The sequence below is a fragment of the Schistocerca gregaria genome, unplaced genomic scaffold, assembly GCF_023897955.1.
Source record: "Schistocerca gregaria isolate iqSchGreg1 unplaced genomic scaffold, iqSchGreg1.2 ptg000378l, whole genome shotgun sequence".
Lineage (NCBI taxonomy): Eukaryota > Metazoa > Arthropoda > Insecta > Orthoptera > Acrididae > Schistocerca > Schistocerca gregaria.
Genome location: NW_026061824.1, coordinates 14,041,014 through 14,185,192, shown reverse-complemented (window position 1 = coordinate 14,185,192; position 144,179 = coordinate 14,041,014).

The window sequence follows — 144,179 nt, the reverse complement described above, 5'->3', positions numbered from 1 at the left end:
GCTGCGGTATGTGGAGACACTAAAAGCACCATAGTAGAACACAGATGAAGCTTCTAAGTTGACGTAATAGCTAGTAAGAGGTAGTACAATTCAAGTTTTAAGTATCGATTATTGACTTTTTACCTGGCTTTGGTGCCTTGGACATGAGCTAGGACCTTAAGATTCTGCATGAAAGGAGGACTAGCAGCCGAGTTGCACGGGAGAATGTGAAAAGTTTTCATATGTAGAAAAAACCTGAGAAATCGGTCCATTTTCGTCATTTGTTATCGAATCGACTTAAAACCGGATCGTGACATTGGCCGCTCTTCTCTCTGCAACGGTTGTACTTATCGTCTGCAAAGCTATGTCGCGTGCTGCGGTATGCGGAGACACTAAAAGCACCATAGTAGAACACAGATGAAGCTTCTAAGTTGATGTAATAGCTAGTAAGAAGTAGTACAATTGGAATTTTAGATATCGATTATTGACTTTTTAGCTGGCTTTGGTGCCTTGGACATGAGTTAGGACCATAAGATTCAGCATGAAAGGAGGACTAGCAGCCGAATTGCACGCGAGATTGTGAAAAGTGTTCATATGTAGTAAAAACCTGAGAAATCCGTCCGTATTCGTAATTTGTTATGGAATCTACTTAAAGCCAGATCGTCACATTGGCCGCTCTTCCCTCTGAAACGGTTGTACTTATCGTCTGAAAGCTATGTCGCGTGCTGCGGTATGTGGAGACACTAAAAGCACCATTGGAGAACACAGATGAAGCTTCTAAGATGATGTAATAGCCAGTAAGAATTAGTACAACTCAAGTTTAAGGTATCGATTATTGACTTTTTAGCTGGCTTTGGTGCCTTGGACATGAGCTAGGACCTTACGAATCTGCATGAGAGGAGGACTAGCAGAAAAGTTGCACGGGAGAATGTGAAATGTGTTAATATGTAGTTTTAACCTGAGAAATCCGTCCGTTTTCGTCTTTTGTTATCGAATCGACTTAAAGCCAGATCGTCACATTGTCCGCCCTTCTCTCTGAAACGGTTGTACTTATCGTCTGCAAAGCTATGTCGTGTGCTGCGGTATGCGGAGACACTAAAAATACCATAGTAAAACACGGATGAAGCTTCTAAGTTGATGTAATAGCCAGTAATAAGTAGTACAATTCAAGTTTTACTTTTCGATTATTGACTTTCAGCTGGCTTTGGTGCCTTGGACATGAGCTAGGACCTTAAGATTCTGCATGAAAGGAGGACTAGCAGCCGAGTTGCACGGGAGATTGTGAAAAGTGTTCATATGTAGTAAAAACCTGAGAGATCCGTTCGCCATCGTCATTTGTTAACGAATCGACTTAAAGCCGGATCGTCACATTGGCCGCTCTCCTCTCTGAAACGGTTGTACTTATCGTCTGCAAAGCTATGTCGCGTGCTGCGGTATGCAGGGACACTAAATGCACCATAGTAGTACACAGATGAAGCTTCTAAGTTGATGTAATAGCCAGTAAGAAGTAGTACAATTCAAGTTTTAGGTATCGATTATTGACTTTGTAGCTGGCTTTGGTGCCTTGGACATGAGCTAGGACCTTAAGATTCTGCATTAAAGAAGGACTAGCAGCCGAGTTTTAAGGGAGAATGTGAAAAGTGTTCATATGTAGTAAAAACCTGAGAAATCCATACGTTTTCGTCATTGGTTATCGATTCGTCTTAAAGCCAGATCGTCACATTGGCTGCTCTTCTCGCTGAAACGGTTGTACTTATCGTCTGCAAAGCTATGTCGCGTGCTGCGGTATGTGGAGACACTAAAAGCACCATAGTAGAACACAGATGAAGCTTCTAAGTTGATGTAATAGCTAGTAAGAGGTAGTACAATTCAAGTTTTAGGTATCGATTATTGACTTTATAGCTGGCTTTGGTGCCTTGGACATGAGCTAGGACCTTAAGATTTTGCATGAAAGGAGGACTAGCAGCCGAGTTGCACGGGAGGATGTGAAAAGTTTTCATATGTAGTAAAAACCTGAGAAATCCGTCCATTTTCGTAATATGTAATCGAATCGACTTAAAACCGGATCGTGACATTGGCCGCTCTTCTCTCTGAAACGGTTGTACTTATCGTCTGCAAAGCTATGTCGCGTGCTGCGGTATGCGGAGACACTAAAAGCAATATAGTAGAACACAGTTGAAGCTTCTAAGTTGATGTAATAGCTAGTAAGAAGTAGTACAATTGGAATTTTAGATATCGTTTATTGACTTTTTAGCTGGCTTTGGTGCCTTGGACATGAGCTAGGACCTCAAGATTCTGCATGAAAGGAGGACTAGCAGCCGAGTTGCACGGGAGAATGTGAAAAGTGTTCATATGTAGTAAAAACCTGAGATGTCCGTCCGTTTTGTCATTTGTTATCGAATCGACTTAAAGCCACATCGTCACATTGGCTGCTCTTCTCTCCGAAACGGTTGTACTTATCGTCCGAAAGCTATGTCGCGTGCTGCGGTATGCGGAGAAACTAAAAGCACCATAGTAGAACACAGATGAAGCTTCTAAGTTGATGTAATAGCCAGTAAGAGGTAGTACAATTCAAGTTTTAGGTATCGATTATTGACGTTTTAGCTGGCTTTCGTGACTTGGACATGAGCTAGGACCTTAAGATTCTGCATGAAAGGAGGACTAGCAGCTGACTTGCCTGGGAGAATATGAAAAGTGTTCATATGTAGTAAAAACCTGAGAAATCCGTCCGTTTTCGTTATTTGTTATGGAATCGACTTAAAGCCAGATCGTCACATTGGCCACTCTACCCTCTGACGCTGTTGTACTTATCGTCTGAAAGCTATGTCGCGTGCTGCGGTATGCGGAGACACTAAAAGCACCATAGTAGAACACAGATGAAGCTTCTAAGATGATGTAATAGCCAGTAAGAATTAGTAGAATACCAGTTTTAGGTATCGATTATTGACTTTTAGCTGGCTTTGGTGCGTTGGACATGAGCTAGGACCTTAAGATTCTGCATGAAAGGAGGACTAGCAGCCGAGTTGCACGGAAGAATGTGAAAAGTTTTCATATGTAGTAAAAACCTGAGAAATCGGTCCATTTTCGTCATTTGTTATCGAATCGACTTAAAACCGGAAAGTGACTTTGGCCGCTCTTCTCTCTGAAACGGTTGTACTTATCGTCTGCAAAGCTATGTCGCGTGCTGCGGTATGCGGAGACACTAAAAGCACCATAGTAGAACACAGATGAAGCTTCTAAGTTGATGTAATAGCTAGTAAGAAGTAGTACAATTGGAATTTTAGATATCGATTATTGACTTTTTAGCTGGCTTTGGTGCCTTGGACATGAGCTAGGACCTTAAGATTCTGCATGAAAGGAGGACTAGCAGCCGAGTTGCACGGGAGAATGTGAAAAGTGTTCATATGTAGTAAAAACCTGAGAAGTCCGTCCGGTTTGTCATTTCTTATCGAATCGACTTAAAGCCAGATCGTCACATTGGCCGCCATTCTCTCCGAAACGGTTGTACTTATCGTCTGAAAGCTATGTCGCGTGCTGCGGTATGTGGAGACACTAAAAGCACCATAGTAGAACACAGATGAAGCTTCTAAGATGATGTAATAGCCAGTAAGAATTAGTACAATACCAGATTTAGGTATCGATTATTGAATTTTGCTGGCTTTGGTGCCTTGCACATGAGCTAGGACCTTAATGATTCTGCATGAAAGGAGGGTTAGCAGCTGAGTTGCACGGGAGAATGTGAAAAGTGTTCATATGTAGTAAAAACCTGAGAAATCCGTCCGTTTTCGTCATTTGTTATCGAATCGACTTAAAGCCAGATCGTCACATTGGCCGCTCTTCCCTCTGACGCTGTTGTAATTATCGTCTGCAATGCTATGTCGCGTGCTGCGGTATGCGGAGACACTTAAGGCACCATAGTAGAACACAGATGAAGCTTCTACGTTGATGTAATAGCCAGTAAGAGGTAGTACAATTCATGTTTTAGGTATCGATTATTGACTTTTTAGCTGGCTTTGGTGCCTTGGACATGAGCTAGGACCATAAGATTCAGCATGAAAGGAGGACTAGCATCCGAATTGCACGCGAGATTGTGAAAAGTGTTCATATGTAGTAAAAACCTGAGAAATCCGTCCGTATTCGTCATTTGTAATGGAATTTACTTAAAGCCAGATCGTCACATTGGCCGCTCTTCTCTCTGAAACGGTTGTACTTATCGTCTGAAAGCTATGTCGCGTGCTGCGGTATGTGGAGACACTAAAAGCACCATTGGAGAACACTGATGAAGCTTCTAAGATGATGTAATACCCAGTAAGAATTAGTACAACTCAAGTTTTAGGTATTGATTATTGACTTTTTTGCTGGCCTTGGTGCCTTGGACATGAGCTAGGACCTTAAGTTTCTGCATGAAAGGAGGACTAGCAGCCGAATTGCACGGGAGAATGTGAAAAGTGTTCATATGTAGTAAAAACCTGAGAAATCCGTCCGTTTTCGTCATTTGTTATCGAATCGACTTAAAGCCACATCGTCACATTGGCCGCTCTTCTCTCTGAAACGGTTGTACTTATCGTCTGAAAGCTATGTCGCGTGCTGCGGTTTGCGGAGACACTAAAAGCACCATAGTAGAACACAGATGAAGCTTCTAATATGATGTAATAGAGAGTAAGAAGTAGTACAATTCAAGTTTTAGGTATCGATTATTGACTTTTTAGCTGGCTTTGGTGCCTTGGACATGAGCTATGACCTTACGAATCTGCATGAGAGGAGGACTAGCAGAAAAGTTGCACGGGAGAATGTGAAATGTGTTAATATGTAGTTTTAACCTGAGAAATCCGTCCGTTTTCGTCTTTTGTTATCGAATCGACTTAAAGCCAGATCGTCACATTGTCCGCCCTTCTCTCTGAAACGGTTGTACTTATCGTCTGCAAAGCTATGTCGCGTGCTACGGTATGCGGAGACACTAAAAATACCATAGTAAAACACGGATGAAGCTTCTAAGTTGATGAAATAGCCAGTAAGAAGTAGTACAATTCAAGTTTTACTTATCGATTATTGACTTTCAGCTGGTTTTGGTGCCTTGGACATGAGCTAGGACCTTAAGATTCTGCATGAAAGGAGGACTAGCAGCCGAGTTGCACGGGAGAATGTGAAAAGTTTTCATATGTAGTAAAAACCTGAGAAATCGGTCCATTTTCGTCATTTGTTATCGAATCGACTTAAAACCGGATCGTGACTTTGGCCGCTCTTCTCTCTGAAACGGTTGTACTTATCGTCTGCAAAGCTATGTCGCGTGCTGCGGTATGCGGAGACACTAAAAGCACCATAGTAGAACACAGATGAAGCTTCTAAGTTGATGTAATAGCTAGTAAGAAGTAGTACAATTGGAATTTTAGATATCGATTATTGACTTTTTAGCTGGCTTTGGTGCCTTGGACATGAGCTAGGACCTTAAGATTCTGCATGAAAGGAGGACTAGCAGCCGAGTTGCACGGGAGAATGTGAAAAGTGTTCATATGTAGTAAAAACCTGAGAAATCCGTCCGTTTTCGTCATTTGTTATGGAATCGACTTAAAGCCAGATCGTCACATTGGCCGCTCTTCCCTCTGACGCTGTTGTAATTATCGTCTGCAATGCTATGTCGCGTTCTGCGGTATGCGGAGACACTTAAGGCACCATAGTAGAACACAGATGAAGCTTCTACGTTGATGTAATAGCCAGTAGGAGGTAGTACAATTCAAGTTTTAGGTATCGATTATTGACTTTTTAGCTGGCTTTGGTGCCTTGGACATGAGCTAGGACCATAAGATTCAGCATGAAAGGAGGACTAGCATCCGAATTGCACGCGAGATTGTGAAAAGTGTTCATATGTAGTAAAAACCTGAGAAATCCGTCCGTATTCGTCATTTGTAATGGAATCTACTTAAAGCCAGATCGTCACATTGGCCGCTCTTCTCTCTGAAACGGTTGTACTTATCGTCTGAAAGCTATGTCGCGTGCTGCGGTATGTGGAGACACTAAAAGCACCATTGGAGAACACAGATGAAGCTTCTAATATGATGTAATAGCCAGTAAGAATTAGTACAACTCAAGTTTTAGGTACTGATTATTGACTTTTTTTGCTGGCCTTGGTGCCTTGGACATAAGCTAGGACCTTAAGATTCTGCATGAAAGGATGGTTAGCAGCCGAGTTGCACGGGAGAATGTGAAAAGTGTTCATATGTAGTAAAAACCTGAGAAATCCGTTCGCCATCGTCATTCGTTAACGAATCGACTCAAAGCCAGATCGTCACATTGGCCGCTCTCCTTTCTGAAACGGTTTTACTTATCGTCTCCAAAGCTATGTCGCGTGCTGCGGTATGTGGAGACACTAAAAGCACCATAGTAGAACACAGATGAAGATTCTAAGTTGATGTAATAGCCAGTAAGAAGTAGTACAAGTCAAGTTTTAGGTATCGATTATAGACTTTTTAGCTGGCTTTGGTGCCTTGGACATGAGCTAGGACCTTAAGATTCTGCATGAAAGGAGGACTAACAGCCGCCTGGCACGTGAGAATGTGAAAAGTGTTCATATGTAGTAAAAACCTGTGAAATCCGACCGTTTTCGTCATTTGTTATTGAATCGACTTAAAGCCAGATCGTCACATTGGACGCTCTTCTCTCTGAAACGGTTGTACTTATCGTCTGCAAAGCTATGACGAGTGCTGCGGTATGTGGAGACACTAAAAGCACCATAGTAGAACACAGATGAAGCTTATAAGTTGATGTAATAGCCAGTAAGAGGTAGTACAATTCAAGTTTAAGGTATCGATTATTAAATTTTTAGCTGGGTTTGGTGCCTTTGGACATGAGCTAGGACCTTAAGATTCTGCATGAAAGGAGGACTAGCAGCCGAGATGCATGGGAGAATGTGTAAAGTGTTCATATGTAGTAAAAACATGAGAAATCCGTTCGTTATCGCCATATATTACCGAATCGACTTAAAGCCGGATCGTCACATTGGCCGCTCTTCTCTCTGAAACGGTTGTACTTATCGTCTGCAAAGCTATGTCGCGTGCTGCGGTATGTGGAGACACTAAAATCACCTTAGTCTGACACAGATGAAGCTTCTAAGTTGATGTAATAGCCAGTAAGAAGTAGTACAATTCAAGTTTTAGGTATCGATTATTGACTTTTTAGCTGGCTTTGGTGCCTTGGACATGAGCTAGGACCCTAAGAATCTGCATGAGAGGGAGACTGGCAGAAAAGTTGCACGGGAGAATGTGAAATGTGCTCATATGTAGTATTAACCTGAGAAATCCGTCCGTTTTCGTCTTTTGTTATCGAGTCGACTAAAGGCCAGATCGTAACATTGTCCGCCCTTCTCTCTGAAACGGCTGTACTTATCGTCTGAAAGCTATGTCGCGTGCTGCGGTATGTGGAGACACTAAAAGCACCATAGTAGAACACAGATGAAGCTTCTAAGTTGATGTAATAGCCAGTAAGAAGTAGTACAATTCAAGTTTTAAGTATCGATTATTGACTTTCTAGCTTGCTTTGGTGTCTTGGACATGAGCTAGGACCTTAAGATTCTGCATGAAAGCAGGACTAGCAACCCAGTAGCACGGGAGAATGTGAAAAGTGTTCATATGTAGTAAAAACCTGAGAAATCCGTCCGTTTTCGTCGTTTGTTATCGAATCGACTTAAAGCCTGATCGTCACATTGGGCGCTCTTCTCTCTGAAACGGTTGCACTTATCGTCTGCAAAGCTATGTCGCGTGCTGCAGTATGCGGAGACACTAAAAGCAGCATAGTAGAACACAGATGAAGCTTTTAAGTTGATGTAATAGCTAGGAAGAAGTAGTACAATTGAAATTTTAGATATCGATTATTGACTTTTTAGCTGGCTTTGGTGCCTTGGACATGAGCTATGACCTTACGAATCTGCATGAGAGGAGGACTAGCAGAAAAGTTGCACGGGAGAATGTGAAATGTGTTAATATGTAGTTTTAACCTGAGAAATCCGTCCGTTTTCGTCTTTTGTTATCGAATCGACTTAAAGCCAGATCGTCACATTGTCCGCCCTTCTCTCTGAAACGGTTGTACTTACCGTCTGCAAAGCTATGTCGTGTGCTACGGTATGCGGAGACACTAAAAATACCATAGTAAAACACGGATGAAGCTTCTAAGTTGATGAAATAGCCAGTAAGAAGTAGTACAATTCAAGTTTTACTTATAGATTATTGACTTTCAGCTGGTTTTGGTGCCTTGGACATGAGCTAGGACCTTAAGATTCTGCATGAAAGGAGGACTAGCAGCCGAGTTGCACGGGAGATTGTGAAAAGTGTTCATATGTAGTAAAAACCTGAGAGATCCGTTCGCCATCGTCATTTGTTAACGAATCGACTTAAAGCCGGATCGTCACATTGGCCGCTATCCTCTCTGAAACGGTTGTACTTATCGTCTGCAAAGCTATGACGAGTGCTGCGGTATGTGGAGACACTAAAAGCACCATAGTAGAACACAGATGAAGCTTCTAAGTTGATGTAATAGCTAGTAAGAAGTAGTACAATTGGAATTTTAGATATCGATTATTGACTTTTTAGCTGGCTTTGGTGCCTTGGACATGAGATAGGACCTTAAGATTCTGCATGAAAGGAGGACTAGCAGCCGAGTTGCACGGGAGAATGTGAAAAGTGTTCATATGTAGTAAAAACCTGAGAGATCCGTTCGCCATCGTCATTCGTTAACGAATCGACTTAAAGCCAGATCGTCACATTGGCCGCTCTCCTCTCTGAAACGGTTTTACTTATCGTCTCCAAAGCTATGTCGCGTGCTGCGGTATGTGGAGACACTAAAAGCACCATAGTAGAACACAGATGAAGATTCTAAGTTGATGTAATAGCCAGTAAGAGGTAGTACAAGTCAAGTTTTAGGTATCGATTATAGACTTTTTAGCTGGCTTTGGTGCCTTGGACATGAGCTAGGACCTTAAGATTCTGCATGAAAGGAGGACTAACAGCCGCCTGGCACGTGAGAATGTGAAAAGTGTTCATATGTAGTAAAAACCTGTGAAATCCGACCGTTTTCGTCATTTGTTATCGAATCGACTTAAAGCCAGATCGTCACATTGGACGCTCTTCTCTCTGAAACGGTTGTACTTATCGTCTGCAAAGCTATGACGAGTGCTGCGGTATGTGGAGACACTAAAAGCACCATAGTAGAACACAGATGAAGCTTCTAAGTTGATGTCATAGCCAGTAAGAGGTGGTACAATTCAAGTTTAAGGTATCGATTATTAAATTTTTAGCTGGCTTTGGTGCCTTGGACATGAGCTAGGACCCTAAGAATCTGCATGAGAGGGAGACTGGCAGAAAAGTTGCACGGGAAAATGTGAAATGTGCTCATATGTAGTATTAACCTGAGAAATCCGTCCGTTTTCGTCTTTTGTTATCGAGTCGACTAAAGGCCAGATCGTAACATTGTCCGCCCTTCTCTCTGAAACGGCTGTACTTATCGTCTGAAAGCTATATCGCGTGCTGCGGTATGTGGAGACACTAAAAGCACCATAGTAGAACACAGATGAAGCTTCTAAGTTGATGTAATAGCCAGTAAGAAGTAGTACAATTCAAGTTTTAAGTATCGATTATTGACTTTTTAGCTGGCTTTGGTGTCTTGGACATGAGCTAGGACCTTAAGATTCTGCATGAAAGCAGGACTAGCAGCCGAGTTGCAGGGGAGAATGTGAAAAGTGTTCATATGTAGTAAAAACCTGAGAAATCCGTCCGTTTTCGTCGTTTGTTATCGAATCGACTTAAAGCCTGATCGTCACATTGGGCGCTCTTCTCTCTGAAACGGTTGCACTTATCGTCTGCAAAGCTATGTCGCGTGCTGCAGTATGCGGAGACACTAAAAGCAGCATAGTAGAACACAGATGAAGCTTTTAAGTTGATGTAATAGCTAGTAAGAAGTAGTACAATTGAAATTTTAGATATCGATTATTGACTTTTTAGCTGGCTTTGGTGCCTTGGACATGAGCTATGACCTTACGAATCTGCATGAGAGGAGGACTAGCAGAAAAGTTGCACGTGAGAATGTGAAATGTGTTAATATGTAGTTTTAACCTGAGAAATCCGTCCGTTTTCGTCTTTTGTTATCGAATCGACTTAAAGCCAGATCGTCACATTGTCCGCCCTTCTCTCTGAAACGGTTGTACTTATCGTCTGCAAAGCTATGTCGCGTGCTACGGTATGCGGAGACACTAAAAATACCATAGTAAAACACGGATGAAGCTTCTAAGTTGATGAAATAGCCAGTAAGAAGTAGTACAATTCAAGTTTTACTTATCGATTATTGACTTTCAGCTGGTTTTGGTGCCTTGGACATGAGCTAGGACCTTAAGATTCTGCATGAAAGGAGGACTAGCAGCCGAGTTGCACGGGAGATTGTGAAAAGTGTTCATATGTAGTAAAAACCTGAGAGATCCGTTCGCCATCGTCATTTGTTAACGAATCGACTTAAAGCCGGATCGTCACATTGGCCGCTATCCTCTCTGAAACGGTTGTACTTATCGTCTGCAAAGCTATGACGAGTGCTGCGGTATGTGGAGACACTAAAAGCACCATAGTAGAACACAGATGAAGCTTCTAAGTTGATGTAATAGCTAGTAAGAAGTAGTACAATTGGAATTTTAGATATCGATTATTGACTTTTTAACTTGCTTTGGTGCCTTGGACATGAGATAGGACCTTAAGATTCTGCATGAAAGGAGGACTAGCAGCCGAGTTGCACGGGAGAATGTGAAAAGTGTTCATATGTAGTAAAAACCTGAGATGTCCGTCCGTTTTGTCATTTGTTATCGAATCGACTTAAAGCCAGATCGTCACATTGGCCGCTCTTCTCTCCGAAACGTTTGTACTTATCGTCTGAAAGCTATGTCGCGTGCTGCGGTATGCGGAGACACTAAAAGCACCATAGTAGAACACAGATGAAGCTTCTAAGATGATGTAATAGCCAGTAAGAATTAGTACAATACCAGTTTTCGGTATCGATTATTGACTTTTAGCTGGCTTTGGTGACTTGGACATGAGCTAGGACCTTAAGATTCTGCATGAAAGGATGGTTAGCAGCCGAGTTGCACGGGAGAATGTGAAAAGTGTTCATATGTAGTAAAAACCTGAGAAATCCGTCCGTTTTCGTCATTTGTTATGGAATCGACTTAAAGCCAGATCGTCACATTGGCCACTCTTCCCTCTGACGCTGTTGTACTTATCGTCTGCAATGCTATGTCGCGTGCTGCAGTATGCGCAGACACTTAAAGCACCATAGTAGAACACAGATGAAGCTTCTAAGTTGATGTAATAGCCAGTAAGAAGTAGTACAAGTCAAGTTTTAGGTATCGATTATAGACTTTTTAGCTGGCTTTGGTGCCTTGGACATGAGCTAGGACCTTAAGATTCTGCATGAAAGGAGGACTAACAGCCGCCTGGCACGTGAGAATGTGAAAAGTGTTCATATGTAGTAAAAACCTGTGAAATCCGACCGTTTTCGTCTTTTGTTATCGAGTCGACTAAAGGCCAGATCGTAACATTGTCCGCCCTTCTCTCTGAAACGGCTGTACTTATCGTCTGAAAGCTATGTCGCGTGCTGCGGTATGTGGAGACACTAAAAGCACCATAGTAGAACACAGATGAAGCTTCTAAGTTGATGTAATAGCCAGTAAGAGGTGGTACAATTCAAGTTTAAGGTATCGATTATTAAATTTTTAGCTGGCTTTGGTGCCTTGGACATGAGCTAGGACCCTAAGAATCTGCATGAGAGGGAGACTGGCAGAAAAGTTGCACGGGAGGATGTGAAATGTGCTCATATGTAGTATTAACCTGAGAAATCCGTCCGTTTTCGTCTTTTGTTATGGAGTCGACTAAAGGCCAGATCGTAACATTGTCCGCCCTTCTCTCTGAAACGGCTGTACTTATCGTCTGAAAGCTATGTCGCGTGCTGCGGTATGTGGAGACACTAAAAGCACCATAGTAGAACACAGATGAAGCTTCTAAGTTGATGTAATAGCCAGTAAGAAGTAGTACAATTCAAGTTTTAAGTATCGATTATTGACTTTTTAGCTGGCTTTGGTGTCTTGGACATGAGCTAGGACCTTAAGATTCTGCATGAAAGCAGGACTAGCAGCCGAGTTGCACGGGAGAATGTGAAAAGTGTTCATATGTAGTAAAAACCTGAGATGTCCGTCCGTTTTGTCATTTGTTACCGAATCGACTTAAAGCCAGATCGTCACATTGGCCGCTCTTCTCTCCGAAACGGTTGTACTTATCGTCTGAAAGCTATGTCGCGTGCTGCGGTATGCGGAGACACTAAAAGCACCATAGTAGAACACAGATGAAGCTTCTAAGATGATGTAATAGCCAGTAAGAATTAGTACAATACCAGTTTTCGGTATCGATTATTGACTTTTAGCTGGCTTTGGTGACTTGGACATGAGCTAGGACCTTAAGATTCTGCATGAAAGGATGGTTAGCAGCCGAACTGCACGGGAGAATGTGAAAAGTGTTCATATGTAGTAAAAACCTGAGAAATCCGTCCGTTTTCGTCATTTGTTATGGAATCGACTTAAAGCCAGATCGTCACATTGGCCACTCTTCCCTCTGACGCTGTTGTACTTATCGTCTGCAATGCTATGTCGCGTGCTGCAGTATGCGCAGACACTTAAAGCACCATAGTAGAACACAGATGAAGCTTCTAAGTTGATGTAATAGCCAGTAAGAAGTAGTACAATTCTAGTTTTAGGTATCGATTATTGACTTTGTAGCTGGCTTTGGTGCCTTGGACATGAGCTAGGACCTTAAGATTCTGCATGAAAGGAGGACTAGCAGCCGAGTTGCACGGGAGAATGTGAAAAGTGTTCATATGTAGTAAAAACCTGAGAGATCCGTTCGCCATCGTCATTCGTTAACGAATCGACTTAAAGCCAGATCGTCACATTGGCCGCTCTCCTCTCTGAAACGGTTTTACTTATCGTCTCCAAAGCTATGTCGCGTGCTGCGGTATGTGGAGACACTAAAAGCACCATAGTAGAACACAGATGAAGATTCTAAGTTGATGTAATAGCCAGTAAGAAGTAGTACAAGTCAAGTTTTAGGTATCGATTATAGACTTTTTAGCTGGCTTTGGTGCCTTGGACATGAGCTAGGAGCTTAGGATTCTGCATGAAAGGAGGACTAACAGCCGCCTGGCACGTGAGAATGTGAAAAGTGTTCATATGTAGTAAAAACCTGTGAAATCCGACCGTTTTCGTCATTTGTTATCGAATCGACTTAAAGCCAGATCGTCACATTGGACGCTCTTCTCTCTGAAACGGTTGTACTTATCGTCTGCAAAGCTATGACGAGTGCTGCGGTATGTGGAGACACTAAAAGCACCATAGTAGAACACAGATGAAGCTTCTAAGTTGATGTAATAGCCAGTAAGAGGTAGTACAATTCAAGTTTAAGGTATCGATTATTAAATTTTTAGCTGGCTTTGGTGCCTTGGACATGAGCTAGGACCCTAAGAATCTGCATGAGAGGGAGACTGGCAGAAAAGTTGCACGGGAGAATGTGAAATGTGCTCATATGTAGTATTAACCTGAGAAATCCGTCCGTTTTCGTCTTTTGTTATCGAGTCGACTAAAGGCCAGATCGTAACATTGTCCGCCCTTCTCTCTGAAACGGCTGTACTTATCGTCTGAAAGCTATGTCGCGTGCTGCGGTATGTGGAGACACAAAAAGCACCATAGTAGAACACAGATGAAGCTTCTAAGTTGATGTAATAGCCAGTAAGAAGTAGTACAATTTAAGTTTTAGGTATCGATTATTGACTTTTTAGCTGGCTTTGGTGCCTTGGACATGAGCTAGAACCTTAAGATTCTGCATGAAAGAAGGACTAGCAGCCGAGTTGTACGGGAGAATGTGAAAAGTGTTCATATGTAGTAAAAACCTGAGAAATCGATACGTTTTCGTCATTGGTTATCGATTCGTCTTAAAGAAAGATCGTCACATTGGCTGCTCTTCTCTCTGAAACGGTTGTACTTATCGTCTGGAAAGCTATGTCGCGTGCTGCGGCATGTGGAGACACTAAAAGCACCATAGTAGAACACAGATGAAGCTTCTAAGTTGATGTAATAGCTAGTAAGAAGTAGTACAATTGGAATTTTAGATATCGATTATTGACTTTTTAGCTGGCTTTGGTGCCTTGGACATGAGGTAGGACCTTAAGATTCTGCATGAAAGGAGGACTAGCAGCCGAGTTGCACGGGAGAATGTGAAAAGTCTTCATATGTAGTAAAAACCTGAGAAATCCGTCCGTTTTCGTCATTTGTTATGGAATCGACTTAAAGCCAGATCGTCACATTGGCCGCTCTTCCCTCTGAAACGGTTGTACTTATCGTGTGCAAAGCTATGTCGCGTGCTGCGGTATGTGGAGACGCTAAAATCACCTTAGTAGGACACAGATGAAGCTTCTAAGTTGATGTAATAGCCAGTAAGAGGTAGTACAATTCAAGTTTAAGGTATCGATTATTAAATTTTTAGCTGGCTTTGGTGCCTTGGACATGAGCTAGGACCTTAAGATTCTGCATGAAAGGAGGACTAGCAGCCGAGATGCATGGGAGAATGTGAAAAGTGTTCATATGTAGTAAAAACCTGAGAAATCCGTTCGTTATCGTCATATATTACCGAATCGACTTGAAGCCGGATCGTCACATTGGCCGCTCTTCTCTCTGAAACGGTTGTACTTATCGTGTGCAAAGCTATGTCGAGTGCTGCGGTATGTGGAGACACTGAAATCACCATAGTAGAACACAGATGAAGCTTCTAAGTTGATGTAATAGCCAGTAAGAAGTAGTACAATTCAAGTTTTACTTATCGATTATTGACTTTCAGCTGGCTTTGGTGCCTTGGACATGAGCTAGGACCTTAAGATTCTGCATGAAATGAGGACTAGCAGCCGAGTTGCACGGGAGATTGTGAAAAGTGTTCATATGTAGTAAAAACCTGAGAGATCCGTTCGCCATCGTCATTTGTTAACGAATCGACTTAAAGCCAGATCGTCACATTGGCCGCTCTCCTCTCTGAAACGGTTGTACTTATCGTCTGCAAAGCGATGTCGCGTGCTGCGGTATGTAGAGACACTAAATGCACCATAGTAGAACACAGATGAAGCTTCTAAGTTGATGTAATAGCCAGTAAGAAGTAGTACAATTCAAGTTTTAGGTATCGATTATTGACTTTGTAGCTGGCTTTGGTGCCTTTGACATGAGCTAGGACCTTAAGATTCTGCATGAAAGAAGGACTAGCAGCCGAGTTGTACGGGAGAATGTGTAAAGTGTTCATATGTAGTAAAAACCTGAGAAATCCATACGTTTTCGTCATTGGTTATCGATTCGTCTTAAAGCCTGATCGTCACATTGGCTGCTCTTCTCTCTGAAACGGTTGTACTTTTCGTCTGCAAAGCTATGTCGCGTGCTGCGGCATGTGGAGACACTAAAAGCACCATAGTAGAACACAGATGAAGCTTCTAAGTTGATGTAATAGCTAGTAAGAGGTAGTACAATTCAAGTTTTAGGAATCGATTATTGACTTTTTAGCTGGCTTTGGTGCCTTGGACATGAGCTAGGACCTTAAGATTCTGCATGAAAGGAGGACTAGCAGCCGAGTTGCACGGGAGGATATGAAAAGTTTTCATATGTAGTAAAAACCTGAGAAATCCGTCCATTTTCGTAATATGTAATCGAATCGACTTAAAACCGGATCGTGACATTGGCCGCTCTTCTCTCCGAAACGGTTGTACTTATCGTCTGAAAGCTATGTCGCGTGCTGCGGTATGCGGAGACACTAAAAGCACCATAGTAGAACACAGATGAAGCTTCTAAGATGATGTAATAGCCAGTAAGAATTAGTACAATACCAGTTTTCGGTATCGATTATTGACTTTTAGCTGGCTTTGGTGACTTGGACATGAGCTAGGACCTTAAGATTCTGCATGAAAGGATGGTTAGCAGCCGAGTTGCACGGGAGAATGTGAAAAGTGTTCATATGTAGTAAAAACCTGAGAAATCCGTCCGTTTTCGTCATGTGTTATTCAATCGACTTAAAGCCAGATCCTCACATTGGCCACTCATCCCTCTGACGCTGTTGTACTTATCGTCTGCAATGCTATGTCGCGTGCTGCGGTATGCGCAGACACTTAAAGCACCATAGTAGATTACAGATGAAGCTTCTAAGTTGATGTAATAGCCAGTAAGAAGTAGTACAATTCAAGTTTTAGGTATCGATTATTGACTTTGTAGCGGGCTTTGGTGCCTTGGACATGAGCTAGGACCTTAAGATTCTGCATGAAAGGAGGACTAGCAGCCGAGTTGTACGGGAGAATGTGAAAAGTGTTCATATGTAGTAAAAACCTGAGAGATCCGTTCGCCATCGTCATTTGTTAACGAATCGACTTAAAGCCACATCGTCTCATTGGCCGCTCTCCTCTCTGAAACGGTTTTACATATCGTCTGAAAAGCTATGTCGCGTGCTGCGGTATGTGGAGACACTAAAAGCACCATAGTAGAACACAGATGAAGATTCTAAGTTGATGTAATAGCCAGTAAGAAGTAGTACAAGTCAAGTTTTAGGTATCGATTATAGACTTTTTAGCTGGCTTTGGTGCCTTGGACATGAGCTAGGACCTTAAGATTCTGCATGAAAGGAGGACTAACAGCCGCCTTGCACGTGAGAATGTGAAAAGTGTTCATATGTAGTAAAAACCTGTGAAATCCGGCCGTTTTCGTCATTTGTTATCGAATCGACTTAAAGCCAGATCGTCACATTGGACGCTCTTCTCTCTGAAACGGTTGTACTTATCGTCTGCAAAGCTATGTCGAGTGCTGCGGTATGTGGAGACACTAAAAGCACCATAGTAGAACACAGATGAAGCTTATAAGTTGATGTAATAGCCAGTAAGAGGTAGTACAATTCAAGTTTAAGGTATCGATTATTGACTTTTTAGCTGGCTTTGGTGCCTTGGACATGAGCTAGGACCCTAAGAATCTGCATGACAGGGAGACTAGCAGAAAAGTTGCACGGGAGAATGTGAAATGTGCTCATATGTAGTATTAACCTGAGAAATCCGTCCGTTTTGGTCTTTTGTTATCGAGTCGACTAAAGGCCAGATCGTAACATTGTCCGCCCTTCTCTCTGAAACGGCTGTACTTATCGTCTGAAAGCTATGTCGCGTGCTGCGGTATGCGGAGACACTAAAAGCACCATAGTAGAACACAGATGAAGCTTCTAAGTTGATGTAATAGCCAGTAAGAAGTAGTACAATTCAAGTTTTAAGTATCGATTATTGACTTTTTAGCTGGCTTTGGTGCCTTGGACATGAGCTAGGACCTTAAGATTCTGCATGAAAGCAGGACTAGCAGCCGAGTTGCACGGGAGAATGTGAAAAGTGTTCATATGTAGTAAAAACCTGAGAAATTCGTCCGTTTTCGTCGTTTGTTATCGAATCGACTTAAAGCCTGATCGTCACATTGGGCGCTTTTCTCTCTGAAACGGTTGCACTTATCGTCTGCAAAGCTATGTCGCGTGCTGCAGTATGCGGAGACACTAAAAATACCATAGTAAAACACGGATGAAGCTTCTAAGTTAATGTAATAGCCAGTAAGAAGTAGTACAATTCAAGTTTTACTTATCGATTATTGACTTTCAGCTGGCTTTGGTGCCTTGGACATGAGCTAGGACCTTAAGATTCTGCATGAAAGGAGGACTAGCAGCCGAGTTGCACGGGAGATTGTGAAAAGTGTTCATATGTAGTAAAAACCTGAGAGATCCGTTCGCCATCGTCATTTGTTAACGAATCGACTTAAAGCCAGATCGTCACATTGGCTGCTCTTCTCTCTGAAACGGTTGTACTTATCGTCTGCAAAGCTATGTCGCGTGCTGCGGGATGTGTAGACACTAAAAGCACCATAGCAGAACACAGATGAAGCTTCTAAGTTGATGTAATAGCTAGTAAGAGGTAGTACAATTCAAGTTTTAGGTATCGATTATTGACTTTTTAGCTGGCTTTGGTGCCTTGGACATGAGCTAGGACCTTAAGATTCTGCATGAAGGGAGGACTAGCAGCCGAGTTGCACGGGAGGATGTGAAAAGTTTTCATATGTAGTAAAAACCTGAGAAATCCGTCCATTTTCGTAATATGTAATCGAATCGACTTAAAACCAGATCGTGACATTGGCAGCTCTTCTCTCTGAAACGGTTGTACTTATCGTCTGCAAAGCTATGTCGCGTGCTGCGGTATGCGGAGACACTAAAATCACCATAGTAGAACACAGATGAAGCATCTAAGTTGATGTAATAGCTAGTAAGAAGTAGTACAATTGGAATTTTAGATATCGATTATTGACTTTTTAGCTGGCTTTGGTGCCTTAGACATGAGCTAGGACCTTAAGATTCTGCATGAAAGGAGGACTAGCAGCCGAGTTGCACGGGAGAATGTGAAAAGTGTTCATATGTAGTAAAAACCTGAGAAGTCCGTCCGTTTTGTCATTTGTTATCGAATCGACTTAAAGCCAGATCGTCACATTGGCCGCTCTTCTCTCCGAAACGGTTGTACTTATCGTCTGAAAGCTATGTCGCGTGCTGCGGTATGCGGAGACACTAAAGGCACCATTGTAGAACACAGATGAAGCTTCTAAGATGATGTAATAGCCAGTAAGAAAAAGTACAATACCAGTTTTGGGTATCGATTATTTACTTTTAGCTGGCTTTGGTGACTTGGACATGAGCTAGGACCTTAAGATTCTGCATGAAAGGAGGACTAGCAGCCGAGTTGCACGGGAGAATGTGAAAAGTGTTCATATGTAGTAAAAACCTGAGAAATCCGTCCGTTTTCGTTATTTGTTATGGAATCGACTTAAAGCCAGATCGTCACATTGACCACTCTTCCCTCTGACGCTGTTGTACTTATCGTCTGCAATGCTATGTCGCGTGCTGCGGTATGCGCAGACACTTAAAGCACCATAGTAGAACACAGATGAAGCTTCTAAGTTGATGTAATAGCCAGTAAGAAGTAGTACAATTCAAGTTTTAGGTATCGATTATTGACTTTGTAGCTGGCTTTGGTGCCTTGGATATGAGCTAGGACCTTAAGATTCTGCATGAAAGGAGGACTAGCAGCCGAGTTGCACGGGAGAATGTGAAATGTGTTCATATGTAGTAATAACCTGAGAGATCCGTTCGCCATCGTCATTTGTTAACGAATCGACTTAAAGCCAGATCGTCACATTGGCCGCTCTCCTCTCTGAAACGGTTTTACTTATCGTCTGCAAAGCTATGTCGCGTGCTGCGGTATGCAGAGACACTAAATGCGCCATAGTAGAACACAGATGAAGCTTCTAAGTTGATGTAATAGCCAGTAAGATGTAGCACAATTCAAGTTTTAGGTATCGATTATTGACATTGTAGCTGGCTTTGGTGCCTTGGACATGAGCTAGGACCTTAAGATTCTGCATTAAAGGAGGACTAGCAGCCGAGTTGCACGGGAGAATGTGAAAAGTTTTCATATGTTGTAAAAACCTGAGAAATCGGTCCATTTTCGTCATTTGTTATCGAATCGACTTAAAACCGGATCGTGACATTGGCCGCTCTTCTCTCTGAAACGGTTGTACTTATCGTCTGCAAAACTATGTCGCGTGCTGCGGTATGCGGAGACACTAAAAGCACCATAGTAGAACACAGATGAAGCTTCTATGTTGATGTAATAGCTAGTAAGAAGTAGTACAATTGGAATTTTAGATATCGATTATTGACTTTTTAGCTGGCTTTGGTGCCTTGGACATGAGCTAGGACCATAAGATTCAGCATGAAAGGAGGACTAGCATCCGAATTGCACGCGAGATTGTGAAAAGTGTTCATATGTAGTAAAAACCTGAGAAATCCGTCCGTATTCGTCATTTGTAATGGAATCTACTTAAAGCCAGATCGTCACATTGGCCGCTCTTCTCTCTGAAACGGTTGTACTTATCGTCTTAAAGCTATGTCGCGTGCTGCGGTATGTGGAGACACTAAAAGCACCATTGGAGAACACAGATGAAGCTTCTAAGATGATGTAATAGCCAGTAAGAAGTAGTACAATTCAAGTTTTACTTATCGATTATTGACTTTCAGCTGGCTTTGGTGCCTTGGACATGAGCTAGGACCTTAAGATTCTGCATGAAATGAGGACTAGCAGCCGAGTTGCACGGGAGATTGTGAAAAGTGTTCATATGTAGTAAAAACCTGAGAGATCCGTTCGCCATCGTCATTTGTTAACGAATCGACTTAAAGCCAGATCGTCACATTGGCCGCTCTCCTCTCTGAAACGGTTGTACTTATCGTCTGCAAAGCGATGTCGCGTGCTGCGGTATGTAGAGACACTAAATGCACCATAGTAGAACACAGATGAAGCTTCTAAGTTGATGTAATAGCCAGTAAGAAGTAGTACAATTCAAGTTTTAGGTATCGATTATTGACTTTGTAGCTGGCTTTGGTGCCTTTGACATGAGCTAGGACCTTAAGATTCTGCATGAAAGAAGGACTAGCAGCCGAGTTGTACGGGAGAATGTGTAAAGTGTTCATATGTAGTAAAAACCTGAGAAATCCATACGTTTTCGTCATTGGTTATCGATTCGTCTTAAAGCCTGATCGTCACATTGGCTGCTCTTCTCTCTGAAACGGTTGTACTTATCGTCTGCAAAGCTATGTCGCGTGCTGCGGCATGTGGAGACACTAAAAGCACCATAGTAGAACACAGATGAAGCTTCTAAGTTGATGTAATAGCTAGTAAGAGGTAGTACAATTCAAGTTTTAGGAATCGATTATTGACTTTTTAGCTGGCTTTGGTGCCTTGGACATGAGCTAGGACCTTAAGATTCTGCATGAAAGGAGGACTAGCAGCCGAGTTGCACGGGAGGATATGAAAAGTTTTCATATGTAGTAAAAACCTGAGAAATCCGTCCATTTTAGTAATATGTAATCGAATCGACTTAAAACCGGATCGTGACATTGGCCGCTCTTCTCTCCGAAACGGTTGTACTTATCGTCTGAAAGCTATGTCGCGTGCTGCGGTATGCGGAGACACTAAAAGCACCATAGTAGAACACAGATGAAGCTTCTAAGATGATGTAATAGCCAGTAAGAATTAGTACAATACCAGTTTTCGGTATCGATTATTGACTTTTAGCTGGCTTTGGTGACTTGGACATGAGCTAGGACCTTAAGATTCTGCATGAAAGGATGGTTAGCAGCCGAGTTGCACGGGAGAATGTGAAAAGTGTTCATATGTAGTAAAAACCTGAGAAATCCGTCCGTTTTCGTCATGTGTTATTGAATCGACTTAAAGCCAGATCCTCACATTGGCCACTCATCCCTCTGACGCTGTTGTGCTTATCGTCTGCAATGCTATGTCGCGTGCTGCGGTATGCGCAGACACTTAAAGCACCATAGTAGATTACAGATGAAGCTTCTAAGTTGATGTAATAGCCAGTAAGAAGTAGTACAATTCAAGTTTTAGGTATCGATTATTGACTTTGTAGCTGGCTTTGGTGCCTTGGACATGAGCTAGGACCTTATGATTCTGCATGAAAGGAGGACTAGCAGCCGAGTTGTACGGGAGAATGTGAAAAGTGTTCATATGTAGTAAAAACCTGAGAGATCCGTTCGCCATCGTCATTTGTTAACGAATCGACTTAAAGCCACATCGTCTCATTGGCCGCTCTCCTCTCTGAAACGGTTTTACATATCGTCTGAAAAGCTATGTCGCGTGCTGCGGTATGTGGAGACACTAAAAGCACCATAGTAGAACACAGATGAAGATTCTAAGTTGATGTAATAGCCAGTAAGGGGTAGTACAAGTCAAGTTTTAGGTATCGATTATAGACTTTTTAGCTGGCTTTGGTGCCTTGGACATGAGCTAGGACCTTAAGATTCTGCATGAAAGGAGGACTAACAGCCGCCTTGCACGTGAGAATGTGAAAAGTGTTCATATGTAGTAAAAACCTGTGAAATCCGGCCGTTTTCGTCATTTGTTATCGAATCGACTTAAAGCCAGATCGTCACATTGGACGCTCTTCTCTCTGAAACGGTTGTACTTATCGTCTGCAAAGCTATGTCGAGTGCTGCGGTATGTGGAGACACTAAAAGCACCATAGTAGAACACAGATGAAGCTTATAAGTTGATGTAATAGCCAGTAAGAGGTAGTACAATTCAAGTTTAAGGTATCGATTATTAAATTTTTAGCTGGCTTTGGTGCCTTGGACATGAGCTAGGACCTTAAGATTCTGCATGAAAGGAGGACTAGCAGCCGAGATGCATGGGAGAATGTGAAAAGTGTTCATATGTAGTAAAAACCTGAGAAATCCGTTCGTTATCGCCATATATTACCGAATCGACTTAAAGCCGGATCGTCACATTGGCCGCTCTTCTCTCTGAAACGGTTGTACTTATCGTCTGCAAAGCTATGTCGCGTGCTGCGGTATGTGGAGACACTAAAATCACCTTAGTAGGACACAGATGAAGCTTCTAAGTTGATGTAATAGCTAGTAAGAAGTAGTACAATTGAAATTCGATTATTGACTTTTTAGCTGGCTTTGTGCCTTGGACATGAGCTAGGACCTTAAGATACTGCATGAAAGGAGGACTAGCAGCCGAGCTGCACGTTAGGATGTGAAAAGTTTTCATATGTAGTAAAAACCTGAGAAATCCGTCCATTTTCGTCATTTGTTATCGAATCGACTTAAAGCCAGATCGTCACATTGTCTGCCCATCTCTCTGAAACGGTTGTACTTATCGTCTGCAAAGCTATGTCGTGTGCTACGGTATGCGGAGACACTAAAAATACCATAGTAAAACACGGATGAAGCTTCTAAGTTAATGTAATAGCCAGTAAGAAGTAGTACAATTCAAGTTTTACTTATCGATTATTGACTTTCAGCTGGCTTTGGTGCCTTGGACATGAGCTAGGACCTTAAGATTCTGCATGAAAGGAGGACTAGCAGCCGAGTTGCACGGGAGATTGTGAAAAGTGTTCATATGTAGTAAAAACCTGAGAGATCCGTTCGCCATCGTCATTTGTTAACGAATCGACTTAAAGCCAGATCGTCACATTGGCTGCTCTTCTCTCTGAAACGGTTGTACTTATCGTCTGCAAAGCTATGTCGCGTGCTGCGGGATGTGTAGACACTAAAAGCACCATAGCAGAACACAGATGAAGCTTCTAAGTTGATGTAATAGCTAGTAAGAGGTAGTACAATTCAAGTTTTAGGTATCGATTATTGACTTTTTAGCTGGCTTTGGTGCCTTGGACATGAGCTAGGACCTTAAGATTCTGCATGAAGGGAGGACTAGCAGCCGAGTTGCACGGGAGGATGTGAAAAGTTTTCATATGTAGTAAAAACCTGAGAAATCCGTCCATTTTCGTAATATGTAATCGAATCGACTTAAAACCAGATCGTGACATTGGCCGCTCTTCTCTCTGAAACGGTTGTACTTATCGTCTGCAAAGCTATGTCGCGTGCTGCGGTATGCGGAGACACTAAAATCACCATAGTAGAACACAGATGAAGCATCTAAGTTGATGTAATAGCTAGTAAGAAGTAGTACAATTGGAATTTTAGATATCGATTATTGACTTTTTAGCTGGCTTTGGTGCCTTAGACATGAGCTAGGACCTTAAGATTCTGCATGAAAGGAGGACTAGCAGCCGAGTTGCACGGGAGAATGTGAAAAGTGTTCATATGTAGTAAAAACCTGAGAAGTCCGTCCGTTTTGTCATTTGTTATCGAATCGACTTAAAGCCAGATCGTCACATTGGCCGCTCTTCTCTCCGAAACGGTTGTACTTATCGTCTGAAAGCTATGTCGCGTGCTGCGGTATGCGGAGACACTAAAGGCACCATTGTAGAACACAGATGAAGCTTCTAAGATGATGTAATAGCCAGTAAGAAAAAGTACAATACCAGTTTTGGGTATCGATTATTTACTTTTAGCTGGCTTTGGTGACTTGGACATGAGCTAGGACCTTAAGATTCTGCATGAAAGGAGGACTAGCAGCCGAGTTGCACGGGAGAATGTGAAAAGTGTTCATATGTAGTAAAAACCTGAGAAATCCGTCCGTTTTCGTTATTTGTTATGGAATCGACTTAAAGCCAGATCGTCACATCGGCCACTCTTCCCTCTGACGCTGTTGTACTTATCGTCTGCAATGCTATGTCGCGTGCTGCGGTATGCGCAGACACTTAAAGCACCATAGTAGAACACAGATGAAGCTTCTAAGTTGATGTAATAGCCAGTAAGAAGTAATACAATTCAAGTTTTAGGTATCGATTATTGACTTTGTAGCTGGCTTTGGTGCCTTGGATATGAGCTAGGACCTTAAGATTCTGCATGAAAGGAGGACTAGCAGCCGAGTTGCACGGGAGAATGTGAAATGTGTTCATATGTAGTAAAAACCTGAGAGATCCGTTCGCCATCGTCATTTGTTAACGAATCGACTTAAAGCCAGATCGTCACATTGGCCGCTCTCCTCTCTGAAACGGTTTTACTTATCGTCTGCAAAGCTATGTCGCGTGCTGCGGTATGCAGAGACACTAAATGCACCATAGTAGAACACAGATGAAGCTTCTAAGTTGATGTAATAGCCAGTAAGATGTAGCACAATTCAAGTTTTAGGTATCGATTATTGACTTTGTAGCTGGCTTTGGTGCCTTGGACATGAGCTAGGACCTTAAGATTCTGCATGAAAGGAGGACTAGCAGCCGAGTTGCACGGGAGAATGTGAAAAGTTTTCATATGTTGTAAAAACCTGAGAAATCGGTCCATTTTCGTCATTTGTTATCGAATCGACTTAAAACCGGATCGTGACATTGGCCGCTCTTCTCTCTGAAACGGTTGTACTTATCGTCTGCAAAACTATGTCGCGTGCTGCGGTATGCGGAGACACTAAAAGCACCATAGTAGAACACAGATGAAGCTTCTAAGTTGATGTAATAGCTAGTAAGAAGTAGTACAATTGGAATTTTAGATATCGATTATTGACTTTTTAGCTGGCTTTGGTGCCTTGGACATGAGCTAGGACCATAAGATTCAGCATGAAAGGAGGACTAGCATCCGAATTGCACGCGAGATTGTGAAAAGTGTTCATATGTAGTAAAAACCTGAGAAATCCGTCCGTATTCGTCATTTGTAATGGAATCTACTTAAAGCCAGATCGTCACATTGGCCGCTCTTCTCTCTGAAACGGTTGTACTTATCGTCTTAAAGCTATGTCGCGTGCTGCGGTATGTGGAGACACTAAAAGCACCATTGGAGAACACAGATGAAGCTTCTAAGACGATGTAATAGCCAGTAAGAATTAGTACAACTCAAGTTTTAGGTATTGATTATTGACTTTTTTGCTGGCCTTGGTGCCTTGGACATGAGCTAGGACCTTAAGATTCTGCATGAAAGGAGGACTAGCAGCCGAATTGCACGGGAGAATGTGAAAAGTGTTCATATGTAGTAAAAACCTGAGAAATCCGTCCGTTTTCGTCATTTGTTATCGAATCGACTTAATGCCAGATCGTCACATTGGCCGCTCTTCTCTCTGAAACGGTTGTACTTATCGTCTGCAAAGCTATGTCGCGTGCTGCGGTATGCGGAGACACTAAAAGCACCATAGTAGAACACAGATGAAGCTTCTAAGATGATGTAATAGCCAGTAAGAAGTAGTACAATTCAAGTTTTAGGTATCGATTATTGACTTTTTAGCTGGCTTTGGTGCATTGGACGTGAGCTAGGACCTTAAGATTCTGCATGAAAGGAGGACTAGCAGCCGAGTTGCACGGGAGAATGTCAAAAGTGTTCATATGTAGTAAAAACCTGAGAAATCCGTCCGTTTTCGTCATTTGTTATCGAATCGACTTAAAGCCACATTGTCACATTGGCCGCTCTTCTCTCTGAAACGGTTGTACTTATCGTCTGAAAGCTATGTCGCGTGCTGCGGTTTGCGGAGACACTAAAAGCACCATAGTAGAACACAGATGAAGCTTCTAATATGATGTAATAGAGAGTAAGAAGTAGTACAATTCAAGTTTTAGGTATCGATTATTGACTTTTTAGCTGGCTTTGGTGCATTGGACGTGAGCTAGGACCTTAAGATTCTGCATGAAAGGAGGACTAGCAGCCGAGTTGCACGGGAGAATATGAAAACTTTTCATATGTAGTAAAAACCTGAGAAATCGGTCCATTTTCGTCATTTGTTATCGAATCGACTTAAAACCGGATCGTGACTTTGGCCGCTCTTCTCTCTGAAACGGTTGTACTTATCGTCTGCAAAGCTATGTCGCGTGCTGCGGTATGCGGAGACACTAAAAGCACCAAAGTAGAACACAGATGAAGCTTCTAAGTTGATGTAATAGCTAGTAAGAAGTAGTACAATTGGAATTTTAGATATCGATTATTGACTTTTTAGCTGGCTTTGGTGCCTTGGACATGAGCTAGGACCTTAAGATTCTGCATGAAAGGAGGACTAGCAGCCGAGTTGCACGGGATAATGTGAAAAGTGTTCATATGTAGTAAAAACCTGAGAAGTCCGTCCGTTTTGTCATTTGTTATCGAATCGACTTAAAGCCAGATCGTCACATTGGCCGCCATTCTCTCCGAAACGGTTGTACTTATCGTCTGAAAGCTATGTCGCGTTCTGCGGTATGCGGAGACACTAAAAGCACCATAGTAGAACACAGATGAAGCTTCTAAGATGATGTAATAGCCAGTAAGAAGTAGAAGAATTCAAGTTTTAAGTATCGATTATTGACTTTTTAGCTGGCTTTGGTGACTTGGACATGGGCTAGGACCTTAAGATTCAGCATGAAAGGAGGACTAGCATCCGAATTGCACGCGAGATTGTGAAAAGTGTTCATATGTAGTAAAAACCTGAGAAATCCGTCCGTATTCGTCATTTGTAATGGAATCTACTTAAAGCCAGATCGTCACATTGGCCGCTCTTCTCTCTGAAACGGTTGTACTTATGGTCTGAAAGCTATGTCGCGTGCTGCGGTATGTGGAGACTTTAAAAGCACCATAGTAGAACACAGATGAAGCTTCTAAGATGATGTAATAGCCAGTAAGAAGTAGTACAATTCAAGTTTTAGGTATCGATTATTGACTTTTTAGCTGGCTTTGGTGCATTGGACGTGAGCTAGGACCCTAAGATTCTGCATGAAAGGAGGACTAGCAGCCGAGTTGCACGGGAGAATACCAAAAGTGTTCATATGTAGTAAAAACCTGAGAAATCCGTCCGTTTTCGTCATTTGTTATCGAATCGACTTAAAGCCACATCGTCACATTGGCCGCTCTTCTCTCTGAAACGGTTGTACTTATCGTCTGAAAGCTATGTCGCGTGCTGCGGTTTGCGGAGACACTAAAAGCACCATAGTAGAACACAGATGAAGCTTCTAATATGATGTAATAGAGAGTAAGAAGTAGTACAATTCAAGTTTTAGGTATCGATTATTGACTTTTTAGCTGGCTTTGGTGCCTTGGACATGAGCTATGACCTTACGAATCTGCATGAGAGGAGGACTAGCAGAAAAGTTGCACGGGAGAATGTGAAATGTGTTAATATGTAGTTTTAACCTGAGAAATCCGTCCGTTTTCGTCATTTGTTATCGAATCGACTTAAAACCGGATCGTGACATTGGCCGCTCTTCTCTCTGAAACGGTTGTACTTATCGTCTGCAAAACTATGTCGCGTGCTGCGGTATGCGGAGACACTAAAAGCACCATAGTAGAACACAGATGAAGCTTCTAAGTTGATGTAATAGCTAGTAAGAAGTAGTACAATTGGAATTTTAGATATCGATTATTGACTTTTTAGCTGGCTTTGGTGCCTTGGACATGAGCTAGGACCATAAGATTCAGCATGAAAGGATGACTAGCATCCGAATTGCACGCGAGATTGTGAAAAGTGTTCATATGTAGTAATAACCTGAGAAATCCGTCCGTATTCGTCATTTGTAATGGAATCTACTTAAAGCCAGATCGTCACATTGGCCGCTCTTCTCTCTGAAACGGTTGTACTTATCGTCTGAAAGCTATGTCGCGTGCTGCGGTATGTGGAGACACTAAAAGCACCATTGGAGAACACAGATGAAGCTTCTAAGATGATGTAATAGCCAGTAAGAATTAGTACAACTCAAGTTTTAGGTATTGATTATTGACTTTTTTGCTGGCCTTGGTGCCTTGGACATGAGCTAGGACCTTAAGATTCTGCATGAAAGGAGGACTAGCAGCCGAATTGCACGGGAGAATGTGAAAAGTGTTCATATGTAGTAAAAACCTGAGAAATCCGTCCGTTTTCGTCATTTGTTATCGAATCGACTTAATGCCAGATCGTCACATTGGCCGCTCTTCTCTCTGAAACGGTTGTACTTATCGTCTGCAAAGCTATGTCGCGTGCTGCGGTATGCGGAGACACTAAAAGCACCATAGTAGAACACAGATGAAGCTTCTAAGATGATGTAATAGCCAGTAAGAAGTAGTACAATTCAAGTTTTAGGTATCGATTATTGACTTTTTAGCTGGCTTTGGTGCATTGGACGTGAGCTAGGACCTTAAGATTCTGCATGAAAGGAGGACTAGCAGCAGAGTTGCACGGGAGAATGTCAAAAGTGTTCATATGTAGTAAAAACCTGAGAAATCCGTCCGTTTTCGTCATTTGTTATCGAATCGACTTAAAGCCACATCGTCACATTGGCCGCTCTTCTCTCTGAAACGGTTGTACTTATCGTCTGAAAGCTATGTCGCGTGCTGCGGTTTGCGGAGACACTAAAAGCACCATAGTAGAACACAGATGAAGCTTCTAATATGATGTAATAGAGAGTAAGAAGTAGTACAATTCAAGTTTTAGGTATCGATTATTGACTTTTTAGCTGGCTTTGGTGCCTTGGACATGAGCTATGACCTTACGAATCTGCATGAGAGGAGGACTAGCAGAAAAATTGCACGGGAGAATGTGAAATGTGTTAATATGTAGTTTTAACCTGAGAAATCCGTCCGTTTTCGTCTTTTGTTATCGAATCGACTTAAAGCCAGATCGTCACATTGTCCGCCCTTCTCTCTGAAACGGTTGTACTTATCGTCTGCAAAGCTATGTCGCGTGCTACGGTATGCGGAGACACTAAAAATACCATAGTAAAACACGGATGAAGCTTCTAAGTTGATGAAATAGCCAGTAAGAAGTAGTACAATTCAAGTTTTACTTATCGATTATTGACTTTCAGCTGGTTTTGGTGCCTTGGACATGAGCTAGGACCTTAAGATTCTGCATGAAAGGAGGACTAGCAGCCGAGTTGCACGGGAGAATGTGAAAAGTTTTCATATGTAGTAAAAACCTGAGAAATCGGTCCATTTTCGTCATTTGTTATCGAATCGACTTAAAACCGGATCGTGACTTTGGCCGCTCTTCTCTCTGAAACGGTTGTACTTATCGTCTGCAAAGCTATGTCGCGTGCTGCGGTATGCGGAGACACTAAAAGCACCAAAGTAGAACACAGATGAAGCTTCTAAGTTGATGTAATAGCTAGTAAGAAGTAGTACAATTGGAATTTTAGATATCGATTATTGACTTTTTAGCTGGCTTTGGTGCCTTGGACATGAGCTAGGACCTTAAGATTCTGCATGAAAGGAGGACTAGCAGCCGAGTTGCACGGGAGAATGTGAAAAGTGTTCATATGTAGTAAAAACCTGAGAAGTCCGTCCGGTTTGTCATTTGTTATCGAATCAACTTAAAGACAGATCGTCACATTGGCCGCCATTCTCTCCGAAACGGTTGTACTTATCGTCTGAAAGCTATGTCGCGTTCTGCGGTATGCGGAGACACTAAAAGCACCATAGTAGAACACAGATGAAGCTTCTAAGATGATGTAATAGCCAGTAAGAATTAGTACAATACCAGTTTTAGGTATCGATTATTGAATTTTAGCTGGCTTTAGTGCCTTGCACATGAGTTAGGACCTTAATGATTCAGCATGAAAGGAGGGTTAGCAGCTGAGTTGCACGGGAGAATGTGGAAAGTGTTCATATGTAGTAAAAACCTGAGAAATCCGTCCGTTTTCGTCATTTGTTATCGAATCGACTTAAAGCCAGATCGTCACATTGGCCGCTCTTCCCTCTGACGCTGTTGTAATTATCGTCTGCAATGCTATGTCGCGTGCTGCGGTATGCGGAGACACTTAAGGCACCATAGTAGAACACAGATGAAGCTTCTACGTTGATGTAATAGCCAGTAAGAGGTAGTACAATTCAAGTTTTAGGTATCGATTATTGACTTTTTAGCTGGCTTTGGTGCCTTGGACATGAGCTAGGGCCCTAAGAATCTGCATGACAGGGAGACTAGCAGAAAAGTTGCACGTCAGAATGTGAAATGTGCTCATATGTAGTATTAACCTGAGAAATCCGTCCGTTTTGGTCTTTTGTTATCGAGTCGACTAAAGGCCAGATCGTAACATTTTCCGCCCTTCTCTCTGAAACGGCTGTACTTATCGTCTGAAAGCTATGTCGCGTGCTGCGGTATGCGGAGACACTAAAAGCACCATAGTAGAACACAGATGAAGCTTCTAAGTTGATGTAATAGCCAGTAAGAAGTAGTACAATTCAAGTTTTAAGTATCGATTATTGACTGTTTAGCTGGCTTTGGTGCCTTGGACATGAGCTAGGACCTTAAGATTCTGCATGAAAGCAGGACTAGCAGCCGAGTTGCACGGGAGAATGTGAAAAGTGTTCATATGTAGTAAAAACCTGAGAAATTCGTCCGTTTTCGTCGTTTGTTATCGAATCGACTTAAAGCCTGATCGTCACATTGGGCGCTCTTCTCTCTGAAACGGTTGCACTTATCGTCTGCAAAGCTATGTCGCGTGCTGCAGTATGCGGAGACACTAAAAGCAGCATAGTAGAACACAGATGAAGCTTCTAAGTTGATGTAATAGCTAGTAAGAAGTAGTACAATTGAAATTCGATTATTGACTTTTTAGCTGGCTTTGTGCCTTGGACATGAGCTAGGACCTTAAGATACTGCATGAAAGGAGGACTAGCAGCCGAGCTGCACGTTAGGATGTGAAAAGTTTTCATATGTAGTAAAAACCTGAGAAATCCGTCCATTTTCGTCATTTGTTATCGAATCGACTTAAAGCCAGATCGTCACATTGGCCGCTCTTCTCTCTGAAACGGTTGTACTTATCGTCTGCAAAGCTATGTCGCGTGCTGCGGTATGCGGAGACACTAAAAGCACCATAGTAGAACACAGATGAAGCTTCTAATATGATGTAATAGAGAGTAAGAAGTAGTACAATTCAAGTTTTAGGTATCGATTATTGACTTTTTAGCTGGCTTTGGTGCCTTGGACATGAGCTAGGACCTTACGAATCTGCATGAGAGGAGGACTAGCAGAAAAGTTGCACGGGAGAATGTGAAATGTGTTAACATGTAGTTTTAACCTGAGAAATCCGTCCGTTTTCGTCTTTTGTTATCGAATCGACTTAAAGCCAGATCGTCACATTGTCTGCCCATCTCTCTGAAACGGTTGTACTTATCGTCTGCAAAGCTATGTCGTGTGCTACGGTATGCGGAGACACTAAAAATACCATAGTAAAACACGGATGAAGCTTCTAAGTTAATGTAATAGCCAGTAAGAAGTAGTACAATTCAAGTTTTACTTATCGATTATTGACTTTCAGCTGGCTTTGGTGCCTTGGACATGAGCTAGGACCTTAAGATTCTGCATGAAAGGAGGACTAGCAGCCGAGTTGCACGGGAGATTGTGAAAAGTGTTCATATGTAGTAAAAACCTGAGAGATCCGTTCGCCATCGTCATTTGTTAACGAATCGACTTAAAGCCAGATCGTCACATTGGCTGCTCTTCTCTCTGAAACGGTTGTACTTATCGTCTGCAAAGCTATGTCGCGTGCTGCGGGATGTGTAGACACTAAAAGCACCATAGCAGAACACAGATGAAGCTTCTAAGTTGATGTAATAGCTAGTAAGAGGTAGTACAATTCAAGTTTTAGGTATCGATTATTGACTTTTTAGCTGGCTTTGGTGCCTTGGACATGAGCTAGGACCTTAAGATTCTGCATGAAGGGAGGACTAGCAGCCGAGTTGCACGGGAGGATGTGAAAAGTTTTCATATGTAGTAAAAACCTGAGAAATCCGTCCATTTTCGTAATATGTAATCGAATCGACTTAAAACCAGATCGTGACATTGGCCGCTCTTCTCTCTGAAACGGTTGTACTTATCGTCTGCAAAGCTATGTCGCGTGCTGCGGTATGCGGAGACACTAAAATCACCATAGTAGAACACAGATGAAGCATCTAAGTTGATGTAATAGCTAGTAAGAAGTAGTACAATTGGAATTTTAGATATCGATTATTGACTTTTTAGCTGGCTTTGGTGCCTTAGACATGAGCTAGGACCTTAAGATTCTGCATGAAAGGAGGACTAGCAGCCGAGTTGCACGGGAGAATGTGAAAAGTGTTCATATGTAGTAAAAACCTGAGAAGTCCGTCCGTTTTGTCATTTGTTATCGAATCGACTTAAAGCCAGATCGTCACATTGGCCGCTCTTCTCTCCGAAACGGTTGTACTTATCGTCTGAAAGCTATGTCGCGTGCTGCGGTATGCGGAGACACTAAAGGCACCATTGTAGAACACAGATGAAGCTTCTAAGATGATGTAATAGCCAGTAAGAAAAAGTACAATACCAGCTTTGGGTATCGATTATTTACTTTTAGCTGGCTTTGGTGACTTGGACATGAGCTAGGACCTTAAGATTCTGCATGAAAGGAGGACTAGCAGCCGAGTTGCACGGGAGAATGTGAAAAGTGTTCATATGTAGTAAAAACCTGAGAAATCCGTCCGTTTTCGTTATTTGTTATGGAATCGACTTAAAGCCAGATCGTCACATTGGCCACTCTTCCCTCTGACGCTGTTGTACTTATCGTCTGCAATGCTATGTCGCGTGCTGCGGTATGCGCAGACACTTAAAGCACCATAGTAGAACACAGATGAAGCTTCTAAGTTGATGTAATAGCCAGTAAGAAGTAGTACAATTCAAGTTTTAGGTATCGATTATTGACTTTGTAGCTGGCTTTGGTGCCTTGGATATGAGCTAGGACCTTAAGATTCTGCATGAAAGGAGGACTAGCAGCCGAGTTGCACGGGAGAATGTGAAATGTGTTCATATGTAGTAAAAACCTGAGAGATCCGTTCGCCATCGTCATTTGTTAACGAATCGACTTAAAGCCAGATCGTCACATTGGCCGCTCTCCTCTCTGAAACGGTTTTACTTATCGTCTGCAAAGCTATGTCGCGTGCTGCGGTATGCAGAGACACTAAATGCACCATAGTAGAACACAGATGAAGCTTCTAAGTTGATGTAATAGCCAGTAAGATGTAGCACAATTCAAGTTTTAGGTATCGATTATTGACTTTGTAGCTGGCTTTGGTGCCTTGGACATGAGCTAGGACCTTAAGATTCTGCATGAAAGGAGGACTAGCAGCCGAGTTGCACGGGAGAATGTGAAAAGTTTTCATATGTTGTAAAAACCTGAGAAATCGGTCCATTTTCGTCATTTGTTATCGAATCGACTTAAAACCGGATCGTGACATTGGCCGCTCTTCTCTCTGAAACGGTTGTACTTATCGTCTGCAAAACTATGTCGCGTGCTGCGGTATGCGGAGACACTAAAAGCACCATAGTATAACACAGATGAAGCTTCTAAGTTGATGTAATAGCTAGTAAGAAGTAGTACAATTGGAATTTTAGATATCGATTATTGACTTTTTAGCTGGCTTTGGTGCCTTGGACATGAGCTAGGACCATAAGATTCAGCATGAAAGGAGGACTAGCATCCGAATTGCACGCGGGATTGTGAAAAGTGTTCATATGTAGTAAAAACCTGAGAAATCCGTCCGTATTCGTCATTTGTAATGGAATCTACTTAAAGCCAGATCGTCACATTGGCCGCTCTTCTCTCTGAAACGGTTGTACTTATCGTCTTAAAGCTATGTCGCGTGCTGCGGTATGTGGAGACACTAAAAGCACCATTGGAGAACACAGATGAAGCTTCTAAGATGATGTAATAGCCAGTAAGAATTAGTACAACTCAAGTTTTAGGTATTGATTATTGACTTTTTTGCTGGCCTTGGTGCCTTGGACATGAGCTAGGACCTTAAGATTCTGCATGAAAGGAGGACTAGCAGCCGAATTGCACGGGAGAATGTGAAAAGTGTTCATATGTAGTAAAAACCTGAGAAATCCGTCCGTTTTCGTCATTTGTTATCGAATCGACTTAATGCCAGATCGTCACATTGGCCGCTCTTCTCTCTGAAACGGTTGTACTTATCGTCTGCAAAGCTATGTCGCGTGCTGCGGTATGCGGAGACACTAAAAGCACCATAGTAGAACACAGATGAAGCTTCTAAGATGATGTAATAGCCAGTAAGAAGTAGTACAATTCAAGTTTTAGGTATCGATTATTGACTTTTTAGCTGGCTTTGGTGCATTGGACGTGAGCTAGGACCTTAAGATTCTGCATGAAAGGAGGACTAGTAGCCGAGTTGCACGGGAGAATGTCAAAAGTGTTCATATGTAGTAAAAACCTGAGAAATCCGTCCGTTTTCGTCATTTGTTATCGAATCGACTTAAAGCCACATTGTCACATTGGCCGCTCTTCTCTCTGAAACGGTTGTACTTATCGTCTGAAAGCTATGTCGCGTGCTGCGGTTTGCGGAGACACTAAAAGCACCATAGTAGAACACAGATGAAGCTTCTAATATGATGTAATAGAGAGTAAGAAGTAGTACAATTCAAGTTTTAGGTATCGATTATTGACTTTTTAGCTGGCTTTGGTGCATTGGACGTGAGCTAGGACCTTAAGATTCTGCATGAAAGGAGGACTAGCAGCCGAGTTGCACGGGAGAATGTGAAAAGTTTTCATATGTAGTAAAAACCTGAGAAATCGGTCCATTTTCGTCATTTGTTATCGAATCGACTTAAAACCGGATCGTGACTTTGGCCGCTCTTCTCTCTGAAACGGTTGTACTTATCGTCTGCAAAGCTATGTCGCGTGCTGCGGTATGCGGAGACACTAAAAGCACCAAAGTAGAACACAGATGAAGCTTCTAAGTTGATGTAATAGCTAGTAAGAAGTAGTACAATTGGAATTTTAGATATCGATTATTGACTTTTTAGCTGGCTTTGGTGCCTTGGACATGAGCTAGGACCTTAAGATTCTGCATGAAAGGAGGACTAGCAGCCGAGTTGCACGGGATAATGTGAAAAGTGTTCATATGTAGTAAAAACCTGAGAAGTCCGTCCGTTTTGTCATTTGTTATCGAATCGACTTAAAGCCAGATCGTCACATTGGCCGCCATTCTCTCCGAAACGGTTGTACTTATCGTCTGAAAGCTATGTCGCGTTCTGCGGTATGCGGAGACACTAAAAGCACCATAGTAGAACACAGATGAAGCTTCTAAGATGATGTAATAGCCAGTAAGAAGTAGAAGAATTCAAGTTTTAAGTATCGATTATTGACTTTTTAGCTGGCTTTGGTGACTTGGACATGGGCTAGGACCTTAAGATTCAGCATGAAAGGAGGACTAGCATCCGAATTGCACGCGAGATTGTGAAAAGTGTTCATATGTAGTAAAAACCTGAGAAATCCGTCCGTATTCGTCATTTGTAATGGAATCTACTTAAAGCCAGATCGTCACATTGGCCGCTCTTCTCTCTGAAACGGTTGTACTTATGGTCTGAAAGCTATGTCGCGTGCTGCGGTATGTGGAGACACTAAAAGCACCATAGTAGAACACAGATGAAGCTTCTAAGATGATGTAATAGCCAGTAAGAAGTAGTACAATTCAAGTTTTAGGTATCGATTATTGACTTTTTAGCTGGCTTTGGTGCATTGGACGTGAGCTAGGACCCTAAGATTCTGCATGAAAGGAGGACTAGCAGCCGAGTTGCACGGGAGAATACCAAAAGTGTTCATATGTAGTAAAAACCTGAGAAATCCGCCAGTTTTCGTCATTTGTTATCGAATCGACTTAAAGCCACATCGTCACATTGGCCGCTCTTCTCTCTGAAACGGTTGTACTTATCGTCTGAAAGCTATGTCGCGTGCTGCGGTTTGCGGAGACACTAAAAGCACCATAGTAGAACACAGATGAAGCTTCTAATATGATGTAATAGAGAGTAAGAAGTAGTACAATTCAAGTTTTAGGTATCGATTATTGACTTTTTAGCTGGCTTTGGTGCCTTGGACATGAGCTATGACCTTACGAATCTGCATGAGAGGAGGACTAGCAGAAAAGTTGCACGGGAGAATGTGAAATGTGTTAATATGTAGTTTTAACCTGAGAAATCCGTCCGTTTTCGTCATTTGTTATCGAATCGACTTAAAGCCAGATCGTCACATTGTCCGCCCTTCTCTCTGAAACGGTTGTACTTATCGTCTGCAAAGCTATGTCGCGTGCTACGGTATGCGGAGACTCTAAAAATACCATAGTAAAACACGGATGAAGCTTATAAGTTGATGAAATAGCCAGTAAGATGTAGTACAATTCAAGTTTTAGGTATCGATTATTGACTTTGTAGCTGGCTTTGGTGCCTTGGACATGAGCTAGGACCTTAAGATTCTGCATGAAAGGAGGACTAGCAGCCGAGTTGCACGGGAGAATGTGAAAAGTTTTCATATGTTGTAAAAACCTGAGAAATCGGTCCATTTTCGTCATTTGTTATCGAATCGACTTAAAACCGGATCGTGACATTGGCCGCTCTTCTCTCTGAAACGGTTGTACTTATCGTCTGCAAAACTATGTCGCGTGCTGCGGTATGCGGAGACACTAAAAGCACCATAGTAGAACACAGATGAAGCTTCTAAGTTGATGTAATAGCTAGTAAGAAGTAGTACAATTGGAATTTTAGATATCGATTATTGACTTTTTAGCTGGCTTTGGTGCCTTGGACATGAGCTAGGACCATAAGATTCTGCATGAAAGGATGACTAGCATCCGAATTGCACGCGAGATTGTGAAAAGTGTTCATATGTAGTAAAAACCTGAGAAATCCGTCCGTATTCGTCATTTGTAATGGAATCTACTTAAAGCCAGATCGTCACATTGGCCGCTCTTCTCTCTGAAACGGTTGTACTTATCGTCTGAAAGCTATGTCGCGTGCTGCGGTATGTGGAGACACTAAAAGCACCATTGGAGAACACAGATGAAGCTTCTAAGATGATGTAATAGCCAGTAAGAATTAGTACAACTCAAGTTTTAGGTATTGATTATTGACTTTTTTGCTGGCCTTGGTGCCTTGGACATGAGCTAGGACCTTAAGATTCTGCATGAAAGGAGGACTAGCAGCCGAATTGCACGGGAGAATGTGAAAAGTGTTCATATGTAGTAAAAACCTGAGAAATCCGTCCGTTTTCGTCATTTGTTATCGAATCGACTTAATGCCAGATCGTCACATTGGCCGCTCTTCTCTCTGAAACGGTTGTACTTATCGTCTGCAAAGCTATGTCGCGTGCTGCGGTATGCGGAGACACTAAAAGCACCATAGTAGAACACAGATGAAGCTTCTAAGATGATGTAATAGCCAGTAAGAAGTAGTACAATTCAAGTTTTAGGTATTGATTATTGACTTTTTTGCTGGCCTTGGTGCCTTGGACATGAGCTAGGACCTTAAGATTCTGCATGAAAGGAGGACTAGCAGCCGAATTGCACGGGAGAATGTGAAAAGTGTTCATATGTAGTAAAAACCTGAGAAATCCGTCCGTTTTCGTCATTTGTTATCGAATCGACTTAAAGCCACATCGTCACATTGGCCGCTCTTCTCTCTGAAACGGTTGTACTTATCGTCTGAAAGCTATGTCGCGTGCTGCGGTTTGCGGAGACACTAAAAGCACCATAGTAGAACACAGATGAAGCTTCTAATATGATGTAATAGAGAGTAAGAAGTAGTACAATTCAAGTTTTAGGTATCGATTATTGACTTTTTAGCTGGCTTTGGTGCCTTGGACATGAGCTATGACCTTACGAATCTGCATGAGAGGAGGACTAGCAGAAAAATTGCACGGGAGAATGTGAAATGTGTTAATATGTAGTTTTAACCTGAGAAATCCGTCCGTTTTCGTCTTTTGTTATCGAATCGACTTAAAGCCAGATCGTCACATTGTCCGCCCTTCTCTCTGAAACGGTTGTACTTATCGTCTGCAAAGCTATGTCGCGTGCTACGGTATGCGGAGACACTAAAAATACCATAGTAAAACACGGATGAAGCTTCTAAGTTGATGAAATAGCCAGTAAGAAGTAGTACAATTCAAGTTTTACTTATCGATTATTGACTTTCAGCTGGTTTTGGTGCCTTGGACATGAGCTAGGACCTTAAGATTCTGCATGAAAGGAGGACTAGCAGCCGAGTTGCACGGGAGAATGTGAAAAGTTTTCATATGTAGTAAAAACCTGAGAAATCGGTCCATTTTCGTCATTTGTTATCGAATCGACTTAAAACCGGATCGTGACTTTGGCCGCTCTTCTCTCTGAAACGGTTGTACTTATCGTCTGCAAAGCTATGTCGCGTGCTGCGGTATGCGGAGACACTAAAAGCACCAAAGTAGAACACAGATGAAGCTTCTAAGTTGATGTAATAGCTAGTAAGAAGTAGTACAATTGGAATTTTAGATATCGATTATTGACTTTTTAGCTGGCTTTGGTGCCTTGGACATGAGCTAGGACCTTAAGATTCTGCATGAAAGGAGGACTAGCAGCCGAGTTGCACGGGAGAATGTGAAAAGTGTTCATATGTAGTAAAAAACTGAGAAGTCCGTCCGGTTTGTCATTTGTTATCGAATCAACTTAAAGTCAGATCGTCACATTGGCCGCCAATCTCTCCGAAACGGTTGTACTTATCGTCTGAAAGCTATGTCGCGTTCTGCGGTATGCGGAGACACTAAAAGCACCATAGTAGAACACAGATGAAGCTTCTAAGATGATGTAATAGCCAGTAAGAATTAGTACAATACCAGTTTTAGGTATCGATTATTGAATTTTAGCTGGCTTTGGTGCCTTGCACATGAGTTAGGACCTTAATGATTCTGCATGAAAGGAGGGTTAGCAGCTGAGTTGCACGGGAGAATGTGGAAAGTGTTCATATGTAGTAAAAACCTGAGAAATCCGTCCGTTTTCGTCATTTGTTATCGAATCGACTTAAAGCCAGATCGTCACATTGGCCGCTCTTCCCTCTGACGCTGTTGTAATTATCGTCTGCAATGCTATGTCGCGTGCTGCGGTATGCGGAGACACTTAAGGCACCATAGTAGAACACAGATGAAGCTTCTACGTTGATGTAATAGCCAGTAAGAGGTAGTACAATTCAAGTTTTAGGTATCGATTATTGACTTTTTAGCTGGCTTTGGTGCCTTGGACATGAGCTAGGACCATAAGATTCAGCATGAAAGGAGGACTAGCATCCGAATTGCACGCGAGATTGTGAAACGTGTTCATATGTAGTAAAAACCTGAGAAATCCGTCCGTATTCGTCATTTGTAATGGAATCTACTTAAAGCCAGATCGTCACATTGGCCGCTCTTCTCTCTGAAACGGTTGTACTTATGGTCTGAAAGCTATGTCGCGTGCTGCGGTATGTGGAGACACTAAAAGCACCATAGTAGAACACAGATGAAGCTTCTAAGATGATGTAATAGCCAGTAAGAAGTAGTACAATTCAAGTTTTAGGTATCGATTATTGACTTTTTAGCTGGCTTTGGTGCATTGGACGTGAGCTAGGACCCTAAGATTCTGCATGAAAGGAGGACTAGCAGCCGAGTTGCACGGGAGATTGTGAAAAGTGTTCATATGTAGTAAAAACCTGAGAGATCCGTTCGCCATCGTCATTTGTTAACGAATCGACTTAAAGCCGGATCGTCACATTGGCCGCTATCCTCTCTGAAACGGTTGTACTTATCGTCTGCAAAGCTATGACGAGTGCTGCGGTATGTGGAAACACTAAAAGCACCATAGTAGAACACAGATGAAGCTTCTAAGTTGATGTAATAGCTAGTAAGACGTAGTACAATTGGAATTTTAGAAATCGATTATTGACTTTTTAGCTGGCTTTGGTGCCTTGGACATGAGATAGGACCTTAAGATTCTGCATGAAAGGAGGACTAGCAGCCGAGTTGCACGGGAGAATGTGAAAAGTGTTCATATGTAGTAAAAACCTGAGATGTCCGTCCGTTTTGTCATTTGTTATCGAATCGACTTAAAGCCAGATCGTCACATTGGCCGCTCTTCTCTCCGAAACGGTTGTACTTATCGTCTGAAAGCTATGTCGCGTGCTGCGGTATGCGGAGACACTAAAAGCACCATAGTAGAACACAGATGAAGCTTCTAAGATGATGTAATAGCCAGTAAGAATTAGTACAATACCAGTTTTCGGTATCGATTATTGACTTTTAGCTGGCTTTGGTGTCTTGGACATGAGCTAGGACCTTAAGATTCTGCATGAAAGGATGGTTAGCAGCCGAGTTGCACGGGAGAATGTGAAAAGTGTTCATATGTAGTAAAAACCTGAGAAATCCGTCCGTTTTCGTCATTTGTTATCGAATCGACTTAAAGCCAGATCGTCCCATTGGACGCTCTTCTCTCTGAAACGGTTGTACTTATCGTCTGCAAAGCTATGACGAGTGCTGCGGTATGTGGAGACACTAAAAGCACCATAGTAGAACACAGATGAAGCTTCTAAGTTGATGTAATAGCCAGTAAGAAGTAGTACAATTCTAGTTTTAGGTATCGATTATTGACTTTGTAGCTGGCTTTGGTGCCTTGGACATGAGCTAGGACCTTAAGATTCTGCATGAAAGGAGGACTAGCAGCCGAGTTGCACGGGAGAATGTGAAAAGTGTTCATATGTAGTAAAAACCTGAGAGATCCGTTCGCCATCGTCATTCGTTAACGAATCGACTTAAAGCCAGATCGTCACATTGGCCGCTCTCCTCTCTGAAAAGGTTTTACTTATCGTCTCCAAAGCTATGTCGCGTGCTGCGGTATGTGGAGACACTAAAAGCACCATAGTAGAACACAGATGAAGATTCTAAGTTGATGTAATAGCCAGTAAGAAGTAGTACAAGTCAAGTTTTAGGTATCGATTATAGACTTTTTAGCTGGCTTTGGTGCCTTGGACATGAGCTAGGACCTTAAGATTCTGCATGAAAGGAGGACTAACAGCCGCCTGGCACGTGAGAATGTGAAAAGTGTTCATATGTAGTAAAAACTTGTGAAATCCGACCGTTTTCGTCATTTGTTATCGAATCGACTTAAAGCCAGATCGTCACATTGGACGCTCTTCTCTCTGAAACGGTTGTACTTATCGTCTGCAAAGCTATGACGAGTGCTGCGGTATGTGGAGACACTAAAAGCACCATAGTAGAACACAGATGAAGCTTATAAGTTGATGTAATAGCCAGTAAGAGGTAGTACAATTCAAGTTTAAGGTATCGATTATTAAATTTTTAGCTGGCTTTGGTGCCTTGGACATGAGCTAGGACCTTAAGATTCTGCATGAAAGGAGGACTAGCAGCCGAGATGCATGGGAGAATGTGAAAAGTGTTCATATGTAGTAAAAACATGAGAAATCCGTTCGTTATCGCCATATATTACCGAATCGACTTAAAGCCGGATCGTCACATTGGCCGCTCTTCTCTCTGAAACGGTTGTACTTATCGTCTGCAAAGCTATGTCGCGTGCTGCGGTATGTGGAGACACTAAAATCACCTTAGTCTGACACAGATGAAGCTTCTAAGTTGATGTAATAGACAGTAAGAAGTAGTACAATTCAAGTTTTAGGTATCGATTATTGACTTTTTAGCTGGCTTTGGTGCCTTGGACATGAGCTAGGAGCCTAAGAATCTGCATGAGAGGGAGACTGGCAGAAAAGTTGCACGGGAGAATGTGAAATGTGCTCATATGTAGTATTAACCTGAGAAATCCGTCCGTTTTCGTCTTTTGTTATCGAGTCGACTAAAGGCCAGATCGTAACATTGTCCGCCCTTCTCTCTGAAACGGCTGTACTTATCGTCTGAAAGCTATGTCGCGTGCTGCGGTATGTGGAGACACTAAAAGCACCTTAGTAGAACACAGATGAAGCTTCTAAGTTGATGTAATAGCCAGTAAGAAGTAGTACAATTCAAGTTTTAAGTATCGATTATTGACTTTTTAGCTGGCTTTGGTGTCTTGGACATGAGCTAGGACCTTAAGATTCTGCATGAAAGCAGGACTAGCAGCCGAGTTGCACGGGAGAATGTGAAAAGTGTTCATATGTAGTAAAAACCTGAGAAATCCGTCCGTTTTCGTCGTTTGTTATCGAATCGACTTAAAGCCTGATCGTCACATTGGGCGCTCTTCTCTCTGAAACGGTTGCACTTATCGTCTGCAAAGCTATGTCGCGTGCTGCAGTATGCGGAGACACTAAAAGCAGCATAGTAGAACACAGATGAAGCTTTTAAGTTGATGTAATAGCTAGTAAGAAGTAGTACAATTGAAATTTTAGATATCGATTATTGACTTTTTAGCTGGCTTTGGTGCCTTGGACATGAGCTATGACCTTACGAATCTGCATGAGAGGAGGACTAGCAGAAAAGTTGCACGGGAGAATGTGAAATGTGTTAATATGTAGTATTAACCTGAGAAATCCGTCCGTTTTCGTCTTTTGTTATCGAATCGACTTAAAGCCAGATCGTCACATTGTCCGCCCTTCTCTCTGAAACGGTTGTACTTATCGTATGCAAAGCTATGTCGTGTGCTACGGTATGCGGAGACACTAAAAATACCATAGTAAAACACGGATGAAGCTTCTAAGTTGATGTAATAGCCAGTAAGAAGTAGTACAATTCAAGTTTTACTTATCGATTATTGACTTTCAGCTGGCTTTGGTGCCTTGGACATGAGCTAGGACCTTAAGATTCTGCATGAAAGGAGGACTAGCAGCCGAGTTGCACGGGAGATTGTGAAAAGTGTTCATATGTAGTAAAAACCTGAGAGATCCGTTCGCCATCGTCATTTGTTAACGAATCGACTTAAAGCCAGATCGTCACATTGGCCGCTCTCCTCTCTGAAACGGTTGTACTTATCGTCTGCAAAGCTATGTCGCGTGCTGCGGTATGTAGAGACACTAAATGCACCATAGTAGAACACAGATGAAGCTTCTAAGTTGATGTAATAGCCAGTAAGAAGTAGTACAATTCAAGTTTTAGGTATCGATTATTGACTTTTTAGCTGGCTTTGGTGCCTTGGACATGAGCTAGAACCTTAAGATTCTGCATGAAAGAAGGACTAGCAGCCGAGTTGTACGGGAGAATGTGAAAAGTGTTCATATGTAGTAAAAACCTGAGAAATCCATACGTTTTCGTCATTGGTTATCAATTCGTCTTAAAGAAAGATCGTCACATTGGCTGCTCTTCTCTCTGAAACGGTTGTACTTATCGTCTGCAAAGCTATGTCGCGTGCTGCGGCATGTGGAGACACTAAAAGCACCATAGTAGAACACAGATGAAGCTTCTAAGTTGATGTAATAGCTAGTAAGAGGTAGTACAATTCAAGTTTTAGGTATCGATTATTGAGTTTTTAGCTGGCTTTGGTGCCTTGGACATGAGCTAGGACCTTAAGATTCTGCATGAAAGGAGGACTAGCAGCCGAGTTGCACGGGAGGATGTGAAAAGTTTTCATATGTAGTAAAAACCTGAGAAATCCGTCCATTTTCGTAATATGTAATCGAATCGACTTAAAACCGGATCGTGACATTGGCCGCTCTTCTCTCTGAAACGGTTGTACTTATCGTCTGCATAGCTATGTCGCGTGCTGCGGTATGCGGAGACACTAAAATCACCATAGTAGAACACAGATGAAGCTTCTAAGTTGATGTAATAGCTAGTAAGAAGTAGTGCAATTGGAATTTTAGATATCGATTATTGACTTTTTAGCTGGCTTTGGTGCCTTGGACATGAGCTAGGACCTTAATATTCTGCATGAAAGGAGGACTAGCAGCCGAGTTGCACGGGAGAATGTGAAAAGTCTTCATATGTAGTAAAAAAATGAGAAATCCGTCCGTTTTCGTCATTTGTTATGGAATCGACTTAAAGCCAGATCGTCACATTGGCTGCTCTTCCCTCTGACGCTGTTGTACTTATCGTCTGCAATGCTATGTCGCGTGCTGCGGTATGCGCAGACACTTAAAGCACCATAGTAGAACACAGATGAAGCTTCTAAGTTGATGTAATAGCCAGTAAGAAGTAGTACAATTCAAGTTTTAGGTATCGATTATTGACTTTGTAGCTGGCTTTGGTGCCTTGGACGTGAGCTAGGACCTTAAGATTCTGCATGAAAGGAGGACTAGCAGCCGTTTTGCACGGGAGATTGTGAAAAGTGTTAATATGTAGTAAAAACCTGAGAGATCCGTTCGCCATCGTCATTTGTTAACGAATCGACTTAAAGCCAGATCGTCACATTGGCCGTTTTCCTCTCTGAAACGGTTGTACTTATCGTCTGCAAAGCTATGTCGAGTGCTGCGGTATGTGGAGACACTAAAAGCACCATAGTAGAACACAGATGAAGCTTATAAGTTGACGTAATAGCCAGTAAGAGGTAGTACAATTCAAGTTTAAGGTATCGATTATTAAATTTTTAGCTGGCTTTGGTGCCTTGGACATGAGCTAGGACCTTAAGATTCTGCATGAAAGGAGGACTGGCAGCCGAGATGCATGGGAGAATGTGAAAAGTGTTCATATGTAGTAAAAACCTGAGAAATCCGTTCGTTATCGTCATATATTACCGAATCGACTTGAAGCCGGATCGTCACATTGGCCGCTCTTCTCTCTGAAACGTTTGTACTTATCGTCTGCAAAGCTATGTCGCGTGCTGCGGTATGTGGAGACGCTAAAATCACCTTAGTAGGACACAGATGAAGCTTCTAAGTTGATGTAATAGCCAGTAAGAAGTAGTACAATTCAAGTTTTAGGTATCGATTATTGACTTTTTAGCTGGCTTTGGTGCCTTGGACATGAGCTAGGACCCTAAGAATCTGCATGAGAGGGAGACTAGCAGAAAAGTTGCACGGGAGAATGTGAAATGTGCTCATATGTAGTATTAACCTGAGAAATCCGTCCGTTTTCGTCTTTTGTTATCGAGTCGACTAAAGGCCAGATCGTAACATTGTCCGCCCTTCTCTCTGAAACGGCTGTACTTATCGTCTGAAAGCTATGTCGCGTGCTGCGGTATGCGCAGACACTTAAAGCACCATAGTAGAACACAGATGAAGCTTCTAAGTTGATGTAATAGCCAGTAAGAAGTAGTATAATTCAAGTTTTAGGTATCGATTATTGACTTTTTAGCTGGCTTTGGTGCCTTGGACATGAGCTAGGACCTTAAGATTCTGCATGAAAGGAGGACTAGGAGCCGAGTTGCACGGGAGAAAGTGAAAAGTGTTCATATGTAGTAAAAACCCGAGAAATCCGTACGTTTTCGTCATTGGTTATCGAATCGTCTTAAAGCCAGATCGTCACATTGGCCGCTCTTCTCTCTGAAACGGTTGTACTTATCGTCTGCAAAGCTATGTCGAGTGCTGCGGTATGTGGAGACACTAAAATCACCATAGTAGAACACAGATGAAGCTTCTAAGTTGATGTAATAGCCAGTAAGAAGTAGTACAATTCAAGTTTTAGGTATCGATTATTGACTTTTTAGCTGGCTTTGGTGCCTTGGACATGAGCTAGAACCTTAAGTTTCTGCATGAAAGAAGGACTAGCAGCCGAGTTGTACGGGAGAATGTGAAAAGTGTTCATATGTAGTAAAAACCTGAGAAATACATACGTTTTCGTCATTGGTTATCAATTCGTCTTAAAGAAAGATCGTCACATTGGCTGATCTTCTCTCTGAAACGGTTGTACTTATCGTCTGCAAAGCTATGTCGCGTGCTGCGGCATGTGGAGACACTAAAAGCACCATAGTAGAACACAGATGAAGCTTCTAAGTTGATGTAATAGCTAGTAAGAGGTAGTACAATTCAAGTTTTAGGTATCGATTATTGAGTTTTTAGCTGGCTTTGGTGCCTTGGACATGAGCTAGGACCTTAAGATTCTGCATGAAAGGAGAACTAGCAGCCGAGTTGCACGGGAGGATGTGAAAAGTTTTCATATGTAGTAAAAACCTGAGAAATCCGTCCATTTTCGTAATATGTAATCGAATCGACTTAAAACCGGATCGTGACATTGGCCGCTCTTCTCTCTGAAACGGTTGTACTTATCGTCTGCATAGCTATGTCGCGTGCTGCGGTATGCGGAGACACTAAAATCACCATAGTAGAACACAGATGAAGCTTCTAAGTTGATGTAATAGCTAGTAAGAAGTAGTGCAATTGGAATTTTAGATATCGATTATTGACTTTTTAGCTGGCTTTGGTGCCTTGGACATGAGCTAGGACCTTAAGATTCTGCATGAAAGGAGGACTAGCAGCCGAGTTGCACGGGAGAATGTGAAAAGTCTTCATATGTAGTAAAAAAATGAGAAATCCGTCCGTTTTCGTCATTTGTTATGGAATCGACTTAAAGCCAGATCGTCACATTGGCTGCTCTTCCCTCTGACGCTGTTGTACTTATCGTCTGCAATGCTATGTCGCGTGCTGCGGTATGCGCAGACACTTAAAGCACCATAGTAGAACACAGATGAAGCTTCTAAGTTGATGTAATAGCCAGTAAGAAGTAGTACAATTCAAGTTTTAGGTATCGATTATTGACTTTGTAGCTGGCTTTGGTGCCTTGGACATGAGCTAGGACCTTAAGATTCTGCATGAAAGGAGGACTAGCAGCCGTTTTGCACGGGAGATTGTGAAAAGTGTTCATATGTAGTAAAAACCTGAGAGATCCGTTCGCCATCGACATTTGTTAACGAATCGACTTAAAGCCAGATCGTCACATTGGCCGTTTTCCTCTCTGAAACGGTTGTACTTATCGTCTGCAAAGCTATGTCGAGTGCTGCGGTATGTGGAGACACTAAAAGCACCATAGTAGAACACAGATGAAGCTTATAAGTTGACGTAATAGCCAGTAAGAGGTAGTACAATTCAAGTTTAAGGTATCGATTATTAAATTTTTAGCTGGCTTTGGTGCCTTGGACATGAGCTAGGACCTTAAGATTCTGCATGAAAGGAGGACTGGCAGCCGAGATGCATGGGAGAATGTGAAAAGTGTTCATATGTAGTAAAAACCTGAGAAATCCGTTCGTTATCGTCATATATTACCGAATCGACTTGAAGCCGGATCGTCACATTGGCCGCTCTTCTCTCTGAAACGGTTGTACTTATCGTCTGCAAAGCTATGTCGCGTGCTGCGGTATGTGGAGACGCTAAAATCACCTTAGTAGGACACAGATGAAGCTTCTAAGTTGATGTAATAGCCAGTAAGAAGTAGTACAATTCAAGTTTTAGGTATCGATTATTGACTTTTTAGCTGGCTTTGGTGCCTTGGACATGAGCTAGGACCCTAAGAATCTGCATGAGAGGGAGACTAGCAGAAAAGTTGCACGGGAGAATGTGAAATGTGCTCATATGTAGTATTAACCTGAGAAATCCGTCCGTTTTCGTCTTTTGTTATCGAGTCGACTAAAGGCCAGATCGTAACATTGTCCGCCCTTCTCTCTGAAACGGCTGTACTTATCGTCTGAAAGCTATGTCGCGTGCTGCGGTATGCGCAGACACTTAAAGCACCATAGTAGAACACAGATGAAGCTTCTAAGTTGATGTAATAGCCAGTAAGAAGTAGTATAATTCAAGTTTTAGGTATCGATTATTGACTTTTTAGCTGGCTTTGGTGCCTTGGACATGAGCTAGGACCTTAAGATTCTGCATGAAAGGAGGACTAGGAGCCGAGTTGCACGGGAGAAAGTGAAAAGTGTTCATATGTAGTAAAAACCCGAGAAATCCGTACGTTTTCGTCATTGGTTATCGAATCGTCTTAAAGCCAGATCGTCACATTGGCCGCTCTTCTCTCTGAAACGGTTGTACTTATCGTCTGCAAAGCTATGTCGAGTGCTGCGGTATGTGGAGACACTAAAATCACCATAGTAGAACACAGATGAAGCTTCTAAGTTGATGTAATAGCCAGTAAGAAGTAGTACAATTCAAGTTTTAGGTATCGATTATTGACTTTTTAGCTGGCTTTGGTGCCTTGGACATGAGCTAGAACCTTAAGATTCTGCATGAAAGAAGGACTAGCAGCCGAGTTGTACGGGAGAATGTGAAAAGTGTTCATATGTAGTAAAAACCTGAGAAATCCATACGTTTTCGTCATTGGTTATCAATTCGTCTTAAAGAAAGATCGTCACATTGGCTGCTCTTCTCTCTGAAACGGTTGTACTTATCGTCTGCAAAGCTATGTCGCGTGCTGCGGCATGTGGAGACACTAAAAGCACCATAGTAGAACACAGATGAAGCTTCTAAGATGATGTAATAGCTAGTAAGAGGTAGTACAATTCAAGTTTTAGGTATCGATTATTGAGTTTTTAGCTGGCTTTGGTGCCTTGGACATGAGCTAGGACCTTAAGATTCTGCATGAAAGGAGGACTAGCAGCCGAGTTGCACGGGAGGATGTGAAAAGTTTTCATATGTAGTAAAAACCTGAGAAATCCGTCCATTTTCGTAATATGTAATCGAATCGACTTAAAACCGGATCGTGACATTGGCCGCTCTTCTCTCTGAAACGGTTGTACTTATCGTCTGCATAGCTATGTCGCGTGCTGCGGTATGCGGAGACACTAAAATCACCATAGTAGACAACAGATGAAGCTTCTAAGTTGATGTAATAGCTAGTAAGAAGTAGTGCAATTGGAATTTTAGATATCGATTATTGACTTTTTAGCTGGCTTTGGTGCCTTGGACATGAGCTAGGACCTTAAGATTCTGCATGAAAGGAGGACTAGCAGCCGAGTTGAACGGGAGAATGTGAAAAGTCTTCATATGTAGTAAAAAAATGAGAAATCCGTCCGTTTTCGTCATTTGTTATGGAATCGACTTAAAGCCAGATCGTCACATTGGCTGCTCTTCCCTCTGACGCTGTTGTACTTATCGTCTGCAATGCTATGTCGCGTGCTGCGGTATGCGCAGACACTTAAAGCACCATAGTAGAACACAGATGAAGCTTCTAAGTTGATGTAATAGCCAGTAAGAAGTAGTACAATTCAAGTTTTAGGTATCGATTATTGACTTTGTAGCTGGCTTTGGTGCCTTGGACATGAGCTAGGACCTTAAGATTCTGCATGAAAGGAGGACTAGCAGCCGTTTTGCACGGGAGATTGTGAAAAGTGTTCATATGTAGTAAAAACCTGAGAGATCCGTTCGCCATCGTCATTTGTTAACGAATCGACTTAAAGCCAGATCGTCACATTGGCCGTTTTCCTCTCTGAAACGGTTGTACTTATCGTCTGCAAAGCTATGTCGAGTGCTGCGGTATGTGGAGACACTAAAAGCACCATAGTAGAACACAGATGAAGCTTATAAGTTGACGTAATAGCCAGTAAGAGGTAGTACAATTCAAGTTTAAGGTATCGATTATTAAATTTTTAGCTGGCTTTGGTGCCTTGGACATGAGCTAGGACCTTAAGATTCTGCATGAAAGGAGGACTGGCAGCCGAGATGCATGGGAGAATGTGAAAAGTGTTCATATGTAGTAAAAACCTGAGAAATCCGTTCGTTATCGTCATATATTACCGAATCGACTTGAAGCCGGATCGTCACATTGGCCGCTCTTCTCTCTGAAACGGTTGTACTTATCGTCTGCAAAGCTATGTCGCGTGCTGCGGTATGTGGAGACGCTAAAATCACCTTAGTAGGACACAGATGAAGCTTCTAAGTTGATGTAATAGCCAGTAAGAAGTAGTACAATTCAAGTTTTAGGTATCGATTATTGACTTTTTAGCTGGCTTTGGTGCCTTGGACATGAGCTAGGACCCTAAGAATCTGCATGAGAGGGAGACTAGCAGAAAAGTTGCACGGGAGAATGTGAAATGTGCTCATATGTAGTATTAACCTGAGAAATCCGTCCGTTTTCGTCTTTTGTTATCGAGTCGACTAAAGGCCAGATCGTAACATTGTCCGCCCTTCTCTCTGAAACGGCTGTACTTATCGTCTGAAAGCTATGTCGCGTGCTGCGGTATGCGCAGACACTTAAAGCACCATAGTAGAACACAGATGAAGCTTCTAAGTTGATGTAATAGCCAGTAAGAAGTAGTATAATTCAAGTTTTAGGTATCGATTATTGACTTTTTAGCTGGCTTTGGTGCCTTGGACATGAGCTAGGACCTTAAGATTCTGCATGAAAGGAGGACTAGGAGCCGAGTTGCACGGGAGAAAGTGAAAAGTGTTCATATGTAGTAAAAACCCGAGAAATCCGTACGTTTTCGTCATTGGTTATCGAATCGTCTTAAAGCCAGATCGTCACATTGGCCGCTCTTCTCTCTGAAACGGTTGTACTTATCGTCTGCAAAGCTATGTCGAGTGCTGCGGTATGTGGAGACACTAAAATCACCATAGTAGAACACAGATGAAGCTTCTAAGTTGATGTAATAGCCAGTAAGAAGTAGTACAATTCAAGTTTTAGGTATCGATTATTGACTTTGTAGCTGACTTTGGTGCCTTGGAGATGAGCTAGGACCTTAAGATTCTGCATGAAAGAAGGACTAGCAGCCGAGTTGTACGGGAGAATGTGTAAAGTGTTCATATGTAGTAAAAACCTGAGAAATCCATACGTTTTCGTCATTGGTTATCGATTCGTCTTAAAGCCAGATCGTCACATTGGCTGCTCTTCTCTCTGAAACGGTTGTACATATCGTCTGCAAAGCTATGTCGCGTGCTGCGGCATGTGGAGACACTAAAAGCACCATAGTAGAACACAGATGAAGCTTCTAAGTTGATGTAATAGCTAGTAAGAGGTAGTACAATTCAAGTTTTAGGAATCGATTATTGACTTTTTAGCTGGCTTTGGGGCCTTGGACATGAGCTAGGACCTTAAGATTCTGCATGAAAGGAGGACTAGCAGCCGAGTTGCACGGGAGGATGTGAAAAGTTTTCATATGTAGTAAAAACCTGAGAAATCCGTCCATTTTCGTAATATGTAATCGAATCGACTTAAAACCGGATCGTGACATTGGCCGCTCTTCTCTCTGAAACGGTTGTACTTATCGTCTGCAAAGCTATGTCGCGTGCTGCGGTATGCGGAGACACTAAAAGCACCATAGTAGAACACAGATGAAGCTTCTAAGTTGATGTAATAGCTAGTAAGAAGTAGTACAACTGGAATTTTAGATATCGATTATTTGCTTTTTAGATGGCTTTGGTGCCTTGGACATGAGCTAGGACCTTAAGATTCAGCATGAAAGGAGGACTAGCAGCCGAGTTGCACGGGAGAATGTGAAAAGTGTTCATATGTAGTAAAAACCTGAGAGATCCGTTCGCCATCGTCATTTGTTAAGGAATCGACTTAAAGCCACATCGTCTCATTGGCCGCTCTCCTCTCTGAAACGGTTTTACATATCGTCTGAAAAGCTATGTCGCGTGCTGCGGTATGTGGAGACACTAAAAGCACCATAGTAGAACACAGATGAAGATTCTAAGTTGATGTAATAGCCAGTAAGAAGTAGTACAAGTCAAGTTTTAGGTATCGATTATAGACTTTTTAGCTGGCTTTGGTGCCTTGGACATGAGCTAGGACCTTAAGATTCTGCATGAAAGGAGGACTAACAGCCGCCTTGCACGTGAGAATGTGAAAAGTGTTCATATGTAGTAAAAACCTGTGAAATCCGACCGTTTTCGTCATTTGTTATCGAATCGACTTAAAGCCAGATCGTCACATTGGACGCTCTTCTCTCTGAAACGGTTGTACTTATCGTCTGCAAAGCTATGTCGAGTGCTGCGGTATGTGGAGACACTAAAAGCACCATAGTAGAACACAGATGAAGCTTATAAGTTGATGTAATAGCCAGTAAGAGGTAGTACAATTCAAGTTTAAGGTATCGATTATTAAATTTTTAACTGGCTTTGGTGCCTTGGACATGAGCTAGGACCTTAAGATTCTGCATGAAAGGAGGACTAGCAGCCGAGATGCATGGGAGAATGTGAAAAGTTTTCATATGTAGTAAAAACCTGAGAAATCCGTTCGTTATCGCCATATATTACCGAATCGACTTAAAGCCGGATCGTCACATTGGCCGCTCTTCTCTCTGAAACGGTTGTACTTATCGTCTGCAAAGCTATGTCGCGTGCTGCGGTATGCGGAGACTCTAAAAGCACCATAGTAGAACACAGATGAAGCTTCTAAGTTGATGTAATAGCCAGCAAGAAGTAGTACAATTCAAGTTTTAAGTATCGACTATTGACTTTTTAGCTGGCTTTGGTGCCTTGGACATGAGCTAGGACCTTAAGATTCTGCATGAAAGCAGGACTAGCAGCCGAGTTGCACGGGAGAATGTGAAAAGTGTTCATATGTAGTAAAAACCTGAGAAATCCGTCCCTTTTCGTCGTTTGTTATCGAATCGACTTAAAGCCTGATCGTCACATTGGGCGCTCATCTCTCTGAAACGGTTGCACTTATCGTCTGCAAAGCTATGTCGCGTGCTGCAGTATGCGGAGACACTAAAAGCAGCATAGTAGAACACAGATGAAGCTTCTAATATGATGTAATAGAGAGTAAGAAGTAGTACAATTCAAGTTTTAGGTATCGATTATTGACTTTTTAGCTGGCTTTGGTGCCTTGGACATGAGCTATGACCTTACGAATCTGCATGAGAGGAGGACTAGCAGAAAAGTTGCACGGGAGAATGTGAAATGTGTTAACATGTAGTTTTAACCTGAGAAATCCGTCCGTTTTCGTCTTTTGTTATCGAATCGACTTAAAGCCAGATCGTCACATTGTCTGCCCTTCTCTCTGAAACGGTTGTACTTATCGTCTGCAAAGCTATGTCGTGTGCTACGGTATGCGGAGACACTAAAAATACCATAGTAAAACACGGATGAAGCTTCTAAGTTAATGTAATAGCCAGTAAGAAGTAGTACAATTCAAGTTTTACTTATCGATTATTGACTTTCAGCTGGCTTTGGTGCCTTGGACATGAGCTAGGACCTTAAGATTCTGCATGAAGGAGGACTAGCAGCCGAGTTGCACGGGAGATTGTGAAAAGTGTTCATATGTAGCAAAAACCTGAGAGATCCGTTCGCCATCGTCATTTGTTGACGAATCGACTTAAAGCCAGATCGTCACATTGGCCGCTCTCCTCGCGTGCTGCGGTATGCGGAGACACTAAGATCACCATAGTAGAACACAGATGAAGCTTCTAAGTTGATGTAATAGCTAGTAAGAAGTAGTACAATTGGAATTTTAGATATCGATTATTGACTTTTTAGCTGGCTTTGGTGCCTTGGACATGAGCTAGGATCTTAAGATTCTGCATGAAAGAAGGACTAGCAGCCGAGTTGTACGGGAGAATGTGAAAAGTGTTCATATGTAGTAAAAACCTGAGAAATCCATACGTTTTCGTCATTGGTTATCGATTCGTCTTAAAGCCAGATCGTCACATTGGCTGCTCTTCTCTCTGAAACGGTTGTACTTATCGTCTGCAAAGCTATGTCGCGTGCTGCGGCATGTGGAGACACTAAAAGCACCATAGTAGAACACAGATGAAGCTTCTAAGATGATGTAATAGCCAGTAAGAATTAGTACAATACCAGTTTTGGGTATCGATTATTGACTTTTAGCTGGCTTTGGTAACTTGGACATGAGCTAGGACCTTAAGATTCTGCATGAATGGAGGGTTAGCAGCCGAGTTGCACGGGAGAATGTGAAAAGTGTTCATATGTAGTAAAAACCTGAGAAATCCGTCCGTTTTCGTCATTTGTTATGGAATCGACTTAAAGCCAGATCGTCACATTGGCCGCTCTTCCCTCTGACGCTGTTGTACTTATCGTCTGCAATGCTATGTCGCGTGCTGCGGTATGCGCAGACACTTAAAGCACCATAGTAGAACACAGATGAAGCTTCTAAGTTGATGTAATAGCCAGTAAGAAGTAGTACAATTCAAGTTTTAGGTATCGATTATTGACTTTGTAGCTGGCTTTGGTGCCTTGGACATGAGCTAGGACCTTCAGATTCTGCATGAAAGGAGGACTAGCAGCCGAGTTGCACGGGAGATTGTGAAAAGTGTTCATATGTAGTAAAAACCTGAGAGATCCGTTCGCCATCGTCATTTGTTAACGAATCGACTTAAAGCCAGATCGTCACATTGGCCGCTCTCCTCTCTGAAACGGTTGTACTTAACGTCTGCAAAGCTATGTCGCGTGCTGCGGTATGTGGAGACACTAAAAGCACCATAGTAGAACACAGATGAAGATTCTAAGTTGATGTAATAGCCAGTAAGAAGTAGTACAAGTCAAGTTTTAGGTATCGATTATAGACTTTTTAGCTGGCTTTGGTGCCTTGGACATGAGCTAGGACCATAAGATTCTGCAAGAAAGGAGGACTAACAGCCGCCTTGCACGTGAGAATGTGAAAAGTGTTCATATGTAGTAAAAACCTGAGAAATCCGACCGTTTTCGTCATTTGTTATCGAATCGACTTAAAGCCAGATCGTCACATTGGACGCTCTTCTCTCTGAAACGGTTGTACTTAGCGTCTGCAAAGCTATGTCGAGTGCTGCGGTATGTGGAGACACTAAAAGCACCATAGTAGAACACAGATGAAGCTTATAAGTTGATGTAATAGTCAGTAAGAGGTAGTACAATTCAAGTTTAAGGTATCGATTATTAAATTTTTAGCTGGCTTTGGTGCCTTGGACATGAGCTAGGACCTTAAGATTCTGCATGAAAGGAGGACTAGCAGCCGAGATGCATGGGAGAATGTGAAAAGTGTTCATATGTAGTAAAAACCTGAGAAATCCGTTCGTTATCGTCATATATTACCGAATCGACTTAAAGCCGGATCGTCACATTGGCCGCTCTTCTCTCTGAAACGGTTGTTCTTATCGTCTGCCAAGCTATGTCGCGTGCTGCGGTATGTGGAGACACTAAAATCACCTTAGTAGGACACAGATGAAGATTCTAAGTTGATGTAATAGCCAGTAAGAAGTAGTACAAGTCAAGTTTTAGGTATCGATTATTGACTTTTTAGCTGGCTTTGGTGCCTTGGACATGAGCTATTACCCTAAGAATCTGCATGTGAGGGAGACTAGCAGAAAAGTTGCACGGGAGAATGTGAAATGTGCTCATATGTAGTATTAACCTGAGAAATCCGTCCGTTTTCGTCTTTTGTTATCGAGTCGACTAAAGGCCAGATCGTAACATTGTCCGCCCTTCTCTCTGAAACGGCTGTACTTATCGTCTGAAAGCTATGTCGCGTGCTGCGGTATGCGGAGACACTAAAAGCACCATAGTAGAACACAGATGATGCTTCTAAGTTGATGTAATAGCCAGTAAGAAGTAGTACAATTCCAGTTTTAGGTATCGATTATTGACTTTTTAGCTGGCTTTGGTGCCTTGGACATGAGCTAGGACCTTAAGATTCTGCATGAAAGCAGGACTAGCAGCCGACGTGCACTGGAGAATGTGAAAAGTGTTCACATGTAGTAAAAACCTGAGAAATCCGTCCGTTTTCGTCGTTTTTTATCGAATCGACTTAAAGCCTGATCGTCACATTGGGCGCTCTTCTTTCTGAAACGGTTGCACTTATCGTCTGCAAAGCTATGTCGCGTGCTGCGGTATGCGGAGACACTAAAAGCAGCATAGTAGAACACAGATGAAGCTTCTAAGTTGATGTAATAGCTAGTAAGAAGTAGTACAATTGAAATTTTAGATATCGATTATTGACTTATTAGCTGGCTTTGGTGCCTTGGACATGAGCTAGGACCTTAAGATTCTGCATGAAAGTAGGACTAGCAGCCGAGTTGCACGGGAGAAAGTGAAAAGTGTTCATATGTAGTAAAAACCCGAGAATTCCGTACGTTATCGTCATTGGTTATCGAATCGTCTTAAAGCCAGATCGTCACATTGGCCGCTCTTCTCTCTGAAACGGTTGTACTTATCGTATGCAAAGCTATGTCGAGTGCTGCGGTATGTGGAGACACTAAAATCACCATAGTAGAACACAGATGAAGCTTCTAAGTTGATGTAATAGCCAGTAAGAGGTAGTACAATTCAAGTTTTAGGTATCGATTATTGACGTTTTAGCTGGCTTTTGTGACTTGGACATGAGCTAATACCTTAAGATTCTGACATGAAAGGAGGACTAGCAGCTGACTTGCCTGGGAGAATATGAAAAGTGTTCATATGTAGTAAAAACTTGAGAAATCCTTCCGTTTTCGTCATTTGTTATCGAATCGACCTAAAGCCAGATCGTGACATTGGCCGCCCTTCTCTCTGAAACGGTTGCACTTATCGTCTGCAAAGCTATGTCGCGTGCTGCAGTATGCGGAGACACTAAAAGCAGCATAGTAGAACACAGATGAAGCTTCTAAGTTGATGTAATAGCTAGTAAGAAGTAGTACAATTGAAATTTTAGATATCGATTATTGACTTTTTAGCTGGCTTTGGTGCTTTGGACATGAGCTTGGAGCTTAAGATTCTGCATGAAAGGAGGACTAACAGCCGTCTTGCACGTGAGAATGTGAAAAGTGTTCATATGTAGTAAAAACCTGAGAAATCCGACCGTTTTCGTCATTTGTTATCGAATCGACTTAAAGCCAGATCGACACATTGGACGCTCTTCTCTCTGAAACGTTTGTACTTATCGTCTGCAAAGCTATGTCGAGTGCTGCGGTATGTGGAGACACTGAAAGCACCATAGTAGAACACAGATGAAGCTTATAAGTTGATGTAATAGCCAGTAAGAGGTAGTACAATTCAAGTTTTAGGTATCGATTATTGACGTTTTAGCTGGCTTTCGTGACTTGGACATGAGCTAGGACCTTAAGATTCTGCATGAAAGGAGGACTAGCAGCTGACTTGCCTGGGAGAATATGAAAAGTGTTTATATGTAGTAAAAACATGAGAAATCCTTCCGTTTTCGTCATTTGTTATCGAATCGACTTAAAGCCAGATCGTCACATTGGCCGCCCTTCTCTCTGAAACGGTTGCACTTATCGTCTGCAAAGCTATGTCACGTGCTGCAGTATGCGAAGACACTAAAAGCAGCATAGTAGAACACAGATGAAGCTTCTAAGTTGATGTAATAGCTAGTAAGAAGTAGTACAATTGAAATTTTAGATATCGATTATTGACTTTTTATCTGGCTTTGGTTCTTGGACGTGAGCTAGGACCTTAAGATTCTGCATGAAAGGAGGACTAGCAGCCGAGCTGCACGTTAGGATGTGAAAAGTTTTCATATGTAGTAAAAACCTGAGAAATCCGTCCATTTTCGTCATTTGTTATCGAATCGACTTAAAGCCAGATCGTCACATTGGCCACTCTACTCTCTGAAACGGTTGTACTTATCGTCTGCAAAGCTATGTCGCGTGCTGCGGTATGCGGAGACACCAAAATAACCATAGTAGAACACAGATGAAGCTTCTAAGTTGATGTAATAGCCAGTAAGAAGTAGTACAATTCAAGATTTGGGCATCGATTATTGACTTTTTAGCTGGCTTTGGTGCCTTGGACATGAGCTAGGACCTTAAGATTCGGCATGAAAGGAGGACTAGCAGCCGAGTTGCACGGGAGAATGTGAAAAGTGTTCATATGTAGTAAAAACCTGAGAAATCCGTCCGTTTTCGTCATTAGTTATCGAATCGACTTAAAGCCAGATCGTCACATTGGCCGCTCTTCCCTCTGACGCTGTTGTACTTATCGTCTGCAATGCTATGTCGCGTGCTGCGGTATGCGCAGACACTTAAAGCACCATAGTAGAACACAGATGAAGCTTCTAAGTTGATGTAATAGCTAGTAAGAAGTAGTACAATTGGAATTTTAGATATCGATTATTGACTTTTTAGCTGGCTTTGGTGCCTTGGACATGAGCTAGGATCTTAAGATTCTGCATGAAAGAAGGACTAGCAGCCGAGTTGTACGGGAGAATGTGAAAAGTGTTCATATGTAGTAAAAACCTGAGAAATCCATACGTTTTCGTCATTGGTTATCGATTCGTCTTAAAGCCAGATCGTCACATTGGCTGCTCTTCTCTCTGAAACGGTTGTACTTATCGTCTGCAAAGCTATGTCGCGTGCTGCGGCATGTGGAGACACTAAAAGCACCATAGTAGAACACAGATGAAGCTTCTAAGATGATGTAATAGCCAGTAAGAATTAGTACAATACCAGTTTTGGGTATCGATTATTGACTTTTAGCTGGCTTTGGTGACTTGGACATGAGCTAGGACCTTAAGATTCTGCATGAATGGAGGGTTAGCAGCCGAGTTGCAGGGGAGAATGTGAAAAGTGTTCATGTGTAGTAAAAACCTGAGAAATCCGTCCGTTTTCGTCATTTGTTATGGAATCGACTTAAAGCCAGATCGTCACATTGGCCGCTCTTCCCTCTGACGCTGTTGTACTTATCGTCTGCAATGCTATGCCGCGTGCTGCGGTATGCGCAGACACTTAAAGCACCATAGTAGAACACAGATGAAGCTTCTAAGTTGATGTAATAGCCAGTAAGAAGTAGTACAATTCAAGTTTTAGGTATCGATTATTGACTTTGTAGCTGGCTTTGGTGCCTTGGACATGAGCTAGGACCTTAAGATTCTGCATGAAAGGAGGACTAGCAGCCGAGTTGCACGGGAGATTGTGAAAAGTGTTCATATGTAGTAAAAACCTGAGAGATCCGTTCGCCATCGTCATTTGTTAACGAATCGACTTAAAGCCAGATCGTCACATTGGCCGCTCTCCTCTCTGAAACGGTTGTACTTATCGTCTGCAAAGCTATGTCGCGTGCTGCGGTATGTGGAGACACTAAAAGCACCATAGTAGAACACAGATGAAGATTCTAAGTTGATGTAATAGCCAGTAAGAAGTAGTACAAGTCAAGTTTTAGGTATCGATTATAGACTTTTTAGCTGGCTTTGGTGCCTTGGACATGAGCTAGGACCATAAGAATCTGCATGAAAGGAGGACTAACAGCCGCCTTGCACGTGAGAATGTGAAAAGTGTTCATATGTAGTAAAAACCTGAGAAATCCGACCGTTTTCGTCTTTTGTTATCGAGTCGACTAAAGGCCAGATCGTAACATTGTCCGCCCTTCTCTCTGAAACGGCTGTACTTATCGTCTGAAAGCTATGTCGCGTGCTGCGGTATGCGGAGACACTAAAAGCACCATAGTAGAACACAGATGAAGCTTCTAAGTTGATGTAACAGCTAGTACGAAGTAGTACAATTGAAATTTTAGATATCGATTATTGACTTTTTAGCTGGCTTTGGTGTCTTGGACATGAGCTAGGACCTTAAGATTCTGCATGAAAGGAGGACTAGCAGCCGAGTTGCACGGGAGAAAGTGAAAAGTGTTCATATGTAGTAAAAACCCGAGAAATCCGTACGTTTTCGTCATTGGTTATCGAATCGTCTTAAAGCCAGATCGTCACATTGGCCGCTCTTCTCTCTGAAACGGTTGTACTTATCGTCTGCAAAGCTATGTCGAGTGCTGCGGTATGTGGAGACACTAAAATCACCATAGTAGAACACAGATGAAGCTTCTAAGTTGATGTAATAGCCAGTAAGAGGTAGTACAATTCAAGTTTTAGGTATCGATTATTGACGTTTTAGCTGGCTTTCGTGACTTGGACATGAGCTAGGACCTTAAGATTCTGCATGAAAGGAAGACTAGAAGCTGACTTGCCTGGGAGAATATGAAAAGTGTTCATATGTAGTAAAAACTTGAGAAATCCTTCCGTTTTCGTCATTTGTTATCGAATCGACCTAAAGCCAGATCGTGACATTGGCCGCCCTTCTCTCTGAAACGGTTGCACTTATCGTCTGCAAAGCTATGTCGCGTGCTGCAGTATGCGGAGACACTAAAAGCAGCATAGTAGAACACAGATAAAGCTTCTAAGTTGATGTAATAGCTTGTAAGAAGTAGTACAATTGAAATTTTAGATATCGATTATTGACTTTTTAGCTGGCTTTGGTTCTTGGACGTGAGCTAGGACCTTAAGATTCCGCATGAAAGGAGGACTAGCAGCCGAGCTGCACGTTAGGATGTGAAAAGTTTTCATATGTAGTAAAAACCTGAGAAATCCGTCCATTTTCGTCATTTGTTATCGAATCGACTTAAAGCCAGATCGTCACATTGGCCACTCTTCTCTCTGAAACGGTTGTACTTATCATCTGCAAAGCTATGTCGCGTGCTGCGGTATGCGGAGACACCAAAATAACCATAGTAGAACACAGATGAAGCTTCTAAGTTGATGTAATAGCCAGTAAGAAGTAGTACAATTCAAGATTTGGGCATCGATTATTGACTTTTTAGCTGGCTTTGGTGCCTTGGACATGGGCTAGGACCTTAAGATTCGGCATGAAAGGAGGACTAGCAGCCGAGTTGCACGGGAGAATGTGAAAAGTGTTCATATGTAGTAAAAACCTGAGAAATCCGTCCGTTTTCGTCATTAGTTATCGAATCGACTTAAAGCCAGATCGTCACATTGGCCGCTCTTCTCTCTGAAACGGTTGTAGTTATGGTCTGCAAAGCTATGTCGCGTGCTGCGGTATGTGGAGACACTAAAAGCACCATAGTAGAACACAGATGAAGCTTCTAAGTTGATGTAATAGCTAGTAAGAAGTAGTACAATTCAAGTTTTATGTATCGATTATTGACTTTTTAGCTGACTTTGGTGCCTTGGACATGAGCTAGGACCCTAAGAATCTGCATGAGAGGGAGACTAGCAGAAAAGTTGCACGGGAGATTGTGAAATGTGCTCATATGTAGTATTAACCTGAGAAATCCGTCCGTTTTCGTCTTTTGTTATCGAGTCGACTAAAGGCCAGATCGTAACATTGTCCGCCCTTCTCTCTGAAACGGCTGTACTTATCGTCTGAAAGCTATGTCGCGTGCTGCGGTATGCGGAGACACTAAAAGCACCATAGTAGAACACAGATGAAGCTTCTAAGTTGATGTAATAGCCAGTAAGAGGTAGTACAATTCAAGTTTTAGGTATCGATTATTGACGATTTAGCTGGCTTTCGTGACTTGGACATGAGCTAGGACCTTAAGATTCTGCATGAAAGGAGGACTAGCAGCTGACTTGCCTGGGAGAATATGAAAAGTGTTTATATGTAGTAAAAACATGAGAAATCCTTCCGTTTTCGTCATTTGTTATCGAATCGACTTAAAGCCAGATCGTCACATTGGCCGCCCTTCTCTCTGAAACGGTTGCACTTATCGTCTGCAAAGCTATGTCACGTGCTGCAGTATGCGGAGACACTAAAAGCAGCATAGTAGAACACAGATGAAGCTTCTAAGTTGATGTAATAGCTAGTAAGAAGTAGTACAATTGAAATTTTAGATATCGATTATTGACTTTTTAGCTGGCTTTGGTTGTTGGACGTGAGCTAGGACCTTAAGATTCTGCATGAAAGGAGGACTAGCAGCCGAGCTGCACGTTAGGATGTGAAAAGTTTTCATATGTAGTAAAAACCTGAGAAATCCGTCCATTTTCGTCATTTGTTATCGAATCGACTTAAAGCCAGATCGTCACATTGGCCACTCTTCTCTCTGAAACGGTTGTACTTATCATCTGCAAAGCTATGTCGCGTGCTGCGGTATGCGGAGACACCAAAATAACCATAGTAGAACACAGATGAAGCTTCTAAGTTGATGTAATAGCCAGTAAGAAGTAGTACAATTCATGATTTGGGCATCGATTATTGACTTTTTAGCTGGCTTTGGTGCCTTGGACATGGGCTAGGACCTTAAGATTCGGCATGAAAGGAGGACTAGCAGCCGAGTTGCACGGGAGAATGTGAAAAGTGTTCATATGTAGTAAAAACCTGAGAAATCCGTCCGTTTTCGTCATTAGTTATCGAATCGACTTAAAGCCAGATCGTCACATTGGCCGCTCTTCTCTCTGAAACGGTTGTACTTATGGTCTGCAAAGTTATGTCTCGTGCTGCGGTATGTGGAGACACTAAAAGCACCATAGTAGAACACAGATGAAGCTTCTATGTTGATGTCATAGCTAGTAAGAAGTAGTACAATTAAAATTTTAGATATCGATTATTGACTTTTTAGCTGGCTTTGGTGCCTTGTACATGAGCTAGGACCTTAAGATTCTGCATGAAAGGAGGACTAGCAGCCGAGTTGCACGGGAGAATGTGAAAAGTGTTCATATGTAGTAAAAACCTGTGAAATCCGTCCGTTTTCGTCATTTGTTATCGAATCGACTTAAAGCCAGATCGTCACATTGGCCGCTCTTCTCTCTGAAACGGTTGTACTTATCGTCTTCAAAGCTATGTCGCAGTGCTGCGGTATGTGGAGACTCTAAAAGCACCATAGCAGAACACAGATGAAGCTTATAAGTTGATGTAATAGCCAGTAAGAAGTAGTACAACTCAAGTTTTAGGTATCGATTATTGACTTTTTAGCTGGCTTTGGTGCCATGGACATGAGCTAGGACCATAAGATTCGGCATGAAAGGAGGACTGGCAGCCGAGTTGCACGGGAGAATGTGGAAAGTGTTCATATGTAGTAAAAACCTGAGAAATCCGTCCGTTTTCGTCATTTGTTATCGAATTGACTTAAAGCCAGATCGTCACATTGGCCGCTCTTCTCTCTGAAACGGTTGTACTTATCGTCTGGAAAGCTATGTCGCGTGCTGCGGTATGCGGAGACACTAAAAGCACCATAGCAGAACACAGATGAAGCTTCTAGGTTGATGTAATAGCCAGTAAGAAGTAGTACAATTCAAGTTTTAGGTATCGATTATTGACTTTTTAGCTGGCTTTGGTGCCTTGGACATGAGCTATGACCTTACGAATCTGCATGAGAGGAGGACTAGCAGAAAAGTTGCACGGGAGAATGTGAAATGTGTGAATATGTAGTTTTAACCTGAGAAATCCGTCCATTTTCGTCTTTTGTTATCGAATCGACTATAAGCCAGATCGTCACATTGTCCGCTCTTCTCTCTGAAACGGTTGTACTTATCGTCTGCAAAGCTATGTCGTGTGCTGCGGTATGCGGAGACACTAAAAATACCATAGTAAAACACGGATGAAGCTTCTAAGTTGATGTAATAGCCAGTAATAAGTAGTACAATTCAAGTTTTACTTATCGATTATTGACTTTCAGCTGGCTTTGGTGCCTTGGACATGAGCTAGGACCTTAAGATTCTGCATGAAAGGAGGACTAGCAGCCGAGTTGCACGGGAGAATGTGAAAAGTGTTCATATGTAGTAAAAACCTAAAAAATCCATACGTTTTCGTCATTGGTTATCGATTCGTCTTAAAGCCAGATCGTCACATTGGCTGCTCTTCTCTCTGAAACGGTAGTACTTATAGTCTGCAAAGCTATGTCGCGTGCTGCGGCATGTGGAGACACTAAAAGCACCATAGTAGAACACAGATGAAGGTTCTAAGTTGATGTAATAGCTAGTAAGAGGTAGTACAATTCAAGTTTTAGGTATCGATTATTGACTTGTTAGCTGGCTTTGGTGCCTTGGACATGAGCTAGGACCTTAAGAATCTGCATGAAAGGAGGACTAGCAGCCGAGTTGCACGGAAGGATGTGAAAAGTTTTCATATGTAGTAAAAACCTGAGAAATCCGTCCATTTTCGTAATATGCAATCGAATCGACTTAAAACCGGATCGTGACATTGGCCGCATTTCTCTCTGAAGCGGTTGTACTTATCGTCTGCAAAGCTATGTGGCGTGCTGCGGTATGCGGAGACACTAAAATCACCATAGTAGAACACAGATGAAGCTTCTAAGTTGATGTAATAGCTAGTAAGAAGTAGTACAATTGGAATTTTAGATATCGATTATTGACTTTTTAGCTGGCTTTGGTGCCTTGGACATGAGCTAGGACCTTAAGATTCTGCATGAAAGGAGGACTAGCAGCCGAGTTGCACGGGAGAATGTGAAAAGTGTTCATATGTAGTAAAAACCTAAAAAATCCATACGTTTTCGTCATTGGTTATCGATTCGTCTTAAAGCCAGATCGTCACATTGGCCGCTCTCCTTTCTGAAACGGTTGTACTTATCGTCTGCAAAGCTATGTCGCGTGCTGCGGTATTTGGAGACACTAAAAGCAACATAGTAGATCACAGATGAAGATTCTAAGTTGATGTAATAGCCAGTAAGGGGTAGTACAATTCAAGTTTAAGGTATCGATTATTAAATTTTTAGCTGGCTTTGGTGCCTTGGACATGAGCTAGGACCTTAAGATTCTGCATGAAAGGAGGACTAGCAGCCGAGATGCATATGAGAATGTGAAAAGTGTTCATATGTAGTAAAAACCTGAGAAATCCGTTCGTTATCGTCATATATTACCGAATCGACTTAAAGCCGGATCGTCACATTGGCCGCTCTTCTCTCTAAAACGGTTGTACTTATCGTCTGCAAAGCTATGTGGCGTGCTGCGGTATGTGGAGACACTAAAATCACCTTAGTAGGACACAGATGAAGCTTCTAAGTTGACGTAATAGCCAGTAAGAAGTAGTACAAGTCTAGTTTTAGGTTTCTATTATTGACTTTTTAGCTGGCTTTGGTGCCTTGGACATGAGCTAGGACCCTAAGAATCTGCATGAGAGGGAGACTAGCAGAAAAGTTGCACGGGAGAATGTGAAATGTGCTCATATGTAGTATTAACCTGAGAAATCCGTCCGTTTTCGTCTTTTGTAATCGAGTCGACTAAAGGCCAGATCGTAACATTGTCCGCCCTTCTCTCTGAAACGGCTGTACTTATCGTCTGAAAGCTATGTCGCGTGCTGCGGTATGTGGAGACACTAAAAGCACCATAGTAGAACACAGATGAAGCTTCTAAGTTGATGTAATAGCTAGTAAGAAGTAGTACAATTGAAATTTTAGATATCGATTATTGACTTTTTAGCTGGCTTTGGTGCCTTGGACATGAGCTAGGACCTTAAGATTCTGCATGAAAGGAGGACTAGCAGACGATTTGCACGGGAGAAAGTGAAAAGTGTTCATATGTAGTAAAAACCCGAGAAATCCGTACGTTTTCGTCATTGGTTATCGAATCGTCTTAAAGCCAGATCGTCACATTGGCCGCTCTTCTCTCTGAAACGGTTGTACTTATCGTCTGCAAAGCTATGTCGAGTGCTGCGGTAAGTGGAGACACTAAAATCACCATACTAGAACACAGATGAAGCTTCTAAGTTGATGTAATAGCCAGTAAGAGGTAGTACAATTCAAGTTTTAGGTATCGATTATTGACGTTTTAGCTGGCTTTCGTGACTTGGACATGAGCTAGGACCTTAAGATTCTGCATGAAAGGAGGACTAGCAGCTGACTTGCCTGGGAGAATATGAAAAGTGTTCATATGTAGTAAAAACCTGAGAAATCCTTCCGTTTTCGTCATTTGTTATCGAATCGACTTAAAGCCAGATCGTCACATTGGCCGCTCTTCTTTCTGAAACGGTTGTACTTATCGTCTGAAAGCTATGTCGCGTGCTGCGGTATGTGGAGACACTAAAAGCACCATAGTAGAACACAGAGAAGATTCTAAGTTGATGTAATAGCCAGTGAGAAGTAGTACAAATCAAGTTTTAGGTATCGATTATAGACTTTTTAGCTGGCTTTGGTGCCTTGGACATGAGCTAGGACCTTAAGATTCTGCATGAGAGTAGGACTAACAGCCGCGTTGCACGTGAGAATGTGAAAAGTGTTCATATGTAGTAAAAACCCGAGGAATCCGTCCGTTTTCGTCATTTGTTATCGAATCGACTTAAAGCCAGATCGTCACATTGGCCGCTCTACTCTCTGAAACGGTTGTACTTATCGTCTGCAAAGCTATGTCACGTGCAGCGGTATGCGGAGACACAAAAAGCACCATAGTAGAACACAGATCAAGCTTCTAATTTGATGTAATAGCCAGTAAGAAGTAGTACAATTCAAGTTTTACTTATCGATTATTGACTTTTTAGCTGGCTTTGGTGCCATGGACATGAGCTAGGACCATAAGATTCGGCATGAAAGGAGGACTGGCAGCCGAGTTGCACGGGAGAATGTGGAAAGTGTTCATATGTAGTAAAAACCTGAGAAATCCGTCCGTTTTCGTCATTTGTTATCGAATCGACTTAAAGCCAGATCGTCACATTGGCCGCTCTTCTCTCTGAAACGGTTGTACTTATCGTCTGGAAAGCTATGTCGCGTGCTGCGGTATGCGGAGACACTAAAAGCACCATAGCAGAACACAGATGAAGCTTCTAGGTTGATGTAATAGCCAGTAAGAAGTAGTACAATTCAAGTTTTAGGTATCGATTATTGACTTTTTAGCTGGCTTTGGTGCCTTGGACATGAGCTATGACCTTACGAATCTGCATGAGAGGAGGACTAGCAGAAAAGTTGCACGGGAGAATGTGAAATGTGTGAATATGTAGTTTTAACCTGAGAAATCTGTCCATTTTCGTCTTTTGTTATCGAATCGACTATAAGCCAGATCGTCACATTGTCCGCCCTTCTCTCTGAAACGGTTGTACTTATCGTCTGCAAAGCTATGTCGTGTGCTGCGGTATGCGGAGACACTAAAAATACCATAGTAAAACACGGATGAAGCTTCTAAGTTGATGTAATAGCCAGTAATAAGTAGTACAATTCAAGTTTTACTTATCGATTATTGACTTTCAGCTGGCTTTGGTGCCTTGGACATGAGCTAGGACCTTAAGATTCTGCATGAAAGGAGGACTAGCCGCCGAGTTGCACGGGAGATTGTGAAATGTGTTCATATGTAGTAAAAACCTGAGAGATCCGTTCGCCATCGTCATTTGTTAACGAATCGACTTAAAGCCAGATCGTCACATTGGCCGCTCTCCTCTCTGAAACGGTTGTACTTATCGTCTGCAAAGCTATGTCGCGTGCTGCGGTATGTAGAGACACTAAATGCACCATAGTAGAACACAGATGAAGCTTCTAAGTTGATGTAATAGCCAGTAAGATGTAGTACAATTCAAGTTTAAGGTATCGATTATTGACTTTGTAGCTGGTTTTGGTGCCTTGGACATGAGCTATTACCTTAAGATTCTGCATGAAAGAAGGACTAGCAGCCGAGTTGTACGGGAGAATGTGAAAAGTGTTCATATGTAGTAAAAACCTGAGAAGTCCGTCCGTTTTGTCATTTGTTATCGAATCGACTTAAAGCCAGATCGTCACATTGGCCGCCCTTCTCTCCGAAACGGTTGTACTTATCGTCTGAAAGCTATGTCGCGTGCTGTGGTAGGCGGAGACACTAAAAGCACCATAGTAGAACACAGATGAAGCTTCTAAGATGATGTAATAGCCAGTAAGAATTAGTACAATACCAGTTTTGGGTATCGATTATTGATTTCTAGCTGGCTTTGGTGACTTGGACATGAGCTAGGACCTTAAGATTCTGCATGAAAGGAGGACTAGCAGCCGAGTTGCACGGGAGATTGTGAAAAGTGTTCATATGTAGTAAAAACCTGAGAGATCCGTTCGCCATCGTCATTTGTTAACGAATCGACTTAAAGCCAGATCGTCACATTGGCCGCTCTCCTTTCTGAAACGGTTGTACTTATCGTCTGCAAAGCTATGTCGCGTGCTGCGGTATTTGGGGACACTAAAAGCACCATAGTAGATCACAGATGAAGATTCTAAGTTGATGTAATAGCCAGTAAGGGGTAGTACAATTCAAGTTTAAGGTATCGATTATTAAATTTTTAGCTGGGTTTGGTGCCTTGGACATGAGCTAGGACCTTAAGATTCTGCATGAAAGGAGGACTAGCAGCCGAGATGCATATGAGAATGTGAAAAGTGTTCATATGTAGTAAAAACCTGAGAAATCCGTTCGTTATCGTCATATATTACCGAATCGACTTAAAGCCGGATCGTCACATTGGCCGCTCTTCTCTCTAAAACGGTTGTACTTATCGTCTGCAAAGCTATATCGCGTGCTGCGGTATGTGGAGACACAAAAATCACCTTAGTAGGACACAGATGAAGCTTCTAAGTTGACGTAATAGCCAGTAAGAAGTAGTACAAGTCTAGTTTTAGGTTTCTATTATTGACTTTTTAGCTGGCTTTGGTGCATTGGACATGAGCTAGGACCCTAAGAATCTGCATGAGAGGGAGACTAGCAGAAAAGTTGCACGGGAGAATGTGAAATGTGCTCATATGTAGTATTAACCTGAGAAATCCGTCCGTTTTCGTCTTTTGTAATCGAGTCGACTAAAGGCCAGATCGTAACATTGTCCGCCCTTCTCTCTGAAACGGCTGTACTTATCGTCTGAAAGCTATGTCGCGTGCTGCGGTATGTGGAGACACTAAAAGCACCATAGTAGAACACAGATGAAGCTTCTAAGTTGATGTAATAGCCAGTAAGAAGTAGTACAATTCCAGTTTTAGGTATCGATTATTGACTTTTTAGCTGACTTTGGTGCCTTGGACATGAGCTAGGACCTTAAGATTCTGCATGAAAGCAGGACTTGCAGCCGAGTTGCACTGGAGAATGTGAAAAGTGTTCATATGTAGTAAAAACCTGAGAAATCCGTCCGTTTTCGTCGTTTGTTATCGAATCGACTTAAAGCCTGATCGTCACATTGGGCGCTCTTCTCTCTGAAACGGTTGTACTTATCGTCTGCAAAGCTATGTCGAGTGCTGCGGTAAGTGGAGACACTAAAATCACCATAGTAGAACACAGATGAAGCTTCTAAGTTGATGTAATAGCCAGTAAGAGGTAGTACAATTCAAGTTTTAGGTATCGATTATTGACGTTTTAGCTGGCTTTCGTGACTTGGACATGAGCTAGGACCTTAAGATTCTGCATGAAAGGAGGACTAGCAGCTGACTTGCCTGGGAGAATATGAAAAGTGTTCATATGTAGTAAAAACCTGAGAAATCCGTCCGTTTTCGTCATTTGTTATCGAATCGACTTAAAGCCAGATCGTCACATTGGCCGCTCTTCTCTCTGAAACGGTTGTACTTATCGTCTGAAAGCTATGTCGCGTGCTGCGGTATGTGGAGACACTAAAAGCACCATAGTAGAACACAGAGAAGATTCTAAGTTGATGTAATAGCCAGTGAGAAGTAGTACAAATCAAGTTTTAGGTATCGATTATAGACTTTTTAGCTGGCTTTGGTGCCTTGGACATGAGCTAGGACCTTAAGATTCTGCATGAGAGGAGGACTAACAGCCGCGTTGCACGTGAGAATGTGAAAAGTGTTCATATGTAGTAAAAACCCGAGAAATCCGTCCGTTTTCGTCATTTGTTATCGAATCGACTCAAAGCCAGATCGTCACATTGGCCGCTCTACTCTCTGAAACGGTTGTACTTATCGTCTGCAAAGCTATGTCACGTGCAGCGGTATGCGGAGACACAAAAAGCACCATAGTAGAACACAGATCAAGCTTCTAATTTGATGTAATAGCCAGTAAGAAGTAGTACAATTCAAGTTTTACTTAACGATTATTGACTTTTTAGCTGTCTGTGTTGCCTTGGCCATGAGCTAGGACCTTAAGATTCTGCATGAAAGGAGGACTAGCAGCCGAGTTGCACGGGAGGATGTGAAGAGTTTTCATATGTAGTAAAAACCTGAGAAATCCGTCCAATGTCGTCATTTGTTATCGAATCGACTTAAAACCGGATCGTGACATTGGCCGCTCTTCTCTCTGAAACGGTTGTACTTATCGTCTGCAAAGCTATGTCGCGTGCTGCGGTATGTGGAGACACTAAAATCACCATAGTAGGACACAGATGAAGCTTCTAAGTTGATGTAATAGCCAGTAAGAAGTAGTACAATTCAAGTTTTAGGTATCGATTATTGACTTTTTAGCTGGCTTTGGTGCCTTGGACATGAGCTAGGACCCTAAGAATCTGCATGAAAGGGAGACTAGCAGAAAAGTTGCACGGGAGAATGTGAAATGTGCTCATATGTAGTATTAACCTGAGAAATCCGTCCGTTTTCGTCTTTTGTTATCGAGTCGACTAAAGGCCAGATAGTAACATTGTCCGCCCTTCCCTCTGAAACTGCTGTACTTATCGTCTGAAAGCTATGTCGCGTGTTGCGGTATGCGGAGACATTAAAATCACCATAGTAGAACACATATGAAGATTCTAAGTTGACGTAATAGCCACTAAGAAGTAGTACAATTCAAGTTTTAGGTATCGATTATTGACTTTTTAGCTGACTTTGGTGCCTTGGACATGAGTTAGGACCTTAAGAATCTGCATGAAAGGAGGACTAGCAGCCGAGTTGCACGGGAGAATGTGAAAAGTGTTCATATGTAGTAAGAACCTGAGAAATCCGACCGTTATCCTCATTTGTTATCGAATCGACTTAAAGCCAGATCGTCACATTGGCCGCTCTTCTCTCTGAAACGGTTGTACTTATCGTCTGCAAAGCTATGTCGAGTGCTGCGGTATGTGGAGACACTTAAAGCACCATAGTAGAACACAGATGAAGCTTCTAAGTTGATGTAATAGCCAGTAAGAGGTAGTACAATTCAAGTTTTAGGTATCGATTATTGATTTTTAAATGGCTTTGGTGCCTTGGACATGAGCTAGGACCTTAAGATTCTGCATGAAAGGAGGACTAGCAGCCGAGATGCACGGGAGAATGTGAAAAGTGTTCATATGTAGTAAAAACCTGAGAAATCCGTCCCCTTTCGTCATTTCTTATGGAATCGACTTAAAGCTAGATCGTCACATTGGCCGCTCTTCCCTCTGACGATGTTGTACTTATCGTCTGCAATGCTATGTCGCGTGCTGTGGTATGCGGAGACACTTAAAGCACCATAGTAGAACACAGATGAAGCTTCTAAGTTGATGTAATAGCCAGTGAGAAGTAGTACAATTCAAGTTTTAGGTATCGATTATTGACTTTGTAGCTGACTTTGGTGCCTTGGACATGAGCTAGGACCCTAAGAATCTGCATGAAAGGGAGACTAGCAGAAAAGTTGCACGGGAGAATGTGAAATGTGCTCATATGTAGTATTAACCTGAGAAATCCGTCCGTTTTCGTCTTTTGTTATCGAGTCGACTAAAGGCCAGATCGTAACATTGTCCGCCCTTCTCTCTGAAACTGCTGTACTTATCGTCTGAAAGCTATGTCGCGTGTTGCGGTATGCGGAGACATTAAAATCACCATAGTAGAACACAGATGAAGATTCTAAGTTGACGTAATAGCCACTAGGAAGTAGTACAATTCAAGTTTTAGGTATCGATTATTGACTTTTTTGCTGACTTTGGTGCCTTGGACATGAGCTAGGACCTTAAGATTCATCATGAAAGGCGGACTTGCAGCCGAGTTGCACGGAAGAATGTGAAAAGTGTTCATATGTAGTAAAAACCTGAGAAATCGGTTCGTTATCGTCATTTGTTATCGAATCGACTTATAGCCAGATCGTCACATTGGCCGCTGTTCTCTCTGAAACGGTTGTACTTATCGTCTGCAAAGCTATGTCGCGTGCTGCGGTATGTGGAGACACTAAAAGCAAAATAGTAGAACACAGATGAAGCTTCTAAGTTGATGTAATAGCCAGTAAGAAGTAGTACAATTCAATTTTTAGTTATCGATTATTGACTTTTAAGCTGGCTTTGGTGCCTTGGACATGAGCTAGGACCTTAAGATTCTGCATGAAAGGAGGACTAGCAGCCGAGTTGTACGGGAGAATGTGAAAAGTGTTCATATGTAGTAAAAACCTGAGAAATCCGTCCGTTTTCGTCATTTTTTATCGAATCGACTTAAAGCCAGATCGTCACATTGGCCGCTCTTATCTCCGAAACGGTTGTACTTATCGTCTGCAAAGCTATCTCGCGTGCTGCGGTATGCGGAGACGCTAAAAGCACCATAGTAAACCACAGATGAAGCTTCTAAGATGATGTAATAGCCAGTAAGAATTAGTACAATACCAGTTTTAGGTATCGATTATTGACTTTTTAGCTGGCTTTGGTGCCTTGGACATGAGCTAGGACCTTAAGATTCTGCATGAAAGCAGGACTAGCAACCGAGTTGCATGGGAGAATGTGAAAAGTGTTCATATGTAGTAAAAACCCGAGAAATCCGTCCGTTTTCGTCATTTGTTATCGAATCGACTTAAAGCCAGATCGTCACTTTGGCCGCTCTTCTCTCTGAAACGGTTGTACTTATCGTCTGCAAAGCTACGTCGCGTGCTGTGGTATGCGGTGACACTAAAATCACCATAGTAGGACACAGATGAAGCTTCTAAGATGATGTAATAGCCAGTAAGAAGTAGTACAACACAAGTTTTAGGTGTCGATTATTGAATTTTTAGCTGGCTTTGGTGCCTTGGACATGAGCTAGGACCTTAAGATTCAGCATGAAAGGCGGACTTGCAGCCGAGTTGCACGGGAGAATGTGAAAAGTGTTCATATGTAGTAAAAACCTGAGAAATCCGTTCGTTATCGTCATTTGTTATGGAATTGACTTAAAGCCAGATTGTCACATTGGCCGCTCTTCTCTCTGAATCGGTTGTACTTATCGTCTGCAAAGCTATGTCGCGTGCTGCGGTATGCGGAGACACTAAAAATACCATTGTAGAACACGGATGAAGCTTCTAAGTTGATGTAATAGACAGTAAGAAGTAGTACAATTCAAGTTTTAGGCATCGATCATTGACTTATAGTTGGCTTTGGTGCCTTGGACATGAGCTGTGACCTTAAGATTCTGCATGAAAGGAGGACTAGCAGCCGAGTTGCACGGGAGAATGTGAAAAGTGTTCATATGTAGTAAAAACCTGAGAAATCCGTCCGTTTTCGTCATTTGTTATCGAATCGACTTAAAGCCAGATCGTCACATTGGCCGCTCTTCTCTCCGAAACGGTTGTACTTATCGTCTGAAAGCTATGTCGCGTGCTGCGGTATGCGGAGACGCTAAAAGCACCATAGTAGAACACAGATGAAGCTTCTAAGATGATTTAATAGCCAGTAAGAATTAGTACAATACCAATTTTAGGTATCGATTATTGACTTTTTAGCCGGCTTTGGTGCCTTGGACATGAGCTAGGACCTTAAGATTCTGCATGAAAGCAGGACTAGCAGCCGAGTTGCACGGGAGTATGTGAAAAGTGTTCATATGTAGTAAAAACCTGAGAAATCCGTCCGTTTTCGTCATTTGTTATGGAATTGACTTAAAGCCAGATTGTCACATTGGCCGCTCTTCTCTCTGAAACGGTTGTACTTATCGTCTGCAAATCTATGTCACGTGCTGCGGTATGTGGAGACACTGAAAGCACCATAGTAGAACACAGATGAAGCTTCTAAGATGTTGTAATAGCCAGTAAGAAGTAGTACAATTCCAATTTTAGGTATCAATTATTGAATTTTAGCTGGCTTTGGTGACTTGGACATGAGCTAGGACCTTAAGATTCTGCATGAAAGCAGGACTAGCAGCCGAGTTGCACGGGAGAATGTGAAAAGTGTTCATTTGTAGTAAAAACCCGAGAAATGCGTCCGTTTTCGTCATTTGTTATCGAATCGACTTAAAGCCAGATCGTCAAATTGTCCGCCGTTCTCTCTGAAACGGTTGTACTTATCTTCTGCAAAGCTATGTCACGTGCTGCGGTATGCGGAGAAACTAGAAATACCATAACAGAACACGGATGAAGCTTCTAAGTTGATGTAATAGCCAGTAAAATGTAGTACAATTCAAGTTGTAATCATCGATTATTGACTTTTAGCTGGCTTTGGTGCCTTGGACATGAGCTAGGACCTTAAGATTCTGCATGAAAGGAGGACTAGCAGCCGAGTTGCACGGGAGAATGTGAAAAGTGTTCATATGTAGTAAAAACTTGAGAAATCCGTCCGTTTTCGTCATTTGTTATCGAATCGACTTAAAGCCAGATCGTCACATTGGCCGCTCTTCTCTCCGAAACGGTTGTACTTATCGTCTGAAAGCTATGTCGCGTGCTGCGGTATGCGTAGACGCTAAAAGGACCATAGTAGAACACAGATGAAGCTTCTAAGATGATGTAATAGCCAGTAAGTATTAGTACAATACCAGTTTTAGGTATCGATTATTGACTTTTTAGCTGGTTTTGGTGCCTTGGACATGATCTAGGACCTTAAGATTCTGCATGAAAGCAGGACTAGCAGCTGAGTTGCACGGGAGTATGTGAAAAGTGTTCATATGTAGTTAAAACCTGAGAAATCCGTCCGTTTTCGTCATTTGTTATGGAATTGACTTAAAGCCAGATTGTCACATTGGCCGCTCTTCTCTCTGAATCGGTTGTACTTATCGCCTGCAAAGCTATGTCGCGTGCTGCGGTATTCGGAGACACTAAAAGCACCATAGTAGAACACAGATGAAGCTTCTAAGATGACGTAATAGCCAGTAAGAAGTAGTACAATTCAAGTTTTAGGTATCGATTATTGACTTTTTAGCTGGGTTTGGTGCCTTGGACATGAGCTAGGACCTTAAGATTCTGCATGAATGGAGGACTAGCAGCCGAGTTGAACGGGAGAATGTGAAAAGTGTTCATATGTAGTAAAAACCTGAGAAACCCGTCCGTTTTCGTCATTTGTTATCGAATCGACTTCAAGCCAGATCGTCACTTTGGCCGCTCTTCTCTCTGAAACGGTTGTACTTATCGTCTGCAAAGCTACGTCGCGTGCTGTGGTATGCGGTGACACTAAAATCACCATAGTAGGACACAGATGAAGCTTCTAAGATGATGTAATAGCCAGTAAGAAGTAGTACAATTCAAGTTTTAATCATCGATTATTGACTTTACCTGGCTTTGGTGCCTTGGACATGAGCTAGGACCTTAAGATTCTGAATGAAAGGAGGACTAGCAGCCGAGTTGCACGGGAGAATGTGTAAAGTGTTCATATGCAGTAAAAACCTGAGAAATCCGTCAGTTTTTGTCATTTGTTATTGAATCGACTTAAAGCCAGATCGTCACATTGGCCGCTCTTCTCTCTGAAACGGTTGTACTTATCGTCTGCAAAGGTATGTCACGTGCTGCGGTATGTGGAGACACTGAAAGCACAATAGTAGAACACAGATAAAGCTTCTAAGTTGATGTAATAGCCAGTAAGAAGTAGTACAACTCAAGTTTTAGGTATCGATTATTGACTTTTTAGCTGGCTTTCGTGCCTTGGACATGAGCTAGGACCATAAGATTCCGCATGAAAGGAGGACTAGCAGCCGAGTTGCACGGGAGAATGCGAAAAGTGTTCATATGTAGTAAAAACCTCTAAAATCAGTCCGTTTTCGTCATTTGTTATCGAATCGACTTAAAGCCAGATCGTCACATTGGCCGCCCTTCTCTATGAAACGGTTGTACTTATCGTCTGCAAAGCTATGTCGCGTGCTGCGGTAAGCGGAGACACTAGAAATAACATAGTAGAACACGGATGAAGCTTCTACGTTGATGTAATAGCCAGTAAAAAGTAGTACAATTCAAGTTTTAATCATCGATTATTGACTTTTAGCTGGCTTTGGTGCCTTGGACATGAGCTGGGACCTTAAGATTCTGCATGAAAGGAGGGCTAGCAGCCGAGTTGCACGGGAGAATGTGAAAAGTGTTCATATGTAGTAAAAACCCGAAAAATCCGTCCGTTTTCGTCATTTGTTATCGAATCGACATAGAGCCAGATCGTCACATTGGCCGCTCTTCTCTCCGAAACGATTGTACTTAACGTCTGAAAGCTATGTCGCGTGCTGCGGTATGTGGAGACACTAAAAGCAAAATAGTAGAACACAGATGAAGCTTCTAAGTTGATGTAATAGCCAGTAAGAAGTAGTACAATTCAAGTTATAGGTATCGATTATTGACTTTTTAGCTGGCTTTGGTGCCTTGGACATGAGCTAGGACCTTAAGATTCATCATGAAAGGCGGACTTGCAGCCGAGTTGCACGGAAGAATGTGAAAAGTGTTCATATGTAGTAAAAACCTGAGAAATCGGTTCGTTATCGTCATTTGTTATCGAATCGACTTATAGCCAGATCGTCACATTGGCCGCTGTTCTCTCTGAAACGGTTGTACTTATCGTCTGCAAAGCTATGTCGCGTGCTGCGGTATGTGGAGACACTAAAAGCAAAATAGTAGAACACAGATGAAGCTTCTAAGTTGATGTAATAGCCAGTAAGAAGTAGTACAATTCAATTTTTAGTTATCGATTATTGACTTTTAAGCTGGCTTTGGTGCCTTGGACATGAGCTAGGACCTTAAGATTCTGCATGAAAGGAGGACTAGCAGCCGAGTTGTACGGGAGAATGTGAAAAGTGTTCATATGTAGTAAAAACCTGAGAAATCCGTCCGTTTTCGTCATTTTTTATCGAATCGACTTAAAGCCAGATCGTCACATTGGCCGCTCTTATCTCCGAAACGGTTGTACTTATCGTCTGCAAAGCTATCTCGCGTGCTGCGGTATGCGGAGACGCTAAAAGCACCATAGTAAACCACAGATGAAGCTTCTAAGATGATGTAATAGCCAGTAAGAATTAGTACAATACCAGTTTTAGGTATCGATTATTGACTTTTTAGCTGGCTTTGGTGCCTTGGACATGAGCTAGGACCTTAAGATTCTGCATGAAAGCAGGACTAGCAACCGAGTTGCATGGGAGAATGTGAAAAGTGTTCATATGTAGTAAAAACCCGAGAAATCCGTCCGTTTTCGTCATTTGTTATCGAATCGACATAGAGCCAGATCGTCACATTGGCCGCTCGTCTCTCCGAAACGGTTGTACTTATCGTCTGAAAGCTATGTCGCGTGCTGTGGTATGCGGCGACGCTAAAAGCACCATAGTAGAACACAGATGAAGCTTCTAAGATGATGTAATAGCCAGTAAGAAGTAGTACAATTCAAGTTTTAGGTATCGATTATTGACTTTTTAGCTGGCTTTGGTGCCTTGGGCATGAGCTAGGACCTTAAGATTCAGCATCAAAAGCGAACTTGCAGCCGAGTTGCACGGGAGATTTTGAAAAGTGTTCATATGTAGTAAAAACCTGAGAAATCCGTTCGTTATCGTCATTTGTTATCGAATCGACTAATAGCCAGATCGTCACATTGGCCGCTGTTCCCTCTGAAACGGTTGTACTTATCGTGTGCAAAGCTATGTCGCGTGCTGCGGTATGAGGAGACACTAAAAGCACCCTAGTAGAATACAGATGAAGCTTCTAAGTTGATGTGATAGCCAGTAAGAAGTAGTACAATTCAAGTTTTAGTTATCGATTATTGACTTTTTAGCTGGCTTTGGTGCCTTGTACATGAGCTAGGACCTTAAGATTCTGCATGAAAGAGGACTAGCAGCCGAGTTGCACGGGAGAATGTGAAAAGTGTTCATATGTAGTAAAAACCCGAGAAATCCGTCCGTTTTCGTCATTTGTTATCGAATCGACTTAAAGCCAGATCGTCACATTGTCCGCCCTTCTCTCTGAAACGGTTGTACTTATCGTCTGCAAAGCTATGTCGCGTGCTGCGGTATGCGGAGACACTAAAATTACCATAGTAGAACACGGATGAAGCTTCTAAGTTGATGTAATAGCCAGTAAGAAGTAGTACAATTCAAGTTTTAGGCATCGATTATTGACTTTTAGCTGGCTTTGGTGCCTTGGACATGAGCTAGGACCTTAAGATTCTGCATGAAGGAGGACTTGCAGCCGACTTGCACGGGAGAATAGGAAAAGTGTTCATACGTAGTAAAAACCTGAGAAATCCGTCCGTTTTTGTCATTTGTTATTGAATCGACTTAAAGCCAGATCGTCACATTTGTCGCCCTTCTCTCTGAAACGGTTGTACTTATCGTCTGCAAATCTATGTCACGTGCTGCGGTATGTAGGGACACTGAAAGCACCATAGTAGAACACAGATGAAGCTTCTAAAATTTTGTAATAGCCAGTAAGAAGTAGTACAATTCCAGTTATAGGTATCAATTATTGACTTTTTAGCTGGCTTTGGTGCCTTGGACATGAGCTTAGACCTTATGATTCTGCATGAAAGGAGGACTAGCAGCCGTGTTGCACGGGAGAATGTGAAAAGTGTTCATATGTAGTAAAAACCTGAGAAATCCGTCCGTTTCCGCCATTTGTTATGGAATCGACTTAAAGCAAGATCGTCACATTGCCGCTCTTCTCTCTGAAACGGTTGTATTTATCGTCTGCAAATCTATGTCGCGTGCTGCGGTATGCGGAGACACTAAAAGCACCATAGTAGAACACAGATGAAGCTTCTAAGTTGATGTAATAGCCAGTAAGAAGTAGTAGAATTCAAGTTATAGGTATCGATTATTGACTTCTTAGCTGGCTTAGGTGCCTTGGACATGAGCTAGGACCTTAAAATTCTGCATGAAAGGAGGACTAACAGACAAGTTGCACGGAAGAATGTGAAAAGTGTTCATATATAGTAAAAACCTGAGAAATACGTCCGTTTCCGTCATTTGTTATCGAATCGACTTAAAGCCAGATCGTCACATTGGCCGCTCTTCTCTCTGAAACGGTTGTACTTATTGTCTGCAAAGCTATGTCGAGTGCTGCGGTATGCGGAGACACTAAAAGCACCATAGTAGAACACAGATGAAGCTTCCAAGTTGATGTAATAGCCAGTAAGAAGTAGTACAATTCAAGTTGTAGGTATCGATTATTGACTTTTTAGCTGGCTTTGGTGCCTTGAACATGAGCTAGGACCTTAAGATTCTTCATTAATGGAGGACTAGCAGCCGAGTTGCACTAGAGAATGTGAAAAGTGTTCATATGTAGTAAAAACCCGAGAAATCCGTCCGTTTTCGTCATTTGTTATCGAATCGACTTAAAGCCAGATCGTCACATTGGCCGCTCTTCTCTCCGAAACGGTTGTACTTATCGTCTGAAAGCTATGTCGCGTGCTGTGGTATGCGGCGACGCTAAAAGCACCATAGTAGAACACAGATGAAGCTTCTAAGATGATGTAATAGCCAGTAAGAAGTAGTACAATTCAAGTTTTAGGTATCGATTATTGACATTTTAGCTGGCTTTGGTGCCTTGGGCATGAGCTAGGACTTTAAGATTCAGCATGAAAGGCGGACTTGCAGCCGAGTTGCACGGGAGAATGTGAAAAGTGTTCATATGTAGTAAAAACCTGAGAAATCCGTTCGTTATCGTCATTTGTTATCGAATCGACTTAAAGCCAGATCGTCACATTGGCCGCTGTTCTCTCTGAAACGGTTGTACTTATCGTGTGCAAAGCTATGTCGCGTGCTGCGGTATGAGGAGACACTAAAAGCACCATAGTAGAACACAGATGAAGCTTCTAAGTTGATGTAATAGCCAGTAAGAAGTAGTACAATTCAATTTTTAGTTATCGATTATTGACTTTTTAGCTGGCTTTGGTGCCTTGGACATGAGCTAGGACCTTAAGATTCTGCATGAAGCAGGACTAGCAGCCGAGTTGCACGGGAGAATGTGAAAAGTGTTCATATGTAGTAAAAACCCGAGAAATCCGTCCGTTTTCGTCATTTGTTATCGAATCGACTTAAAGCCAGATCGTCACATCGTCCGCCCTTCTCTCTGAAACGGTTGTACTTATCGTCTGCAAACCTATGTCGCGTGCTGCGGTATGCGGAGACACTAAAAATACCATAGTAGAACACGGATGAAGCTTCTAAGTTGATGTAATAGCCACTAAGAAATAGTACAATTCAAGTTTTAGGCATCGATTATTGACTTTTAGCTGGCTTTGGTGCCTTGGACTTGAGCTAGGACCTTAAGATTCTGCATGAAAGGAGGACTAGCTGCCGACTTGCACGGGAGAATGTGAAAAGTGTTCATACGTAGTAAAAACCTGAGAAATCCGTCCGTTTTTGTCATTTGTTATTGAATCGACTTAAAGCCAGATCGTCACGTTGGCCGCCCTTCTCTCTGAAACGGTTGTACTTATCGTCTGCAAATCTATGTCACGTGCTGCGGTATGTGGAGACACTGAAAGCACCATAGTAGAACACAGATGAAGCTTCTAAGATTTTGTAATAGCCAGTAAGAAGTACTACAATTCCAGTTTTAGGTATCAATTATTGACTTTTTAGCTGGCTTTGGTGCCTTGTACATGAGCTACGACCTTATGATTCTGCATGAAAGGAGGACTAGCAGCCGAGTTGCACGGGAGAATGTGAAAAGTGTTCATATGTAGTAAGAACCTGAGAAATCCGTCCGTTTCCGCCATTTGTTATGGAATCGACTTAAAGCAAGATCGTCACATTGGCCGCTCTTCTCTCTGAAACGGTTGTACTTATCGTCTGCAAAGCTATGTCGAGTGCTGCGGCATGCGGAGACACTAAAAGCCCCATAGTAGAACACAGATGAAGCTTCTAAGTTGATGTAATAGCCAGTAAGAAGTAGTACAATTCAAGTTTTAGGTATCGATTGTTGACTTTTTACCCTTCTTTGGTGCCTTGGGCATGAGCTAGGAACTTAAGATTTTGCATGATAGGAGGTCTAGCAGCCGCGTTGCACGTGAGAATGTGAAAAGTGTTCATATGTAGTAAAAACCTGAGAAATCTGTCCGTTTTTGTCATTTGTTATCGAATCGACTTAAAGCCAGATCGTCACATTGGGCGCTCTACTCTCTATAACGGTTGTACTTATCGTCTGCAAAGCTATGTCGCGTGCTGCGGTATGCGGAGACACTAAAAGCACCATAGTAGAACACAGATGAAGCTTCTAAGTTGATGTAATAGCCAGTAAGAAGTAGTACAATTCAAGTTATAGGTATCGATTATTGACTTTTTAGCTGGCTTGGGTGCCTTGGACATGAGCTAGGACCTTATAATTCTGCATGAAAGGAGGACTAACAGACAAGTTGCACGGAAGAATGTGAAAAGTGTTCATATATAGTAAAAACCTGAGAAATACGTCCATTTTCGTCATTTGTTATCGAATCGACTTAAAGCCAGATCGTCACATTGGCCGCTCTTCTCTCTGAAGCGGTTGTACTTATCGTCTGCAAAGCTATGTCGCGTGCTGCGGTATGTGGAGACACTAAAAGCACCATAGTAGAACACAGATGAAGCTTCCAAGTTGATGTAATAGCCAGTAAGAAGTAGTACAATTCAAGTTGTAGGTATCGACTGTTGACTTTTTAGCTGGCTTTGGTGCCTTGAACATGAGCTAGGACCTTAAGATTCTTCATTAATGGAGGACTAGCAGCCGAGTTGCACTAGAGAATGTGAAAAGTGTTCATATGTAGTAAAAACCCGAGAATTCTGTCCGTTTTCGTCATTTGTTATCGAATCGACTTAAAGCCAGATCGTCACATTGGCCGCTCTTCTCTCCGAAACGGTTGTACTTATCGTCTGAAAGCTATGTCGCGTGCTGTGGTATGCGGCGACGCTAAAAGCACCATAGTAGAACACAGATGAAGCTTCTAAGATGATGTAATAGCCAGTAAGAAGTAGTACAATTCAAGTTTTAGGTATCGATTATTGACTTTTTAGCTGGCTTTGGTGCCTTGGGCATGAGCTAGGACCTTAAGATTCAGCATGAAAGGCGGACTTGCAGCCGAGTTGCACGGGAGAATGTGAAAAGTGTTCATATGTAGTAAAAACCTGAGAAATCCGTTCGTTATCGTCATTTGTTATCGAATCGACTTAAAGCCAGATCGTCACATTGGCCGTTCTGCTCTCTGAAACGCTTGTACTTATCGTCTGCAAAGCTATGTCGCGTGTTGCCGTAGGCGGAAACAGGAAAAGCACCGTAGTAGAACACAGATGAAGCTTCTAAGTTGATGTAATAGCCAGTAAGAAGTAGTACAATTCAATTTTTAGTTATCGATTATTGACTTTTTAGCTGGCTTTGGTGCCTTGGACATGAGCTAGGACCTTAAGATTCTGCATGAAGCAGGACTAGCAGCCGAGTTGCACTAGAGAATGTGAAAAGTGTTCACATGTAGTAAAAACCCGAGAAATCCGTCCGTTTTCGTCATTTGTTATCGAATCGACTTAAAGCCAGATCGTCACATTGGCCGCTCTTCTCTCCGAAACGGTTGTACTTATCGTCTGAAAGCTATGTCGCGTGCTGTGGTTTGCGGCGACGCTAAAAGCACCATAGTAGAACACAGATGAAGCTTCTAAGATGATGTAATAGCCAGTAAGAAGTAGTACAATTCAAGTTTTAGGTATCGATTATTGACTTTTTAGCTGGCTTTGGTGCCTTGGGCATGAGCTAGGACTTTAAGATTCAGCATGAAAGGCGGACTTGCAGCCGAGTTGCACGGGAGAATGTGAAAAGTGTTCATATGTAGTAAAAACCTGAGAAATCCGTTCGTTATCGTCATTTGTTATCGAATCGACTTAAAGCCAGATCGTCACATTGGCCGCTGTTCTCTCTGAAACGGTTGTACTTATCGTGTGCAAAGCTATGTCGCGTGCTGCGGTATGAGGAGACACTAAAAGCACCATAGTAGAACACAGATGAAGCTTCTAAGTTGATGTAATAGCCAGTAAGAAGTAGTACAATTCAATTTTTAGTTATCGATTATTGACTTTTTAGCTGGCTTTGGTGCCTTGGACATGAGCTAGGACCTTAAGATTCTGCATGAAGCAGGACTAGCAGCCGAGTTGCACGGGAGAATGTGAAAAGTGTTCATATGTAGTAAAAACCCGAGAAATCCGTCCGTTTTCGTCATTTGTTATCGAATCGACTTAAAGCCAGATCGTCACATTGTCCGCCCTTCTCTCTGAAACGGTTGTACTTATCGTCTGCAAACCTATGTCGCGTGCTGCGGTATGCGGAGACACTAAAAATACCATAGTAGAACACGGATGAAGCTTCTAAGTTGATGTAATAGCCACTAAGAAATAGTACAATTCAAGTTTTAGGCATCGATTATTGACTTTTAGCTGGCTTTGGTGCCTTGGACATGAGCTAGGACCTTAAGATTCTGCATGAAAGGAGGACTAGCTGCCGACTTGCACGGGAGAATGTGAAAAGTGTTCATACGTAGTAAAAACCTGAGAAAACCGTCCGTTTTTGTCATTTGTTATTGAATCGACTTAAAGCCAGATCGTCACGTTGGCCGCCCTTCTCTCTGAAACGGTTGTACTTATCGTCTGCAAATCTATGTCACGTGCTGCGGTATGTGGAGACACTGAAAGCACCATAGTAGAACACAGATGAAGCTTCTAAGATTTTGTAATAGCCAGTAAGAAGTAGTACAATTCCAGTTTTAGGTATCAATTATTGACTTTTTAGCTGGCTTTGGTGCCTTGTACATGAGCTACGACCTTATGATTCTGCATGAAAGGAGGACTAGCAGCCGAGTTGCACGGGAGAATGTGAAAAGTGTTCATAATTAGTAAAAACCTGAGAAATCCGTCCGTTTCCGCCATTTGTTATGGAATCGACTTAAAGCAAGATCGTCACATTGGCCGCTCTTCTCTCTGAAACGGTTGTACTTATCGTCTGCAAAGCTATGTCGAGTGCTGCGGCATGCGGAGACACTAAAAGCCCCATAGTAGAACACAGATGAAGCTTCTAAGTTGATGTAATAGCCAGTAAGAAGTAGTACAATTCAAGTTTTAGGTATCGATTGTTGACTTTTTACCCTTCTTTGGTGCCTTGGGCATGAGCTAGGAACTTAAGATTTTGCATGATAGGAGGTCTAGCAGCCGCGTTGCACGTGAGAATGTGAAAAGTGTTCATATGTAGTAAAAACCTGAGAAATCTGTCCGTTTTCGTCATTTGTTATCGAATCGACTTAAAGCCAGATCGTCACATTGGGCGCTCTACTCTCTATAACGGTTGTACTTATCGTCTGCAAAGCTATGTCGCGTGCTGCGGTAGGCGGAGACACTAAAAGCACCATAGTAGAACACAGATGAAGCTTCTAAGTTGATGTAATAGCCAGTAAGAAGTAGTACAATTCAAGTGATAGGTATCGATTATTGACTTTTTAGCTGGCTTGGGTGCCTTGGACATGAGCTAGGACCTTATAATTCTGCATGAAAGGAGGACTAACAGACAAGTTGCACGGAAGAATGTGAAAAGTGTTCATATATAGTAAAAACCTGAGAAATACGTCCATTTTCGTCATTTGTTATCGAATCGACTTAAAGCCAGATCGTCACATTGGCCGCTCTTCTCTCTGAAGCGGTTGTACTTATCGTCTGCAAAGCTATGTCGCGTGCTGCGGTATGTGGAGACACTAAAAGCACCATAGTAGAACACAGATGAAGCTTCCAAGTTGATGTAATAGCCAGTAAGAAGTAGTACAATTCAAGTTGTAGGTATCGATTATTGACTTTTTAGCTGGCTTTGGTGCCTTGAACATGAGCTAGGACCTTAAGATTCTTCATTAATGGAGGACTAGCAGCCGAGTTGCACTAGAGAATGTGAAAAGTGTTCATATGTAGTAAAAACCCGAGAAATCTGTCCGTTTTCGTCATTTGTTATCGAATCGACTTAAAGCCAGATCGTCACATTGGCCGCTCTTCTCTCCGAAACGGTTGTACTTATCGTCTGAAAGCTATGTCGCGTGCTGTGGTATGCGGCGACGCTAAAAGCACCATAGTAGAACACAGATGAAGCTTCTAAGATGATGTAATAGCCAGTAAGAAGTAGTACAATTCAAGTTTTAGGTATCGATTATTGACTTTTTAGCTGGCTTTGGTGCCTTGGGCATGAGCTAGGACCTTAAGATTCAGCATGAAAGGCGGACTTGCAGCCGAGTTGCACGGGAGAATGTGAAAAGTGTTCATATGTAGTAAAAACCTGAGAAATCCGTTCGTTATCGTCATTTGTTATCGAATCGACTTAAAGCCAGATCGTCACATTGGCCGTTCTGCTCTCTGAAACGCTTGTACTTATCGTCTGCAAAGCTATGTCGCGTGTTGCCGTAGGCGGAAACAGGAAAAGCACCGTAGTAGAACACAGATGAAGCTTCTAAGTTGATGTAATAGCCAGTAAGAAGTAGTACAATTCAATTTTTAGTTATCGATTATTGACTTTTTAGCTGGCTTTGGTGCCTTGGACATGAGCTAGGACCTTAAGATTCTGCATGAAGCAGAACTAGCAGCCGAGTTGCACGGGAGAATGTGAAAAGTGTTCATATGTAGTAAAAACCCGAGAAATCCGTCCGTTTTCGTCATTTGTTATCGAATCGACTTAAAGCCAGATCGTCACATTGTCCGCCCTTCTCTCTGAAACGGTTGTACTTATCGTCTGCAAAGCTATGTCGCGTGCTGCGGTATGCGGAGACACTAAAAATACCATAGTAGAACACGGATGAAGCTTCTAAGTTGATGTAATAGCCAGTAAGAAAAAGTACAATTCAAGTTTTAGGCATCGATTATTGACTTTTAGCTGGCTTTGGTGCCTTGGACATGAGCTAGGACCTTAAGATTCTGCATGAAAGGAGGACTAGCAGCCGAGTTGCACGGGAGAATGTGAAAAGTGTTCATACGTAGTAAAAACCTGAGAAATCCGTCCGTTTTTGTCATTTGTTATTGAATCGACTTAAAGCCAGATCGTCACGTTGGCCGCCCTTCTCTCTGAAACGGTTGTACTTATCGTCTGCAAATCTATGTCACGTGCTGCGGTATGTGGAGACACTGAAAGCACCATAGTAGAACACAGATGAAGCTTCTAAGATTTTGTAATAGCCAGTAAGAAGTAGTACAATTCCAGTTTTAGGTATCAATTATTGACTTTTTAGCTGGCTTTGGTGCCTTGTACATGAGCTACGACCTTATGATTCTGCATGAAAGGAGGACTAGCAGCCGAGTAGCACGGGAGTATGTGAAAAGTGTTCATATGTAGTAAAAACCTGAGAAATCCGTCCGTTTCCGCCATTTGTTATGGAATCGACTTAAAGCAAGATCGTCACATTGGCCGCTCTTCTCTCTGAAACGGTTGTACTTATCGTCTGCAAAGCTATGTCGAGTGCTGCGGCATGCGGAGACACTAAAAGCCCCATAGTAGAACACAGATGAAGCTTCTAAGTTGATGTAATAGCCAGTAAGAAGTAGTACAATTCAAGTTTTAGGTATCGATTGTTGACTTTTTAGCTGGCTTTGGTGCCTTGTACATGAGCTACGACCTTATGATTCTGCATGAAAGGAGGACTAGCAGCCGAGTTGCACGGGAGAATGTGAAAAGTGTTCATATGTAGTAAAAACCTGAGAAATCCGTCCGTTTCCGCCATTTGTTATGGAATCGACTTAAAGCAAGATCGTCACATTGGCCGCTCTTCTCTCTGAAACGGTTGTACTTATCGTCTGCAAAGCTATGTCGAGTGCTGCGGCATGCGGAGACACTAAAAGCCCCATAGTAGAACACAGATGAAGCTTCTAAGTTGATGTAACAGCCAGTATGAAGTAGTACAATTCAAGTTTTAGGTATCGATTGTTGACTTTTTACCCTTCTTTGGTGCCTTGGGCATGAGCTAGGAACTTAAGATTTTGCATGATAGGAGGTCTAGCAGCCGCGTTGCACGTGAAAATGTGAAAAGTGTTCATATGTAGTAAAAACCTGAGAAATCTGTCCGTTTTCGTCATTTGTTATCGAATCGACTTAAAGCCAGATCGTCACATTGGGCGCTCTACTCTCTATAACGGTTGTACTTATCGTCTGCAAAGCTATGTCGCGTGCTGCGGTATGCGGAGACACTAAAAGCACCATAGTAGAACACAGATGAAGCTTCTAAGTTGATGTAATAGCCAGTAAGAAGTAGTACAATTCAAGTTATAGGTATCGATTATTGACTTTTTAGCTGGCTTGGGTGCCTTGGACATGAGCTAGGACCTTATAATTCTGCATGAAAGGAGGACTAACAGACAAGTTGCACGGAAGAATGTGAAAAGTGTTCATATATAGTAAAAACCTGAGAAATACGTCCATTTTCGTCATTTGTTATCGAATCGACTTAAAGCCAGATCGTCACATTGGCCGCTCTTCTCTCTGAAGCGGTTGTACTTATCGTCTGCAAAGCTATGTCGCGTGCTGCGGTATGTGGAGACACTAAAAGCACCATAGTAGAACACAGATGAAGCTTCCAAGTTGATGTAATAGCCAGTAAGAAGTAGTACAATTCAAGTTGTAGGTATCGATTATTGACTTTTTAGCTGGCTTTGGTGCCTTGAACATGAGCTAGGACCTTAAGATTCTTCATTAATGGAGGACTAGCAGCCGAGTTGCACTAGAGAATGTGAAAAGTGTTCATATGTAGTAAAAACCCGAGAAATCTGTCCGTTTTCGTCATTTGTTATCGAATCGACTTAAAGCCAGATCGTCACATTGGCCGTTCTGCTCTCTGAAACGCTTGTACTTATCGTCTGCAAAGCTATGTCGCGTGCTGCGGTATGCGGAGACACTAAAAATACCATAGTAGAACACGGATGAAGCTTCTAAGTTGATGTAATAGCCAGTAAGAAAAAGTACAATTCAAGTTTTAGGCATCGATTATTGACTTTTAGCTGGCTTTGGTGCCTTGGACATGAGCTAGGACCTTAAGATTCTGCATGAAAGGAGGACTAGCAGCCGAGTTGCACGGGAGAATGTGAAAAGTGTTCATACGTAGTAAAAACCTGAGAAATCCGTCCGTTTTTGTCATTTGTTATTGAATCGACTTAAAGCCAGATCGTCACGTTGGCCGCCCTTCTCTCTGAAACGGTTGTACTTATCGTCTGCAAATCTATGTCACGTGCTGCGGGATGTGGAGACACTGAAAGCACCATAGTAGAACACAGATGAAGCTTCTAAGATTTTGTAATAGCCAGTAAGAAGTAGTACAATTCCAGTTTTAGGTATCAATTATTGACTTTTTAGCTGGCTTTGGTGCCTTGTACATGAGCTACGACCTTATGATTCTGCATGAAAGGAGGACTAGCAGCCGAGTAGCACGGGAGTATGTGAAAAGTGTTCATATGTAGTAAAAACCTGAGAAATCCGTCCGTTTCCGCCATTTGTTATGGAATCGACTTAAAGCAAGATCGTCACATTGGCCGCTCTTCTCTCTGAAACGGTTGTACTTATCGTCTGCAAAGCTATGTCGCGTGCTGCCGTATGCGGAGACACTAAAAGCACCATAGTAGAACACAGATGAAGCTTCTAAGTTGATGTAATAGTCAGTAAGAAGTAGTACAATTCAAGATTTAGGTATTGATTATTGACTTTTTAGCTGGCTTTGGTGCCTTGGACATGAGCTAGGACCTTAAGATTCTGCATGAAAGGAGGACTAGCAGCCGAGTTGCACGGGAGAATGTGAAAAGTGTTCATATGTAGTAAAAACCAGAGAAATCCGTCCGTGTTCGACATTTGTTATCGAATCGACTTAAAGCCAGATCGTCACATTGGCCGCTCTTCTCTCTGAAACGGTTGTACTTATCGTCTGCAAAGCTATGTCGAGTGCTGCGGCATGCGGAGACACTAAAAGCACCATAGTAGAACACAGATGAAGCTTCTAAGTTGATGTAATAGTCAGTAAGAAGTAGTACAATTCAAGTTTTAGGTATTGATTATTGACTTTTTAGCTGGCTTTGGTGCCTTGGACATGAGCTAGGACCTTAAGATTCTGCATGAAAGGAGGACTAGCAGCCGAGTTGCACGGGAGAATGTGAAAAGTGTTCATATGTAGTAAAAACCAGAGAAATCCGTCCGTGTTCGACATTTGTTATCGAATCGACTTAAAGCCAGATCGTCACATTGGCCGCTGTTCTCTCTGAAACGGTTGTACTTATCGTGTGCAAAGCTATGTCGCGTGCTGCGGTATGAGGAGACACTAAAAGCACCATAGTAGAACACAGATGAAGCTTCTAAGTTGATGTAATAGCCAGTAAGAAGTAGTACAATTCAAGTTATAGGTATCGATTATTGACTTTTTAGCTGGCTTGGGTGCCTTGGACATGAGCTAGGACCTTAAAATTCTGCATGAAAGGAGGACTAACAGACAAGTTGCACGGAAGAATGTGAAAAGTGTTCATATATAGTAAAAACCTGAGAAATACGTCCATTTCCGTCATTTGTTATCGAATCGACTTAAAGCCAGATCGTCACATTGGCCGCTCTTCTCTCTGAAGCGGTTGTACTTATCGTCTGCAAAGCTATGTCGCGTGCTGCGGTATGTGGAGACACTAAAAGCACCATAGTAGAACACAGATGAAGCTTCCAAGTTGATGTAATAGCCAGTAAGAAGTAGTACAATTCAAGTTGTAGGTATCGATTATTGACTTTTTAGCTGGCTTTGGTGCCTTGAACATGAGCTAGGACCTTAAGATTCTTCATTAATGGTGGACTAGCAGCCGAGTTGCACTAGAGAATGTGAAAAGTGTTCATATGTAGTAAAAGCCTAAGAAATCCGTCCGTGTTCGACATTTGTTATTGAATCGACTTAAACCAGATCGTCACATTGGCCGCTCTTCTCTCTGAAACGGTTGTACTTATTGTCTGCAAAGCTATGTCGAGTGCTGCGGTATGCGGAGACACTAAAAGCACCATAGTAGAACACAGATGAAGCCTCTAATTTGATGTAATAGCCAGTAAGAAGTAGTATAATTCAAGTTTTAGGTATCGATTATTGACTTTTTAGCTGGCTTTGGTGCCTTGGACATGGCTAGGACCTTAAGATTCTGCATGAAAGGAGGACTAGCAGCCGAGTTGCACGGGAGAATGTGAAAAGTGTTCATATGTAGTAAAAACCTTAAAAATCCGTTCGTTATCGTTATTGTTATCGAATCGACTTAAAGCCAGATCGTCACATTAGCCGCTCTTCTCTCTGAAACGGTTGTACTAATCGACTGCAAAGCTATGTCGCGTGCTGCCGTATGCGGAGACACTAAAAGCACCATAGTAGAACACAGATGAAGCTTCTAAGTTGATGTAATAGTCAGTAAGAAGTAGTACAATTCAAGATTTAGGTATTGATTATTGACTTTTTAGCTGGCTTTGGTGCCTTGGACATGAGCTAGGACCTTAAGATTCTGCATGAAAGGAGGACTAGCAGCCGAGTTGCACGGGAGAATGTGAAAAGTGTTCATATGTAGTAAAAACCAGAGAAATCCGTCCGTGTTCGACATTTGTTATCGAATCGACTTAAAGCCAGATCGTCACATTGGCCGCTCTTCTCTCTGAAACGGTTGTACTTATCGTCTGCAAAGCTATGTCGAGTGCTGCGGCATGCGGAGACACTAAAAGCACCATAGTAGAACACAGATGAAGCTTCTAAGTTGATGTAATAGTCAGTAAGAAGTAGTACAATTCAAGTTTTAGGTATTGATTATTGACTTTTTAGCTGGCTTTGGTGCCTTGGACATGAGCTAGGACCTTAAGATTCTGCATGAAAGGAGGACTAGCAGCCGAGTTGCACGGGAGAATGTGAAAAGTGTTCATATGTAGTAAAAACCAGAGAAATCCGTCCGTGTTCGACATTTGTTATCGAATCGACTTAAAGCCAGATCGTCACATTGGCCGCTGTTCTCTCTGAAACGGTTGTACTTATCGTGTGCAAAGCTATGTCGCGTGCTGCGGTATGAGGAGACACTAAAAGCACCATAGTAGAACACAGATGAAGCTTCTAAGTTGATGTAATAGCCAGTAAGAAGTAGTACAATTCAATTTTTAGTTATCGATTATTGACTTTTTAGCTGGCTTTGGTGCCTTGGACATGAGCTAGGACCTTAAGATTCTGCATGAAGCAGGACTAGCAGCCGAGTTGCACGGGAAAATGTGAAAAGTGTTCATATGTAGTAAAAACCCGAGAAATCCGTCCGTTTTCGTCATTTGTTATCGAATCGACTTAAAGCCAGATCGTCACATTGTCCGCCCTTCTCTCTGAAACGGTTGTACTTATCGTCTGCAAACCTATGTCGCGTGCTGCGGTATGCGGAGACACTAAAAATACCATAGTAGAACACGGATGAAGCTTCTAAGTTGATGTAATAGCCACTAAGAAATAGTACAATTCAAGTTTTAGGCATCGATTATTGACTTTTAGCTGGCTTTGGTGCCTTGGACATGAGCTAGGACCTTAAGATTCTGCATGAAAGGAGGACTAGCTGCCGACTTGCACGGGAGAATGTGAAAAGTGTTCATACGTAGTAAAAACCTGAGAAAACCGTCCGTTTTTGTCATTTGTTATTGAATCGACTTAAAGCCAGATCGTCACGTTGGCCGCCCTTCTCTCTGAAACGGTTGTACTTATCGTCTGCAAATCTATGTCACGTGCTGCGGTATGTTGAGACACTGAAAGCACCATAGTAGAACACAGATGAAGCTTCTAAGATTTTGTAATAGCCAGTAAGAAGTAGTACAATTCCAGTTTTAGGTATCAATTATTGACTTTTTAGCTGGCTTTGGTGCCTTGTACATGAGCTACGACCTTATGATTCTGCATGAAAGGAGGACTAGCAGCCGAGTTGCACGGGAGAATGTGAAAAGTGTTCATATGTAGTAAAAACCTGAGAAATCCGTCCGTTTCCGCCATTTGTTATGGAATCGACTTAAAGCAAGATCGTCACATTGGCCGCTCTTCTCTCTGAAACGGTTGTACTTATCGTCTGCAAAGCTATGTCGAGTGCTGCGGCATGCGGAGACACTAAAAGCCCCATAGTAGAACACAGATGAAGCTTCTAAGTTGATGTAATAGCCAGTAAGAAGTAGTACAATTCAAGTTTTAGGTATCGATTGTTGACTTTTTACCCTTCTTTGGTGCCTTGGGCATGAGCTAGGAACTTAAGATTTTGCATGATAGGAGGTCTAGCAGCCGCGTTGCACGTGAGAATGTGAAAAGTGTTCATATGTAGTAAAAACCTGAGAAATCTGTCCGTTTTCGTCATTTGTTATCGAATCGACTTAAAGCCAGATCGTCACATTGGGCGCTCTACTCTCTATAACGGTTGTACTTATCGTCTGCAAAGCTATGTCGCGTGCTGCGGTATGCGGAGACACTAAAAGCACCATAGTAGAACACAGATGAAGCTTCTAAGTTGATGTAATAGCCAGTAAGAAGTAGTACAATTCAAGTTATAGGTATCGATTATTGACTTTTTAGCTGGCTTGGGTGCCTTGGACATGAGCTACGACCTTATAATTCTGCATGAAAGGAGGACTAACAGACAAGTTGCACGGAAGAATGTGAAAAGTGTTCATATATAGTAAAAACCTGAGAAATACGTCCATTTTCGTCATTTGTTATCGAATCGACTTAAAGCCAGATCGTCACATTGGCCGTTCTGCTCTCTGAAACGCTTGTACTTATCGTCTGCAAAGCTATGTCGCGTGTTGCCGTAGGCGGAAACAGGAAAAGCACCGTAGTAGAACACAGATGAAGCTTCTAAGTTGATGTAATAGCCAGTAAGAAGTAGTACAATTCAATTTTTAGTTATCGATTATTGACTTTTTAGCTGGCTTTGGTGCCTTGGACATGAGCTAGGACCTTAAGATTCTGCATGAAGCAGGACTAGCAGCCGAGTTGCACGGGAGAATGTGAAAAGTGTTCATATGTAGTAAAAACCCGAGAAATCCGTCCGTTTTCGTCATTTGTTATCGAATCGACTTAAAGCCAGATCGTCACATTGTCCGCCCTTCTCTCTGAAACGGTTGTACTTATCGTCTGCAAAGCTATGTCGCGTGCTGCGGTATGCGGAGACACTAAAAATACCATAGTAGAACACGGATGAAGCTTCTAAGTTGATGTAATAGCCAGTAAGAAAAAGTACAATTCAAGTTTTAGGCATCGATTATTGACTTTTAGCTGGCTTTGGTGCCTTGGACATGAGCTAGGACCTTAAGATTCTGCATGAAAGGAGGACTAGCAGCCGCGTTGCACGGGAGAATGTGAAAAGTGTTCATACGTAGTAAAAACCTGAGAAATCCGTCCGTTTTTGTCATTTGTTATTGAATCGACTTAAAGCCAGATCGTCACGTTGGCCGCCCTTCTCTCTGAAACGGTTGTACTTATCGTCTGCAAATCTATGTCACGTGCTGCGGTATGTGGAGACACTGAAAGCACCATAGTAGAACACAGATGAAGCTTCTAAGATTTTGTAATAGCCAGTAAGAAGTAGTACAATTCCAGTTTTAGGTATCAATTATTGACTTTTTAGCTGGCTTTGGTGCCTTGTACATGAGCTACGACCTTATGATTCTGCATGAAAGGAGGACTAGCAGCCGAGTAGCACGGGAGTATGTGAAAAGTGTTCATATGTAGTAAAAACCTGAGAAATCCGTCCGTTTCCGCCATTTGTTATGGAATCGACTTAAAGCAAGATCGTCACATTGGCCGCTCTTCTCTCTGAAACGGTTGTACTTATCGTCTGCAAAGCTATGTCGAGTGCTGCGGCATGCGGAGACACTAAAAGCCCCATAGTAGAACACAGATGAAGCTTCTAAGTTGATGTAATAGCCAGTAAGAAGTAGTACAATTCAAGTTTTAGGTATCGATTGTTGACTTTTTACCCTTCTTTGGTGCCTTGGGCATGAGCTAGGAACTTAAGATTTTGCATGATAGGAGGTCTAGCAGCCGCGTTGCACGTGAGAATGTGAAAAGTGTTCATATGTAGTAAAAACCTGAGAAATCTGTCCGTTTTCGTCATTTGTTATCGAATCGACTTGAAGCCAGATCGTCACATTGGGCGCTCTACTCTCTAAAACGGTTGTACTTATCGTCTGCAAAGCTATGTCGCGTGCTGCGGTATGCGGAGACACTAAAAGCACCATAGTAGAACACAGATGAAGCTTCTAAGTTGATGTAATAGCCAGTAAGAAGTAGTACAATTCAAGTTATAGGTATCGATTATTGACTTTTTAGCTGGCTTGGGTGCCTTGGACATGAGCTAGGACCTTAAAATTCTGCATGAAAGGAGGACTAACAGACAAGTTGCACGGAAGAATGTGAAAAGTGTTCATATATAGTAAAAACCTGAGAAATACGTCCATTTCCGTCATTTGTTATCGAATCGACTTAAAGCCAGATCGTCACATTGGCCGCTCTTCTCTCTGAAGCGGTTGTACTTATCGTCTGCAAAGCTATGTCGCGTGCTGCGGTATGTGGAGACACTAAAAGCACCATAGTAGAACACAGATGAAGCTTCCAAGTTGATGTAATAGCCAGTAAGAAGTAGTACAATTCAAGTTGTAGGTATCGATTATTGACTTTTTAGCTGGCTTTGGTGCCTTGAACATGAGCTAGGACCTTAAGATTCTTCATTAATGGAGGACTAGCAGCCGAGTTGCACTAGAGAATGTGAAAAGTGTTCATATGTAGTAAAAGCCTAAGAAATCCGTCCGTGTTCGACATTTGTTATTGAATCGACTTAAAGCCAGATCGTCACATTGGCCGCTCTTCTCTCTGAAACGGTTGTACTTATTGTCTGCAAAGCTATGTCGAGTGCTGCGGTATGCGGAGACACTAAAAGCACCATAGTAGAACACAGATGAAGCCTCTAATTTGATGTAATAGCCAGTAAGAAGTAGTATAATTCAAGTTTTAGGTATCGATTATTGACTTTTTAGCTGGCTTTGGTGCCTTGGACATGGCTAGGACCTTAAGATTCTGCATGAAAGGAGGACTAGCAGCCGAGTTGCACGGGAGAATGTGAAAAGTGTTCATATGTAGTAAAAACCTTAAAAATCCGTTCGTTATCGTTATTGTTATCGAATCGACTTAAAGCCAGATCGTCACATTAGCCGCTCTTCTCTCTGAAACGGTTGTACTAATCGACTGCAAAGCTATGTCGCGTGCTGCGGTATGCGGAGACACTAAAACCACCATAGTAAAACACAGATGAAGCTTCTAAGATGATGTAATAGTCAGTAAGAAGCAGTACAATTCAAGTTTTAGGTATCGATTATTGACTTTTTAGCTGCCCTTGGTGCCTTGGACATGAGCTAGGACCTTAAGATTCTGCATGAAAGGAGGACTAGCAGCCGAGTTGCACGGGAGAATGTGAAAAGTGTTCATATGTAGTAAAAACCAGAGAAATCCGTCCGTGTTCGACATTTGTTATCGAATCGACTTAAAGCCAAATCGTCACATTGGCCGCTCTTCTCTCTGAAACGGTTGTACTTATCGTCTGCAAAGCTATGTCGAGTGCTGCGGCATGCGGAGACACTAAAAGCACCATAGTAGAACACAGATGAAGCTTCTAAGTTGATGTAATAGTCAGTAAGAAGTAGTACAATTCAAGTTTTAGGTATTGATTATTGACTTTTTAGCTGGCTTTGGTGCCTTGGACATGAGCTAGGACCTTAAGATTCTGCATGAAAGGAGGACTAGCAGCCGAGTTGCACGGGAGAATGTGAAAAGTGTTCATATGTAGTAAAAACCAGAGAAATCCGTCCGTGTTCGACATTTGTTATCGAATCGACTTAAAGCCAGATCGTCACATTGGCCGCTCTTCTCTCTGAAACGGTTGTACTTATCGTCTGCAAAGCTATGTCGTGTGCTGCGGCATGCGGAGACACTAAAAGCCCCATAGAAGAACACAGATGAAGCTTCTAAGTTGATGTAATAGCCAGTAAGAAGTAGTACAATTCAAATTTTAGGTATCGATTGTTGACTTTTTACCCTTCTTTGGTGCCTTGGGCATGAGCTAGGAACTTAAGATTCTGCATGAAAGGAGGACTAACAGACAAGTTGCACGGAAGAATGTGAAAAGTGTTCATATATAGCAAAAACCTGAGAAATACGTCCGTTTCCGTCATTTGTTATCGAATCGACTTAAAGCCAGATCGTCACATTGGCCGCTCTTCTCTCTGAAACGGTTGTACTTATCGTCTGCAAAGCTGTGTCGCGTGCTGCGGTATGTGGAAACACTAAAAGCACCATAGTAGAACACAGATGAAGCTTCCAAGTTGATGTAATAGCCAGTAAGAAGTAGTACAATTCAAGTTGTAGGTATCGATTATTGACTTTTTAGCTGGCTTTGGTGCCTTGAACATGAGCTAGGACCTAAAGATTCTTCATTAATGGAGGACTAGCAGCCGAGTTGCACGGGAGAATGTGAAATGTGTTCATATGTAGTAAAAGCCTGAGAAATCCGTCCGTGTTCGACATTTGTTATCGAATCAACTTAAAGCCAGATCGTCACATTGGCCGCTCTTCTCTCTGAAACGGTTGTACTTATTGTCTGCAAAGCTATGTCGAGTGCTGCGGTATGCGGAGACACTAAAAGCACCATAGTAGAACACAGATGAAGCTTCTAAGCTGATGTAATAGGCAGTAAGAAGTAGTACAATTCATGTTATAGGTATCGATTATTGACTTCTTAGCTGGCTTTGGTGACTTGAACATGAGCTAGGACCTTAAGATTCTGCATGAAGGGAGGACTAGCAGCCGAGTTGCACTGGAGAATGTGGAAAATGTTCATATGTAGTAAAAACCTGAGAAATCCTTCCGTTTTCGTCATTTGTTATCGAATTGACTTACAGCCAGATCGTCACATTGGCCGCTCTTCTCTCTGAAACGGTAGTACTTATAGACTGCAAAGCTATGTCGCGGGCTGCGGTATGCGGAGACACTAAAAGCACCATAGTAGAACACAGATGAAGCCTCTAATTTGATGTAATAGCCAGTAAGAAGTAGTATAATTCAAGTTTTAGGTATCGATTATTGACTTTTTAGCTGGCTTTGGTGCCTTGGACATGGCTAGGACCTTAAGATTCTGCATGAAAGGAGGACTAGCAGCCGAGTTGCACGGGAGAATGTGAAAAGTGTTCATATGTAGTAAAAAACTTAAAAATCCGTTCGTTATCGTCATTGTTATCGAATCGACTTAAAGCCAGATCGTCACATTAGCCGCTCTTCTCACTGAAACGGTTGTACTAATCGACTGCAAAGCTATGTCGCGTGCTGCCGTATGTGGAGACACTAAAAGCACCATAGTAGAACACAGATGAAGCTTCTAAGTTGATGTAATATTTAGTAAGAAGTAGTACAATTCAAGTTATAGGTATTGATTATTGACTTTTTAGCTGGCTTTGTTGCCTTGGACATGAGCTAGGACCTTAAGATTCTGCATGAAAGGAGGACTAGCAGCCGAGTTGCACGGGAGAATGTGAAAAGTGTTCATATGTAGTAAAAACCAGAGAAATCCGTCCGTGTTCGACATTTGTTATCGAATCGACTTAAAGCCAGATCGTCACATTGGCCGCTCTTCTCTCTGAAACGGTTGTACTTATCGTCTGCAAAGCTATGTCGAGTGCTGCGGTATGCGGAGACACTAAAAGCACCATAGTAGAACACAGATGAAGCTTCTAAGTTGATGTAATAGTCAGTAAGAAGTAGTACAATTCAAGTTTTAGGTATTGATTATTGACTTTTTAGCTGGCTTTTGTGCCTTGGACATGAGCTAGGACCTTAGGATTCTGCATGAAAGGAGGACTAGCAGCCGAGTTGCACGGGAGAATGTGAAAAGTGTTCATATGTAGTAAAAATCTTAAAAATCGTTCGTTATCGTCATTGTTATCGAATCGACTTAAAGCCAGATCGTCACATTAGCCGCTCTTCTCTCTGAAACGGTTGTACTAATCGACTGCAAACCTATGTCGCGTGCTGCGGTATGCGGAGACACTAAAAGCACCATAGTAGAACACAGATGAAGCTTCTAAGTTGATGTAATAGTCAGTAAGAAGTAGTACAATTCAAGTTTTAGGTATTGATTATTGACTTTTCAGCTGGCTTTGGTGCCTTGGACATGAGCTAGGACCTTAAGATTCTGCATGAAAGGAGGTCTAGCAGCCGAGTTGCACGGGAGAATGTGAAAAGTGTTCATATGTAGTAAAAACCAGAGAAATCCGTCCGTGTTCGACATTTGTTATCGAATCGACTTAAAGCCAGATCGTCACATTGGCCGCTCTTCTCTCTGAAACGTTTGTACTTATCGTCTGCAAAGCTATCTCGAGTGCTGCGGCATGCGGAGACACTAAAAGCACCATAGTAGAACACAGATGAAGCTTCTAAGTTGATGTAATAGTCAGTAAGAAGTAGTACAATTCAAGTTTTAGGTATTGATTATTGACTTTTTAGCTGGCTGTGGTACCTTGGACATGAGCTAGGACCTTAAGATTCTGCATGAAAGGAGGACTAGCAGCCTAGTTGCACGAGAGAATGTGAAAAGTGTTCATATGTAGTGAAAACCAGAGAAATCCGTCTGTGTTCGACATTTGTTATCGAATCGACTTAAAGCCAGATCGTCACATTGGCCGCTCTTCTCTCTGAAACGGTTGTACTTATCGTCTGCAAAGCTATGTCGAGTGCTGCGGCATGCGGAGACACTAAAAGCCCCATAGTAGAACACAGATGAAGCTTCTAAGTTAATGTAATAGCCAGTAAGAAGTAGTACAATTCAAGTTTTAGGTATCGATTGTTGACTTTTTACCCTTCTTTGGTGCCTTGGGCAAGAGCTAGGAACTTAAGATTTTGCATGATAGGAGGTCTAGCAGCCGCGTTGCACGTGAGAATGTGAAAAGTGTTCATATGTAGTAAAAACCTGAGAAATCCGTCCGTTTCCGCCATTTGTTATGGAATCGACTTAAAGCAAGATCGACACATAGGCCGCTCTTCTCTCTGAAATGGTTGTACTTATCGTCTGCAAAGCTATGTCGCGTGCTGCGGTATGCGGAGACACTAAAAGCACCATAGTAGAACACAGATGAAGCTTCTAAGCTGATGTAATAGCCAGTAAGAAGTAGTATAATTCATGTTATAGGTATCGATTATAGACTTCTTAGCTGGCTTTGGTGACTTGAACATGAGCTAGGACCTTAAGACTCTGCATGAAGGGAGGACTAGCAGCCCAGTAGCACTGGAGAATGTGGAAAATGTTCATATGTAGTAAAAACCTGAGAAATCCTTCCGTTTTCGTCATTTGTTATCGAATTGACTTACAGCCAGATCGTCACATTGGCCGCTCTTCTCTCTGAAACGGTTGTACTTATCGACTGCAAAGCTACGTCGCGGGCTGCGGTATGCGGAGACACTAAAAGCACCATAGTAGATCACAGATGAAGCCTCTAATTTGATGTAATAGCCAGTAACAAGTAGTATAATTCAAGTTTTAGGTATCGATTATTGACTTTTTAGCTGGCTTTTGTGCCTTGGACATGGCTAGGACCTTAAGATTCTGCATGAAAGGAGGACTAGCAGCCGAGTTGCACGGGAGAATGTGAAAAGTGTTCATATGTAGTAAAAACCTTAAAAATCGTTCGTTATCGTCTTTGTTATCGAATCGACTTAAAGCCAGATCGTCACATTAGCCGCTCTTCTCTCTGAAACGGTTGTACTAATCGACTGCAAACCTATGTCGCGTGCTGCGGTATGCGGAGACACTAAAAGCACCATAGTAGAACACAGATGAAGCTTCTAAGTTGATGTAATAGTCAGTAAGAAGTAGTACAATTCAAAATTTAGGTATTGATTATTGACTTTTTAGCTGGCTTTGGTGCCTTGGACATGAGCTAGGACCTTAAGATTCTGCATGAAAGGAGGACTAGCAGCCGAGTTGCACGGGAGGATGTGAAAAGTGTTCATATGTAGTAAAAACCAGAGAAATCCGTCCGTGTTCGACATTTGTTATCGAATCGACTTAAAGCCAGATCGTCACATTGGCCGCTCTTCTCTCTGAAACGGTTGTACTTATCGTCTGCAAAGCTATGTCGAGTGCTGCGGCATGCGGAGACACTAAAAGCACCATAGTAGAACACAGATGAAGCTTCTAAGTTGATGTATTAGTCAGTAAGATGTAGTACAATTCAAGTTTCAGGTATTCATTATTGACTTTTTAGCTGGCTTTGGTGCCTTGGACATGAGCTAGGACCTTAAGATTCTGCATGAAAGGAGGACTAGCAGCCGAGTTGCACGGGAGAATGTGAAAAGTGTTCATATGTAGTAAAAACCTTAAAAATCGTTCGTTATCGTCTTTGTTATCGAATCGACTTAAAGCCAGATCGTCACATTAGCCGCTCTTCTCTCTGAAACGGTTGTACTAATCGACTGCAAACCTATGTCGCGTGCTGCGGTATGCGGAGACACTAAAAGCACCATAGTAGAACACAGATGAAGCTTCTAAGTTGATGTAATAGTCAGTAAGAAGTAGTACAATTCAAGTTTTAGGTAGTGATTATTGACTTTTTAGCTGGCTTTGGTGCCTTGGACATGAGCTAGGACCTTAAGATTCTGCATGAAAGGAGGACTAGCAGCCGAGTTGCACGGGAGAATGTGAAAAGTGTTCATATGTAGTAAAAACCAGAGAAATCCGTCCGTGTTCGACATTTGTTATCGAATCGACTTAAAGCCAGATCGTCACATTGGCCGCTCTTCTCTCTGAAACGGTTGTACTTATCGTCTGCAAAGCTATGTCGAGTGCTGCGGCGTGCGGAGACACTAAAAGCACCATAGTAGAACACAGATGAAGCTTCTAAGTTGATGTAATAGTCAGTAAGAAGTAGTACAATTCAAGTTTTAGGTATTGATTATTGACTTTTTAGCTGGCTTTGGTGCCTTGGACATGAGCTAGGACCTTAAGATTCTGCATGAAAGGAGGACTAGCAGCCGAGTTGCACGAGAGAATGTGAAAAGTGTTCATATGTAGTGAAAACCAGAGAAATGCGTCTGTGTTCGACATTTGTTATCGAATCGACTTAAAGCCAGATCGTCACATTGGCCGCTCTTCTCTCTGAAACGGTTGTACTTATCGTCTGCAAAGCTATGTCGAGTGCTGCGGCATGCGGAGACACTAAAAGCCCCATAGTAGAACACAGATGAAGCTTCTAAGTTGATGTAATAGCCAGTAAGAAGTAGTACAATTCAAGTTTTAGGTATCGATTGTTGAGTTTTTACCCTTCTTTGGTGCCTTGGGCAAGAGCTAGGAACTTAAGATTTTGCATGATAGGAGGTCTAGCAGCCGCGTTGCACGTGAGAATGTGAAAAGTGTTCATATGTAGTAAAAAAATGAGAAATCCGTCCGTTTCCGCCATTTGTTATGGAATCGACTTAAAGCAAGATCGACACATAGGCCGCTCTTCTCTCTGAAATGGTTGTACTTATCGTCTGCAAAGCTATGTCGCGTGCTGCGGTATGCGGAGACACTAAAAGCACCATAGTAGAACACAGATGAAGCTTCTAAGCTGATGTAATAGCCAGTAAGAAGTAGTATAATTCATGTTATAGGTATCGATTATAGACTTCTTAGCTGGCTTTGGTGACTTGAACATGAGCTAGGACCTTAAGACTCTGCATGAAGGGAGGACTAGCAGCCGAGTAGCACTGGAGAATGTGGAAAATGTTCATATGTAGTAAAAACCTGAGAAATCCTTCCGTTTTCGTCATTTGTTATCGAATTGACTTACAGCCAGATCGTCACATTGGCCGCTCTTCTCTCTGAAACGGTTGTACTTATCGACTGCAAAGCTATGTCGCGGGCTGCGGTATGCGGAGACACTAAAAGCACCATAGTAGATCACAGATGAAGCCTCTAATTTGATGTAATAGCCAGTAACAAGTAGTATAATTCAAGTTTTAGGTATCGATTATTGACTTTTTAGCTGGCTTTGGTGCCTTGGACATGGCTAGGACCTTAAGATTCTGCATGAAAGGAGGACTAGCAGCCGAGTTGCACGGGAGAATGTGAAAAGTGTTCATATGTAGTAAAAACCTTAAAAATCCGTTCGTTATCGTCATTGTTATCGAATCGACTTAAAGCCAGATCGTCACATTAGCCGCTCTTCTCTCTGAAACGGTTGTACTAATCGACTGCAAACCTATGTCGCGTGCTGCGGTATGCGGAGACACTAAAAGCACCATAGTAGAACACAGATGAAGCTTCTAAGTTGATGTAATAGTCAGTAAGAAGTAGTACAATTCAAGTTTTTGGTATTGATTATTGACTTTTTAGCTGGCTTTGGTGCCTTGGACATGAGCTAGGACCTTAAGATTCTGCATGAAAGGAGGACTAGCAGCCGAGTTGCACGGGAGAATGTGAAAAGTGTTCATATGTAGTAAAAACCAGAGAAATCCGTCCGTGTTCGACATTTGTTATCGAATCGACTTAAAGCCAGATCGTCACATTGGCCGCTCTTCTCTCTGAAACGGTTGTACTTATCGTCTGCAAAGCTATGTCGAGTGCTGCGGCATGCGGAGACACTAAAAGCACCATAGTAGAACACAGATGAAGCTTCTAAGTTGATGTAATAGTCAGTAAGATGTAGTACAATTCAAGTTTCAGGTATTCATTATTGACTTTTTAGCTGGCTTTGGTACCTTGGACATGAGCTAGGACCTTAAGATTCTGCATGAAAGGAGGACTAGCAGCCGAGTTGCAAGGGAGAATGTGAAAAGTGTTCATATGTAGTAAAAACCAGAGAAATCCGTCCGTTTTCGTCATTTGTTATCGAATCGACTTAAAGCCAGATCGTCACATTGGCCGCTCTTCTCTCTGAAACGGTTGTACTTATCGTCTGCAGAGCTATGTCGAGTGCTGCGGCATGCGGAGATACTAAAAGCACCATAGTAGAACACAGATGAAGCCTCTAATTTGATGTAATAGCCAGTAAGAAGTAGTATAATTCAAGTTTTAGGTATCGATTATTGGCTTCTTTGCTGGCCTTGGTGCCTTGGACATGAGCTAGGACCTTAAGATTCTGCATGAAAGGAGGACTAGCAGCCGAGTTGCACGGGAGAATGTGAAAAGTTTTAATATGTAGTAAAAACCAGAGAAACCCGTCCGTGTTCGACATTTGTTATCGAATCGACTTAAAGCCAGATCGTCACATTGGCCGTCTTCTCTCTGATACGGTTGTACTTATCGTCTGCAAAGCTATGTCGAGTGCTGCGGCATGCGGAGACGCTAAAAGCACCATAGTAGAACACAGATGAAGCTTCTAAGTTGATGTAATAGTCAGTAAGAAGTAGTACAATTCAAGTTTTAGGTATTGATTATTGACTTTTTAGCTGGCTTTGGAGCCTTGGACATGAGCTAGGACCTTAAGATTCTGCATGAAAGGAGGACTAGCAACCGAGTTGCACGGGAGAATGTGAAAAGTGTTCATATGTAGTAAAAACCTAAGAAATCCGTCCGTTTCCGCCATTTGTTATTGAATCGACTTAAAGCCAGATCGTCACATTGGCCGCTCTTCTCTCTGAAACGGTTGTACTTATCGTCTCCAAAGCTATGTCGCGTGCTGCGGTATGCGGAGACACTAAAAGCACCGTAGTAGAACACAGATGAAGCTTCTAAGCTGATGTAATAGCCAGTAACAAGTAGTAGAATTCATGTTATAGGTATCGATTATTGACTTCTTAGCTAGCTTTGGTGACTTGAACATGAGCTAGGACCTTAAGATTCTGCATGAAGGGAGGACTAGCAGCCGAGTTGCACTGGAGAATGTGGAAAATGTTCATATGTAGTAAAAACCTGAGAAATCCTTCCGTTTTCGTCATTTGTTATCGAATTGACTTACAGCCAGATCGTCACATTGGCCGCTCTTCTCTCTGAAACGGTTGTACTTATCGTCTGCAAAGCTATGTCGAGTGCTGCGGCATGCGGAGACACTAAAAGCCCCATAGTAGAACACAGATGAAGCTTCTAAGTTGATGTAATAGCCAGTAAGAAGTAGTACAATTCAAGTTATAGGTATCGATTATTGACTTTTTAGCTGGCTTTGGTACCTTGGACACGAGCTAGGACCTTATGATTCTGCATGAAAGGAGGACTAGCAGCCCAGTTGCACGGGAGGATGTGAAAAGTGTTCATATGTAGTAAAAACCTGAGAAATCCGTCCGTTTCCGCCATTTGTTATGGAGTCGACTTAAAGCCAGATCGACACATTGGCCGCTCTTCTCTCTGAAACGGTTGTCTTTATCGTCTGCAAAGCTATGTCACGTGTTGCGGTATGTGGAGACACTAAAAGCACCATAGTAGAACACAGATGAAGTTTCTAAGCTGATGTAATAGCCAGTAAGAAGTAGTACAATTCATGTTATAGGTATCGATTATTGACTTCTTAGCTGGCTTTGGTGACTTGAACATGAGCTAGGACCTTAAGATTCTGCATGAAGGGAGGACTAGCAGCCGAGTTGCACTGGAGAATGTGGAAAATGTTCATATGTAGTAAAAACCTGAGAAATCCTTCCGTTTTCGTCATTTGTTATCGAATTGACTTACAGCCAGATCGTCACATTGGCCGCTCTTCTCTCTGAAACGGTTGTACTTATCTACTGCAAAGCTATGTCGCGGGCTGCGGTATGCGGAGATACTAAAAGCACCATAGTAGAACACAGATGCAGCCTCCAATTTGATGTAATAGCCAGTAAGAAGTAGTATAATTCACGTTTTAGGTATCGATTATTGACTTTTTAGCTGGCTTTGGTGCCTTGGACATGGCTAGGACCTTAAGATTCTGCATGAAAGGAGGACTAGCAGCCGAGTTGCACGGGAGAATGTGAAAAGTTTTAATACGTAGTAAAAACCAGAGAAATCCGTCCGTGTTCGACATTTGTTATCGAATCGACTTAAAGCCAGATCGTCACATTGGCCGCTCTTCTCTCTGAAACGGTTGTACTTATCGTCTGCAAAGCTATGTCGAGTGCTGCGGCATGCGGATACACTAAAAGCACCATAGTAGAACACAGATGAAGCTTCTAAGTTGATGTAATAGTCAGTAAGAAGTAGTACAATTCAAGTTTTAGGTATTGATTATTGACTTTTTAGCTGGCTTTGGAGCCTTGGACATGAGCTAGGACCTTAAGATTCTGCATGAAAGGAGGACTAGCAGCCGAGTTGCACGGGAGAATGTGAAAAGTGTTCATATGTAGTAAAAACCAGAGAAATCCGTCCTTGTTCGACATTTGTTATCGAATCGACTTAAAGCCAGATCGTCACATTGGCCGCTCTTCTCTCTGATACGGTTGTACTTATCGTCTGCAAAGATATGTCGCGTGCTGCGGTATGCTGAGACACTAAAAGCCCCATAGTAGAACACAGATGAAGCTTCTAAGTTGATGTAATAGCCAGTAAGAAGTAGTACAATTCAATTTTTAGGTATCGATTGTTGACTTATTACCCTTCTTTGGTGCCTTGGGCATGAGCTAGGAACTTAAGATTTTGCATGATAGGAGGTCTAGCAGCCGAGTTGCACGGGAGAATGTGAAAAGTGTTCATATGTAGTAAAAACCTAAGAAATCCGTCAGTTTTCGCAATTTGTTGTCGAATCGACTTAAAGCCAGATCGTCACATTGGCCGCTCTTCTCTCTGAAACGGTTGTACTTATCGTCTGCAAAGCTATGTCGCGTGCTGCGGTATGCGGAGACACTAAAAGCACCATAGTAGAACACAGATGAAGCTTCTAAGCTGATGTAATAGCCAGTAACAAGTAGTAGAATTCATGTTATAGGTATCGATTATTGACTTCTTAGCTAGCTTTGGTGACTTGAACATGAGCTATTACCTTAAGATTCTGCATGAAAGGAGGACTAGCAGCCGAGTTGCACTGAAGAATGTGGAAAATGTTCATATGTAGTAAAAACCTGAGAAATCCTTCCGTTTCCGCCATTTGTTATGGAGTCGACTTAAAGCCAGATCGACACATTGGCCGCTCTTCTCTCTGAAACGGTTGTCTTTATCGTCTGCAAAGCTATGTCACGTGTTGCGGTATGTGGAGACACGAAAAGCACCATAGTAGAACACAGATGAAGTTTCTAAGCTGATGTAATAGCCAGTAAGAAGTAGTACAATTCATGTTATAGGTATCGATTATTGACTTCTTAGCTGGCTTTGGTGACTTGAACATGAGCTAGGACCTTAAGATTCTGCATGAAGGGAGGACTAGCAGCCGAGTTGCACTGGAGAATGTGGAAAATGTTCATATGTAGTAAAAACCTGAGAAATCCTTCCGTTTTCGTCATTTGTTATCGAATTGACTTACAGCCAGATCGTCACATTGGCCGCTCTTCTCTCAGAAAACGGTTGTACTTATCGACTACAAAGCTATGTCGCGGGCTGCGGTATGCGGAGATACTAAAAGCACCATAGTAGAACACAGATGCAGCCTCCAATTTGATGTAATAGCCAGTAAGAAGTAGTATAATTCACGTTTTAGGTATCGATTATTGACTTTTTAGCTGGCTTTGGTGCCTTGGACATGGCTAGGACCTTAAGATTCTGCATGAAAGGAGGACTAGCAGCCGAGTTGCACGGGAGAATGTGAAAAGTTTTAATACGTAGTAAAAACCAGAGAAATCCGTCCGTGTTCGACATTTGTTATCGAATCGACTTAAAGCCAGATCGTCACATTGGCCGCTCTTCTCTCTGAAACGGTTGTACTTATCGTCTGCAAAGCTATGTCGAGTGCTGCGGCATGCGGATACACTAAAAGCACCATAGTAGAACACAGATGAAGCTTCTAAGTTGATGTAATAGTCAGAAAGAAGTAGTACAATTCAAGTTTTAGGTATTGATTATTGACTTTTTAGCTGGCTTTGGAGCCTTGGACATGAGCTAGGACCTTAAGATTCTGCATGAAAGGAGGACTAGCAGCCGAGTTGCACGGGAGAATGTGAAAAGTGTTCATATGTAGTAAAAACCAGAGAAATCCGTCCGTGTTCGACATTTGTTATCGAATCGACTTAAAGCCAGATCGTCACATTGGCCGCTCTTCTCTCTGATACGGTTGTTCTTATCGTCTGCAAAGCTATGTCGCGTGCTGCGGTATGCTGAGACACTAAAAGCCCCATAGTAGAACACAGATGAAGCTTCTAAGTTGATGTAATAGCCAGTAAGAAGTAGTACAATTCAATTTTTAGGTATCGATTGTTGACTTATTACCCTTCTTTGGTGCCTTGGGCATGAGCTAGGAACTTAAGATTTTGCATGATAGGAGGTCTAGCAGCCGAGTTGCACGGGAGAATGTGAAAAGTGTTCATATGTAGTAAAAACCTAAGAAATCCGTCAGTTTTCGCCATTTGTTGTCGAATCGACTTAAAGCCAGATCGTCACATTGGCCGCTCTTCTCTCTGAAACGGTTGTACTTATCGTCTGCAAAGCTATGTCGCGTGCTGCGGTATGCGGAGACACTAAAAGCACCATAGTAGAACACAGATGAAGCTTCTAAGCTGATGTAATAGCCAGTAACAAGTAGTAGAATTCATGTTATAGGTATCGATTATTGACTTCTTAGCTAGCTTTGGTGACTTGAACATGAGCTAATACCTTAAGATTCTGCATGAAAGGAGGACTAGCAGCCGAGTTGCACTGAAGAATGTGGAAAATGTTCATATGTAGTAAAAACCTGAGAAATCCTTCCGTTTCCGCCATTTGTTATCGAATCCACTTAAAGCCAGATCGTCACATTGGCCGCTCTTCTCTCTCAACCGGTGGTACTTATCATCTGCAAAGCTATGTGTCGAGCTGCGGTATGTGGAGACACTAAAAGCACCATAGTAGAACACAGATGAAGTTTCTAATTTGATGTAATAGCCAGTAAGAAGTAGTACAATTCAAGTTTTAGGTATCGATTGTTGACTTTCTAGCTGGCTTTGGTGCCTTGGACATGAAGTAGGACCTTAAGATTCTGCATGAAAGGAGGACTAGCAGCCGAGTTGAACGGGAGAATGTGAAAAGTGTTCATATGTAGTAAAAACCTGAGAAATAAGTTCGTTATCGTCATTTGTTATCGAATCGACTTAAAGCCAGATCGTCACATTGGCCGCTCTTCTCTCTGAAACGGTAGTACTTATCTTCTGCAAAGCTATGTCGCGTGCTGCGGTATGTGGAGACACTAAAAGCACCATAGTAGAACACAGATGAAGCTTCTAAGTTGATGTAATAGCTAGTAAGAAGTAGTACAATTTAAATTTTAGATATCGATTATTGACTTTTTAGCTGGCTATGGTGCCTTGGACATGAGCTAGGACCTTAAGAATCTGCATGAAAGGAGGACTAGCAGCCGAGTTGCACGTGAGAATGTGAAAAGTGTTCATATGTAGTAAAAACCTGAGAAACCCGTCCGTTTTCGTCATTTGTTATCGAATCGACTTAAAGCCAGATCGTCACATTGGCCGCTCTTCTCTCTGAAACGGTTGTACTTATCGTGTGAAAGCTATGTCGCGTGCTGCAGTATGCGGAGACACTAAAAGCATCATAGTAGAACACAGATGAAGCTTCTAAGTTGATGTAATAGCCAGTGAGAAGTAGTACAATTGAAGTTTTAGGTATCGATTATTGACTTTTTATCTGGCTATGGTACCTTGGACATGAGCTAGGACCTTATGATTGTGCATGAAAGGAGGACTAGCAGCCGAGTTGCACTGAAGAATGTGGAAAATGTTCATATGTAGTAAAAACCTGAGAAATCCTTCCGTTTCCGCCATTTGTTATCGAATCCACTTAAAGCCAGATCGTCACATTGGCCGCTCTTCTCTCTCAACCGGTGGTACTTATCATCTGCAAAGCTATGTGTCGAGCTGCGGTATGTGGAGACACTAAAAGCACCATAGTAGAACACAGATGAAGTTTCTAAGTTGATGTAATAGCCAGTAAGAAGTAGTACAATTCAAGTTTTAGGTATCGATTGTTGACTTTCTAGCTGGCTTTGGTGCCTTGGACATGAACTAGGACCTTAAGATTCTGCATGAGAGGAGGACTAGCAGCCGAGTTGAACGGGAGAATGTGAAAAGTGTTCATATGTAGTAAAAACCTGAGAAATAAGTTCGTTATCGTCATTTGTTATCGAATCGACTTAAAGCCAGATCGTCACATTGGCCGCTCTTCTCTCTGAAACGGTAGTACAAATCTTCTGCAAAGCTATTTCGCGTGCTGCGGTATGCTGAGACACTAAAAGCACCATAGTAGGACACAGATGAAGCTGCCAAGTTGATGTAATAGCCAGTAAGAAGTAGTACAATTCAAGTTTCAGGTATCGATTATTGACTTTTTAGCTGGCTTTGATGCCTTGGACATGAGCTAGGACCTTAAGATTCTGCATGAAAGGAGGACTAGCAGCCGAGATGCACGGGAGAATGTGAAAAGTGTTCATATGTAGTAAAAACCTTAAAAATCCGTTCGTTATCGTCATTGTTATCGAATCGACTTAATGCCAGATCGTCACATTAGCCGCTCTTCTCTCTGAAACGGTTGTACTTATCGACTGCAAAGCTAAGTCGCGTGCTGCGGTATGCGGAGACACTAAAAGCACCATAGTAGAACACAGATGAAGCTTCTAAGTTGATGTAATAGTCAGTAAGAAGTAGTAGAATTCAAGTTTTAGGTATTGATTATTGAATTTTTAGCTGGCTTTGGTGCCTTGGACATGAGCTAGGACCTTAAGATTCTGCATGAAAGGAGGACTAGCAGCCGAGTTGCACGGGAGAATGTGAAAAGTGTTCATATGTAGTAAAAACCAGAGAAATCCGTCCGTGGACTACATTTGTTATCGAATCGACTTAAAGCCAGATCGTCACATTGGCCGCTCTTCTCTCTGAAACGGTTGTACATATCGTCTGCAAAGCTATGTCGAGTGCTGCGGCATGCGGAGTCACTAAAAGCACCATAGTAGAACACAGATGAAGCTTCTAAGTTGATGTAATAGCCAGTAAGAAGTAGTACAATTAAAGTTTTAGGTATCGATTATTGACTTTTTAGCTGGCTTTGGTACCTTGGACATGAGCTAGGACCTTATGATTCTGCATGAAAGGAGGACTAGCAGCCATGTTGCACGGGAGAATGTGAAAAGTGTTCATATGTAGTAAAAACCTGAGAAATCCGTCAGTTTCCGCCATTTGTTATGGAATCGACTTAAAGTCAGGTCGTCACATTGGCCGCTCTTCTCTCTGAAACGGTTGTACTTATCGTCTGCAAAGCTATGTCGCGTGCTGCGGTATGCGGAGACACTAAACGCACCATAGTAGAACACAGATGAAGCTTCTAAGCTGATGTAATAGCCAGTAAGAAGTAGTACAATTCATGTTATAAGTATCGATTATTGACTTCTTAGCTGGCTTTGGTGACTTGAACATGAGCTAGGACCTTAAGATTCTGCATGAAAGGAGGACTAGCAGCCGAGTTGCACTGGAGAATGTGGAAAATGTTCATATGTAGTAAAAACCTGAGAAATCCTTCCGTTTTCGTCATTTGTTATCGAATTGACTTAAAGCCAGATCGTCACATTGGACGCTCTTCTCTCTGAAACGGTTGTACTTATCGACTGCAAAGCTATGTCGAGTGCTGCGGAATGCGGAGACACTAAAAGCACCATAGTAAAACACAGATGAAGATTCTAAGTTGGTGGAATATCCAGTAAGAAGTAGTACAATTCAAGTTTTAGGTATCGATTGTTGACTTTTTACCCTTCTTTGGTGCCTTGGGCATGAGCTAGGAACTTAAGATTTTGCATGATAGGAGGTCTAGCAGCCGCGTTGCACGTGAGAATGTGAAAAGTGTTCATATGTAGTAAAAACCTGAGAAATCCGTCCGTTTTCCTCATTTGTTATCGAATCGACTTAAAGCCAGATCGTCACATTGGGCGCTCTACTCTCTAAAACGGTTGTACTTATCGTCTGCCAAGCTATGTCGCGTGCTGCGGTATGCGGAGACACTAAAATCACCATAGTAGAACACAGATGAAGCTTCTAAGTTGATGGAATACCCAGTAAGAAGTAGTACAATTCAAGTTTTAGTTATCGATTATTGACTTTTTAGCTGTCTTTGGTGCCTTGGGCATGAGCTAGGACCTTAAGATTCTTCATTAATGGAGGACTAGCAGCCGAGTTGCACGGGAGAATGTGAAAAGTGTTCATATGTAGTAAAAGCCTGAGAAATCCGTCAGTGTTCGACATTTGTTATCGAATCGACTTAAAGCCAGATCGTCACATTGGCCGCTCTTCTCTCTGAAACGGTTGTACTTATCGTCTGCAAAGCTATGTCGAGTGCTGCTATATGCGAAGACACTAAAAGCACCACAGTAGAACACAGATGAAGCTTCTAAGTTGATGTAATAGCCAGTAAGAAGTAGTACAATTCAAGTTTTAGGTATCGATTATTGACTTTTTAGCTGGCTTTGGTACCTTGGACATGAGCTAGGACCTTATGATTCTGCATGAAAGGAGGACTAGCAGCCGAGTTGCACGGGAGAATGTGAAAAGTGTTCATATGTAGTAAAAACCTGAGAAATCCGTCAGTTTCCGCCATTTGTTATGGAATCGACTTAAAGCCAGATCGTCACATTGGCCGCTCTTCTCTCTGAAAGGGTTGTAATTATCGTCTGCAAAGCTATGTCGCGTGCTGCGGTATGCGGAGACACTAAAAGCACCATAGTAGAACACAGATCAAGGTTCTAAGCTGATGTAATAGCCAGTAAGAAGTAGTACAATTCATGTTATAAGTATCGATTATTGACTTCATAGCTGGCTTTGGTGACTTGAACATGAGCTAGGACCTTAAGATTCTGCATGAAAGGAGGACTAGCAGCCGAGTTGCACTGGAGAATGTGGAAAATGTTCATATGTAGTAAAAACCTGAGAAATCCTTCAGTTTTCGTCATTTGTTATCGAATTGACTTAAAGCCAGATCGTCACATTGGCCGCTCTTCTCTCTGAAACGGTTGTACTTATCGACTGCAAAGCTATGTCGCGTGCTGCGGTATGCGGAGACACTAAAAGCACCATAGTAGAACACAGATGAAGCCTCTAATTTGATGTAATAGATATTAAGAAGTAGTATAATTCAAGTTTTAGGTATCGATTATTGACTTTTTAGCTGGCTTTGGTGCCTTGGACATGGCTAGGACCTTAAGATTCTGCATGAAAGGAGGACTAGCAGCCGAGTTGCACGGGAGAATGTGAAAAGTGTTCATATGTAGTAAAAACCTTAAAAATCCGTTCGTTTTCGTCATTGTTATCGAATCGACTTAAAGCCAGAACGTCACATTAGCCGCTCTTCTCTCTGAAACGGTTGTACTTATCGACTGCAAACCTATGTCGCGTGCTGCGGTATGCGGAGACACTAAAAGCACCATAGTAGAACACAGATGAAGCTTCTAAGTTGATGTAATAGTCAGTAAGAAGTAGTACAATTCAAGTGTTAGGTATTGATTATTGACTTTTTAGCTGGCTTTGGTGCCTTGGACATGAGCTAGGACCTTAAGATACTGCTTGAAAGGAGGATTTGCAGCCGAGTTGATCGGCAGAATGTGAAAAGTGTTCATATGTAGTAAAAACCAGAGAAATCCGTCCGTGTTCGACATTTGTTATGGAATCGACTTAAAGCCAGATCGTCACATTGGCCGCTCTTCTCTCTGAAACGGTTGTACTTATCGTCTGCAAAGCTATGTCGAGTGCTGCGGCATGCGGAGACACTAAATGCACCATAGTAGAACACAGATGAAGCTTCTAAGTTGATGTAATAGCCAGTAAGATGTAGTACAATTCAAGTTTTAGGTATCGATTGTTGACTTTTTACCCCTCTTTGGTGCCTTGGGCATGAGCTGGGAACTTAAGATTTTACATGATAGGAGGTCTAGCAGCCGCGTTGCACGTGAGAATGTGAAAAGTGTTCATATGTAGTAAAAACCTGAGAAAACCGTCCGTTTTCCTCATTTGTTATCGAATCGACTTAAAGCCAGATCGTCACGTTGGGCGCTCTACTCTCTAAAACGGTTGTACTTATCGTCTGCAAAGCTATGTCGCGTGCTGCGGTATGTGGAGACACTAAAAGCACCATAGTAGAACACAGATGAAGCTTCTAAGTTGATGTAATAGCCAGTAAGAAGAAGTACAATTCAAGTTATAGGTATCGATTATTGACTTTTTAGCTGTCTTTGGTGCCTTGGACATGAGCTAGGACCTTAAAATTCTTCATTAATGGAGGACTAGCAGACGAGTTGCACGGGAGAATGTGAAAAGTGTTCATATGTAGTAAAAGCCTGAGAAATCCGTCCGTGTTCGACATTTGTTATCGAATCGACTTAAAGCCAGATCGTCACATTGGCCGCTCTTCTCTCTGAAACGGTTGTACTTATTGTCTGCAAAGCTATGTCAAGCGCTGCTGTATGCGGAGACACTAAAAGCACCATAGTAGAACACAGATGAAGCTTCTAAGTTGATGTAATATCCAGTAAGAAGTAGTACAATTCAAGTTATAGGTATCGATTATTGACTTTTTAGCTGGCTTTGGTACCTTGTACATGAGCTAGGACCTTATGATTTTGCATGAAAGGAGGACTAGCAGCCGAGTTGCACGGGAGAATGTGAAAAGTGTTCATATGTAGTAAAAACCAAAGAAATCCGTCTGTTTCCGCCATTTGTTATCGAATCGACTTAAAGCCAGATCGTCACATTGGCCGATCTTCTCTCTGAAACGGTTGTACTTATCGTCTGCAAAGCTATGTCGCGTGCTGCGGTATGCGGAGACACTAAAAGCACCATAGTAGAACACAGATGAAGCTTCTAAGCTGATGTAATAGCCAGTAAGAAGTAGTACAATTCATGTTATAAGTATCGATTATTGGCTTCTTAGCTGGCTTTGGTGACTTGAACATGAGCTAGGACCTTAAGATTCTGCATGAAAGGAGGACTAGCAGCCGAGTTGCACGGCAGAATGTGAAAAGTGTTCATATGTAGTAAAAACCAGAGAAATCCGTCCGTGTTCCACATTTGTTATGGAATCGACTTAAAGCCAGATCGTCACATTGGCCGCTCTTCTCTCTGAAACGGTTGTACTTATCGTCTGCAAAGCTATGTCGAGTGCTGCGGCATGCGGAGACACTAAAAGCACCATAGTAGAACACAGATGAAGCTTCTAAGTTGATGTAATAGCCAGTAAGAAGTAGTACAATTCAAGTTTTAGGTATCGATTGTTGACTTTTTACCCTTCTTTGGTGCCTTGGGCATGAGCTAGGAACTTAAGATTTTACATGATAGGAGGTCTAGCAGCCGCGTTGCACGTGAGAATGTGAAAAGTGTTCATATGTAGTAAAAACCTGATAAATCCATCCGTTTTCCTCATTTGTTATCGACTTAAAGCCAGATCGTCACGTTGGGCGCTCTACTCTCTAAAACGGTTGTACTTATCGTCTGCAAAGCTATGTCACGTGCTGCGGTATGCGGAGACACTAAAAGCACCATAGTAGAACACATATGAAGCTTCTAAGTTGATGTAATAGCCAGTAAGAAGAAGTACAATTCAAGTTATAGGTATCGATTATTGACGTTTTAGCTGGCTTTGGTGCCTTGGACATGAGCTAGGACCTTAAAATTCTGCATGAAAGGACGACTATCAGCCAAGTTGCACGGAAGAATGTGAAAAGTGTTCATATGTAGTAAAAGCCTGAGAAATCCGTCCGTGTTCGACATTTGTTATCGAATCGACTTAAAGCCAGATCGTCACATTGGCTGCTCTTCTCTCTGAAACGGTTGTACTTATTGTCTGCAAAGCTATGTCGAGCGCTGCTGTATGCGGAGACACTAAAAGCACCATAGTAGAACACAGATGAAGCTTCTAAGTTGATGTAATAGCCAGTAAGAAGTAGTACAATTCAAGTTATAGGTATCGATTATTGACTTTTTAGCTGGCTTTGGTACCTTGTACATGAGCTAGGACCTTATGATTCTGCATGAAAGGAGGACTAGCAGCCGAGTTGCGAGGGAGAAAGTGAAAAGTGTTCATATGTAGTAAAAACCTGAGAAATCCGTCAGTTTCCGCCATTTGTTATCGAATCGACTTAAAGCCAGATCGTCACATTGGCCGCTCTTCTCTCTGAAACGGTTGTACTTATCGTCTGCAAAGCTATGTCGCGTGCTGCGGTATGCGGAGACACTAAAAGCACCATAGTAGAACACAGATGAAGCTTCTAAGCTGATGTAATTGTCAGTAAGAAGTAGTACAATTCAAGTTTTAGGTATTGATTATTGACTTTTTAGCTGGCTTTGGTGCCTTGGACATGAGCTAGGACCTTAAGATTCTGCATGAAAGGAGGACTAGCAGCCGAGTTGCACGGGAGAATGTGAAAAGTGTTCATATGTAGTAAAAACCAGAGAAATCCGTCAGTTTTCCTCATTTGTTATCGAATCGACTTAAAGCCAGATCGTCACATTGTGCGCTCTACTCTCTAAAACGGTTGTACTTATCGTCTGCAAAGCTATGTCGCGTGCTGCGGTATGCGGAGACACTAAAAGCACCATAGTAGAACACAGATTAAGCTTCTAAGTTGATGTAATAGCCTGTAAGAAGTAGTACAATTCAAGTTATAGGTACCGATTATTGACTTTTTAGCTGGCTTTGGTGCCTTGGACATGAGCTAGGACCTTAAAATTCTGCATGAAAGGACGACTAACAGCCAAGTTGCACGGAAGAATGTGAAAAGTGTTAATATATAGTAAAAACCTGAGAAATACGTCCGTTTTCGTCATTTGTTATTGAATCGACTTAAAGCGAGATCGTCACAATGGCCGCTCTTCTCTCTGAAACGGTTGTACTTATCGTCTGCAAAGCTATGTCGCGTGCTGCGGTATGTGGAGACACTAAAAGCACCATAATAGAACACAGATGAAGCTTCCAAGTTGATGTAATAGCCAGTAAGACGTAGTACAATTCATGTTATAGGTATCGATTATTGACTTCTTAGCTTGCTTTGGTGACTTGAACATGAGCTAGGACCTTAAGATTCTGCATGAAAGGAGGACTAGCAGCCGAGTTGCACTGGAGAATGTGGAAAATGTTCATATGAAGTAAAAACCTGAGAAATCCTTACGTTTTCGTCATTTGTTATCGAATTGACTTAAAGCCAGATCGTCACATTGGCCGCTCTTCTCTCTGAAACGGTTGTACTTATCGTCTGCAAAGCTATGTCGCGTGCTGCGGTATGCGGAGACACTAAAAGCACCATAGTAGAACACAGATGAAGCTTCTAAGTTGATGTAATAGCCAGTAAGAAGTAGTACAATTCAAGTTTTTGGTATCGATTATTGACTTTTTAGCTGGCTTTGGCGTCTTGGACATGAGCATGGGCCTTAAGATTCTGCAAGAAAGGAGGACTAGCAGCCGAGTTGCGAGGGAGAATGTGAAAAGTGTTCATATGTAGTAAAAACCTGAGAAATCCGTCCGTTATCGTCATTTGTTATCGAATCGACTGAAAGCCAGATCGTCACATTGGCCGCTCTTCTCTCTGAAACGGTTGTACTTATCGTCTGCAAAGCTATGTCGCGTGCTGCGGTATGCGGAGACACTAAAATCACCATAGTAGAACACAGATGAAACTTCTAAGTTGAAGTAATATCCAGAAAGATGTGGTACAATTCAAGTCTTAGGTATCGATTATTGACTTTTTACCATTCTTTGGTGCCTTGGACATGAGCTAGGACCTTAAAATTCTGCAAGAAAGAAGGACTAGCAGCCGAGTTGCGAGGGAGAATGTGAAAAGTGTTCATATGTAGTAAAAACCTGAGAAATCCGTCCTTTTTCGTCATTTGTTAGCGAATCGACTTAAAGCCAGATCGTCACATTGGCCGCTCTTCTCTCTGAAACGGTTGAACTTATCGTCTGCAAAGCTATGTCACGTGCTGCGGTATGCGGAGACACTAAAATCACCACAGTAGAACACAGATGAAGCTTCTAAGCTGATGTAATAGCCAGTAAGACGTAGTACAATTCATGTTATAAGTATCGATTATTGACTTCATAGCTGGCTTTGGTGACTTGAACATGAGCTAGGACCTTAAGATTCTGCATGAAAGGAGGACTAGCAGCCGAGTTGCACGGGAGAATGTGAAAAGAGTTCATATGTAGTAAAAACCTTAAAAATCCGTTCGTTTTCGTCATTGTTATCGAATCGACTTAAAGCCAGAACGTCACATTAGCCGCTCTTCTCTCTGAAACGGTTGTACTTATCGACTGCAAACCTATGTCGCGTGCTGCGGTATGCGGAGACACTAAAAGCACCATAGTAGAACACAGATGAAGCTTCTAAGTTGCTGTAATAGTCAGTAAGAAGTAGTACAATTCAAGTGTTAGGTATTGATTATTGACTTTTTAGCTGGCTTTGGTGCCTTGGACATGAGCTAGGACCTTAAGATACTGCTTGAAAGGAGGATTTGCAGCCGAGTTGATCGGCAGAATGTGAAAAGTGTTCATATGTAGTAAAAACCAGAGAAATCCGTCCGTGTTCGACATTTGTTATGGAATCGACTTAAAGCCAGATCGTCACATTGGCCGCTCTTCTCTCTGAAACGGTTGTACTTATCGTCTGCAAAGCTATGTCGAGTGCTGCGGCATGCGGAGACACTAAATGCACCATAGTAGAACACAGATGAAGCTTCTAAGTTGATGTAATAGCCAGTAAGATGTAGTACAATTCAAGTTTTAGGTATCGATTGTTGACTTTTTACCCCTCTTTGGTGCCTTGGGCATGAGCTGGGAACTTAAGATTTTACATGATAGGAGGTCTAGCAGCCGCGTTGCACGTGAGAATGTGAAAAGTGTTCATATGTAGTAAAAACCTGAGAAAACCGTCCGTTTTCCTCATTTGTTATCGAATCGACTTAAAGCCAGATCGTCACGTTGGGCGCTCTACTCTCTAAAACGGTTGAACTTATCGTCTGCAAAGCTATGTCACGTGCTGCGGTATGCGGAGACACTAAAATCACCACAGTAGAACACAGATGAAGCTTCTAAGTTGATGTAATATCCAGTAAGAAGTAGTACAATTCAAGTTATAGGTATCGATTATTGACTTTTTAGCTGTCTTTGGTGCCTTGGACATGAGCTAGGACCTTAAAATTCTTCATTAATGGAGGACTAGCAGACGAGTTGCACGGGAGAATGTGAAAAGTGTTCATATGTAGTAAAAGCCTGAGAAATCCGTCCGTGTTCGACATTTGTTATCGAATCGACTTAAAGCCAGATCGTCACATTGGCCGCTCTTCTCTCTGAAACGGTTGTACTTATTGTCTGCAAAGCTATGTCAAGCGCTGCTGTATGCGGAGACACTAAAAGCACCATAGTAGAACACAGATGAAGCTTCTAAGTTGATGTAATAGCCAGTAAGAAGTAGTACAATTCAAGTTATAGGTATCGATTATTGACTTTTTAGCTGGCTTTGGTACCTTGTACATGAGCTAGGACCTTATGATTTTGCATGAAAGGAGGACTAGCAGCCGAGTTGCACGGGAGAATGTGAAAAGTGTTCATATGTAGTAAAAACCAAAGAAATCCGTCTGTTTCCGGGATTTGTTATCGAATCGACTTAAAGCCAGATCGTCACATTGGCCGATCTTCTCTCTGAAACGGTTGTACTTATCGTCTGCAAAGCTATGTCGCGTGCTGCGGTATGCGGAGACACTAAAAGCACCATAGTAGAACACAGATGAAGCTTCTAAGCTGATGTAATAGCCAGTAAGAAGTAGTACAATTCATGTTATAAGTATCGATTATAGGCTTCTTAGCTGGCTTTGGTGACTTGAACATGAGCTAGGACCTTAAGATTCTGCATGAAAGGAGGACTAGCAGCCGAGTTGCACGGCAGAATGTGAAAAGTGTTCATATGTAGTAAAAACCAGAGAAATCCGTCCGTGTTCGACATTTGTTATGGAATCGACTTAAAGCCAGATCGTCACATTGGCCGCTCTTCTCTCTGAAACGGTTGTACTTATCGTCTGCAAAGCTATGTCGAGTGCTGCGGCATGCGGAGACACTAAAAGCACCATAGTAGAACACAGATGAAGCTTCTAAGTTGATGTAATAGCCAGTAAGAAGTAGTACAATTCAAGTTTTAGGTATCGATTGTTGACTTTTTACCCTTCTTTGGTGCCTTGGGCATGAGCTAGGAACTTAAGATTTTACATGATAGGAGGTCTAGCAGCCGCGTTGCACGTGAGAATGTGAAAAGTGTTCATATGTAGTAAAAACCTGATAAATCCATCCGTTTTCCTCATTTGTTATCGAATCGACTTAAAGCCAGATCGCCACGTTGGGCGCTCTACTCTCTAAAACGGTTGTACTTATCGTCTGCAAAGCTATGTCACGTGCTGCGGTATGCGGAGACACTAAAAGCACCATAGTAGAACACATATGAAGCTTCTAAGTTGATGTAATAGCCAGTAAGAAGAAGTACAATTCAAGTTATAGGTATCGATTATTGACGTTTTAGCTGGCTTTGGTGCCTTGGACATGAGCTAGGACCTTAAAATTCTGCATGAAAGGACGACTATCAGCCAAGATGCACGGAAGAATGTGAAAAGTGTTCATATGTAGTAAAAGCCTGAGAAATCCGTCCGTGTTCGACATTTGTTATCGAATCGACTTAAAGCCAGATCGTCACATTGGCTGCTCTTCTCTCTGAAACGGTTGTACTTATTGTCTGCAAAGCTATGTCGAGCGCTGCTGTATGCGGAGACACTAAAAGCACCATAGTAGAACACAGATGAAGCTTCTAAGTTGATGTAATAGCCAGTAAGAAGTAGTACAATTCAAGTTATAGGTATCGATTATTGACTTTTTAGCTGGCTTTGGTACCTTGTACATGAGCTAGTACCTTATGATTCTGCATGAAAGGAGGACTAGCAGCCGAGTTGCGAGGGAGAAAGTGAAAAGTGTTCATATGTAGTAAAAACCTGAGAAATCCGTCAGTTTCCGCCATTTGTTATGGAATCGACTTAAAGCCAGATCGTCACATTGGCCGCTCTTCTCTCTGAAACGGTTGTACTTATCGTCTGCAAAGCTATGTCGCGTGCTGCGGTATGCGGAGACACTAAAAGCACCATAGTAGAACACAGATGAAGCTTCTAAGCTGATGTAATAGCCAGTAAGAAGTAGTACAATTCATGTTATAAGTATCGATTATTGGCTTCTTAGCTGGCTTTGGTGACTTGGACATGAGCTAGGACCTTAAGATTCTGCATGAAAGGAGGACTAGCAGCCGAGTTGCACGGCAGAATGTGAAAAGTGTTCATATGTAGTATAAACCTTAAAAATCCGTTCGTTATCGTCATTGTTATCGAATCGACTTGATGCCAGATCGTCACATTGGCCGCTCTTCTCTCTGAAACGGTTGTACTTATCGTCTGCAAAGCTATGTCGCGTGCTGCGGTATGTGGAGACACTAAAAGCACCATAGTAGAACACAGATGAAGCTTCCAAGTTGATGTACTAGCCAGTAAGAAGTAGTAAAATTCAAGTTTTAGGTATCGATTATTGACTTTTTAGCTGTCTTTGGTGCCTTGGACATGAGCTAGGACCTTAAGATTCTACATTAATGGAGGACTAGCAGCCGAGTTGCACGGGAGAATGTGAAAAGTGTTCATATGTAGTAAAAGCCTGAGAAATCCGTCCGTGTTCGACATTTGTTATCGAATCGACTTAAAGCCAGATCGTCACATTTGCCGCTCTTCTCTCTGTAACGGTTGTACTTATTGTCTGCAAAGCTATGTCGAGTGCTGCTGTATGCGGAGACACTAAAAGCAACATAGTAGAACACAGGTGAAGCTTCTAAGTTGATGTAATAGCCAGTAAGAAGTAGTACAATTCAAGTTATAGGTATCGATTATTGACTTTTTAGCTGGCTTTGGTACCTTGGACATGAGCTAGGACCTTATGATTCTGCATGAAAGGAGGACTAGCAGCCCAGTGGCACGGGAGAATGTGAAAAGTGTTAATATGTAGTAAAAACCTAAGAAATCCGGCTGTTTCCGCCATTTGTTATCGAATCGACTTAAAGCCAGATCGTCACATTGGCCGCTCTTCTCTCTGAAACGGTTGTACTTATCGTCTGCAAAGCTATGTCGAGTGCTGCGGTATGCGGAGACACTAAAAGCACCATAGTAGAACACAGATGAAGCTTCTAAGCTGATGTAATAGTCAGTAAGAAGTAGTACAATTCAAGTTTTAGGTATTGATTATTGACTTTTTAGCTGGCTTTTGTGCCTTGGACATGAGCTAGGACCTTAAGATTCTGCATGAAAGGAGGACTAGCAGCCGAGTTGCACGGGAGAATGTGAAAAGTGTTCATATGTAGGAAAAACCAGAGAAATCCGTCAGTTTTCCTCATTTGTTATCGAATCGACTTAAAGCCAGATCGTCACATTGTGCGCTCTACTCTCTAAAACGGTTGTACTTATCGTCTGCAAAGCTATGTCGCGTGCTGCGGTATGCGGAGACACTAAAAGCACCATAGTAGAACACAGATTAAGCTTCTAAGTTGATGTAATACCCAGTAAGAAGTAGTACAATTCAAGTTATAGGTACCGATTATTGACTTTTTAGCTGGCTTTGGTGCCTTGGACATGAGCTAGGACCTTAAAATTCTGCATGAAAGGACGACTAACAGCCAAGTTGCACGGAAGAATGTGAAAAGTGTTAATATATAGTAAAAACCTGAGAAATACGTCCGTTTTCGTCATTTGTTATTGAATCGACTTAAAGCCAGATCGTCACAATGGCCGCTCTTCTCTCTGAAACGGTTGTACTTATCGTCTGCAAAGCTATGTCGCGTGCTGCGGTATGTGGAGACACTAAAAGCACCATAGTAGAACACAGATGAAGCTTCCAAGTTGATGTAATAGCCAGTAAGACGTAGTACAATTCATGTTATAGGTATCGATTATTGACTTCTTAGCTTGCTTTGGTGACTTGAACATGAGCTAGGACCTTAAGATTCTGCATGAAAGGAGGACTAGCAGCCGAGTTGCACTGGAGAATGTGGAAAATGTTCATATGAAGTAAAAACCTGAGAAATCCTTACGTTTTCGTCATTTGTTATCGAATTGACTTAAAGCCAGATCGTCACATTGGCCGCTCTTCTCTCTGAAACGGTTGTACTTATCGTCTGCAAAGCTATGTCGCGTGCTGCGGTATGCGGAGACACTAAAAGCACCATAGTAGAACACAGATGAAGCTTCCAAGTTGATGTACTAGCCAGTAAGAAGTAGTACAATTCAAGTTTTAGGTATCGATTATTGACTTTTTAGCTGGCTTAGGTGCCTTGGACATGAGCTAGGACCTTAAAATTCTGCATGAAAGGACGACTAACAGCCAAGTTGCACGGAAGAATGTGAAAAGTGTTAATATATAGTAAAAACCTGAGAAATACGTCCGTTTTCGTCATTTGTTATTGAATCGACTTAAAGCCAGATCGTCACAATGGCCGCTCTTCTCTCTGAAACGGTTGTACTTATCGTCTGCGAAGCTATGTCGCGTGCTGCGGTATGCGGAGACACTAAAAGCACCATAGTAGAACACAGATGAAGCTTCTAAGTTGAAGTAATATCCAGTTAGATGTAGTACAATTCAAGTCTTAGGTATCGATTATTGACTTTTTACCATTCTTTGGTGCCTTGGACATGAGCTAGGACCTTAAAATTCTGCATGAACGGAGGACTAGCAGCCGAGTTGCTTGGGAGAATGTGAAAAGTGTTCATATGTAGTAAAAACCTGAGATATCCGACCGTTTTTGTCATTTGTTATCGAATCGTCTTAAAGCCAGATCGTCACATTGGCGCTCTTCTCTCTGAAACGGTTGTACTTATCGTCTGCAAAGCTATGTCGCGTGCTGCGGTATGCGGAGACACTAAAAGCACCATAGTAGAACACAGATGAAGCTTCTAAGATGATGTAATAGCCAGTAAGAAGTAGTACAATTCAAGTGTTAGGTATCGATTATTGACTTTTTAGCTGGCTTTGGTGACTTGGACATGAGCTAAGACCTTAAGATTCTGCATGAAACGAGGACTAGCAGCCGAGTTGCACGGGAGAATGTGAAAAGTGTTCATATGTAGTAAAAACCTGAGAAATCCGTCCGTTTTCGTCATTTGTTATCGAATCGACTTAAAGCCAGATCGTCACTTTGGCCGCTCTTCTCTCTGAAACGGTTGTACTTATCGTCTGCAAAGCTATGTCGCGTGCTGCGGTATGCGGAGACACTAAAAGCATCATAGTAGAACACAGATGAAGCTCCTAAGTTGATGTAATAGCCAGTAAGAAGTAGTACAATTCAAGTTTTAGGTATCGATTATTGACTTTTTAGCTGCCCTTGGTGCCTTGGACATGAGCTAGGACCTTAAGATTCTGCATGAAAGGAGGACTAGCAGCCGAGTTGCAGGGGAGAATGTAAAAAGTGTTCATATGTAGTAAAAGCCTGAGAATTCCGTTCGTTATCGTCATTTGTTATCGAATCGACTTAAAGCCAGATCGTCACCTTAGCCGCTCTTCTCTCTGAAACGATTGTACTTATCGACTGCAAAGCTATGTCGCGTGCTGCGGTATGCGGAGACACTAAAACCACCATAGTAAAACACAGATGAAGCTTCTAAGATGATGTAATAGTCAGTAAGAAGCAGTACAATTCAAGTTTTAGGTATCGATTATTGACTTTTTAGCTGCCCTTGGTGCCTTGGACATGAGCTAGGACCTTAAGATTCTGCATGAAAGAAGGACTAGCAGACGAGTTGCACGGGAGAATGTGAAAAGTGTTCATATGTAGTAAAAACCTGAGAAATCCGTCCGTTTTCGTCACTTGTTATCGAATCGACTTAAAGCCAGATCGTCACATTGGCCGCTCTTCCCTCTGAAACGGTTGTACTTATCGTCTGCAAAGCTATGTCGCGTGCTGCGGTATGCGGAGACACTAAAAGCATCATTGTAGAACACAGATGAAGCTTCTAAGTTAATGTAATAGCCAGTAAGAAGTAGTACAATTCAAGTTTTAGGTATCGATTATTGACTTTTTAGGTGGCTTTGGTGCCTTGGACATGAGCTAGGACCTTAAGATTCTGCATGAAAGGAGGACTAGCAGCCGAGTTGCAGGGGAGAATGTAAAAAGTGTTCATATGTAGTAAAAACCTGAGAAATCCGTCCATCATCGTCATTTGTTATCGAATCGCCTTAAAGCCAGATCGTCACATTAGCCGCTCTTCTCTCTGAAACAGTTGTACTTATCGACTGCAAAGCTATGTCGCGTGCTGCGGTATGCAGAGACACTAAAAGCACCATAGTAGAACACAGATGAAGCTTCTAAGTTGATGTAATAGCCAGTAAGAAGTAGTACAATTCAAGTTATAGGTACCGATTATTGACTTTTTAGCTGGCTTTGGTGCCTTGGACATGAGCTAGGACCTTAAAATTCTGCATGAAAGGACGACTAACAGCCAAGTTGCACGGAAGAATGTGAAAAGTGTTAATATATAGTAAAAACCTGAGAAATACGTCCGTTTTCGTCATTTGTTATTGAATCGACTTAAAGCCAGATCGTCACAATGGCCGCTCTTCTCTCTGAAACGGTTGTACTTATCGTCTGCAAAGCTATGTCGCGTGCTGCGGTATGTGGAGACACTAAAAGCACCATAGTAGAACACAGATGAAGCTTCCAAGTTGATGTAATAGCCAGTAAGACGTAGTACAATTCATGTTATAGGTATCGATTATTGACTTCTTAGCTTGCTTTGGTGACTTGAACATGAGCTAGGACCTTAAGATTCTGCATGAAAGGAGGACTAGCAGCCGAGTTGCACTGGAGAATGTGGAAAATGTTCATATGAAGTAAAAACCTGAGAAATCCTTACGTTTTCGTCATTTGTTATCGAATTGACTTAAAGCCAGATCGTCACATTGGCCGCTCTTCTCTCTGAAACGGTTGTACTTATCGTCTGCAAAGCTATGTCGCGTGCTGCGGTATGCGGAGACACTAAAATCACCGTAGTAGAACACAGATGAAGCTTCTAAGTTGAAGTAATATCCAGAAAGATGTGGTACAATTCAAGTCTTAGGTATCGATTATTGACTTTTTACCATTCTTTGGTGCCTTGGACATGAGCTAGGACCTTAAAATTCTGCATGAACGGAGGACTGGCAGCCGAGTTGCAGGGGAGAATGTAAAAAGTGTTCATATGTAGTAAAAACCTGAGAAATCCGTTCGTTATCGTCATTTGTTATCGAATCGCCTTAAAGCCAGATCGTCACATTAGCCGCTCTTCTCTCTGAAACGGTTGTACTTATCGACTGCAAAGCTATGTCGCGTGCTGCGATATGCGGAGACACTAAAAGCACCATAGTAGAACACAGATGAAGCTTCTAAGTTGAAGTAATATCCAGTTAGATGTAGTACAATTCAAGTCTTAGGTATCGATTATTGACTTTTTACCATTCTTTGGTGCCTTGGACATGAGCTAGGACCTTAAAATTCTGCATGAAAGGACGACTATCAGCCAAGTTGCACGGAAGAATGTGAAAAGTGTTCATATATAGTAAAAACCTGAGAAATCCGTCCGTTTCGGTCATTTGTTATCGAATCGACTTGATGCCAGATCGTCACATTGGCCGCTCTTCTCTCTGAAACGGTTGTACTTATCGTCTGCAAAGCTATGTCGCGTGCTGCGGTATGTGGAGACACTAAAAGCACCATAGTAGAACACAGATGAAGCTTCCAAGTTGATGTACTAGCCAGTAAGAAGTAGTAAAATTCAAGTTTTAGGTATCGATTATTGACTTTTTAGCTGTCTTTGGTGCCTTGGACATGAGCTAGGACCTTAAGATTCTTCATTAATGGAGGACTAGCAGACGAGTTGCATGGGAGAATGTGAAAAGTGTTCATATGTAGTAAAAGCCTGAGAAATCCGTCCGTGTTCGACATTTGTTATCGAATCGACTTAAAGCCAGATCGTCACATTGGCTGCTCTTCTCTCTGAAACGGTTGTACTTATTGTCTGCAAAGCTATGTCGAGCGCTGCTGTATGCGGAGACACTAAAAGCACCATAGTAGAACACAGATGAAGCTTCTATGTTGATGTAATAGCCAGTAAGAAGTAGTACAATTCAAGTTATAGGTATCGATTATTGACTTTTTAGCTGGCTTTGGTACCTTGTACATGAGCTAGGACCTTATGATTCTGCATGAAAGGAGGACTAGCAGCCGAGTTGCGAGGGAGAAAGTGAAAAGTGTTCATATGTAGTAAAAACCTGAGAAATCCGTCAGTTTCCGCCATTTTTTATGGAATCGACTTAAAGCCAGATCGTCACATTGGCCGCTCTTCTCTCTGAAACGGTTGTACTTATCGTCTGCAAAGCTATGTCGCGTGCTGCGGTATGCGGAGACACTAAAAGCACCATAGTAGAACACAGATGAAGCTTCTAAGCTGATGTAATAGCCAGTAAGAAGTAGTACAATTCATGTTATAAGTATCGATTATTGGCTTCTTAGCTGGCTTTGGTGACTTGGACATGAGCTAGGACCTTAAGATTCTGCATGAAAGGAGGACTAGCAGCCGAGTTGCACGGGAGAATGTGAAAAGTGTTCATATGTAGTATAAACCTTAAAAATCCGTTCGTTATCGTCATTGTTATCGAATCGACTTGATGCCAGATCGTCACATTGGCCGCTCTTCTCTCTGAAACGGTTGTACTTATCGTCTGCAAAGCTATGTCGCGTGCTGCGGTATGTGGAGACACTAAAAGCACCATAGTAGAACACAGATGAAGCTTCCAAGTTGATGTACTAGCCAGTAAGAAGTAGTAAAATTCAAGTTTTAGGTATCGATTATTGACTTTTTAGCTGTCTTTGGTGCCTTGGACATGAGCTAGGACCTTAAGATTCTTCATTAATGGAGGACTAGCAGCCGAGTTGCACGGGAGAATGTGAAAAGTGTTCATATGTAGTAAAAGTCTGAGAAATCCGTCCGTGTTCGACATTTGTTATCGAATCGACTTAAAGCCAGATCGTCACATTTGCCGCTCTTCTCTCTGTAACGGTTGTACTTATTGTCTGCAAAGCTATGTCGAGTGCTGCTGTATGCGGAGACACTGAAAGCAACATAGTAGAACACAGGTGAAGCTTCTAAGTTGATGTAATAGCCAGTAAGAAGTAGTACAATTCAAGTTATAGGTATCGATTATTGACTTTTTAGCTGGCTTTGGTACCTTGGACATGAGCTAGGACCTTATGATTCTGCATGAAAGGAGGACTAGCAGCCCAGTGGCACGGGAGAATGTGAAAAGTGTTAATATGTGGTAAAAACCTAAGAAATCCGGCTGTTTCCGCCATTTGTTATCGAATCGACTTAAAGCCAGATCGTCACATTGGCCGCTCTTCTCTCTGAAACGGTTGTACTTATCGTCTGCAAAGCTATGTCGCGTGCTGCGGTATGCGGAGACACTAAAAGCACCATAGTAGAACACAGATGAAGCTTCTAAGCTGATGTAATAGTCAGTAAGAAGTAGTACAATTCAAGTTTTAGGTATTGATTATTGACTTTTTAGCTGGCTTTGGTGCCTTGGACATGAGCTAGGACCTTAAGATTCTGCATGAAAGGAGGACTAGCAGCCGAGTTGCACGGGAGAATGTGAAAAGTGTTCATATGTAGTAAAAACCAGAGAAATCCGTCAGTTTTCCTCATTTGTTATCGAATCGACTTAAAGCCAGATCGTCACATTGTGCGCTCTACTCTCTAAAACGGTTGTACTTATCGTCTGCAAAGCTATGTCGCGTGCTGCGGTATGCGGAGACACTAAAAGCACCATAGTAGAACACAGATGAAGCTTCTAAGTTGATGTAATAGCCAGTAAGAAGTAGTACAATTCAAGTTTTTGGTATCGATTATTGACTTTTTAGCTGGCTTTGGTGTCTTGGACATGAGCTAGGGCCTTAAGATTCTGCAAGAAAGGAGGACTAGCAGCCGAGTTGCTTGGGAGAATGTGAAAAGTGTTCATATGTAGTAAAAACCTGAGATATCCGACCGTTTTTGTCATTTGTTATCGAATCGTCTTAAAGCCAGATCGTCACATTGTCGCTCTTCTCTCTGAAACGGTTGTACTTATCGTCTGCAAAGCTATGTCGCGTGCTGCGGTATGCGGAGACACTAAAAGCACCATAGTAGAACACAGATGAAGCTTCTAAGATGATGTAATAGCCACTAAGAAGTAGTACAATTCAAGGGTTAGGTATCGATTATTGACTTTTTAGCTGGCTTTGGTGACTTGGACATGAGCTAAGACCTTAAGATTCTGCATGAAACGAGGACTAGCAGCCGAGTTGCACGGGAGAATGTGAAAAGTGTTCATATGTAGTAAAAACCTGAGAAATCCGTCCGTTTTCGTCATTTGTTATCGAATCGACTTAAAGCCAGATCGTCACATTGGCCGCTCTTCTCTCTGAAACGGTTGTACTTATCGTCTGAAAAGCTATGTCGCGTGCTGCGTAATGCGGAGACACTAAAAGCATCATAGTAGAACACAGATGAAGCTTCTAAGTTGATGTAATAGCCAGTAAGAAGTAGTACAATTCAAGTTTTAGGTATCAATTATTGACTTTTTAGCTGCCCTTGGTGCCTTGGACATGAGCTAGGACCTTAAGATTCTGCATGAAAGGAGGACTAGCAGCCGAGTTGCAGGGGAGAATGTAAAAAGTGTTCATATGTAGTAAAAGCCTGAGAATTCCGTTTGTTATCGTCATTTGTTATCGAATCGACTTAAAGCCAGATCGTCACCTTAGCCGCTCTTCTCTCTGAAACGATTGTACATATCGACTGCAAAGCTATGTCGCGTGCTGCGGTATGCGGAGACACTAAAACCACCATAGTAAAACACAGATGAAGCTTCTAAGATGATGTAATAGTCAGTAAGAAGCAGTACAATTCAAGTTTTAGGTATCGATTATTGACTTTTTAGCTGCCCTTGGTGCCTTGGACATGAGCTAGGACCTTAAGATTCTGCATGAAAGAAGGACTAGCAGACGAGTTGCACGGGAGAATGTGAAAAGTGTTCATATGTAGTAAAAACCTGAGAAATCCGTCCGTTTTCGTCACTTGTTATCGAATCGACTTAAAGCCAGATCGTCACATTGGCCGCTCTTCTCTCTGAAACGGTTGTACTTATCGTCTGCAAAGCTATGTCGCGTGCTGCGGTATGCGGAGACACTAAAAGCATCATTGTAGAACACAGATGAAGCTTCTAAGTTAATGTAATAGCCAGTAAGAAGTAGTACAATTCAAGTTTTAGGTATCGATTATTGACTTTTTAGGTGGCTTTGGTGCCTTGGACATGAGCTAGGACCTTAAGATTCTGCATGAAAGGAGGACTAGCAGCCGAGTTGCAGGGGAGAATGTAAAAAGTGTTCATATGTAGTAAAAACCTGAGAAATCCGTCCGTCATCGTCATTTGTTATCGAATCGCCTTAAAGCCAGATCGTCACATTAGCCGCTCTTCTCTCTGAAACAGTTGTACTTATCGACTGCAAAGCTATGTCGAGTTCTGCGATATGCGGAGACACTAAAAGCACCATAGTAGAACACAGATGAAGCTTCTAAGATGATGTAGTAGTCAGTAAGATGTAGTACAATTCAAGTTTTAGGTATCGATAATTGACTTTTTAGCTGCCTTTGGTGCCTTGAACATGAGTTAGGACCTTAAGATTCTGCATGAAAGGAGGTCTAGCAGCCGAGTTGTACGGGAGAATGTGAAAAGTGTTCATATGTAGTAAAAACCTGAGAAATCCGTCCGTTTTCGTCATTTGTTATCGAATCGACTTAAAGCCAGATCGTCACATTGGCCGCTCTTCTCTCTGAAACGGTTGTACTTATCGTCTGCAAAGCTACGTCGCGTGCTGCGGTATGCGGAGACACTAAAAGCACCATAGTAGATCACAGATGAAGCTTCTAAGTTGATGTAATAGGCAGTAAGAAGTAGTACAATTCAAGTTTTAGGTATCGATTATTGACTTTTTAGCTGGCTTTGGTGCCTTGGAGAGGAGCTAGGACCTTAAGATTCTGCATGAAAGGAGGACTAGCAGCCGAGTTGCACGGGAGAATGTGAAAAGTGTTCATATGTAGTAAAAACCTGAGAAATCCGTCCGTTATCATCATTTGTTATCGAATCGACTGAAAGCCAGATCGTCAATTTGGCCGCTCTTCTCTCTGAAACGGTTGTACTTATCGTCTGCAAAGCTATGTCGCGTGTTGCGGTATGCGGAGACACTAAAATCACCATAGTAGAACACAGATGAAGCTTCTAAGTTGAAGTAATATCCAGAAAGATGTGGTACAATTCAAGTCTTAGGTATCCATTATTGACTTTTTACCATTCTTTGGTGCCTTGGACATGAGCTAGGACCTTAAAATTCTGCATGAACGGAGGACTGGCAGCCGAGTTGCAGGGGAGAATGTAAAAAGTGTTCATATGTAGTAAAAACCTGAGAAATCCGTTCGTTATCGTCATTTGTTATCGAATCGCCTTAAAGCCAGATCGTCACATTAGCCGCTCTTCTCTCTGAAACGGTTGTACTTATCGACTGCAAAGCTATGTCGCGTGCTGCGATATGCGGAGACACTAAAAGCACCATTGTAGAACACAGATGAAGCTTCTAAGTTGAAGTAATATCCAGTTAGATGTAGTACAATTCAAGTCTTATGTATCGATTATTGACTTTTTACCATTCTTTGGTGCCTTGGACATGAGCTAGGACCTTAAAATTCTGCATGAACGGAGGACTAGCAGCCGAGTTGCTTGGGAGAATGTGAAAAGTGTTCATATGTAGTAAAAACCTGAGAAATCCGACCGTTTTCGTCATTTGTTATCGAATCGTCTTAAAGCCAGATCGTCACATTGGCGCTCTTCTCTCTGAAACGGTTGTACTTATCGTCTGCAAAGCTATGTCGCGTGCTGCGGTATGCGGAGACACTAAAAGCACCATAGTAGAACACAGATGAAGCTTCTAAGATGATGTAATAGCCAGTAAGAAGTAGTACAATTCAAGTGTTAGGTATCGATTATTGACTTTTTAGCTGGCTTTGGTGACTTGGACATGAGCTAAGACCTTAAGATTCTGCATGAAACGAGGACTAGCAGCCGAGTTGCACGGGAGAATGTGAAAAGTGTTCATATGTAGTAAAAACCTGAGAAATCCGTCCGTTTTCGTCATTTGTTATCGAATCGACTTAAAGCCAGATCGTCACATTGGCCGCTCTTCTCTCTGAAACGGTTGTACTTATCGTCTGCAAAGCTATGTCGCGTGCTGCGGTATGCGGAGACACTAAAAGCATCATAGTAGAACACAGATGAAGCTTCTAAGTTGATGTAATAGCCAGAAAGAAGTAGTACAATTCAAGTTTTAGGTATCGATTATTGACTTTTTAGCTGCCCTTGGTGCCTTGGACATGAGCTAGGACCTTAAGATTCTGCATGAAAGGAGGACTAGCAGCCGAGTTGCAGGGGAGAATGTAAAAAGTGTTCATATGTAGTAAAAGCCTGAGAATTCCGTTCGTTATCGTCATTTGTTATCGAATCGACTTAAAACCATATCGTCACCTTAGCCGCTCTTCTCTCTGAAACGATTGTACTTATCGACTGCAAAGCTATGTCGCGTGCTGCGGTATGCGGAGACACTAAAACCACCATAGTAAAACACAGATGAAGCTTCTAAGATGATGTAATAGTCAGTAAGAAGCAGTACAATTCAAGTTTTAGGTATCGATTATTGACTTTTTAGCTGCCCTTGGTGCCTTGGACATGAGCTAGGACCTTAAGATTCTGCATGAAAGAAGGACTAGCAGAAGAGTTGCACTGGAGAATGTGAAAAGTGTTCATATGTAGTAAAAACCTGAGAAATCCGTCCGTTTTCGTCACTTGTTATCGAATCGACTTAAAACCAGATCGTCACATTGGCCGCTCTTCTCTCTGAAACGGTTGTACTTATCGTCTGCAAAGCTATGTCGCGTGCTGCGGTATGCGGAGACACTAAAAGCATCATTGTAGAACACAGATGAAGCTTCTAAGTTAATGTAATAGCCAGTAAGAAGTAGTACAATTCAAGTTTTAGGTATCGATTATTGACTTTTTAGGTGGCTTTGGTGCCTTGGACATGAGCTAGGACTTTAAGATTGTGCATGAAAGGAGGACTAGCAGCCGAGTTGCACGGGAGAATGTGAAAAGTGTTCATATGTAGTAAAAACCTGAGAAATCCGTCCGTTTTCGTCATTTGTTATCGAATCGACTTAAAGCCAGATCGTCACATTGGCCGCTCTTCTCTCTGAAACGGTTGTACTTATCGTCTGCAAAGCTATGTCGCGTGCTGCGGTATGCGGAGACACTAAAAGCATCATAGTAGAACACAGATGAAGCTTCTAATTGATGTAATAGCCAGTAAGAAGTAGTATAATTCAAGTTTTAGGTATCGATTATTGACTTTTTAGCTGCCCTTGGTTCCTTGGACATGCGCTAGGACCTTAAGATTCTGCATGAAAGGAGGATTAGCAGCCGAGTTGCACGGGAGAATGTAAAAAGTGTTCATATGTAGTAAAAACCTGAGAAATCCGTCCGTTATCGTCATTTGTTATCGAATCGACTTAAAGCAAGATCGTCACATTAGCCGCTCTTCTCTCTGAAACGGTTAAACTTATCGACTGCAAAGCTATGTTGCGTGCTGCGGTATGCGGAGACACTAAAAGCACCATAGTAGAACACAGATGAAGCTTCTAAGATGATGTAATAGTCAGTAAGAGTTAGTACAATTCAAGTTTTAAGTATCGATTATTGACTTTTTAGCTGACTTTGGTGCCTTGGACATGGGTTAGGACCTTAAGATTCTGCATGACCGGAGGTCTAGCAGCCGAGTTGTACGGGAGAATGTGAAAAGTGTTCATATGTAGTAAAAACCTGAGAAATCCGTCCGTTTTCGTCATTTGTTATCGAATCGACTTAAAGCCAGATCCTCACATTGGCCGCTCTTCTCTCTGAAACGGTTGTACTTATCGTCTGCAAAGCTATGTCGCGTGCTGCGGTATGCGGAGACACTAAAAGCATCATAGTAGAACACAGATGAAGCTTCTAAGTTGATGTAATAGCCAGTAAGAAGTAGTACAATTCAAGTTTTAAGTATCGATTGTTGACTTCTTACCCTTCTTTGGTGCCTTGGGCATGAGCTAGGAACTTAAGATTTTGCATAATAGGAGGTGTAGCAGCCGCGTTGCACGTGAGAATGTGAAAAGTGTTCATATGTAGTAAAAACCTGAGAAATCCGTCCGTTTTCGTCATTTGTTATCGAATCGACTTAAAGCCAGATCGTCACATTAGCCGCTCTTCTCTCTGAAACGGTTGTACTTATCGACTGCAAAGCTATGTCGCGTGCTGCAGTATGCGGAGAAACTAAAAGCACCATAGTAGGACACAGATGAAGCTTCTAAGATGATGTAATAGTCAGTAAGAAGTAGTACAATTCAAGTTTTAAGTATCGATTATTGACTTTTTAGCTGACTTTGGTGCCTTGAATATGAGTTAGGACCTTAAGATTCTGCATGAAAGGAGGTCTAGCAGCCGAGTTGTACGGGAGAATTTGAAAAGTGTTCATATGTAGTAAAAACCTGAGAAATCCGTCCGTTTTCGTCATTTGTTATCGAATCGACTTAAAGCCAGATCGTCACATTAGCCGCAATGCTCTCTGAAACGTTTGTACTTATCGACTGCAAAGCTATGTCGCGTGCTGCGGTATGCGGAGACACTAAAAGCACCATAGTAGAACACAGATGGAGTTTCTAAGTTGATGTAATAGCCAGTAAGAAGTAGTACCATTCAAGTTTTAGGTATCGATTATTGACTTTTTAGCTGGCTTTGGTGCCTTGGACATGAGCTAGGACCTTAAGATTCTGCATGAAAGGAGGACTAGCAGCCGAGTTGCACGGGAGAATGTGAAAAGTGTTCATATGTAGTAAAAACCAGTGAAATCCGTCCGTGTTCGACATTTGTTATCGAATCGACTTAAAGCCAGATCGTCACATTGGCCGCTCTTCTCTCTGAAACGGTTGTACATATCGTCTGCAAAGCTATGTCGAGTGCTGCGGCATGCGGAGACACTAAAAGCACCATAGTAAAACACAGATGAAGCTTCTAAGTTGATGTAATAGCCAGTAAGATGTAGTACAATTCAAGTTTTAAGTATCGATTGTTGACTTTTTACCCTTCTTTGGTGCCTTGGGCATGAGCTAGGAACTTAAGATTTTGCATGATATGAGGTCTAGCAGCCGCGTTGCACGTGAGAATGTGAAAAGTGTTCATATGTAGTAAAAACCTGAGAAATCCGTCCGTTTTCGTCATTTGTTGTCGAATCGACTTAAAGCAAGATCGTCACATTGGCCGCTCTTCTCTTTGAAACGGTGGTACTTATCGTCTGCAAAGCTACGTGTCGTGCTGCGGTATGCGGAGACACTAAAAGCACCACAGTAGAACACAGATGAAGCTTCTAACTTGATGTAATAGCCAGTAAGAAGTAGTACAATTCAAATTGTAGGTATCGATTATTGACTTTCTAGCTGGCTTTGGTGCCTTGGACATGAGCTAGGACCTTAAGATTCTGCATGAAAGGAGGACTACCAGCGGAGTTGAACGGGAGAATGTGAAAAGTGTTCCTACGTAGTAAAAACCTGAGAAATCCGTAAGTTATCGTCATTTGTTATCGAATCGACTTAAAGCCAGATCGTCACATTAGCCGCTCTTCTCCCTGAAACGGTTGTACTTATCGACTGCAAAGCTATGTCGCGTGTTGCGGTATGCGGAGACACTAAAAGCACCATAGTAGAACGCAGATGAAGCTTCTAAGATGATGTAATAGTCATTAAGAAGTAGTACAATTCCAGTTTTAGGTATCGATTATTGACTTTTTAGCTGGCTTTGGTGCCTTGGACATGAGTTAGGACCTTAAGATTCTGCATGAAAGGAGGTCTAGAAGCCGAGTTGTAAGGGAGAATGTGAAAAGTGTTCATATGTAGTAAAAACGTGAGAAATCCGTCCGTTTTCGTCATTTGTTATCGAATCGACTTAAAGCCAGATCGTCACATTGGCCGCTCTTCTCTCTGAAACATTTGTACTTATCTTCTGCAAAGCTATGTCGCGTGCTGCGGTATGTGGAGACACTAAAAGCACCATAGTGGAACACCGATGAAGCTTCTAAGTTGATGTAATAGCCAGTAAGAAGTAGTACCATTCAAGTTTTAGGTATCGATTATTCACTTTTTAGCTGGCTTTGGCGCCTTGGACATGAGCTGGGACCTTAAGATTCTGCATGAAAGGAGGACTAGCAGCCGAGTTGCATGGGAGAATGTGAAAAGTGTTCATATGTAGTAAAAACCTGAGATATCCGTCCGTTTTCGTCATTTGTTATTGAATCGACTTAAAGCCAGATCGTCACATTAGCCGCTCTTCTCTCTGAAACGGTTGTACTTATCGACTGCAAAGCTATGTCGCGTGCTGCGGTATGCGGAGACACTAAAAGCACCATAGTAGAACACAGATGAAGCTTCTAAGATGATGTAATAGTCAGTAAGAAGTAGTACAATTCAAGTTTTAAGTATCGATTATTGACTTTTTAGCTGACTTTGGTGCCTTGGACATGAGTTAGGACCTTAAGATTCTGCATGAACGGAGGTCTAGCAGCCGAGTTGTATGGGAGAATGTGAAAAGTGTTCATATGTAGTAAAAACCTGAGAAATCTGTCCGTTTTCGTCATTTGTTATTGAATCGACTTAAAGCCAGATCGTCACATTAGCCGCAATTCTCTCTGAAACGGTTGTACTTATCGACTGCAAAGCTATGTCGCGTGCTGCGGTATGCGGAGACACTTAAAGCACCATAGTAGAACACAGATGAAGCTTCTAAGTTGATGTAATAGCCAGTAAGAAGTACTACCATTCAAGTTTTAGGTATCGATTATTGACTTTTTAGCTGGCTTTGGTGCCTTGGACATGAGCTAGGACCTTAAGATTCTGCATGAAAGGAGGACTAGCAGCCGAGTTGCACGGGAGAATGTGAAAAGTGTTCATATGTAGTAAAAACCAGTGAAATCCGTCCGTGTTCGACATTTGTTATCGAATCGACTTAAAGCCAGATCGTCACATTGGCCGCTCTTCTCTATGAAACGGTTGTACATATCGTCTGCAAAGCTATGTCGAGTGCTGCGGCATGCGGAGACACTAAAAGCACCATAGTAGAACACAGATGAAGCTTCTAAGTTGATGTAATAGCCAGTAAGAAGTAGTACCATTCAAGTTTAAGTATCGATTGTTGACTTTTTACCCTTCTTTGGTGCCTTGGGCATGAGCTAGGAACTTAAGATTTTGCATGATAGGAGGTCTAGCAGCCGCGTTGCACGTGAGAATGTGAAAAGTGTTCATATGTAGTAAAAACCTGAGAAATCCGTCCGTTTTCGTCATTTGTTGTCGAATCGACTTAAAGCCAGATCGTCACATTGGCCGCTCTTCTCTTTGAAACGGTGGTACTTATCGTCTGCAAAGCTACGTGTCGTGCTGCGGTATGCGGCGACACTAAAAGCACCACAGTAGAACACAGATGAAGCTTCTAACTTGATGTAATAGCCAGTAAGAAGTAGTACAATTCAAATTGTAGGTATCGATTATTGACTTTCTAGCTGGCTTTGGTGCCTTGGACATGAGCTAGGACCTTAAGATTCTCCATGAAAGGAGGACTAGCAGCCGAGTTGAACGGGAGAATGTGAAAAGTGTTCCTACGTAGTAAAAACCTGAGAAATCCGTTCGTTATCGTCATTTGTTATCGAATCGACTTAAAGCCAGATCGTCACATTAGCCGCTCTTCTCCCTGAAACGGTTGTACTTGTCGCCTGCAAAGCTATGTCGCGTGCTGCGGTATGCGGAGACACTAAAAGCACCATAGTAGAACGCAGATGAAGCTTCTAAGATGATGTAATAGTCATTAAGAAGTAGTACAATTCCAGTTTTAGGTATCGATTATTGACTTTTTAGCTGGCTTTGGTGCCTTGGACATGAGTTAGGACCTTAAGATTCTGCATGAAAGGAGGTCTAAAAGCCGAGTTGTACGGGAGAATGTGAAAAGTGTTCATATGTAGTAAAAACGTGAGAAATTCGTCCGTTTTCGTCATTTGTTATCGAATCGACTTAAAGCCAGATCGTCACATTGGCCGCTCTTCTCTCTGAAACATTTGTACTTATCTTCTGCAAAGCTATGTCGCGTGCTGCGGTATGTGGAGGCACTAAAAGCACCATAGTGGAACACAGATGAAGCTTCTAAGTTGATGTAATAGCCAGTAAGAAGTAGTACCATTCAAGTTTTAGGTATCGATTATTCACTTTTTAGCTGGCTTTGGTGCCTTGGACATGAGCTAGGACCTTAAGATTCTGCATGAAAGGAGGACTAGCAGCCGAGTTGCATGGGAGAATGTGAAAAGTGTTCATATGTAGTAAAAACCTGAGATATCCGTCCGTTTTCGTCATTTGTTATCGAATCGACGTAAAGCCAGAACGTCACATTGGCCGCTCTTCTCTCTGAAACGGTTGTACTTATCGTCTGCAAAGTTATGTCGCGTGCTGCGGTATGCGGAGACACTAAAAGCATCATAGTAGAACACAGATGAAGCTTCTAAGTTGATGTAATAGCCAGTAAGAAGTAGTACAATTCAAGTTTTAGGTATCGATTATTGACTTTTTAGCTGCCCTTGGTTCCTTGGACATGAGCTAGGACCTTAAGATTCTGCATGAAAAGAGGACTAGCAGCCGAGTTGCACGGAAGAATGTAAAAAGTGTTCATATGTAGTAAAAACCTGAGAAATCCGTCCGTTATCGTCATTTGTTATCGAATCGACTTAAAGCCAGATCGTCACATTAGCCGCTCTTCTCTCTGAAACGGTTGTACTTATCGACTGCAAAGCTATGTCGCGTGCTGCGGTATGCGGAGACACTAAAAGCACCATAGTAGAACACAGATGAAGCTTCTAAGATGATGTAATAGTCAGTAAGAAGTAGTACAATTCAAGTTTTAAGTATCGATTATTGACATTTTAGCTGACTTTGGTGCCTTGGACATGAGTTAGGACCTTAAGATTCTGCATGAAAGGAGGACTAGCAGCCGAGTTGCACGGGAGAATGTGAAAAGTGTTCATATCTAGTAAAAACCAGAGAAATCCGTCCGTGTTCAACATTTGTTATCGAATCGACTTAAAGCCAGATCGTCACATTGGCCGCTCTTCTCTCTGAAACGGTTGTACTTATCGTCTGCAAAGCTATGTCGAGTGCTGCGGCATGCGGAGACACTAAAAGCACCATAGTAGAACACAGATGAGGCTTCTAAGTTGATGTAATAGCCAGTAAGAAGTAGTACAATTCAAGTTTTAAGTATCGATTGTTGACTTCTTACCCTTCTTTGGTGCCTTGGGCATGAGCTAGGAACTTAAGATTTTGCATGATAGGAGGTCTAGCAGCCGCGTTGCACGTGAGAATGTGAAAAGTGTTCATATGTAGTAAAAACCTGAGAAATCCGTTCGTTATCGTCATTTGTTATCGAATCGACTTAAAGCCAGATCGTCACATTAGCCGCTCTTCTCTCTGAAACGGTTGTACTTATCGACTGCAAAGCTATGTCGCGAGCTGCGGTATGCGGAGACACTAAAAGCACCATAGTAGAACACAGATGAAGCTTCTAAGTTGATGTAATAGCCAGTAAGAAGTAGTACAATTCAATTTTTAAGTATCGATTGTTGACTTTTTACCCTTCTTTGGTGCCTTGGGCATGAGCTAGGAACTTAAGATTTTGCATGATAGGAGGTCTAGCAGCCGCGTTGCACGTGAGAATGTGAAAAGTGTTCATATGTAGTAAAAACCTGAGAAATCCGTCCGTTTTCGTCATTTGTTGGCGAATCGACTTAAAGCCAGATCGTCACATTGGCCGCTCTTCTCTTTGAAACGGTGGTACTTATCGTCTGCAAAGCTACGTGTCGTGCTGCGGTATGCGGAGACACTAAAAGCACCATAGTAGAACACAGATGAAGCTTCTAACTTGATGTAATAGCCAGTAAGAAGTAGTACAATTCAAGTTGTAGGTATCGATTATTGACTTTCTAGCTGGCTTTGGTGCCTTGGACATGAGCTAGGACCTTAACATTCTGCATGAAAGGAGGACTAGCAGCCGAGTTGAACGGGAGAATGTGAAAAGTGTTCCTACGTAGTAAAAACCTGAGAAATCCGTTCGTTATCGTCATTTGTTATCGAATCGACTTAAAGCCAGATCGTCACATTAGCCGCTCTTCTCCCTGAAACGGTTGTACTTATCGACTGCAAAGCTATGTCGCGTGCTGCGGTATGCGGAGACAATAAAAGCACCATAGTAGAACGCAGATGAAGCTTCTAAGATGATGTAATAGTCATTAAGAAGTAGTACAATTCCAGGTTTAGGTATCGATTATTGACTTTTTAGCTGGCTTTGGTGCCTTGGACATGAGTTAGGACCTTAAGATTCTGCATGAAAGGAGGTCTAGAAGCCGAGTTGTATGGGAGAATGTGAAAAGTGTTCATATGTAGTAAAAACCTGAGAAATCCGTCCGTTTTCGTCATTTGTTATCGAATCGACTTAAAGCCAGATCGTCACATTGGCCGCTCTTCTCTCTGAAACATTTGTACTTATCTTCTGCAAAGCTATGTCGCGTGCTGCGGTATGTGGAGACACTAAAAGCACCATAGTGGAACACAGATGAAGCTTCTAAGTTGATGTAATAGCCAGTAAGAAGTAGTACCATTCAAGTTTTAGGTATCGATTATTCACTTTTTAGCTGGCTTTGGTGCCTTGGACATGAGCTAGGACCTTAAGATTCTGCATGAAAGGAGGACTAGCAGCCGATTTGCATGGGAGAATGTGAAAAGTGTTCATATGTAGTAAAAACCCGAGAAATCCGTCCGTGTTCGACATTTGTTATCGAATCGACTTAAAGCCAGATCGTCACATTGGCCGCTCTTCTCTCTCAAACGGTTGTACTTATCGATTGCAAAGCTGTGTCGCGTGCTGCGGTATGCAGAGACACTAAAAGCACCATAGTAGAACACAGATGAAGCTTCTAAGTTGATGTAATAGTCTGTAAGATGTAGTACAATTCAAGTTTTAGGTACTGATTATTGACTTTTTAGCTGGCTTTGGTGCCTTGGACATGAGCTACGACGTTAAGATTCTGCATGAAAGGAGGACTAGCAGCCGAGTTGCACGGGAGAATATGAAAAGTGTTCATATGTAGTAAAAACCAGAGAAATCCGTCCGTGTTCGACATTTGTTATCGAATCGACTTAAAGCCAGATCGTAACATTGGCCGCTCTTCTCTCTGAAACGGTTGTACTTATCGTCTGCAAAGCTATGTCGAGTGCTGCGGCTTGCGGAGACACTAAAAGCACCATAGTAGAACACAGATGAAGCTTCTAAGTTGATGTAATAGCCAGTAAGAAGTAGTACAATTCAAGTTTTAAGTATCGATTGTTGACTTTTTACCCTTGTTTGGTGCCTTGGGCATGAGCTAGGAACTTAAGATTTTGCATGATAGGAGGTCTAGCAGCCGCGTTGCACGTGAGAATGTGAAAAGTGTTCTTATGTAGTAAAAACCTGAGAAATCCGTCCATTTCCGCCATTTGTTATCGAATCGACTTAATGCCTGATCGTCACATTGGCCGCTCTTCTCTCTGAAACGGTTGTACTTATCGTCTGCAAAGCTATGTCGCATGCTGCGGTATTCGGAGACACTAAAAGCACCATAGTAGAACACAGATGAAGCTTCTAAGATCATGTAATAGTCAGTAAGAAGTAGTACAATTCAAGTTTTAAGTATCGATTATTGACTTTTTAGCTGACTTTGGTGCCTTGGACATGAGTTAGGACCTTAAGATTCTGCATGACCGGAGGTCTAGCAGCCGAGTTGTACGGGAGAATGTGAAAAGTGTTCATATGTAGTAAAAACCAGAGAAATCCGTCCGTTTTCGTCATTTGTTATCGAATCGACTTAAAGCCAGATCGTCACATTAGCCGCAATTCTCTCTGAAACGGTTGTACTTATCGACTGCAAAGCTATGTCGCGTGCAGCGGTATGCGGAGACACTAAAAGCACCATAGTAGAACACAGATGTAGCTTCTAAGTTGATGTAATAGCCAGTAAGAAGTAGTACCATTCAAGTTTTAGGTATCGATTATTGACTTTTTAGCTGGCTTTGGTTCCTTGGACATGAGCTAGGACCTTAAGATTCTGCATGAAAGGAGGACTAGCAGCCGAGTTGCACGGGAGAATGTGAAAAGTGTTCATATGTAGTAAAAACCAGAGAAATCCGTCCGTGTTCGACATTTGTTATCGAATCGACTGAAAGCCAGATCGTCACATTGGCCGCTCTTCTCTCTGAAACGGTTGTACTTATTGTCTGCAAAGCTATGTCGAGTGCTGCGGTTTGCGGAGACACTAAAAGCACCATAGTAAAACACAGATGAAGCTTCCAAGTTGATGTAATAGCCAGTAAGAAGTAGTACAATTCAAGTTTTAAGTATCGCTTGTTGACTTCTTACCCTTCTTTGGTGCCTTGGGCATGAGCTAGGAACTTAAGATTTTGCATAATAGGAGGTCCAGCAGCCGCGTTGCACGTGAGAATGTGAAAAGTGTTCATATGTAGTAAAAACCTGAGAAATCGGTCCGTTTTCGTCATTTGTTGTCGAATCGACTTAAAGCCAGATCGTCACATTGGCCGCTCTTCTCTTTGAAACGGTGGTACTTATCGTCTGCAAAGCTACGTGTCGTGCTGCGGTATGCGGAGACACTAAAAGCACCATAGTAGAACACAGATGAAGCTTCTAACTTGATGTAATAGCCAGTAAGAAGTAGTACAATTCAAGTTGAAGGTATCGATTATTGACTTTCTAGCTGGCTTTGGTGCCTTGGACATGAGCTAGGACCTTAAGATTCTACATGAAAGGAGGACTAGCAGCCGATTTGCATGGGAGAATGTGAAAAGTGTTCATATGTAGTAAAAACCTGAGAAATCCGTCCGTTTTCGTCATTTGTTATCGAATCGACTTAAAGCCAGATCGTCACATTGGCCGCTCTTCTCTCTGAAACGGTTGTCCTTATCTTCTGCAAAGCTATGTCGCGTGCTGCGGGATGTGGAGACACTTAAAGCACCATAGCAGAACACAGATGAAGCTTCTAAGTTGATGTAATAGCCAGTAAGAAGTAGTACAATTCAAGTTTTAGGTATCGATTATTCACTTTTTAGCTGGCTTTGGTGCCTTGGACATGAGCTAGGACTTTAAGATTGTGCATGAAAGGAGGACTAGCAGCCGAGTTGCACGGGAGAATGTGAAAAGTGTTCATATGTAGTAAAAACCTGAGAAATCCGTCCGTTTTCGTCATTTGTTATCGAATCGACTTCAAGCCAGATCGTCACATTGGCCGCTCTTCTCTCTGAAACGGTTGTACTTGTCGTCTGCAAAGCTATGTCGCGTGCTGCGGTATGTGGAGACACTAAAAGCATCATAGTAGAACACAGATGAAGCTTCTAATTGATGTAATACCCAGTAAGAAGTAGTATAATTCAAGTTTTAGGTATCGATTATTGACTTTTTAGCTGCCATTGGTTCCTTGGACATGCGCTAGGACCTTAAGATTCTGCATGAAAGGAGGACTAGCAGCCGAGTTGTACGGGAGAATGTAAAAAGTGTTCATATGTAGTAAAAACCTGAGAAATCGGTCCGTTTTCGTCATTTGTTGTCGAATCGACTTAAAGCCAGATCGTCACATTGGCAGCTCTTCTCTCTGAAACGGTTGTACTTATCGTCTGCAAAGCTATGTCTCGTGCTGCGGTATGCGAAGACACTAAAGGCATCATAGTAGAACACAGATGAAGCTTCTAAGTTGATGTAATAGCCAGTAAGAAGTAGTACCATTCAAGTTTTAGGTATCGATTATTGACTTTTTAGCTGGCTTTGGTGCCTTGGACGTGAGCTAGGACCTTAAGATTCTGCAAGAAAGGAGGACTAGCAGCCGAGTTGCAGGGGAGAATGTAAAAAGTGTTCATATGTAGTAAAAACCTGAGAAATCCGTTCGTCATCGTCATTTGTGATCGAATCGACTTAAAGCCAGATCGTCACAGTAGCCGCTCTTCTCTCTGAAACGGTTGTACTTATCGACTGCAAAGCTATGTCGCGTGCTGCAGTATGCGGAGACACTAAAAGCACCATAGTAGAACACAGACGAAGCTTCTAAGATGATGTAATAGTCAGTAAGAAGTAGTACAATTCAAGTTTTAAGTATCGATTATTGACTTTTTAGCTGACTTTGGTGCCTTGAATATGAGTTAGGACCTTAAGATTCTGCATGAAAGGAGGTCTAGCAGCCGAGTTGTACGGGAGAATTTGAAAAGTGTTCATATGTAGTAAAAACCTGAGAAATCCGTCCGTTTTCGTCATTTGTTATCGAATCGACTTAAAGCCAGATCGTCACATTAGCCGTAATTCTCTTTGAAACGTTTGTACTTATCGACTGCAAAGCTATGTCGCGTGCTGCGGTATGCGGAGACACTAAAAGCACCATAGTAGAACACAGATGAAGCTTCTAAGTTGATGTAATAGCCAGTAAGAAGTAGTACCATTCAAGTTTTAGGTATCGATTATTGACTTTTTAGCTGGCTTTGGTGCCTTGGACATGAGCTAGGACCTTAAGATTCTGCATGAAAGGAGGACTAGCAGCCGAGTTGCACGGGAGAATGTGAAAAGTGTTCATATGTAGTAAAAACCAGTGAAATCCGTCCGTGTTCGACATTTGTTATCGAATCGACTTAAAGCCAGATCGTCACATTGGCCGCTCTTCTCTCTGAAACGGTTGTACTTATCGTCTGCAAAGCTATGTCGAGTGCTGCGGCATGCGGAGACACTAAAAGCACCATAGTAGAACACAGATGAAGCTTCTAAGTTGATGTAATAGCCAGTAAGAAGTAGTACAATTCAAGTTTTAAGTATCGATTGTTGACTTTTTACCCTTCTTTGGTGCCTTGGGCATGAGCTAGGAACTTAAGATTTTGCATGATAGGAGGTCTAGCAGCCGCGTTGCACGTGAGAATGTGAAAAGTGTTCATATGTAGTAAAAACCTGAGAAATCCGTCCGTTTTCGTCATTTGTTGTCGAATCGACTTAAAGCCAGATCGTCACATTGGCCGCTCTTCTCTTTGAAACGGTGGTACTTATCGTCTGCAAAGCTACGTGTCGTGCTGCGGTCTGCGGAGACACTAAAAGCACCATAGTAGAACACAGATGAAGCTTCTAACTTGATGTAATAGCCAGTAAGA